Source organism: Ranitomeya variabilis, chromosome 2 (genome assembly GCF_051348905.1).
Source record: "Ranitomeya variabilis isolate aRanVar5 chromosome 2, aRanVar5.hap1, whole genome shotgun sequence".
Lineage (NCBI taxonomy): Eukaryota > Metazoa > Chordata > Amphibia > Anura > Dendrobatidae > Ranitomeya > Ranitomeya variabilis.
Window position 1 is genome coordinate 626361584 of NC_135233.1, and position 144179 is coordinate 626505762.

The following is a 144179-nucleotide window of genomic DNA, read 5'->3' on the forward strand; positions in this document are numbered from 1 at the left end:
CAGCTCTCTGTTGCCCACTTTACCCTCAGGTTATTCAGGGAACTGCACCTAGTATAAATAGTTGCCGGAGAGTCTGCCCTGTCACGTACTGGTTATCGGGGCACTCTGCATTGAGGGCGGTATATACACCACCAGTCCCAGGCCGGGAATATTATATATATATATAATTTATATTGCTCAAAAAAATAAAAGGGACACTACAATCCCACATCCTAGATATCACTGAATGAAATATTTCAGTTGTAAATCTTTATTCATTACATAGTGGAATGTGTTGATAACAATAAAACAAAAATGATCAACGTAAATCACAACTAATATCCCATGGGGGTCTGGAGTAGGAATGATGCTCAAAATCAAAGTGGAAAATGAAGTTACAGGCTGATCCAACTTCAGTGGAAATGCCTCAAGACAAGGAAATGATGCTCAGTAGTGTGTGTGGCCTCCACGTGCCTGTATGACCTCCCTACAACACCTGGGCATGCTCCTGATGAGGCACCGAATGGTCTCCTGAGGGATCTCGTCCCAGACCTGGACTAAACCATCCACCAACTCCTGGACAGTCTGTCATGCAGCGTGACGTTGGTGGATGGTGCGAGACATGATGTTCCAGATGTGTTCAATCAGAGTCAGGTATGAGGAACGGGCTGGCCAGTCCCTAGCGTCAATGCCTTCATCTTGCAGGAACTGCTGACACACTCGAGCCATAGGTCTGGCATTGTCCTGCATTAGGAAGAACCCAGGGCCAACCGCACCAGCATATGGTCTCACAAGGGGTCTGAGGATCTCATCTCGGTACCTAATGGCAGTAAGGCTACCTCTGGCAAGCACATGCAGGGCTGTGCGGCCCTCCAAAGAAATGCCACCCCACACCATTACTGACCCACTGCCAAACCGGTCATGCTGAAGGATGTTGCAGGCAGCAGATAGCTCTCCACGACATCTCCAGACTCTGTCACGTCTGTCACATGTGCTCAGTGTGAAACTGCTTTCATCTGTGAAGAGCACAGGGCGCCAGTGGCGAATCTGCCAATTTTGGTGTTCTGTGGCAAATGCCAAGCGTCCTGCATGGTGTTGGGCTGTGAGCACAACCCCCATCTGTGGACGTCGAGTACTCAGACCATCCTCATGGAGTCGGTTTCTAACCGTTTGTGCAGACACATGCACATTTGTGCATATACATATATTAGTCCTTAACATCAACCTAAATACCTATAGGTCACACTCCGTACATATCATTGAAACACAGAACCAATTAAGGAACAAGGAGCGTAAATGTATTAATCATTAAAGTTTATTCAAACATATAAAATCTAAAATTCAAAACAAGTGTATTCTGGATGCCTCAAGCCAAACTAGAAGATCAGCTAGGATGACACACTACTCAAATCCTACAGTATTCAGCAGCCTTCACATGGAGAAGAAAACAGACAGCCAAATATATAATGGATTTACTCCTATTGTTTTATAAATGCTGGTCCTATGTTCATAACTCCACCCATACTCGAAGTGCACCTAATCAGACTCTTTAATAAAGTGCATAGTGCTTATTACTAAAGTCTATAAATGCATACCTGGATAGCGTGTCAGCCCAGCTGTATCTCACCCCGACGCCGCGTTTCGCCTATCCTTCTTCCGGGGGCGTGTTTTTTAGAAGAGAGGCTGGGATCATTATATCTGCCTACTGCCCAATCAGATTTCAAAAAACTGACCGTCACATCCAAACATAGACTAAGTGTGAACAGGTGCTGAACCTAGAGTCACCAACTCATATACAGTCAAGTAAATAAGGCAGCACACTGCAGCGCTGAAACATGCAAACATGAAAACTGAACTGCATTACTGCACTAGAAATATGAAAAATGAGAGCGTTTAGCGCATAAAAATGGCCAGTTTTTTTTAAATGTATTCTTTAGCCTTCTGACCGAGCACTCCGCCTCTTAGCCACAGGTGTTTTAATCGCAACAGGTCCATTACCCCTCCACAGAAAGAGAATGTTAGTCTAAGAAGAGGTTTCACAGGTACCCATTCAGATGGAGACGTTTGTTCTCAGCGAGGAAAGGAAAGCGTAGGACCTGGTATATGAGAGATGCCCTAAAGTGGCTACCAGGTACACATAAAATTTTTATGCGCTAAACGCTCTCATTTTTCATATTTCTAGTGCAGTAATGCAGTTCAGTTTTCATGTTTGCATGTGTCAGCGCTGCAGTGTGCTGCCTTATTTACTTTATTGCCCAATCAGAGACCAGATGTAAATTAGAGGCCGAGTGTCCCTCTATTACACTTATGCCCCTATGTATAGTACTTCCGCCCAAAGTATGACGCTACTTCCGGCCAGATTCATATGAATATTGTGCCCGTGTAATATACCTACTTAAATATAATAAAATCGCTGAAAATACAGCGATACATCTAGCCCCGAAGTGATGCCTATAATGCCTGCATGATTTGCAAAAAAGGAAGAACCGAGGATGTAACGGCGCATCCACCACTGGCGGCGCCCCTACATGGACATCCCCCTTCCGGCCGATGGAACGCAAGCATTCCCCCAGCATCAGCTGGTTGGAAGTCACGCGCCACCGTCACGTGCCAGGGGGAGAATGCCCGGAGCAGCAATCCCGGCGCTTCGATGTATGAAAAATATTATATAAACCAAATGTATCAGTGAAAATAAATACTGATAAATTCTAAATTTTGGTGAATAAGTTTGATATTATGTGTAATATATATAACCCTAAACTAATATTAACTCACTTTTAAATATTTAGTGATTGTACTATTACAGAAAATGTGAATGCCATTAATCAGTGATGCCACTATCTTCTATATGTTAATTGCACATAAAACTAAAATACAGAAAACATAGGTAAACATACCAAATGACAATAAGTAATATTGCCACATCTTATATATAAATTACTACTACAATAACAATACTAATAAAATAGTAAATGAATAAACTTAATGAACCCCTCAATATAGTGCAAAAACAATATCCATACAATATGAAACCAAAACAGCGTCACACTCTGTCCTTAGCGATATTCAAGTTCCCATATTATAACCTAAGAGTCCGCAATTTCGCCATAACTTGCTTTATCATCTCTTCCTTATTGTTTCGGATCATACCGCAAAAGATCTTCTTTGTCTCCAAATAACGGATCCAGGAATAGATACAAAGGGAATTAGCAAAGGACATCATATCAAAGCATCTGACTCTAAAAGAGCAGAAAACACTTATTAATATACAGTATATGAAATTTAAAATAAAAAAGCAAACGACACCCTCCCCACGAAAACCCCCCTAAAAACTTCCACCAGATATTGACAAAATATAGTTACAAAAACGCCCCAAAACCAAAACTATCTTTTAGACCCTGTGGTGCCAATGTACCTAACCGATATATCCACCGACTCTCGAACTGTGCCAAGGTTTTGCCCAAATCACCCCCTCTAATCCCCAATGATACTGAATCAATACCTCTTATTCATAAATGATGAGGATTGCACTGATGGTACTTCTTGAAGTGTTTGGGTAAGGTTTTCAATGTTGTCTCATCTTCCACAGATTTAGCATTAGCAATGTCCCTACAATGATCACGTGTCCGAACCTTCAACTCCCTTGTGGTTAATCCTATGTAGATTTTATTACAAGGACATGTGGCATGGTAGATCACACCACGAGAAGTACATGTCAGATGTTTCCGGATCATGTAAATTTTGGAATGATCAAAATTTGAAAAGGTCTTACTCTTAGTGTGATTCAGACAAGCTTTACACAATCCACATGGAAAAAATCCCAGATTTGTGGCCTCCACAGATTTAAAGTCCTTATTTGGATTATATAAACTGTGGACCAAAATGTCACGCAAATTTTTTGATCTTTTTGCTACAATCAAAGGTCTTTCAGGTAGTATTTTCCTCAAGATGGGGTCTGTATATAACATTTTCCAATGTTTTTGAAAAATATCTTTAAATTGATGCCATTCCATTTGCCATGAAAAGTTGTAATCATTCATACCTCTTGTTTCTTATCCCAAGGCTTCTGTATTTCTCGTTCCTTATATAAGACATCATTTCTTGAAGTTTTTAGGGCCCGCTGATATCCCCTTTTTATATTTCGTTTGCTATACCCCCTTTCCGAGAATCTGAGGGTAAGATCCACCGATTGTTTCTCAAAATCATTCAAGTTTGTACAAATCCTTTTGGCCCACAAAAACTGCCCAGTTGGGACTCCTCTGATTGTTGCTGGAGGATGTGAGGACCTGGCGTGAAGGAAACTATTTGTTGAAGTTGGTTTCCTATAGAGATCTGTAAACATTAATTTGAAGATTCAAAAAAAAAAATCAATGCTCCTACCACTTTTGTAGGTTAACTTAATGTTCAACTCATTAACATTAAGTTCCTCCATAAATAAGGCCAAATCACTTTTAGACCCCTCCCAAATGAACCAAATGTCATCAATATACCTCATCCAGGCTGGATAGAGGTATAGGGTTACAAACAAAGCACACAGCATGCCCCCATCGCTGTACCCTGACATTGCCGATACACCACGCCTTTAAATATGATGATGTTATGCGTGAGAGCGTATTCTAACAATTGTAGCAACAACGAGGCCAGATCTCCATCCATATTACTTGCCCTTAAATACCAGGAGACTGTTGTGAGGCCATCTTTATGCCGTATTGAGGTATATAAAGCCTCAACATCGGCTGTTACCATCACATCATCCTCATTCAAAAAAACATTATCCAATCACCGTAATGCTGCATTAGTATCTTTAATGTATGACGGTAGGTCACTTACTAATGGTTTTAAATAATAGTCAATAACTGCAGTGATCACTTCGCATAAACCTCCATTCCCCGATACTATCGGTCTACCGGGTGGATCCAACGCATTTTTGTGGATCTTTGGGATAAGATACAATGTAGGGAGGCGGGGATGCATCTCCCTAACTGTATCCACCATTTTTTTCGGGATTATTCCATTATCAAAAGCTTCTTCCAAAATTTTCATCAGTTCATCATGAAATTTTTGCAAGGGGTTAGATAACAGTTTTTGATAACAACTCCTGTCATTTAATAGTTTGAATGCCTGGTTTTCATACATTTCATTAGGCCAGATAGCAAGGTTTCCAGCTTTATCTGCCGATTTAAAAACAACCCCCTTTAAATTCTGAAGACTTTCTATGGCCTCACCTTCAACCTGACTACAGTTAGAAACACCAAAACCATTATGAGACAATTGTTCAATGTCTTCTGCTACCAACTTAGTAAAGACCTCCACCGCTGGACAAGTATTTAATGAAGGAAATCTCTTGGATTTATTCATAAGGAAAAGACGAAAACTCTGGTTCACCGATAAAGGATTACTCTCCTCAGCTAGAGCCTCAAGATTCTCCAAAGCCTCTCTCTCAATAGCTGTAGTTGACTGATCCTCACTCCCCGTTTTAAAATGAAGTTTTTGTAATATAATCTTCCTTGCGAAAAGATGCAAATCTTTAATCGCTACAAAAGGAGTCTAAATGATGAGAGGGAGAAAAAGTTAAACCTTTTTCCAAAACAGAAATTTGTATGTCTGACAGCTCATATTTAGATAAATTAATTACCTTTTGTTGATCATTTTTTCTTTTTTTGGAAAAAATATCAGCTTGCCTCCTCTCATTTCCAAACCGTGTCCTGTTTTTATTGGAATACCCAGAGTTCTGTTCATTCATAGATGTATTATTTTCAGAAACAGATGAAACCGAACTAAAAGACCATTCTCTTGGTCTACTCTGTTTGACATAATTTTTCTTAAGTTACCATCTGAAGATTTTATTTTCTTCATAATCAGTTACATCTCGCTGATATTTTTTACTTTTCCGCTGACAGATCTCTCTTTCCCACTTTTCCATATCATTATCTAAGTCCTTTGACCAAATGTCCAAGGATTCCTTTTTAATATCTTTTTTCATTGCTTGTTCCAATTTTTCTAGTTCTTTCTCCATCTCAATCAAAGACTGAGTAATACTCTCAATGATTTTCAAAAACTCAATTGAACACGCAGTAGCAGCATTAGACCATCTTTTTACCAATGCTTCATCTTTTAGCTCAAAAGTGGGATACAGCTGTACTCGCAAGCCCCTAGGTACAATTTCATGACTCACATAATTTTCAAGTGACGTTTTGGTCCACCAAATCCTGTTTTTTTTTAAAAATTGGATTTTTGTGTTGTTTAAAAATTTCCCCATCTGGTATAGAAGTATCACTAGTTGACGATGAAGTACCCAACTTAAACATATCAGAAGCTTTTTGTCGCCATGCTGATTCTCTGGCTTTAAAATCCATTGCAAAAGAACGGACTCTCTGTTTGAAAACAGAACACAAATGCATAAACATATTAGTCCTTAACATCAACCTAAATACCTATAGGTCACACTCCGTACAGATCATTGAAACACAGAACCAATTAAGGAACAAGGAGCGTAAATGTATTAATCATTAAAGTTTATTCAAACATATAAAATCTAAAATTCAAAACAAGTGTATCCTGGATGCCTCAAGCCAAACTAGAAGATCAGCTAGGATGACACACTACTCAAATCCTACAGTATTCAGCAGCCTTCACATGGAGAAGAAAACAGACAGCCAAATATACAGTATAATGGATTTACTCCTATTGTTTTATAAATGCTGGTCCTATGTTCATAACTCCACCCATACTCGAAGTGGACCTAATCAGACTCTTTAATAAAGTGCATAGTGCTTATTACTAATGTCTATAAATGCATACTTGCATAAATACCTGGATACCGTGTCAGCCCAGCTGTATCTCACCCAGACGCCGCGTTTCGCCTATCCTTCTTCCGGGGGCGTGTTTTTTAGGAGAGGCTGGGATCATTATATCTGCCTATTGCCCAATCAGAGACCAGATGTAAATTAGATGCAGAGTGTCCCTCTATTACACTTATGCCCCTATGTATAGTACTTCCGCCCAAAGTATGACGCTACTTCCGACCAGATTCATATGAATATTGTGCCCGTGTAATATACCTACTTAAATGTAATAAAATCGCTGAAAATACAGCGATACATCTAGCCCCGAAGTTATGCCTATAATGCACACACACATTTGTGGCCTGCTGGAGGTCATTTTGCAGGGTTCTGGCAGTGCTCCTGTTTTTCCTCGCACAACGGCTGAGGTAGCGGTCCTGCTGATGGGTTGTTGCCCTCCTACGGCCCCCTCCATGTCCCCTGGTGTACTGGCCCATCTCCTGGTAGCACTTCCAGCCTCTGGACACTACGCTGACAGACACAGCAAACCTTCTTGCCACAGCTTGCATTGATGTGCCATCCTGGATGAGCTGCACTACCTGAGCCACTTGTGTTGGTTGTAGAGACCGTCTCATGGTACCACGAGTGTGAAAGCACGACCTACATTCAAAAGTGACCAAATCAGCAGCCAGAAAGCATTGGTACGGAGATGTGGTCTGTGGTCCCCACCTGCAGAACTCCTTTATTGAGGGTGTCTTGATAAATGCCAATAATTTCCATCTGTTGTCTATTCCATCTGCACAACTGCATGTGAAATTAATTGTCAATCAGTGTTGTTTCCTAAGTGGACAGTTTGACTTCACAGAAGTTTGATTTACTTGGAGTTAGGGTAAGTGCACACGTTGCGGATTTGCCTGCGGATCCGCAGATTGGACGCTGCAGATTCGCAGCAGTTTTCCATCCGGTTTCCGGTACCATGTAAACCTAAGGAAAACAAAATCCGCAGTGCACATGCGGCGGAAATTACCGCGCGGAAACGCTGCAGTTTATTTTCCACAGCATGTCAATTCTTTGTGCGGATTACGCAGCGTTTTACACCTGCTCCTCAATAGGAATCCGCAGGTGTTAAAACGCAGATGAAATTCACACAAAAACCGCAGGTAAAATGCAGTGCGTTTTACCTGTGGATTTTTCAAAATCTTAGCGGAAAAATCCGCACACGAATCTGCAACGTGGACACATAGCCTTATATTGTTTAAGTGTTCCCTTTATTGTTTTGAGCAGTGTGTGTATATACATTGTACAGATATATAAATATATATATACGTATATACACACACACACACACACGGGGGGGGGGGGGGGGGGGTTAAGTATTTAGTCAGCCACCAATTGTGCAAGTTCTCCCACGTAAAAAGATGAGCGAGGCCTGTAATTGACATCATAGGTAGACCACAACTATGAGAGTCAAAATGAGAAAACAAATCCAGAAAATCACCTTGTCTGATTTGGGAAGATTTATTTTGCAAATTATGATGGAAAATAAGTATTTGGTCACCTAAAACATGCAAGATTTCTGGCGCTCTCAGACCTGTAGCTTCTTCTTTAAAGGGAATCTGTCACCTCAAATTGGCGGGCTAGGTAAGTGCCCTGTGTCCGGTCCGATGTTTCGTCTTCTTTCCTCCACCCCATCCTTCCCCGCTGTCTGCAATATTTTCAGGTATTTGAGTAGGTGTCCTCCATAGATCGTGCATGCGCAATGCAATCTTGCCTCGCGCAGTATGCTTTGCCCAACTGCGGGCAAAGCCGAAAAGCATTACTGCGCATGCGCCAGTGCACTATGTCCCGGAAGTATTTCACGGTGTTCCGGGACATAGTGCGCTGGCGCATGCACAGAAATGCTTTTCGGCTTTGCCTGCAGTTGGGCAAAGCATACTGTGCGTTCGCTAGGCAAGAATGCATAGCACACGCGCAAACTGCATCCTGCAGTGCCAGACGTGTCCCCCTGCTTAAGCCTGTACATGTCCGGGCCAGTCTGAAGTTTGCTAGAGAGCATTTGGATTATCCAGAAGAGTATTGGGAGAATGTCATATGGTCTGATAAAACCAAAGTAGAACTGTTTAGTAGAAACAAAACTCGTTGTGTTTGGAGGAGACAGAATTTTGAGTTGCATCCAAAGAACACCATACCTACTGTGAAGCATGGGGGTGGCAACATCATGCTTTGGGGCGGTTTCTCTGCAAAGGGACCAGGACGACTGTTCCATGTATATGAAAGAATGAATAGGGCCATGTATTGTGAGATTCTGAGAGCAAACTTCCTTCCATCAGCAAAGGCATTGAAAATGAAACGTGGATGAGTCTTTCAGCATAATGACCCCACGCACACCACCAGGGCAATGGAGTGGCTTCGTAAAAAGCAGCATATGAAGGTCCTGGAGTGGCCTAACCAGTCTCCAGATTTCAACCCCATAGAAAAACTTTGGAGGGAGTTGAAAGTCTGTGTTGACCAGCCACAGGCCCAAAACATCACTGCTCTAGAGGAGATCTGCATGGAGGAATGGACCAACATATCACCAGCAGTGTGTGCCAACCTTTTGGAGACTTACAGAAAAAGTTTCACCTATGTCATTGCCAACAAAGGATATATAACAAAATATTGAGATGAACTTTTGTTAATGACCAAATACTTCCAAAATAAATCTTCTCAAATCAGACTAGGTGATTTTCTGGATTTGTTTTCTCATAGTTGTGGTCTACCTATGATGTCAAATACAGGCCTCTCATCTTTTTAAGTGCGAGAACTTGCACAATTGGTGGCTGACTAAATACTTTGTCATCCCCCCCCTGTATATATAAACCTCTGATCAGTCACTGCCAGGATCCCCCAATAACACCAGGATGGTATGCTGCCACCAGTTCCTCGTTAGATATAAGCCCGGTCCGTTAATCAGCTTATTTCACGTCAGAAACCAACCCCAGGTAGCGTATGAGTACTAGCCGGACTTACAGACGTGGGAAATCGGGTTTTGAGATAAAAGAGTGGCCCAAAATTAATTGACTTTTTAGGCTACTTTCACATTAGCGTCGTACGATGCACGACACAATGCGTCGTACCGACGCATGCAGTGAAAAAAAAAACACAACGGGGGCAGCGGATGCAGTTTTACAATGCATCCGCTGCCCCATTGTAATGTCCGGGGAGGAGGGGGCGGAGTTGCGGCCGCACATGCGCGGTCGAAAATGACGGACACAACGCACAAAAAGTTACATGTGACTTTTTTTGTGCCGACAGTCCGCCAAAACACGATGCATCCGCCGCACGACGGATGCGACGTGTGGCAATCCGCTAATGCAAGCCTATGGAGAAAAAACGCATCTTGCGGACAACTTTGCAGGATGCGTTTTTTCTCCAAAACGACGCATTGCGACGTGCGTCGTACGATGCTAGTGTGAAAGCACCCTTAATTGCTGAAAGGCGCATTAGAAACTACAAATATATACAGAGTAATACACAGAGATTACAGCCAGAAGTCGATAAAAAGTAAGGTACATGAGGATAGCAGTTAGCTGTATGTGTCACGTTACCGTTTTGTTTTTTTAATAACAAATTTTATTGGTTCCAGAGTAAGAAGATACATTGACAATAGCTAAATAATTGCAATCATTAAACAATAGTACAAGATTTGGTCAGTATTCCAAACTACTTCCTTACAAGGAACCAGAGAATTTTTAACAATAACCCAGACTTACACACGTAACACTAATGGCTCTTTTTGGTAGTGTCAGTTATGAAGTGCTCACCTTGACAATCTGTAATGTTACATAACAAATATCAGGTATTCTATGCTGCCTAATTGGACGGAAAGGATAATGGATCACAAGAGTACTACGAGTAATTAAACCATTTTTCCCAGATAACTTTAAAATTGTTGAACCCTGCCCAGGCGACTGGCTATCATGTGTGCCATAACACAATTATAATGATTTATTCTCTGTCTCCTGCAGTGAAAGAATTGTGACACTTTTCAAATTCTTTGCTACATTGACTCTTGTAGCTGTAAGGATGTGGCTTGTAATTCCTGCGTCCTCGTATTGGAGTCGCTCCAGTATCAGAGATAATAAAGCTGCTGCAGGATCCCACACTACCTCATATCCCAGTACCCCTGAAATCAAACTATAGATCGGTAACCAGTAAGTGCAGATTAGGGGACAAGACCACCAACTGTGCAACATATCACCCACCTCTGATTGACAACTCCAGCATAAAGCTGATGTTTGTGGGAATCTCTTATTGAGACTATATGGGGTGAAATACCACCTGCAAGAGATCTTCCGAGAGGCTTCCCAATGGTTTATGCAATGTGAAGACTTTGTCTGGAATGCCTGTGACCACTCTTCCTGGGTAAAAGTACAGCTCTTTCCCGCCTTGTAACAGAAGGCAAAGATTTAGGCTATGTGCACACGTTCAGGATTTTTCACGTTTTTTCGGCAGTTTTCCGCGGATAAAATGCTAAAAAAAACAGCATACATAAGCATCTCATCATTTTTAATGCATTCTGCAATTTTTGTGCACATGCTGCATTTTTTTTCCGTGAAAAAAACGCATCGTGGTAAAAAATGCAGCATGTTTATTAATTTTGCAGATTTTTCACGTTTTTTGCCACTATTTATTGCATTGGGATGCTCCGGGAAAAACCGCAAAAAAACACATGCGGAATTCCTGCAGAAAAAGCTTTGTTCAGGAAAATTCTGCACACTTTCCTGAACATGTGCACATAGCCTTAAGGGCAGTGTAAGAATTTATGGCTTCATATACTCTAGAAATCCCTTTAGAAGAGTCCATAGTAAAAGAAATTAGTATTCATAAGCAGATCTTAAGCTTTGTGACCTATTATTCATACAGTTCATAAAAAGTCTAATTTGAAGATATTTGAAAAAGTCTCTTATTAATGCTGTATTTTATCCACCAGTGAAGAAAATGGAGACAGAGCATTAGTGTGCATCAAGTTTCCCAGTCGAATTATTCCTCTTTCCTTCCTTATTTCCTCCCTGCGTGCTTCCCTGAGACCCTCAGAACAACGCGATGTGATCGCGTTGCTCCGAGCGTCTCCTCTGTACTCCTCCCTGCAGGCCCAGATCCAAAGTGGCCACGGGGGTCCTTCCGGGAGATGGCTTGTCAGTGCCTGCTCAGAGCAGGCGCCAGGAATCCTCCCTGCAGTACCTGTGTGATCGCTGATCTGACACAGTGCTCTGCAAAGTGTCAGATCAGCGATCTGTCACTATAACGTGATGTCCCACCCTAGCACAAAGTAAAAGAAAAAAAAAAACTCCTAAAGAAAAAGAATATATTGTTCCAATAAATACATTTCTTTATGTAAATAATAAAAGTACACATATTTAGTATCACCGCATCCGTAACGCTGAAAACGTCATCTTGTCCCGCAAAAAACAAGCCGCCATACAGCGTCATCAACGGAAAAATAAAAAAAGTTATAGTCCTTAGAATAAAGCGATGCAAAAAGAATTATTTTTTAAATAAAATAGTTTTTATCGTATAAAAGCGCCAAAACATAAAAAATGATATTAATGAGGTATCGCTGTAATCGTACTGACCTGAAGAATAAAACGGCTTTATCAATTTTACCAAACATGGAAGGGTGTCACAGGGTCCTTCTCCGGTATCACACAATCAACAGAGCAAGAGAATAGTGAACAATTCCAGAACCTTTATTTAGGCAAAACACGAAAGGTCCATATATACGATCCATCACACAAAGGATTAAATATTCCAGAATAAAAGTCCAACAATCCAGCACAGAGGATAACAGTCCATATTCCCTTCTTTTCCTCTGATATGCTCTTCACATCATGGGTCCACATCAGACTGACCTGTGTCTCACCTCCCTGATATTTACAAATCTCCCCCCTCATTCACAGGCCAGGAGGGAGAAGGTCTCAGTGGCTCATTGTTTCAACAAGCTAGGTCAACATGGCATTAGCATATCAGCAAACAACATTATTCACTGACCCTGTGGAGAGATAACAATACAGAACTGTGGGGAGAATATCAGATGGCCAATAACAACTCAACACCATGAAAATAAGTAAAATAGAAATATACACAAAATGATACCCACATAGCATATCCCACCATCACAACCGGTGTAAACACCCCCCACAAAAGAAATTCATGAATAGCTGGTTTTTGTTCATTCTACCCCACAAAAATCGCAATAAATAGTGATCAAAAAATGATACCATTTTTGGGCACGTGACAATAAAAACGTCAATGTTTGGGTTAGGGAGTGTGGTTAGGGTTATGGTTGGGATTAGGGGTGTGTTTGGGTTAAGGTTTCAGTTATAATTGGGGGTTTCCACTGTTTAGGCACACCAGGGCTCTCCAAACGCGACATGGCGTCCGATCTCAATTCCAGCCAATTCTGCGTTGAAAAAGTAAAACGGCGCTCCTTCCCTTCCGAGCTCTGCCATGCGCCCAAACAGTGGTTTACCCCCACATATGGGGTATCAGCGTACTCAGGACAAATTGCACAACATCTTTTGGGGTCCAATTTCTCCTGTTACCCTTGGGAAAAAAAACAAATTGGATCTGAAGTAAATTGTTGAGAAAAAAAGTTCTTTTTTTTTTTTTTTTTAACATTCCAAACATTCCTGTGAAACACCTGCACCTAATAATCTTCTTGAATGTGGTTTTGAGCACCTTGAGGGGTGTAGTTTTTAGAATGGTGTCACACTTGGGTATTTTCTATCATATAGTCCCCTCAAAATGACTTCAAATGAGATGTGGTCCCTAAAAAAAATGGTGTTGTAAAAATGAGAAATTGCTGGTCAACTTTTAACCCTTATAACTCCCTAACAAAACTTATTTCCAAAATTGTGCTGATGTAAAGTAGACATATAAGATATGTTACTTAAGTATTTTGTGTGACATATCTCTGTGATTTAAGGGGCATAAATTAAAAGTTGGAAAATTGCAAAATTTTCACCAAATTTCCATTTTTTTCACAAATAAACTCAAGTAATATCAAAGGAATTTTACCACTATCATGAAGTACAATGTGTCACGAGAAAATAATGTCAGAATCACCAGGATCCGTTGAAGCGTTCCAGAGTTATAACCTCATAAAGGGACAGTGGTCAGAGTTGCAAAAATTGGCCCGGTCATTAACGTGCAAACCACCCTTGGGGGTTAAGGAATGGGATGGCATACTGCAGTGTTTCGAGCAGAACATTATCCAATCTAAAGGGGACCAGTTTATATCCTAGATTTTTATTCCTCCAAACGTTTATTCCAGCTACAATTGTAGGGGAAATATTAGGAGAGAAATTCCGAGAATCTTAGGTGCCATAGGAAGTAGTACATTTTCTCATGTTCTACTATACTGGACTCTAGATCCACCCAAAGCTTAGTAGTGTTATCATTCCACCAGCACCTAAGTTGGTCTAACAAAGAAGCTTGGTAGTACCTTTGTATATTTGGACATCCCAAACCTCCCTTATTTAGTGGCAAATATAGAATGTTTGCTGAAATTCTGGCCTTTTGAGCATTCCAGATAAATCTCAATATCAAACTCTGCAACAACTTTAACGTATGTGCTGGAACCAATATAGGCACGTTCCGGAAATAATATAGTATCTTAGGAAGCAACATCATTTTTACCACCAAAATTCTTCCAATCCAGGATATTGGAAATTTCCTGTATTTCTTGATTTCCATAACTATAGTATGTATTAATGCATGACAGTTTTCTCTTTCCAGATTTTTGATTGGGAAACTGAGCGAAATACCGAGATGTGGGATAGCCCCTTCAGCCCAACTATAGGAAAATATCTGCTTTAACCCCTTAATCCCATATGACGTACTATCCCGTCGAGGCGGGGTGGGCCTTAATTCCCACCGACGGGATAGTACGTCATATGCGATCGGCCGCGCTCACAGGGGGAGCGCGGCCGGGTGTCAGCTGACTATCGCAGCTGACATCCGGCACTATGTGCCAGGAGCGGTCACGGACTGCCCCTGGCACATTAACCCCCGACACACTGCGATCAAACACGATCGCAGTGTTCCGGCAGTATAGGGCTTCCCTAAGACCCTCGGAGCAACGCGATGTGATCGCGTTGCTCCGAGCGTCTCTTACCTCCTCTCCCTGCAGTCCCCGGATCTAAAATGGCCGCGGGGCTGCATCCGGGTCCTGCAGGGAGGTGGCTTACCAAGCGCCTGCTCAGTGCAGGCGCTGGTAAGCCTGCAGCGCTGGATGTCAGATCGGTGATCTGACAGTGCTGTGCAAACTGTCAGATCTGCGATCTGTGATGTCCCCCCCAGGGACAAAGTTAAAAAAAATAAATAAAAAAAATTTCCACATGTGTAAAAAAAATTAAAAAAAATTTGGGGGGCTAAAAATCATTTTTGTGGGAAAAAAAGGATTTTTTATTTTCACGGCTCTGCGTTGTAAACTGTAGTGAAACATTTGGGGGTTCAAAGTTCTCACAACACATCTAGATAAGTTCCTTGGGAGGTCTAGTTTCCAATATGGGGTCACTTGTGGGGGGTTTCTACTGTTTGGATACATCAGGGGCTCTGCAAATGCAACGTGACGCCTGCAGACCAATCCATCCAAGTCTCCCTTCCAAACTCTGCCATGCGCCCAAACGGTGGTTCCCCCCCACATATGGGGTATCAGCGTACTCAGGACAAATTGGACAACAACTTTTGGGGTCCAATTTATCCTGTTACCCATGTAAAAATACAAAACTGGGGGCTAAAAAAATCTATTTTGTGAAGAAAAATTTTTTTTTTTATTTTCACGGCTCTGCATTATAAACTGTAGTGAAACACTTGGGGTCTCAAAGCTCTCAAAACACATCTAGATAAGTTCCTTAGGTTGTCTACTTTCCAAAATGGTGTCACTTGTGGGGGGTTTTAATGTTTAGGCACATCAGGGTCTCTCCAAACACGACATGGTGTCCCATCTCAATTCCAGTCAATTTTGCATTGAAAAGTCAAACGGCGCTTCTTCCCTTCAGAGCTCTGCCATGCACCAAAACAGTGGTTTACCCCCACATATGGGGTATCAGCGTACTCAGGACAAATTGCACAACAACTTTTGGGGTCCATTTTCTCCTGTTACCCTTGGTAAAATAAAACAAATTGGAGCTGAAATTAATTGTGTGAAAAAAGTTAAATGTTCATTTTTATTTAAACATTCCAAAAATTCCTGTGAAACACCTGAAGGGTTAATAAACTTCTTGAATGTGGTTTTGAGCACCTTGAGGGGTGCAGTTTTTAGAATGGTGTCACACTTGGGTATTTTCTATCATATTGACCCCTCAAAATGACTTCAAATGAGATGTGGTCCCTAAAAAAAAATGGTGTTGTAAAAATGAGAAATTGCTGGTCAAATTTTAACCCTTATAACTCCCTAACAAAAAAAAATTTTGTTCCAAAATTGTGCTGATGTAAAGTAGACATGTGGGAAATGTTACTTCTTAAGTATTTTGCTTGACATATCTCTGTGATTTAAGGGCATAAAAATTCAAAGTTGGAAAATTGCGAAATTTTCGCCAAATTTCCGTTTTTTTTCACAAATAAGCTTAAGTTAGATCGAATAAATTTTACCACTATCATGAAGTACAATATGTCACGAGAAAACAGTGTCAGAATCGCCAAGATCCGTTGAAGCGTTCCAGAGTTATAACCTCATAAAGGGACAGTGGTCAGAATTGTAAAAAATCGGCCCGGTCATTAACGTGCAAACCACCCTCGGGGCTTAAGGGGTTAAATGAGTTGAGGCTAGGCTGAACACCCATATCCAAAATCGTCGACTTAGAAGCATTAACTTTATAGTAGCTAGCGTTTCCAAAGTCCTTAATAATTTGAGTTATGCCTCTTAATGACGCCAGTGGGTTTGCTATAGGGCAAACAGCCCTATTCGATGACCTGTTTTCCCTATCCTTATAGCTGTAATATTAGGGGCAGAACGAATGGCCTGGACAAAAGGTTCCATTACTAGGGTGAACACGTTACCGTTTCTTAATCACTTGTGGATGAAGGGAAACTCTCGTATCCACAGGGCACCTTCTTAGTTTTTGGTCCGTCTCCACAAGACGTGATGTGGCTTCCATGGCAGAAAAAAGCCACTGAAAGAGTGTGGCTAGCTTTTAACACTTCATGCGCCCCTCCCATATTTGCCACCGCCCCTCTGGGTTGGGCTTAATTCTCCCTTGACCAGCCAAAATAATTCCCAATATCTAGGATGGGTCATAACTTCCTAGCGGGAGGTCCAAACGGGACATCTGATGTCTCAACGGGTTCGTTGGAGCTGGACCAATACGGAGAGTCCAAACTTGGGTTGGCTAAGTGGTTCTGGAGGGCCAGTCTCGATAGCTTGTAATCTGGGACAGCTAGAGAAATATGAGACACAGGGGTGCTTGCAGGGTGATCCCAGGTTTCTGGTGGTACATTGGACTTATCCCTGAGATGCACGGTACTTTCATAATTCATCTCTAGATGTTGGTGATGCTGGGTCTGGAGATTTTCCTTGATGTAAGCAGACTAGCACAAAAAACAGCAGGGTGTCCTAGCTCTGCTCCTCCTGCCTTCATTAACACAGGGCCTCTAATTCTCAGGCCAAATGGTAAAGAGCTTTTGGGAATTGCGCACTTTTCCCAAGGGTGCGAGCCACAATTCAGGAGTGGAGGAAGATCTCTGGATAATCTATGGGGCCTGAATTCATAAATCCAAAAAGGAGTCTCCCTCATCACTCACACCGGCGCCCCCTTCCCCATAACGCCCCCATACCGGCACACACAGCTGCCCCTATACCACTGTACAGTGTGGCCTCCCCCCATACTGGAACAGCGTCGCCCCCTCCATCCATACCGGCGTTCAGAGTCGCCCCTCCATCCATCCCAGCACCCAGAGTCGCCCCTCCATCCATACCATCGCCCAGAGCAGCCCCTCCATCCATACCAGCGTCACCCCTCCCCCCATACCGGCGCCCAGAGTTGCCCCTCCACCAAACTGGCACCCAGTCACCCCTTCCCCCATACCGACACAGAGTCGCCCCCCTTCCCATACCGGCATAGAGTGGACCCACATGCCAGCACACAGAATCGCCCCCCACCCCAATACCGGCGCACAGAGTCACCACCATACCAGTGCACAGAGACACCCCACCCATACCGGCTTCTCTTGCGATCTCTTGTTCCTCCAGTACAAGGGCTGCAATATGGTGCCACTTTACGAGGCCAGAGCAATTTAATCCGCACAATGACACATCCCAGACAGACAACCATTTATATAATTTATTACAATCAACAGCACAAAACATGGAAGTGTAGATTCCAGACTGGGAGAGAAAATGCCAGATAAACAGAGCCCGGGCCATGAGAGAACGCCAGCTCGTACAGAGCACAGGCCAGGGGAGAACGCCAGCTCGTACAGAGCACAGGCCAAGGGAGAACGCCAGCTTGTACAGAGCACAGGCCAAGGGAGAACACCAGCTCATACAGGGCCTGGCACACAGCACCAATATACACATGTATACAGAATATACTCCCTTCACCCCAGAACACAAAGCTAGACACCAATACATATATTAAATGTGCATAAAATACCATGCCGCCAGTGCCACGTCAGCGGGCACAGGGCTGGGCACGTGGGAGCTGCTCCTGACCACTTGTGGTCACGTTCACAGGACTTGTTTTCCAGGTTCTGATGTCCAAGAGCGCTTGGTTCAGGGCATCCATCCATAAGCGTCCATCTTCCTTGGTATCTGCAGACAGCCAGCTCCTGGGAAGAGAGAAAAGGGATCGGCACACTGAAGGGTTAACAGACACAAGGGTTATTACACAGCAGCACACAACCACCAGCAGAGGACGCCATATAGACCAGAAGCTCAGAAGGCTCCTTTAGGATCTTCTGGCTGATCGATACATCAACTTAAATCGCTCCTCTGTACTCCTGCGGGGATGCTGTAATCCTCCATACTGTGTCCAGGATCCATACACGACCTTATATCGCTCCTTAGTACTCCTGCGGGGATGCTGTAATCCTCCATACTGTGTGCAGGATCCATACACGACCTTATATCGCTCCTTAGTACTCCTGCGGGGATGCTGTAATCCTCCATACTGTGCCCAGGATCCATACACCACCTTATATCGCTCCTCTGTACTCCTGCGGGGATGCTATAATCCTCCATACTGTGTCCAGGATCCATACACCACCTTATATCGCTCCTCTGTACTCCTGCGGGGATGCTATAATCCTCCATACTGTGCCCAGGATCCATACACCACCTTATATCGCTCTTCTGTACTTCTGTGAGAGGCGGTAATCCTCAATACTGTGCCAGGATCCATACACGACCTTATATCGCTCCTCAATACTCCTGCGGGGATGTTGTAATCCTCTATACTGTGCCCAGGATCCATACACCTTATATCGCTCCTTAATACTCCTGCCGGGATGCTGTAATCCTCCATACCGTACCCTGGATACATACAAAATCTTATATCGCTCCTCTGTACTGCTGTGGGGATGCTATAATCCTCCATACTGCGCCCAGGATCCATACACCTTATATCGCTCCTCAGTACTCCTGCAGGGATGTTGTAATCCTCTATACTGTGTCCAGGATCCATACACCACCTTATATCGCTCCTCTATACTTCTGTGAGAGGCGGTAATCCTCCATACTGTGCCCGGGTTTCCGCACACCATCTTATATCACTCCTAAGTACTCCTGCGAGGATACTGTACCAGTCATGTACTCACTTGGTGAAGCAGAGCATGTTGCGGCACTGTATTACAAGGGTGTCCACATCATCTTCTCGCTGTGGTCTCATTGTGACGAGCTCCAGGGTGTGGGGCCGGGCGCAGCTCTCCCTTTTGGCGGGCTCTACCTTGGTGCTGGTACAGTTGATGAGATTTATCCTCTCCAGAGGCTCCTGGACGACAAAGCTGAGTGGTCAGTGCACACCACTTGACAACCTACTATCACGTGGAAGCGGCAGCCTCACCTTACAGCTCTCCTGGTCAGGATTTGCCCAAAATGAGAGGCTGTTCCCAGACAGCATGCACCAACGCCTGTGCCAGGCCGCTAAGCCACCGACGTCCTCAAACATGGTCTGTAACGAGAGGAAAAAAAAGTGGCGGGGATCAGTAAACAAAGGTGGAAATACAAGGAGGAGCGTGTGACTACGTACCAAGAACCCACTGCACTGTACATGGGAGTGACTCTGACACTGTAGCTTCAGATACAGACTTCCCTCCAGAGGGGACAGCAACGGGACCTAAGATTACAAAAAAAATAGTAGTGGATAGTGTCAAGACAGCAACATGGCCGGTGGTGTGGATAAGGGGGGAGAATACAGAGTCAGGACAGCAACAAGTTAGAAGAGGGTGAGGGTAACAGGATAGCAGCATCAGGCCAGCAACAAGGAAGAGGAGGACGTAGGGCAGCGTCAGGCCAGCGTCAGGACAAAAGACAGGGCGAGGGCAGCATCAGGACAAAAGACAGGGCGAGGGCAGCGTCAGGACAAAAGACAGGGCGAGGGCAGCGTCAGGACAAAAGACAGGGCGAGGGCAGCGTCAGGACAAAAGACAGGGCGAGGGCAGCGTCAGGACAAAAGACAGGGCGAGGGCAGCGTCAGGACAAAAGACAGGGCGAGGGCAGCGTCAGGACAAAAGACAGGGCGAGGGCAGCGTCAGGACAGCAACAAGACGAAAGATGGGCGAGGGCAGCGTCAGGACAGCAACAAGACGAAAGATGGGCGAGGGCAGCGTCAGGACAGCAACAAGACGAAAGATGGGCGAGGGTAGCAACATCAGGTCAGTTATAACACGAAAGGAGGGCGAGAGCAACGTCAGGACAGCAACAAGGGAGAAGAGGGGGTAGGGCAACATCAGGCCTGCAACAAGGAAGAAGAGGGGGTAGGGCAACGTCAGGCCTGCAACAAGGAAGAAGAGGAGGTAGGGCAACGTCAGGCCAGCAACAAGGAAGAAGAGGACGTAGGGCAACGTCAGGCCAGCAACAAGGAAGAAGAGGACGTAGGGCAACGTCAGGCCAGCAACAAGGAAGAAGAGGACGTAGGGCAACGTCAGGCCAGCAACAAGGAAGAAGAGGACGTAGGGCAACGTCAGGCCAGCAACAAGGAAGAAGAGGACGTAGGGCAACGTCAGGCCAGCAACAAGGAAGAAGAGGACGTAGGGCAACGTCAGGCCAGCAACAAGGAAGAAGAGGACGTAGGGCAACGTCAGGCCAGCAACAAGGAAGAAGAGGACGTAGGGCAACGTCAGGCCAGCAACAAGGAAGAAGAGGACGTAGGGCAACGTCAGGCCAGCAACAAGGAAGAAGAGGACGTAGGGCAACGTCAGGCCAGCAACAAGGAAGAAGAGGACGTAGGGCAACGTCAGGCCAGCAACAAGGAAGAAGAGGACGTAGGGCAACGTCAGGCCAGCAACAAGGAAGAAGAGGGGGTAGGGCAACGTCAGGCCAGCAACAAGGAAGAGGGGGTAGGGCAACGTCAGGCCAGCAACAAGGAAGAAGAGGGGGTAGGGCAACATCAGGCCAGCAACAGGGAAGAAGAGGGGGTAGGGCAACATCAGGCCAGCAACAAGGAAGAAGAGGGGGTAGGGCAACATCAGGCCTGCAACAAGGAAGAATAGGGGGTAGGGCAACGTCAGGCCAGCAACAAGGAAGAAGAGGACGTAGGGCAACGTCAGGCCAGCAACAAGGAAGAAGAGGGGGTAGGGCAACGTCAGGCCAGCAACAAGGAAGAAGAGGGGGTAGGGTAAAGTCAGGCCAGCAACAAGGAAGAAGAGGGGGTAGGGCAACGTCAGGCCAGCAACAAGGAAGAAGAGGGGGTAGGGCAACGTCAGGCCAGCAACAAGGAAGAAGGGGGGGTAGGGCAACGTCAGGCCAGCAACAAGGAAGAAGAGGGGGTAGGGCAACGTCAGGCCAGCAACAAGGAAGAAGAGGGGGTAGGGCAACATCAGGCACGCAACAGGGAAGAAGAGGGGGTAGGGCAACATCGGGCCAGCAACAAGGAAGAAGAGGGGGTAGGGCAACGTCAGGCCAGCAACAAGGAAGAAGAGGGGGTAGGGCAACATCAGGCACGCAACAGGGAAGAAGAGGGGGTAGGGCAACATCGGGCCAGCAACAAGGAAGAAGAGGGGGTAGGGCAACATCAGGCCTGCAACAAGGAAGAATAGGGGGTAGGGCAACGTCAGGCAAGCAATAAGGAAGAGGGGGTAGGGCAACATCAGGCCTGCAACAAGGAAGAAGAGGGGGTAGGGCAACGTCAGGCCAGCAACAAGGAAGAAGAGGGGGTAGGGCAACGTCAGGACAGCAACAAGGTAGAAGATAGAGGTCAGCAACAAGACTAAAGATGGGTGAGTGCAATGACTAAAGGAGAAGGGGGGCAGTGTCAGGACAGCAACAAGATGAAAGAGGGGTAAGGGCAATACCAGGATAGCAACAAGGGAACAGAGGGCAGAGTCAGGACAGCAACAAGGAAGAGTTGTAGCGAGGGAAGCAACAAAACGAAAGATGGGTGAGGGCAACATCAGGATAAAAACAGGAGAACAGGGGTGAGGGCAGCGTCAGGACAGCAACAAGGAAGAGGGGGTAAGGCAAGGTCAGGCCAGCAACAAGGAATAAGGAGAGGGCAACGTCAGGCCAGCAACAAGGGAGAAGATAGAGGTCAGCAACAAGACGAAAGCTGGGTAAGTGCAATGACTAAAGGAGAAGGGGGGCAGTGTCAGGACAGCAACAAGATGAAAGAGGGGTAAGGGCAATACCAGGATAGCAACAAGGGAACAGAGGGCATAGTCAGGACAGCAACAAGGAAGAATTGTAGTGAGGGAAGCAACAAAACGCAAGATGGGTGAGGGCAACATCAGGATAACAACAGGAGAAGAGGGGTGAGGGCAGCGTCAGGACAGCAACAAGGTGGAGAGGGCAGCGTTCGGACAGCAAGAAGGGGGAGGAGTGGGGGGCAGCATCAGGTTAGCAACATGGCGGAAGAGGGGGTAGCCATGTCAAGACCATGGAGGAGAGCGATGACACTGTGGCAGTCACAGCAGGACAGTGACAGGTATTATTGTGAGGTTGGAACAATACGCTGAAATTAAAAAATGAACACAGTTGAACTTAACTAATTTTGTGGGGCTGAAAATGAATCTTATGCTTAAAATTGCCGATTGGGTCTAATTTTCTATATCCAGGCGGTTGTAATGACTTCTGACATCTTTCGTGTGGCTTATAGAAACATTGCATCTTTACGATTTCCTCCTCATTATTGCATTGTTAGTAGCTCTTCTGTTACATCATCTAGTTAGTAGAAAAAAGGAGGACCAGGAGCTAGTAGTAAATATGCATATAAAAGTCTTTATTATTACAAAGCTTATAAAATCAGAACATGAGTAATCATAATAAGTGTTCCACAACACCACACGGATGGGGGAAGAAAAACAGCCCTGAACCCCAAACCCCCAGTGCTGGAGGCGGTGCTAGTATGAACAGTTACGGGTAGTATCAACCATGTAACAGATATTACAGGGAACAGTCCCAAAGATATGTATGCACCATAACCACCATATAGTAACAACTAGTAATAGCATGGGGAGCCAAAAAAACATAGTGACTGCTGTGTGTATGCACACCGAAAAGTCTGAAGCAAGTGTATTCAACTAATCATGGCCGGCAAACCCAGATACAGCAGTACAACATATGACAAAAATGCTTACCCATGTGTGGGGGAAGAGAGGAAAAGGGGTCCCGCCGGTGGGTGAGCCCCGACGCGCGTTTCGCAGCGTTTGCACGCTGCTTCCTCAAGGGGATGTGGTATCAGGTAGAGCAGGACCTGCCTATAACCCCCCTGACCTGAGTCACATGTCCGGCAGCCACCAATCCCAGTGGCGCTGTCGGCGCATGCGCACTGCGGCAAGGAGGCCCTGCACAAGGACCTGGCGTCAGGCCGAGCACACAGGCCGGGAAAGGAGTTCCGGACCTGCGCGCAGGGCACAAGAGACGCCCGTCTGTGCGCGACGGCCGCCCGCACACAGGGCGATGCGCACGGCCACAGGGGGGCGCGTGTTACAATGGAACCACGGTAAGTATAGATCCAGATCGACACATGGACTCACATAAAGAAAAAGTCCACTGAAGACTATGGCCATTAAATAATGCATGCATCCACCTGTAATATCTGTTACATGGTTGATACTACCCGTAACTGTTCATACTAGCACCGCCTCCAGCACTGGGGGTTTGGGGTTCAGGGCTGTTTTTCTTCCCCCATCCGTGTGGTGTTGTGGAACACTTATTATGATTACTCATGTTCTGATTTTATAAGCTTTGTAATAATAAAGACTTTTATATGCATATTTACTACTAGCTCCTGGTCCTCCTTTTTTCTAGTATTTAGCATTTGGAGCTATGGTTTAATAAATCCCGGTTATTGCTATATGTACACTGGTACTTTTCCCTGGGTTTTCTATTATGTACTCGGATTCCTGGTTATTATCATCTAGTTAGTCTAGTGAGCCTTCAGTATTCTGTCATCTTAGGACGATCTAACGCCAACTCCGCTCCGACGACGTCATCCTAAATACAGAAGCATCACCTACTTTTATACATGCTCTCTGTGTAAGGTATAATGTTTTAAGACTTCTTAGTTTAGTTTCTTAACATATTGACAGGTTTCTATAGTTTTCAGGTATGCTTTATTCTTCCATTAAAGAAGTTAGTTTTTACTACATACTTTTGCGTCACAAAGGCTAAACTTGGCTACCATGATAAGGAAAGCCTACAACCTGTATATTGGCTGCAGAATAGGATGAGAGTAGGACAAGAGTTGGGCTCCACACACATACGCCGCAATAGAGGAGCATCACATCTTACCCACTGGTTGCAGGGGAAGAGGCAATCTATGCATTTTGTGGGCTAAAGGATCTGGAGAGCCAACCTATCAAACAACCAATTGCTATTTCTGGTGGTATGCTCCATTTGAAAAGACATTTCAAGGAAGAAGAAGTGGACTTCACTGTATCCAAACTTTCCATCTGCAATATGTCCATTATCACACACAGAAGAACTGCAGATTCCAAAACCACCAGAAACATTTTCAGTCGGGCCAAGTGAGGAAGATGAAGCTTTGTCTATGAAGCACTTTCCTCTCCGACCCAGACTTTCTCTCAGCAATCCCAACTGAACCGCACCTTATAAACACAGTTTACTGAACCATCTCGTTAGAGATTTGGATCTACCCAAGAGTAAAGGTACCGTCACACTCAGCAACGAGAACGACAACAGTCCGTGACGTTGCAGCGTCCTGGATAGCGATCTCGTTGTGTTTGACACGCAGGAGCGATGTGGATCCCGCTGTGCCATAGCTGGTCGGAGCTAGAAGTCCAGAACTTTATTTCGTCGCCAGGTTGGCGTGTATCGTCATGTTTGACATCAAAAGCAACGACGCCAGCAATGTTTGACATGGAGCTAACGACCAGCGAGAACGAGAAGTGAGTCGCCGTTACGTCACTGGATCACTCCTGCATCGTTCTGGAGTTGCTGTGTTTGACGTCTCTACTGTGACCTAAACAGCGACGCTCCAGCGATCTAGTTTAGGTCGGCTCGTTGTCTATATCGCCGCAGCGTTGCTGAGTGCGACGGTACCTTAAGGCTGAGCTCCTAGGGTCCGGCTACAGCAGAGGAATCTAAAGGGCAATGCTCAGATTTGTTTGTTCCGCAAGCGTGATAAAGATCTTGTCCAACACTTCATGGAGAGCGATCTTGTGGCATGCAACAATGTCAACAGTTTAATGGAAGCTCTGAAGATAAGTCATAATCCTGATGAATGGAGGCTCTTCATCCATTCATCCAAAACAAGCCTAAGGGTACCGTCTCACATAACGATTTACCAACGATCACGACCAGCGATACGACCTGGCCGTGATCGTTGGTAAGTGGTTGTGTGGTCGCTGGGGAGCTGTCACACAGTCAGCTCTCCAGCGACCAACGATGCCGAAGGCCCCGGGTAACCAGGGTAAACATCGGGTTACTAAGCGCAGGGCCGCGCTTAGTAACCCGATGTTTACCGTGGTTACCAGCGTAAAAGTAAAAAAAAAAAAACAGTACATACTTACATTCCGGTGTCTGTCCCCCGGCGTTCTGCTTCTCTCCACTGTGTCTGTGCCAGCCGGAAAGCACAGCGGTGACATCACCGCTGTGCTCGCTTTCCGGCCAGCCGGCGCTCACAGTGCAGAGAAGCAGAACGCCGGGGGACAGACACCGGAATGTGAGTATGTACTGTTTGTTTTTTTTTACTTTTACGCTGGTAACCAGGGTAAACATCGGGTTACTAAGCGCGGCCCTGCGCTTAGTAACCCGATGTTTACCCTGGTTACAAGCGAACGCATCGCTGGATCGCTGTCACACACAAAGATCCAGCGATGATAGCGGGAGATCCAGCGACGAAAGAAAGTTCCAAACGATCTGCTACGACGTACGATTCTCAGCAGGGTCCCTGATCGCTGCTGCGTGTCAGACACAGCGATATCGCATGGATATCGCTGGAACGTCACGGATCGTACCGTCGTAGCGACCAAAGTGCCACTGTGTGACGGTACCCTAAAGGTACCGTCACACTCAGCGACACTGCAGCGATAGCGACAACGAGCTGATCGCTGCAGCGTCGCTGTTTAGGTCGCTGTAGAGATGTCAAACACAGCAGCTCCAGAACGATGCAGGAGCGATCCCGTGACGTAACGGTGACTCACTTATCGTTCTCACAGGTCGTTAGCCAGTGACGCTGCTACCATGAGGCGACTTGAGCTCTTTGGCTCAGGCGGCAGAAGAGAGGGGGCGGCAGATTCTGTAACTGGATTTGCGCTGCTAGGTTTTTTTTTTTTTTTAAACTCCGGGGTCAAGTGCCCGCCCCCCCTCCTCCCTCCCTCGTGCCTGCCCCCCCTCCTCCCTCCCTCCTTCCCATGCATAATGGCAATGTGACTTCAATTGAATTGAATTATGTAGCTCACATGAAATAAACCTATGATAACATGAAACAGCTGTTCAGGTGCCTGAACTATGCAGCATGTGTGGCTCTTCTGTGGTGACTTAAGAGGTGGTTGCCTTCTCACTTGGTCTCCAGGGTGGGTGCACAAAGTCCTGCTGCATTATGTGTGAGTGAGGTAGTCATGCAAGAGCATATCACTACAATAGAGAAACTAGCCTCCGATATTCGCTTCAGCCAGGAAAGAGTAAAAGTGCTTAACATCCATCCCTTGTTCACACACAAGATTTTGTAACCATCATTGCACATCAAGTTGGGCTTAATGACGAAGAACTAAAGGGAATGGATAAAAATGCTAAAGTATCAAATGTCTCATCGATAAATGCCCAGGGTTGAGTTTAGGCCAAGGAAATCACCATTTTGACCCATCAGGCTAGGAACCTTTGGATGCTCTCTGGCTTCTACTAGGACCATGAAAGAACAAAAATGGAGGTAGACTTTGAATCCTTTTGGTGATTCTATATAATAATGTCCAGAGTGTAGCACTCGCTTTTTGTATCCATTGTGAATTCAGCTTTCAGCTTCATCCGACACCTGAAAAAGGAGTTACCACATCGAAACAAGCCATGGTTTTCTACCTTGCAATCCTGCCAAGCACAAAATTGTGTAGTGTCCTCCTAAAGGCGAGCTCATGAACATTACCATTAGCAAACATGAAAGTGGCCATTAGTTGCTTAGATGTTACCTTGGGTTCGTTGTGGACTATCACATGCAAAGCTCTTGGAGTGATCTGTTGGTTGACAACTCCTGAGGAGCGGGAGATGGGGGTAAGGCTACTTTCACACTAGCGACGTTGCGGCGCACCGACGCTAGCTGTGAATGCGCCGCACAACGGGGGCAGCGGATGCAGTTTTCCAACGCATCCGTTGCCCCATTGTGAGGTGCGGGGAGGCGGGGGCGGAGTTCCGGCTGCGCATGCGCGGTCAGAAATGCTGCAGACAACGCACCAAAAAACGTTACAAGCAAAGTTTTATGGTGGCGACGGTCCGACGCAACCGTCGCACGACGGTTGCGACGTGTGGCAATGCGGCGCACTGCGTCGCTAATAAAAGTCTATGGAGAAAAAACGCATCCTGCAAGCACTTTTGCAGGATGCGTTTTTTCTGCAAAACGACGCATAGCGATGTGCAGTGCACGACGCTAGTGTGAAAGTAGCCTTAATGTTCTTGAATTGTCCCCATTTGTGCATATCTGACTGAGGCGATGCAGTAAAAACTATGGATATTGGCTTCACATCCTTTTCCAGCCTGATGAGCATCAATGCTTCTGAGATCATGAGAAATCTCCATTCTTCATGCCATATTACACATCCATAAAAATGTTATGTAAAAATCAGACTGTTAGATCCCTGTTTAGATTAAACCAGTTGCCCACTCGCACCCATGTGTTATTTCATAGATTAAAAACATCAGAATTTAACCTTTAAATCATCGACTAACCCTAAAGAGCCAAATAATTTCCCACTCACATGTGATATTGGACTATATTTCCCATGTAAAAAAAAATAAAATAAATAGTTTGTAGAAAGATACACCTGGCTGCAATTCTGCACCCGACTGATTCATGCTGTCGTGGTATAAAGGAGCATGAATCAGTTGACAGGTTCCCTTTAACTGAGAGTCCAGGCGAAGAGACAGATTTTAGTCTGCACCGATTCACTGTAGCATATCTGTTGAGCAAGTGTGAGGGGGTCAGGACAGCTTGTCTAAAAGGCAGAAGATGGGACGTTTCCGCAGATATGGAGATTAAACTCACAATAAAATGAGTCATTGTCCTGCGCTAGAAGCCATTCATTCCCCAGAGGAAGCAAGTCTACCCCCCAAATCCATGCAGAGTAACCACCTGATCCTGGAAATGATCCCCAAGAAGACGACCGACCTTCCCTTCTAACTTCATCTAAAAGGAGAGGCTCGAGGGCAGAGACGAGGCGAGACTCGACTCGAGGGCAGAGACGAGGCGAGACTCGACTCGAGGGCAGAGACGAGGCGAGACTCGACTCGAGGGCAGAGACGAGGCGAGACTCGACTCGAGGGCAGAGACGAGGCGAGACTCGACTCGAGGGCAGAGACGAGGCGAGACTCGACTCGAGGGCAGAGACGAGGCGAGACTCGACTCGAGGGCAGAGACGAGGCGAGACTCGACTCGAGGGCAGAGACGAGGCGAGACTCGACTCGAGGGCAGAGACGAGGCGAGACTCGACTCGAGGGCAGAGACGAGGCGAGACTCGACTCGAGGGCAGAGACGAGGCGAGACTCGACTCGAGGGCAGAGACGAGGCGAGACTCGACTCGAGGGCAGAGACGAGGCGAGACTCGACTCGAGGGCAGAGACGAGGCGAGACTCGACTCGAGGGCAGAGACGAGGCGAGACTCGACTCGAGGGCAGAGACGAGGCGAGACTCGACGGCAGAGACGAGGCGAGACTCGACGGCAGAGACGAGGCGAGACTCGACTCGAGGGCAGAGACGAGGCGAGACTCGACTCGAGGGCAGAGACGAGGCGAGACTCGACTCGAGGGCAGAGACGAGGCGAGACTCGACTCGAGGGCAGAGACGAGGCGAGACTCGACTCGAGGGCAGAGACGAGGCGAGACTCGACTCGAGGGCAGAGACGAGGCGAGACTCGACTCGAGGGCAGAGACGAGGCGAGACTCGACTCGAGGGCAGAGACGAGGCGAGACTCGACTCGAGGGCAGAGACGAGGCGAGACTCGACTCGAGGGCAGAGACGAGGCGAGACTCGACTCGAGGGCAGAGACGAGGCGAGACTCGACTCGAGGGCAGAGACGAGGCGAGACTCGACTCGAGGGCAGAGACGAGGCGAGACTCGACTCGAGGGCAGAGACGAGGCGAGACTCGACTCGAGGGCAGAGACGAGGCGAGACTCGACTCGAGGGCAGAGACGAGGCGAGACTCGACTCGAGGGCAGAGACGAGGCGAGACTCGACTCGAGGGCAGAGACGAGGCGAGACTCGACTCGAGGGCAGAGAGGAGACGAGATTCGAGGGCAGAGAGGAGACGAGACTCGAGGGCAAAGAGGAGGAGACGAGACTCGAAGGCAAAGAGGAGGAGACGAGACTCGAAGGCAGAGAGGAGGCGAGACTTGGGGCGTTATAAGACTACATGGCCGTGCTCGTACATTATGTTCCAGTCTCTGAGGCTGTTAGACACATGTGCATATTGCCTGTTTTTTTACACCGTCCCCACGTGTTGAGGATGTCTAGCAGCCACGAATCCTGTAGCTGCAGGGGCTCGAACATAATCGTTGAGCACGGCCAGATACTCAGATAACACCAGAGCATGCTCTGACAAGACGTTATCACGGTCGCTCATCACTAGTCCTAACACATCAAACCAAAGAATTCAGAGATTGTGTACTTCGTTATTCTCATGAGGGTAAAAAGAGTGATGTGATATATAGTATATACAGTACGTCACTTTGTGACAGATAGCCGCTGAGTAGAGGTCCAGTCGGTTAAGTATATAAAGAGCTCAGCACTCAAGGTTATACAGTGAAATAGTGAAAATGTAAAGGGGAATTCCCATGACCAAGGCCCTATCCAAATATGTAGTAGGTGTTATAAGATTAGCAAATACTGCCAATTAGAAATGTAGTATAGTTATTCAGATTTGCTATGTGTCCTTCCTCGTGTGCAGGCATTGCAGGACCTTATATATTTTTGTGAACATAAACTCCTATAAAACTGATTTTTATTATAAATATTTTAAAAAATCACCCACCCAGTGTGACTTAACAGGTTAAATACCATAAATAGATGACCAAAATTTGCCTACAAATTCCCTGCAATAGGCCTAACTGATTACCTACCTTACTGTGGAGGTTGGCATCCTAAAGAGCGATCTGGCGCCCCCACTCACCGTAGTCTATCCCTATCTTCCCTATCACAATCCTTGCCACAAATATTTATAATAAAATTCAGTTTTATAGGAGTTTATGTTCACAAAAATTAATTTAATCCCTTATTACATCAATTTCTTGTTTAGGACCTTATATATCCATCGTTACAACCACTAGCAACTAGATAACTCACTATACCACTGGTAATAACCATGAATACCCAACGTCCTGCAATGCTTGCACATGAGCAAAGAGACATAGCAAATCAGAAGAACTATAAGACATTTCTAATTGGAGGTATTTGCTAATACTATTACACCTACTACATACTTGGATAGAACCTTGGAGTCCTATGTTCCGGACCTTCAGTAGAGTAACAGGTCGCTCTGCATGAAGCAGTTTAGGAAGAGTAGCACAACGGTAAAGACCATAGTTGTGCGTGCAGAGGCCTCATGACCACTTAAACTACTCCACTCTCAGAGCCCTGTTACTCTGATGAAGGCCTGGAACACAGGCCTGAAACGGTAGCATATGCTGTTGGTGGAATGCTACATGAAAGGTCACTATATCGCCCGAGTGCCAAGCTCTTCTCTGAACACAGAGTGAGGACATCATCCAGGGAGGACGCACACATATAAGAGGTCAGTGACGTCACATCTGGGCAGAAGACGGCACATAGGAGAAATGGCCACTTACCTTTTCCAGAGGAAACTTGTACTTGCTGAAAGATTCCTGAGTGACGGTGAGTGATCCGACGAGCAGGAAACTACTGGGTCGGAGCGGCGCATTCACTGCCGGACTGCAAGCTACAGGCAGAAGAGATCATTAGTGGCACTCGCAGCAATAGAAGAGACCGGCCACCATGGGATAAGGAGGAAGTGAGCAGACATCACCCATCAGCCCGTCTAGTGACTACAGAATGAGCACTGAGAACAGACCCCCAACCCAAAAGACCCCAGAGAAGCCGCGCAGCCAACAGGTCAGCTCTTACCTGGAGAGTTCAAGGAGGTTTTCTGCAGAAGAAACAGGAGATAGGACGCTTACCTTGATGAAACCACGGGGGAGAAAAAAAACCACAAGCATCAGACCTGGCAACTTACCCGCGAGGACAGGAGTTTCTTGGGTGTGATCTGAGGAGGAGGACAGGAGTTCAGGATTTAAGAACGGCGCATGGTGAGAACACAGTGATGGCGTGACTAACTAGTTCACAGTACCTTGGGCTTCAGAGATCTCCGCTTATCCAGGACATATCCAGATTGTGCCTGGAAAACAATATAGGCCATCATTCAGCGGGACTGGCCCACGTCCCCTCGCCCAGCCCACGTCCCCTCGCCCAGCACACGTCCCCTCGCCCAGCACACGCCCCCTCGCCCAGCACACGCCCCCTCGCCCAGCACACGCCCCCTCGCCCAGCACAGGTCTCCTAACATATGTCCGTCACACACGTCCATAGGCTGCGAGACCGCAGCAGCCCACATCGCCCCCCGCTGAACACTACTCACCAGGCTGTACACTTCAAACTTCACTCTGAAGTCTGCGGAGGTGTCTTTCCTGTGCAGGAGAGAGGAGACATAATGACTGCTGGGGCCCAGGGTGCAGATCCTGGCAGACCAGAGCGTCGCTGCACTTACAGGGTAATGCTTGTAGGGAATGTGATAGTGTCCCCGGTGTGCGCATCAGAAGTGCTGGCCAGAGGCGTAGCCACCACGTCGTAGGCCCCATAACGGATCAGAAGGAGGAAGTAATGGCCAGCAGGCCCTGAGGAGATAAAGCCAGAGAGATGATGACACCATAAGGTGGGTAAACCCCCTGTCAGTAGGTAAGGGGCAACCAGAATGGACCCAGGGGGAGGAGACAAGGAGCAGCAAGCAGTGTCCCCACTGCACTTGGCACGTCATCATGATGAGGGTATCCCTACCGGAAGGGGAGGTGATGACAGACATAAAGGAACCCTGGAGAAAGAGGAGGCGATGACCAAAACAAAGGGGTAGGGGAATCCCAGAGGAAAAGGAGGCAACGACAGACTAGGGGATCCCGGGAGGAGGCGGTTGTCTTTTCATGAGAGGATGTGGCCTCCAACTTGCTCACACTGGTGACTGGTCTATAAGCGATGCAGAGATTTCCCAGAACTGTACATTTCCTGGCAGGGGAGGTTGTGATGGCTGCCTTAACCAACATTATTCTTTGGTAAGTATACTGTGCTGAAAAATAAACTGAGAAAAGGAAAAACAAGAATATCCAGGAATTCTGACTGCGTTTTGTTTTTCAGTCAGACCGTCTGCCATTACAGGTTGGCGTTATCCTATGGGTCGATACAATTACAGCAATACAAACTGATAGAGCCTTCATTATGGGGCAGAGCGTTCGCTGGTGTGGTTATACCGTATAAATCTCCTAGCAGCATCATCAGGGGATGAAACATATTGGGGGCCGCTGGTGCCAGGTGTTGTCCTATTCTGTCAATACCTATCAGCACCCGGGCACTATACATCATATAAATTAGCATAAAATAACTGCAGACTAGAGACAGATCAGAGACAAAACCTTTTATATCCTTTGTATAGTCTTTATTTTAATAGAAATAAGTTACATTTTCTGGTCTCCTCGTGTGGGTTTATTTGGGGGTTCTCCCTAATTTGGAATAAATATATAAATCTCCCTCCACAGACAGTCATGGTTCCTCTACTAGTTTTGGTTATATAGTGTGTAATACAGCTCGTTATGGCAGTGATTATTATTAACAGTATTTTGCATTTTTCTTAGAATACATTTGATAAGAATTTTTGCAGACTAACGTCTATTTCTGAGTGTCAGGCCTGCGAGTGGCGCCCGGAGGGGCTTTATTACAATGTCAGGCACTGCTATAGATTGCAGCATTTAAAGGGTAACACTGGATTAAAGTCATCTCTGATCCACCGCTGCACCAAGGTGTTACCACCGGAAGTCTACAGAGACAGTCCAGATCAGCCCGTGTGGGTATATCATGCTCCAGCCCGGGATGGATCATGTCACCTGCCCATTGGACGGGTATATCCTGCTCCAGCCCGGGATGGATCATGTCACCTGCCCATTGGACGGGTATATCCTGCTCCAGCCCGGGATGGTGTTGTGAATTCTGCTTTTGGGCTCCCTCCGGTGGTTGTAGGTGGTAATGTAGTTGCCCCTGAGTTGCAGTCCTGGTCAGGTGTATCTGCTGATTGCAGTTCTGACTGGGGTATTTAGGCGTGCAGGATTCATTAGTCCTTGCCAGTTGTCAATTGTTGTTGGGAGGTGTTGGACCTCTGCTTGGTTCCTCCTGCCTTTCTGCCAAATCAGCAAAGATAAGTGTGTTTTTTTTTCCTGTGGCACACATGCTATGTGCTTCACAATTCAGTGCTATTCTTTGTGTTTTCTTGTCCAGCTTAGATTGTGTCAGTATTTTCTCAGTCTTGTTGGATTCTCTGGAGTGGCAGATATACATTCCATGTCTTTAGTTAGATTGTGGAACTTTTTGTATTATCTGCTGTGGATATTTTTGGAAGGGTTTGAATACTGACCACTTAGTAATCTGTCCTATCCTTTCCTATTTAGCTAGAGTGGCCTCTTTTGCTAAATCCTGTTTTCTACCTGCGTGTGTCTATTCTTCTCCTACTCACAGTCATTATTCGTGGGGGGCTGCCTATCCTTTGGGGGGTCTGCTCTGAGGCAAGGTAGCATTCCTATTTCCATCTATAGGGGTATTTAGTCCTCCGGCTGTGTCGGTGTCTAGGGTTTGTTAGGCACACCCCACGGCTACTTCTAGTTGCGGTGTTAGTTCAGGATTTGCGGTCAGTACAGGTTCCACCGACTCCAGAGAAAGTTTCATGCGGCTCCAAGGTCACCAGATCATAACAGTACAACTGGCCATTAATGAGTTAAATGCATCTCAGAAGAAGGGAAGAAAGGTGTTGAGCCATTTTTTTTTCTGTAGTCTGTTTTTTCTTTTCTTCCCTCTTTATTTATGGGTGGCTGAGGAGTCTTGTGCCAGCATGGATGTTCAGGAATTAGCTTCTCGTGTAGACCAGCTTGCTGCTAGGGTACAGGGTATTTCTGATTATATTGTTCAGACTCCTGCTTTAGAGCCGAAGATTCCTACTCCTGATTTGTTTTTTGGTGATAGGTCCAAATTTTGGGGTTTTAAAAACAATTGTAAACTGTTTTTTGCTCTGAGACCACGATCCTCCGGTGATTCCATTCAGCAGGTTAAAATTGTCATCTCCCTGCTGCGTGGCGATCCACAGGATTGGGCATTTTCCCTGGAATCTGGGAATCCGGCCTTGCTTAATGTAAATTCCTTTTTTCAGGCTTTAGGATTATTATGATGAACCGAATTCTGTGGATCAAGCGGAGAAAACCTTGTTGGCCCTGTCTCAGGGTCAAGAGGCGGCAGAACTGTATTGTCAGAAATTTAGAAAATGGTCTGTGTTGACTAAATGGAATGATGATGCTTTGGCGGCAATTTTCAGAAAGGGTCTTTCTGAATCCGTTAAAGATGTTATGGTGGGGTTTCCCACGCCTTCCGGTCTGAGTGATTCTAGGTCTCTGGCCATTCAGATTGATCGGCGCTTGCGGGAGCATCAAACTGTGCGCGCTGTGGCGTCGTCCTTAGAGCAAAGTCATTGTGGCGACGCTTCTCATGTCATTTCAGTCTGCCCTAAGCGGACAAAAAGGATCGCTAGTTCATTTACTATCAGTACTGTACAACCTAAATTTCTGTTATCGGTGTCCTTGATCTGCTCATTGTCATCATTTTCTGTCATGGCGTTTGTGGATTCAGGCGCCGCCTTGAACTTAATGGATTTGGAGTTTGCCAGGCGTTGTGGTTTTCCCTTGCAGCCTTTGCAGAACCCTATTCCTTTAAGGGGGATTGATGCTACACCTTGGCTAAAAATAAGCCCCAGTTTTGGACACAGGTGACCATGCACATGGCGCCAGCCCATCAGGAAGATTGTCGAATTCTGGTGTTGCATAATTTGCATGATGTTATCGTGCTGGGTTTCCCGTGGTTGCAGGTACATAATCCTGTGTTGGATTGGAAATCTATGTGTGACTAGTTGGGGTTGTCAGGGGGTTCATAATGATGTTCCTTTGATGTCAATCTCCTCTTCTTCCTCTTCTGAAATTCCAGAGTTTTTGTCTGATTTTCAGGATGTATTCGATGAGCCCAAGTCCAGTTCCCTTCCACCGCACAGGGACTGTGATTGTGCGATTGACTTGATTCCAGGCAGTAAGTTTCCTTAAGGCCAACTTTTCAACCTGTCTGTGCCTGAACATACCGCCATGCGGAGTTATGTTAAGGAGTCTTTGGAGAAAGGGCATATTCGGCCATCTTCTTCACCGTTGGGAGCAGGTTTTTTTTTGTTGCTAAGAAGGATGGCTCCTTGAGACCTTGTATTGATTATCGTCTCTTGAATAAGATCACGGTCAAGTTTCAATACCCTTTACCTTTGCTTTCCGATTTGTTTGCTAGGATTAAGGGGGCTAGTTGGTTTACGAAGATTGACCTTCGGGGGGCATATAATCTTGTTCGTATTAAGCAGGGTGATGAATGGAAAACTGCGTTTAATACGCCCGAAGGCCATTTTGAATACCTTGTGATGCCATTCGGGCTCACTAACGCTCCATCTGTTTTTCAATCCTTCATGCATGATATCTTCCGGACTTATATTGATAAATTCTTGATTGTATATTTGGACGATATTTTGATTTTTTTCCGATGATTGGAAGTCTCATGTGGAACAGGTCAGGATGGTATTTCAGATCCTTCGTGACAATGCTTTGTTTGTGAAGGGGTCTAAGTGTCTCTTTGGGGTGCAGAAGGTTTCTTTTTTGGGCTTTATTTTTTCTCCCTCATCTATGGAGATGGATCCGGTTAAGGTTCAGGCCATTCATGATTGGATTCAACCCACATCCGTGAAGAGCCTTCAGAAATTTTTGGGTTTTGCAAATTTTTATCGCCGGTTCATTGCTAACTTCTCCAGCGTGGTTAAACCCTTGACTGATTTGACGAAAAAAGGCGCTGATGTGGCGAATTGGTCCTCTGCGGCTGTTTCTGCCTTTCAGGAGCTTAAACGCCGATTTACTTCTGCTCCGGTGTTGCGCCAACCAGATGTTTCTCTTCCGTTTCAGGTTGAGATAGATGCTTCTGAGATTGGGGCAGGGGCCGTTTTGTCTCAGAGGGATTCTGTTGGTTCTTTGATGAAACCGTGTGCCTTCTTCTCCCGCAAGTTTTCGCCTGCTGAATACAATTATGATGTCGGCAATCGGGAGTTGTTGGCTATGAAGTGGGCATTTGAGGAGTGGCGACATTGGCTTGAGGGAGCTAAGCACCGTATTGTGGTCCTGACCGATCATAAGAATTTGATTTACCTCGAGTCTGCCAAACGGCTGAGTCCTAGACAGGCTCGATGGTCCTTGTTTTTTTCCCGTTTTGATTTCGTGGTTTCGTATCTTCCGGGTTCTAAGAATATTAAGGCTGATGCCCTTTCTAGGAGTTTTTTGCCTGATTCTCCTTAGGTCCTTGAACCGGTCGGCATTCTGAAAGAAGGGGTGGTCCTTTCTGCCATTTCCCCTGATTTACGGCGGGTTCTTCAGGAATTTCAGGCTGATAGACCTGACCGCTGTCCTGTGGTGAAATTGTTTTTTCCTGACATATGGACTAGTAGAGTGATTTCTGAGGTTCACTGTTCTGTGTTGGCTGGTCATCCTGGTATTTTTGGTACCAGAGATTTGGCTGGTAGGTCCTTTTGGTGGCCTTCGTTGTCACGTGATGTGCGTTTTGTGCAGTCCTGTGGGACTTGTGCGCAGGCCAAGCCTTGTTGTTCCCGTGCTAGTGGGTTACTTTTGCCATTGCCGGTCCCTGAGAGGCCCTGGACGCATATTTCTATGGATTTTATTTCTGATCTTCCGGTTTCCCAGAGGATGTCGGTTATCTGGGTTGTTTGTGACCGGTTTTCTAAGATGGTTCATTTGGTGCCTTTGCCTAAATTGCCTTCCTCTTCAGAGTTGGTTCCGTTGTTTTTTCAGCATGTGGTTCGTTTGCATGGTATTCCGGAGAATATGGTGTCCGACAGAGGTTCCCAGTTTGTTTCTAGGTTTTGGCGGGCCTTTTGTGCTAGGCTGGGCATTGATTTGTCTTTTTCTTCTGCATTTCATCCTCAGACAAATGGCCAGACCGAGCGAACTAGTCAGACTTTGGAGACTTATTTGAGATGCTTTGTGTCTGCCGATCAGGATCATTGGGTGGCCTTTTTGCTATTGGCCGAGTTTGCCCTTAATAATCGGGCTAGTTCGGCTACTTTGGTTTCGCCTTTTTTTTGTAATTTTGGTTTTCATCCTCGTTTTTCTTCTGGGCAGGTTGAGCCTTCTGACTGTCCTGGTGTGGATTCTGTGGTTGACAGGTTGCAGCAGATTTGGGCTCATGTGGTGGAAAATTTGGTGTTGTCTCAGGAGGAGGCTCAACGTTTTGCTAACCGTCGTCGGTGTGTTGGTTCCCGGCTTCGAGATTTGGTTTGGTTGTCTTCCCGTCATGTTCCTATGAAGGTCTCTTCCCGTAAGTTTAAGCCTCGGTTTATTGGTCCTTATAGGATTTCTGAGATTATTAATCCGGTGTCTTTTCGATTGGCACTTCCGGCCTCTTTTGCTATCCATAAGGTCTTCCATAGATCTTTATTGCGGAAATATGTGGTGCCCGTTGTTCCCTCTGTTGATCCTCCGGCCCCTGTTTTGGTTGATGGGGAGTTGGAGTATGTGGTTGAGAAGATTTTGGATTCTCGTTTTTCGAGGCGGAGGCTTCAGTACCTTGTCAAATGGAAGGGTTATGGCCAGGAGGATAATTCTTGGGTTTTTGCTTCTGATGTCCATGCTGCTGATTTGGTTCATGCTTTTCATCTGGCTCGTCCTGATCGGCCTGGGGGCTCTGGTGAGGGTTCGGTGACCCCTCCTCAGGGGGGGGGGTACTGTTGTGAATTCTGCTTTTGGGCTCCCTCCGGTGGTTGTAGGTGGTAATGTAGTTGCCCCTGAGTTGCAGTCCTGGTCAGGTGTATCTGCTGATTGCAGTTCTGACTGGGGTATTTAGGCGTGCAGGATTCATTAGTCCTTGCCAGTTGTCAATTGTTGTTGGGAGGTGTTGGACCTCTGCTTGGTTCCTCCTGCCTTTCTGCCAAATCAGCAAAGATAAGTGTGTTTTTTTTTCCTGTGGCACACATGCTATGTGCTTCACAATTCAGTGCTATTCTTTGTGTTTTCTTGTCCAGCTTAGATTGTGTCAGTATTTTCTCAGTCTTGTTGGATTCTCTGGAGTGGCAGATATACATTCCATGTCTTTAGTTAGATTGTGGAACTTTTTGTATTATCTGCTGTGGATATTTTTGGAAGGGTTTTAATACTGACCGCTTTGTAATCTGTCCTATCCTTTCCTATTTAGCTAGAGTGGCCTCTTTTGCTAAATCCTGTTTTCTACCTGCGTGTGTCTATTCTTCTCCTACTCACAGTCATTCGTGGGGGGCTGCCTATCCTTTGGGGGGGGTCTACTCTGAGGCAAGGTAGCATTCCTATTTCCATCTATAGGGGTATTTAGTCCTCCGGCTGTGTCGAGGTGTCTAGGGTCCGTTAGGCACACCCCACGGCTACTTCTAGTTGCGGTGTTAGTTCAGGATTTGCGGTCAGTACAGGTTCCACCGACTCCAGAGAAAGTTTCATGCGGCTCCAAGGTCACCAGATCATAACAGGATGGATCATGTCACCTGCCCATTGGACGGGTATATCCTGCTCCAGCTCAGGATGGATCATGTCACCTGCCCGTTGGACGGTTATATCCTGCCCCAGCTCAGGATGGATCATGTCACCTGCCCATTGGACGGATATATCCTGCTCCAGCCCGGGATGGATCATGTCACCTGCCCATTGGACGGGTATATCCTGCTCCAGCCGGGATGGATCATGTCATCTGCCCATTGGTGGGTATATCCTGCTCCAGCCAGGGATGGATCATGTCACCTGCCCATTGGACGGTTATATCCTGCCCCAGCTCAGGATGGATCATGTCACCTGCCCATTGGACACATGTGGTTAGAGTCTAGACTAAGAGCCAGGAGGAGATACCTGTTTCCAGGATGGTGGAGCAGACATAATCCACTTTAAGAGGCAGCCGGATGTCAGATATGGTAACAGAGCCACAGCACGGTGTCAGGTCACATTCAGGACTTGATGGCGGCTCTTCTGATCTCCCATCACGGAGCCGTTCCAGCTCCTTCAGAAGAGCGGCCTTCTTCTCACCTAGCCAGGAGAATGGATTACTGAACAGTGAACAGTAGATTTCTGCGCATGGCCTTACTGAAGCGTGGACTCACTGGACAGCAGCAGCAGGCGCTCGGCTTCAGCCTCCTGCCGCGTGCCCTTCCCGTGCTCTGCATCCACGCAGTAGCTCAGGGCGCAGCAGGACTGCTCCACGATGCGCTGCAGAGATGACACCTCCTTACTCAGGATCTATCACAGAAGAATACACTCCAGTTAGGGTCTAGCCTGTCTCTGGGAAGAGCCCAAACCAGCGACACCCTCTCACCTTGATCTTCTCCTTCACATCCACGGGTGCATGGTCCACACGCTGCCTCTTGGGTGCAGGCTTCTGGATGGCTGGCGCTTCATGAACGTTCCTCCGCAGAGTGCGGTAAGCATCAATGCTGTAATGAGAGCAGGAGAGGCAACACTGGACTCAGACCCCTGCATCACAGGACTCGGGATACATAAATCTTAGCTCTGTCATACCTGTAGGGAAGGTGGTCCTCACAGCCCGACACCTCTGGTGTCTCCTCTAGCAGCTCTGGCAAACTAGAGACAACCGAAATGGCACTCAGGGCTGGACTCACTAGGGGGCTGATAGCAGCCTGAAGATCCAATGACTTTGTAAGAGGAGACAGTATTGATATTGGAGGGAGCTCCCCGTCTGGTGCCTCCAAGTCTTCGGCAGCTGCACTTCCATTCAGCACCCCCTCAAATATTTGGTCAATGAGCTCTGAGCTGTTCAGTGTCACACGACGCCCATCAGCCATGACTCCTGCAGGAAGGACAAATGGACAATATGACTACAATGATGTGCATCCTATGATCCATTTTGTGTCTGGTGTTCATCTTGTGTTATAACTCGTGTCATAGTGATTAAAACACTGATGAGCTGAGACGCTTCACATTTCTATTCACGTGCCCCTGAAGTTCCTACTGGCTATATATTTCGGAGGGAACTTTTCTTTCATTTGTGACAATACTTAAGTAGCTTGTATGTGCTAATAAAGCAGAAATCCTGAGTACACCATACAAGGCTTAGCTGTATGGATGTCCTGAGCACTCAAAAAAATCTTACTAATTTGGCATTAAAAAGGCATAGAAGAGTGGCCATCGTTCCCAAATAACTGGTACCTTAACTGGGACCAGATACACATTATACCAGCCGTATCCCAAGTGAGGATGAACCCTCCAGAAAGCGTAAATCTGCAGCATACCAACAATCGTATTCTTACATTCTTGCTTTACTTCTCCTACTCCACACAGGGGGGTAATTTTGCACTAAATTGTCTGTTACAAGAACTGGAGACACCTCTGCCTTTGTGAGTGAGGTGATGGGATCAGTATACGAGGGCGAAATCTAGTGGTACTCCTGTGAAGGGTTAAACTAAGACCAAAACTAAAGGGCTTCATTTGGTGTTGGTGACTCCATATTGTTGTTTACGAGATAAATTCTATTACTAGGCTAAAGTTCACAGTTGTTATTAAAGCCAGATTGTTCTAGTCTGAATAAGATATGAGACTGAGGGTGTATTGTTGTGCAAAGACCTTGACGTACAAGCCGTTTTTTTTTCCTATGCCACGTAGACACGGCCATATATGTAGTTTCCGGTTTTCCTGCATTCTTATAGGTTAAGAACTGTGCGTGTTTTTATACTATTGGTTGAAGTATAACTTGCTAAGATCATGAAAAGTGCGACACAATAAACGGGATTAGGGATTTGCTTTTGATCCTCCCAAACAGACACGTATCCGTCTGGTCATTCTCTGTTGCCAGCAACGCCCTGTGGATCAATTTGAAAATCACTAAGTCAAGTGAAGTGAAGGGTCACTTCAGATCCTCCCCAAACAGCTTGGCGCCCAACGTGGGGCCCCCAAACAAGAACGCTTCGGCCCCCCGGAGGACATCAAGACAAAGGACCCTCGGACCAGACACAGGCACTGGGAATTGGGACTGATCATCCCCCACGACAACCACAGTAAGTTGGCAGTTATACTGTTCAGACTGACTGTTTGGTGTGGTTTTCCCGTGTTTGTTGCTGCCAAGAGGATCTGAGGTTGTCCACGATGGTAGGGTGATTCTTGGGTAGAATCATATAGAGGTGTAGTTCCGTTGGGGGCCCAGTGTTCGAACCGTACCTCATAAGGGACGGACATCCCGGATTGACCAGTGATGTAATTCTCTTTTTAATCAAAATATCCTGAAATCCTGATCACTGTTAGAATCAGGCGTGGTGAGGTGATCGAAGATTGGGTAGGATACGTAACTTAGGAATATATATATTATCCAGAGGTGTCCGGAGGTATAGTCTAAGACGCCCTCCTCCTTTCCCTAAGTACCGTGTTGGAATTTTGGGTTGTCCCAGTGGGGGACAGACCCAGTGGAACAGTCTGAACGGCCGTTCGAGTGCTGTGCACAACTGAAGTAAGGATATTTAGCTCTAAAGGAGAATCATGTTTCCGTGGAAGAAAAAGAACAGTTTGGATTTGTGTGATGGATCTGATACTGTTAGTCTTATGGTTCAAAGATGGGGAAAGAAATTTGTCAGGAATGCAGGAAAAATATTCTCAATCATGGGTTTTCCTGAGAGCGGGAGGCTACAGCCTACGTTATGGGACGAAGGTATTAGAAAGAATAAAGGAAGGTTAACTGAATGGTTTGCTTAAAGACGATGAGGAAATCCGTGGTCTGGCACATGAATTGTGTGATGATTATGTGGAAGTAGAAGAGGAAGTGAAGTCTGGTTGTTTCGGTTATTGTTACGTTAAAAAAGGAAAGCTGTCTACTACTATGACAATTACCTGAGTAAGTGACTGGATGTTTTGTGGTGCAGGAAGGAATTGAGAAAGTGACTGAGGATAATGTGCCAGAAAAACGAACAATAAAAAATGATGATCTGGGACAGGGGGTCTCCCTGTTAGATAATATGGTCCCTTTCCAGGAAATCAAGCCTCTCCTCCCGACTGTAAGCTCCGTGCCCCTCAATCCCAAAGCACCAATATATCCTGGGTTGCCAAAACTCAGGGCGCCCTCACCCTATGATCCTGCCGGGTGGATTTGTGACGTATGCGGAGTTACTAATCCTCAGTGGAGAGAGGTCTGTTACAATTGTGGAGCAAAAAGACTCGGAGTTGTAGCCCCCACCTTTCCCTTGCTTAACGCTGACGGCACTTATTAATCAGCCACCGCCAGCACCAGTCCCTGCTATGCCTAGTATTGCTAGCGGTTATGAGTATCCATCCCCTCCTACTTTAGTTACCCAGTCAGAGACGGGATACACAGAGAAGATAGAAGATTTCCAGGAAATGTATTCCAATGTTATTCCTGGACCCCACTGTCTTGATGTGCTATTTAGGATAGGGACGGGGAATCTTCCGAAGCAGCATGTTGGGGCCATAGTAAATGCCGCAAATAATCAACTCCACCATACTGGAGGACTGGCCGTAACTATTTCACAGAAAGGTGGACCCATGATACAGGAAGAATCTAATTCATATATACAAACGTATGGCCAGGTAGAAACAGGACAGGTCGCAGCAACCAGAGCAGGACAGCTGCCGTGTCAATATGTAATACATGCAGTGGGATCACGATATGATCCTACCAACATTCCTAGCTCCCAACAATTGCTTACTGAGGCTGTCCAGAACACAATCCTGTATGCCTCCTCTGTCCCCCTTCATGCCTCAACGTACAATGGCCATACCATTAATCTCTGCCGGTATCTTTCAATATCGCAGGAAGGATGTCGCCATGGTCACAGTATCAGCAATAGAGCGGTGTATACAGGAAAACACCATAAAATTGGAGGTCCGATTTGTCCTCGATAGCCGCCTAAAAAGCCCATCAGGCAATACAATCTCTAACTGTAACATAGCCTCCTGCCCCGCTTCCGCAGCAGATGCCTCTTGTGCCCGTACTACCGCCACTTCCTCCCGCCCCCGAGTCAGTAATATCAGAGTTTGAAGAGGATGATGAGGAAACTACTCCTGACAGGCCAAAGTATACCCCCTTTTCCCCATCCCAAATAGGCACCCTTTGTAACCAGTTACCCAATCCAGAAACCTCCCCCATGGCCTTCTATAGGCAAATGGCAGCAAAACGAGAGATTTATTCCACTTCCCAAAGAGATCTATTACACTTGCTCCGAGTGAAGGCTGGGGAGGGGTATTTTCCAATTATTGAGGGTGGCATAACCTATAATGGACAGGGGAACATGAGAGTGGTGTTGATTTCTGCAATGCTTCAAAAGTTTGGGCACAAGATAGACTAGCGGACCAAGCTACCTCCCTCACAGATGTCACACAGGACAAGGGGGAGACTGCCGATAAGTTTTATGGGAGTCTTATGGTAGTGTTTAAAGATTTGGGATTCTCACTGTATAATAAAGCCCATTCACACCTTTTTGTGGCAGCTTTAATGTCTGGCCTCAAATCTGAATTTAAATAGGCAATAATGTCAGTTAGACCTGACATTGAGCCTTCCACTCCGGATGATGCATTGAAAATAGTAAAAAGTTTTCAGAAGAATTTAGTCCGCTCTGCATCAGCAGGGAAATTAAAGGTTAAACCAGCAGCTGCAGCGATTCCTGCTCCAACCCCAGCCCCCACCCCAGCTACAAGGACACAACTCATTCCTTATCAGTGGCCTGCGCAGCAGCAGACTCCAGTTCCTGCCCTTCCACCGTACACAAATTCAGTTCCCTACTCTAATATCCCTTCCGACCCTATGTCTGGGAATCCCGCTCCCCAGCCCCTCCGCACCAGTTCTTGCTTGCAGTGCTGGCGCTGTGGCCGACCCGGTCACTTTCAGAAAAATTGTCATACCCCTGCTGACAGATGCTACCCTTAAGTTACCCCTTCCAGTCGCAACTTGAAAACTGGGAACTCTGTGGGATACTCTGGTTACAGACAGCCTCAAAATCCTGATAATCGCCCATACTGAAGGGGTGGCCAACCAGGGTCTGCCGTCACAATGTCCTCCACCAAATCTGGGGCATGCTCATCTGTCACACTTCCTGTCGAGGACACCCTTGTTAAGTTCATGGTAGACACTGGGGCGGCCAATTCCATAATCAAGTCAGATGTACCTACAGATATCCCTATTCCATTCTCAGATCAAGGGCTTGTTTTAATTGGAGTAGATGGCAGATCCAATAAACATACTCTTACAAAACCTATCCCTGTGGGACCTTTTCCTGAAGTTACTGCTCAGTACGTAATCTCCCCTACGTGTCTGGTAAATTTACTGGGGGCAGATTTATTATCACAGTTCCGATCCAGAATACAATTCCAAGATGGTCAGATGGTTCATACATTATATAATCCCTATGCAGATGAAGACAATGAGGAAATCTGTATCCTACACGCCCTTCCTACAGTTATGATGGCCCTGATAGGCCCAGATCCACCCCCAATAATGCCTGAGGACCAGCGACTCACCCCATATCTCTCAGAGATACCACCCAAACTCTGGTCAAAAGGGCCAGATGATCTAGGGAAAATGCCTGTAGAACCAGTAAAAGTGTTTCTCAAACCTGGTGCCCCTTTTCCCAAAGTCCATCAGTACCCTTTGAAACATGATCAGGAGCGGGGGTCTCAAGGGGCAAATACAAACGTTACTCTATAATGGTGCCCTGGTACCCTGTGTTTCCCCATGTAACACGCCCTTGTTTCCAGTTAAGAAAAAGACCCCACCCAGCCAACCCCATGTGTACCGGCTGGTACAAGATCTACGGGCAGTTAATGCAGTTACTGTTCTAGAAACTCCGGTGATGCCTTATCCACATCCTCTTTTGTCCCAGATACCTCAGAATGCTGCTTGGTTCACAGTCATTGACCTTGCCAATGCCTTCTTCAGCATTCCATTACACCCAGATTGCCAGTTTCTGTTTGCATTCACTTATCAGGGACGACAATTGACGTGGACAGTTATGCCACAAGGGGCCCAAAACAGTCCCAATCAGTTTACAAAAAATATGGGCGAGTGTCTTTTACCCTTGGCAGTTAGATCACCCCTATGTCACGCTGCTTCAGTATGTGGATGATCTTTTGTTGTGTGCACGAACAGAGCGGGAAGCCATTGCTGCCACTGTTAGCCTCCTCAAGTATCTGGCAGATCTGAACTGTCGGGTTTCGGCCTCGAAACTTTCAGTTCTGCCTTGGTCAAGTGATATTTTTGGGTCACCGTCTCCTTCAAGGTGTCAGACACCTCACAGAAGAAAGAAAGAGCCGTCAGCCCCCTTACTTTTCTGAAAGATGAGACTGAACTCCTGAGTTTTCTTGTACTGTGTACTTATTGTTGTCAGTGGATACCGGACGCATCCCGCATAATGCAACCTCTCTACAATGCCTTAAAAGACAGTATAATGAACTATAAGGAAAGATCACCGGTTTGTATTGAAAGCCTTTATCGTGCCTTCTCTGAATTAAAGCGGCTTATTGCTTCCGCCCCTGCCTTGGGCATCCCGGACTATACTCGACCGTTCCATTTGTATGTGTCTGAGAATGAAGGACACGCAGCAGGGGTACTCACACAGTCGCATGGCAATAGACAATGACCAGTGGGCTATTATTCGGCCCGCCTCGACCCCGTAGCCTGAGCATCACCAAGTTGCATGAGGGCAGTTCGCGCCACTCACTCGTTGCTTGACAAGACTGCACACAATTCTTGGACATGAGACGCACATTTTTGCCCCGCATGATATTGCGGCAATACTAACACTCCAACAGCCAAGACATCTGACTGTACAACGACACTTACGGCTGCAGTGTTCACTCCTTTTGCCTGACTACATCATCAAGTTGCATCGCTGTACTACAATCAACCCCGCTACTTTACTGCCGGTCCCCAAGAAAGATGGCAGTGATGAGGATTACCTCCAACATGACTGTTCCCAACTCCTGACTGAAGAGACAGCTACTCCATCAAACGTCAGCAAAAATCCACTTCCAAATCCCGATCTGCTGTTATACACGGATGGTTCAAGATATGCTGATGAGTTTGGCAGATTCCACACCGGATACACTGTAACTACGGAAGACACTGTAGTGCACGCAGCTGCGCTCCCGCCCTCACAGTCAGCACAAGAAGCAGAACTTCAGGCTGTTTACTGCATGTGTTCTGGCCAAAGACAGGCGGGCTAATATATACACGGACTCACAGTATACATTTGGTATTGATCATGATTTCAGAGACCTATGGGCCAATCGAGGGTTTATTACCACCGCCGGGACTCCAGTGAAGAATGCTGAAGCTGTTAAAACCCTCATGGATTCAAATTACCTACCCAGGTGGCCATTATCAAGGTCAAGGCGCACGGTCCTAGAAACAGTCCACAGACTATTGGCAACGCCTTTGCAGATATGCAAGCAAAAGTTGCTGCTCTCCTACCTGTTGAACTGACCATACCAGCTATGGTGACCACACGCTCTCAGCATAAACAGTTACATGAAACACTGACTCTACAGGAACCTGATGATCTACGCCAGACTGAGGTTTTTTGCCGGACCCCACGAGACCGCTTAATGACGATGCAGAGAATGTCCCCAAAGGAAGAGGTGAAGCAGTGGAAGGCTGATGGAGCACGTATGGACAATGGTCTCTGGAAAAAGGAACAAATTGTGTGTCTCCCTATGCGGATGTACCCTGCTATTGCCACGTGGGCACATGGGCCCATACATCAAAGGAAAAAACCAGGCCCTAGTACAAAAATTCTACTGGGCTCCAGGTATTTCTACAGTCCTGACAGCACTCAACCGTGCATGTAATATCTGCGAGACCTGCAATCCCGGTCAACTTCAACGTGTACCCTCGAAGCACCTTGCTAAGCCCGATTATCCTTTCCAAAGGCTTCGGGTGGACCACATCACGTTGCCCAAGTCTGGAAGGCATGAATATTGTCTGGTGGTTGTAGACATGTTCTCCAGTTGGCCGGAAGCATTCCCAGTTACCAACATGACTGCAAAAACCACAGCGAAGAAACTGGTGATTGAAGACATATGCAGATATGGTGTTCCAGAAGTCGTTGAAAGTGACCAAGGCCTGGCCTTTTCTTCTCATGTTTATCAGGAGGTTCTGACAATGCTTGGATCCACTGTAGCCCTCCATACTCCGTACCATCCACAATCCAGTGGGAAAGTTGAGGCTGAATGGCACAATGAAGGGACAATTGACCAAAATGATGCAGGAGACTACGGCTCCATGGCCAGAGCTCCTACCCATTGTACTGTACCACATTCGTACTACCCCTATTGCAAAACATGGCCTGTCCCCATATGAGATATTGTTTGGTGCTAGGCCCCCAGTTGCAAATTTCCAGCCTCAGCAGTTATCAGAAGAAACTGACCATGCTGTTCAATATGTTATTCAGCTTAGTAAAATTCTTGCCAACACCAATGCTCTAGTTTCTTCTTCCCTTCCAGATTCAGCAGAAACCGACACTTGTCACAACTTGAAGCCTGATGATTTTGTGGTCGTGAAAAGCCATGTCAGAAAACACGGACTAGAACCCTTGTATGACGGTCCCTATCAAGTCCTCCTCATTACTCCTACGTCAGTAAAGCTGGAAGGAAGGCCGATGTGGATCACGCATCGCACTGCAAGCTGGTCAAACAGACTAGTAGCAAATAAGGGGACATAAGGTTTTGGTTTTTCGCGTTTTCCATATTACTATTGGTAACCGCATGGGACAGCCTAAATTCCCCAACGTCCTTTAATAATTTCATTTACCCTATCATTACACAAATGTGGGATAAATTGGTTAGGGCCACAGATTATCTAGATGATCAAATTTTGGATATATTGGATATACTTAATACTACTATTGTTGTCCAAAACCAACTTATCATAGTCACTAATCAACATACTATAGTACTGGATTACTTAACAGCAGCACAGGGTGGTATGTGTCAGGTTATAGGACCCGCTTGCTGTTATTATATAGATCCCAATAGCACTATGAAGTTAAAGTTAGAAAACATTCAAAGACTCAGAGATCAATATACTAAAGACAATGATCGTAATAAGGACAGTTGGTGGGCAGACACCTTCTCCTTTCTTAATCCAGCCAATTGGTTCAAAGGAATTGGGGGCTGGATAGCTGGAATCTTGCAAAGTTTGTTACACATTACTGCCTTTATCCTTGTCATGTATGTAATACTGTAATACTGAAACTTGTTCTTTGGTGTATTTCTGTATGTATTAGGAAATTCTAGGACAACTAATGAGGATACCAGAAGCGTTGCCACCCCTGCTCTTCTCTACACTGATTTCATGAAGTTACCCGATGAAGATGTTGAAGCCAAGAGCATGGCTACCTTCAAAAGATCCCCACCACCGTCATCAAAAATTGTTATCCGTAAATTGCAGCATACAGGGGGGACGGGTACGCCGCAACAGCCATGGCTGGTAACATGGCACTAGCCATGTGAAGACCGTACCCCTCGAGCTTATAGCTTGGGATAGCACCTCTGATGCTGGACATTAACAAAATTTATCTAGGGCGGGGGATTGTGAAGGGTCAAACTAAGATCAAAACTTAAGGGCTTCATTTGGTGCTTGTGACTCCATCTTGTTGTTTACGAGATAAATTCTGTTACTAGGCTAAAGTTCACAGTTGTTATTAAAGCCAGATTGTTCTAGTCTGAATAAGATATGAGACTGAGGGTGTATTGTTGTGCAAACACCTTGACGTACAAGCCATTATGTTTGTTTTTTTTCCTATGCCACGTAGACATGGCCATATATGTAGTTTCCGGTTTCCCCGCATTCTTATAGGTTAAGAACTGTGAGCGTGTTTTTATACTATTGGTTGAAGCATAACTTGCTAAGATTATGAAAAGTGCAACACAATAAACGGGATTTGCTTTTGATCCTCCCAAACAGAGACACGTCTCCGTCTGGTGATTCTCAGTTGCCGGCAACGTCCTGTGGATCAATTTGAAAATCACTAAGTCAACCGTGAAGGGTCACTTCAGATCCTCCCCCAACACTCCTACTTGGAGGATTGCTACTGTTAAGGTGTCTTATTGGGCTGTTGAAAAGGATCAACTCAACAAGAAGGAGTCTAGTAGTCAGTTCACTGGTTTTATGTAGGATTTTAGGTACGCAGGCAGTCACCAAGGTAGGGTGCAGGATTTTAGGCATCTTGGCGACGGAATACTTACAAAAGAAATGTGGCAGCACTGATGCAAACTTTAAGGGTGCTTTACCTTAAGGAGGAGAAGGAAAGCTCCCCATAGTACACAAAGGAAGCAAAGCGTTCAGATAAGGTGACGGGAAGGGAGGCCATAACAGATGGTAAAAGGGACTTTGAAAGGCTGGAATTCCCTCGAGGTGGGAGTTGTATGAACGTTTCCACAAGGGACTGGATGGAGTTCAGCAGACACAGACGCCGACTGTATGTAGTGTACAAAATCTGAGGTGGAGACATCGTTGATTAAGTTGTGGGGCACCCCGACCTAATCCCAGGGTCCAGAATGCTTCAATAATCCATACAGTACCAGGACGAGATCTCACCTCCCCCACATCGGTCACCATGGAGTGGGGAGGGAGTGATGGACACAAGACAGTAGTTGGGGTCCAAGAGAGCACCTCCAACTGACTGAAGAAGGGGCCATAAACTAGTCCTCGTCAGACCTGAGGGACAGCCCCTGCTAAAAGACTGACTGAGCACTAAATGGTCTGTTACCTATGCTCAACCAGCAGCAAGCCCTGATGAGAAGCCATTCGTCCTTCATCACACACCCAATGAGTGCAGGTCGGGTATCACTGTACAGATACAGCACAGTGAGGAACTGGTAAAGGAAAGAAAATCATGACTGCACAAATGAATAGCCACAACTGTCTGATTAGTAGACATGGGACTGAGTGTTTGCAGACGTGGACTCCGGTGAGACCACTGAAGTCCTGCAGCATTGGGGTCTGACGAAGCAGGGGGCTCGATCCATAAACCTTACATGACATGCCTCCGAGAAAGATGGAGGATCTGAATGGAAACGCGTGCTGTGAACGGCTTGTGTATGAAATAAAGGAACTACATAGGGAGAAACTTGTCCTAGATAAGGAAAGACTTAAAAGTCCTTTTGCAATTAGCTAAAGGGGAGAAAAGAACATGGCAGCCCCTCATTACTCACAACACAGCTGGGAATGACTCGTCCTTGCCTTACGACATTTGCTAACCATTTTGTGCCATAGTTTAATTCTACGTGTCCTACCCCAATGCCTAAATTACTAGAGTACTAAAGTACTAGAGCAGCCAAGTCTGTTATGTGTGCAATAAACAGTTTATATGGACAGTGGTACCACAAGGTGCCCAAGAGTCACCGACAAGGTCTACTGCTGCCATAGCCTCAATTGTGCAATAATGGACTCCTCCATATTCGAAGGTTACAGTATGTGGATGCTTTATGGCTTGCTGTCCTGATCAAATCTCAGGAGCCATCTATCATCCTTTTGGCTTTATAAGCAGTAAATGGATATAGGGCCTCAGCAGGGTGTAGTCTTCTCAGGACACCGATGGTCACAGGGCCCCAGAGTCCTAGAATGTTAATGTTGGAAGGGACCGCCATGGCGCTCATGCCCAAACCCTGTGCTCAATGCAGGAGTTACCAAATCATCACAGATGTCTGACCAGCCTCTGAAGACTTCCATTGAAGGAGAACTCACCACCTCTCGTGGCCGCCTGTTCCCCTCATTGATCACCCGCACTGTCAAAAAGTTTCAGAGGGCAAAGGTCACAATACAGCAGCTCAAGTTGAGACCAGTGGCTTATTATTCAGCCAGCCTGACCTGTTGTGAATCCGCTTTTGGGCTCCCCTGGTGGTTGCTGGTGGTACTGGTGACTTGTGTGTCTTTGCTGTCTCAGTTCACCTGCTCCCATCAGTGTTTGGGAGTTTCCTATTTAGCCTTGCTCTCCAGTCATTTCCTTGCCGGTCATCATTGTAACCAGAGCCTTCGGTTGCATGTTCCTGCTACTAGTCTGCTGATCAGCTAAGTGGACTTTGTCCTTTTGTTTTGTATCTTTTGTCCAGTTTGCAGTTTTGTTATTCTCTGTAGCTGCAAGCTCTTGTGGGCTGAAATTGCCACTCCTGTGTCATGAGTTGACACAGGAGTCTTAAAGTAATTTCAGGATGGTTTTTTGATAGGGTTTTCAGTTGACCGTGAAGTCCTCTTTTGTATCCTTCTGCTATCTAGTAAGTGGACCTCTCTTTGCTAAATCTACCTTCATACTGTGTATGTCTTTTCCTCTAAACTCACCGTCATTACATGTGGGGGGCTGCTATCATCTTTTGGGGTATTTCCCTAGAGGTAAGCCAGGTCTGTTCCTTCCTCTACCAGGGGTAGTTAGTCCTCCGGCTGGCGCGTGGCATCTAGGGTTAATCAGGTATGCTCCCTGGCTACTATTAGTTGTGTGGTAGATTTAGCTCACGGTAAGCTCGAGATTCCATCACCCAGAGCTCGTCCGTTATCTTTGTGTTTTGATGTTTCCCTGCCATTGGGAATCATGACACTGACCCCATTGTCTGGGGTGCACCTATGTGGCAGACATTTATGCGGCTCAAGTTTGAAAAGGCCACAGAAGAAGTAGTTTATTACAAAAGGTCACAATGACTGAATGCCATGAAGATCGTACAGGAACAATCTAGAAACATTTCATTGTGTCCTTCTCACTCCACAAATGTAGAAGTCAAGAAATGCACAAGGGCTTAAAGGGCCACTGTCACCCCCTCCAGCCGTTATAAACTAAAAGAGCCACCTTGTGCAGCAGTAATGCTGCAGTCTAACAAGGTGGCTCTTTTAGTTTTTGATTCCGTTATTCCCTCAATAAAGCGTTTTAAAATTTGCCCTAACTACCTGTCTGCAGACCTGGAGGCGGTCCGAAGCCTCCTCTGTGATCTCCCAACGGCTGTCACTCTTCTCTTCTGGGGATGTGGTCGCCGCCCCCTTCGCGCTGTTTCTTCTTAAATCCGGCGCCTGCGCTGTGCGTGCCTGGTTGCGGCTGGTCTGCGGCGTTCGATCTGGTCTGGGTGAGCGCGTTGGTTTCAGTTCTTTCCAGCCGTGGATTCGGAAATCTCCGGTCTCTTTAGGCGATTGCTAGACGCGTGGATGACTATAGTTACCACGTGTTCTGGCGGCGTCTTGACCGGAGATGATGAGTCACTTTACTGCGGCGGGGGAACGGATCGATGCGCTACGTTGCCTAGACGACCTATGAACGCTGCAGCACTCGGCTTGCAGATTGGATAGGAGCGAGTATAAGAGACCGGATTTCCCTCTACCCTGACACGCCCCCTGAAGAAGTGTTTACGAAACGCGCGTCGGGTTTGGAGGGACCGGGACTCTTCACAGAGATATGTAAGTCAAGCGCTTTATATATATTTTGGATAGTTTATGTGTGCCTCTGCCGCTTTGGTAAAAATATTGCTAGCTGATAGATGTTTTATACACTCCGTATAGCTATAAATACTAGGCAGTGATTGGGCTTTACCCATTACCCCAATTAGGCTGCAGGACAGCCTGTGTTGAGTGGTTTTTATATTGGGTGATTTTTTATGTAGCCCTTTCAGGCAACAATAATATTTAGCTTGTACCATATGCTGCATGTGAATAGTGTCTATCTGGGTCCCTCACAATCTGAGATAATTTGGTTTTTATTTAGATCTGTGTTGTGTTTGTATTTGTAATTTTAGATGAGTCTAATAAACATTATATATTATAAACGAAGTTTGGTGTGCTTTTTCGGTGTCATTACCAATTGTGATATTTAGGATGATACTGATAGGGTTAAATTGTGAAGTGAGCACATATTGATTGTGGATCATTCATTTGTTCTTATATTATTGCTTTCTGTTTATGACAGACGATCCTTAGAAATTCAAGATGGATATGAAGGCTAGAGAAACACTCTGGCGTACAAAAGCTACCGATATTTTTAAAACCGGTATCTCAGATGTTTTAAATGATATTGTATTAACTCAAAAGGAACTGATAAGACAATATAAAAATCTATTGATCCGTAAGACCAAAATCTGGTGGACTAAGGCATCATTGGATAAATATGTTGAATTAAAAATAATACCAAGAGGTCTACGTGTCCAACTTTTTCCCACTTTTGATTTGAATAATGAGGATCTTCTAAAAAGGTGGATGGATGCTGCTAATACCTGCTCATTGACATTTATGCAGATTATTATTGAACATAACAGTCTGGGTCTGAGGAAACTTGATGAAGAGATTGAATCTCTTCTGACTACTATTCAAAAGGAAATTCAGGGAGATGCACTTGGTCGCTGTCTCCAAGATGTTGAAAAAGAATTGGAGAAATGTGAACAAAATATTAGTGAAGGGAAAAAGAAGAAATTTGCCAGAGATGTGGGTGATTTTGAATCGAAAAAAATATTTCGATGGCAAATTTTAGACCGGAACTTAAAGCCTCTACCCCCTAAGAGAAGTGGATCTATGAGTTCTCTTGCTTCCTCATCAGGAGCACAAGGATCAGAAAGTGACAGAGAAGTATCATTTAGATCCGGACCAGTTACTAGATATACAAATCGTAAAAAAACTCTTCAGGCTCCAAAAAATCAAAGGAGAGAAAGAGAGGGAGATAGAGAAAGGAGTAAGGTAATTAATTTATCCGCACATATACTTACTCCATCACAAATCGAGGTTTTGGAAAAAGGTCTAACTTTTTCTCCTTCTTGCTCCCTAGACCCTTTTTTAGCAATTAAAGATGTGCATCTTTTTGCCCGTAAAATTATTTTAAAAAAACTCCATCATGCTAAAACACCTGCGGATGATAATAATACGGAAGATGAGCAAGAAGCGTTGGAGGCTTTAATATCTTTGGCGCAAGAAAATGAAAATCATCCCATGACAGGTAATTTTCCTCTTGATTTGTTTAAAAAATCCAAAAAATTCCCGCCACTCAATTCTTGTCCGGCAGTGGATTTTTTTACAAAAGTGGTGTCCAGAGAGATTGAGGATTTGGCTGGTAGTCGATATAAAAAATTCAATCTTACATCTAAGCAGAAAAAAGCCCTGGGGGAGATACAAGGATGGGATGACGTGGTAATTAAAGCGGCGGATAAAGGTGGCAACCTAGTGATTTGGCCAAAAGAACAATATGAAGTACAGGCCTATAAATTATTAAATGATGTTAATTGTTATCGCAGGTTGCCATCTAATCCGATCTCCGCTCATAAAATGGAACTTATTGCTATTCTTGAAGAGGCAGTATATGAGGGTACTATCTCTAAACAAGTTCTGGATACGGTTAGTAGACTGGAACCTAAATTGCCAACATTCTATATTATTCCCAAAATCCATAAGGATCCCATCAATCCCCCAGGAAGACCCATAGTGGCAGGAAATGATGGGCTGTGTGAAATCATCTGTGACACACTTGACTTTTTTCTGAAGCCTTTGGTGGCTAGCTTACCATCATATATTAGGGATACCACGTCTGCCTTACAGAGACTTGATGGTATGTATTTGACAGATGAGATGATCATGGTCACGGCAGACGTGGAGTCCCTATATACATCAATCAGACATAAAGATGGGATAGCAGCAGCCAAATGGTTTCTCAGAATGAGTAACTTGGATGCACGGCTGGTGGACCTGTTGGTTATTCTGTTGGAATTTATACTTACCCATAATAGCTTTATCTTTGATAAAAAAATCTTCCTCCAGAAACAGGGTACTGCTATGGGGGCGTCTTGTGCGCCCTCATATGCAAACCTGTTTCTGGGGGCTTGGGAAAGAGAGGTGTTTTCCAGTAATCCCGTCTTGGGTACCGAGAACATACATCATTGGATGAGATATATTGATGATGTGTGGTTCATTTGGGAGGGCCCAAGACGGGATCTGGATCTACTCATTGGGAGACTTAATAACAACAATTTAAATATCAAATTAACATTCAAAGCAGGACGGGAACTGGAATTCCTAGATATCCAGATTAGAACAGCGCCTAATGGTAATCTGACCACGGAAGTGTATAGGAAACCAACGGCAACAAATACACTGCTCCATGCCACGTCATCTCATCCAGGCTCTACCATAAGGGGTATACCTACAGGCCAATTCTTGAGGCTAAAGAGAATATGTTCTGATGATCACTCTTTTGAAGAACAAGCTAAGACCTTAAGAGAGAGATTTAAAGAGAGGGGGTATAGCAGGAAGGTGATTAGAGAGAGTTATCATCGGGCCAAACATACTCCTAGAAATGATTTGCTTTACAAAAATAATAAAAAGATTAGGGACAAGGATGAGGGTCAAATTCGACTAATTACCACGTACAACAGTCAGTGGGCAAATTTTAGAGGCATTATTGAAAAATATTGGCCTATTCTGCTATCGGATGCTACTCTCAAAAAGTGTCTTCCACCAACTCCATTGATCACAGCTCGTAGATCAAAAAATTTGAAGGATGTGTTGGTGCATAGCTATTACGAATCTCCTATACAAAAGAGTAAAACATGGCTTGAAATGAATGGCTGCTTTCCTTGCGGACATTGTAAGGGATGTGACAACATTGTAAAAAGTAAGGAATTTTCTGATGCGGAAGGAAAACGTCTGTATGAGATAAGACACTTTATCACATGCTCCACAAAGGGAGTGGTATATTGTGCTCAGTGCCCTTGTGACAAATTGTATGTTGGCCTAACGACTCGGGAATTGCGCATTCGCGTTAGGGAACATGTTAGAGATATTGACAAGGCCAAAGATTGTGAAGATCCGTCTCTATTAAAAACTATACCACGGCACTTCTTTCGATATCACAGAAGCGATTCCAGCCTTTTAAAAATAAAGGGGATTGATCTGGTTAAATTGGGCCCAAGAGGGGGAGATCTTGCCAAAATGTTAGCCAGGCTGGAATGTAAATGGATCTACAGGTTGGGCACGATAGCTCCTGGCGGTCTCAATGAGAGCTTTGGATTTAGTGCCTTTCTCTAGTCGCCAGTTATTTGCTATATTGTCTTATCCTTCCTTTTTTCTTTTATTTGTTCATACATTTTATGGGTTGAGGGTTGTTTTTAATTAATTGTATTCAATATTGTGAGCTAATTTTGTCTTTGTCCAGTCTCTTTAGAAATTATTCTTGTGGCTCCATATGAAGATTGCCGGTATCAAGCTGCGATCAACTGGATTCTGTTTAAAATGATGTTATTTGAACTTTTCCTAGCCATTTTTCATAAATAATAATAAAAATATATAATTTTAAAATAAGTTGATGCTATATTAATGCTTATTTATATGCACGGGGGTTATTATAATATATTTACACTTATATTTATAATTCATTTTTTCATGTTGTATATTTAAAATAAGGGTTTTTTGTTTAGAAATATTATTATATTTTTACAAATGTATTGGTCACTTTATACAATGTTATAATTTAATATCACTGTATTTATTCATGGCGCGTCTCTAATTAAGCAATTTTTTGATATGTAAATTTATCACATTATTAAGTTTGGTTTTGTTTAGGGCTATTATATCACTTAGATTATGTATTTATTCATTAATTGATAATGGCTATGTATAACATATATATTTTTATTAATTTGGTTGCGGCTGGTCTGCGGCGTTCGATCTGGTCTGGGTGAGCGCGTTGGTTTCAGTTCTTTCCAGCCGTGGATTCGGAAATCTCCGGTCTCTTTAGGCGATTGCTAGACGCGTGGATGACTATAGTTACCACGTGTTCTGGCGGCGTCTTGACCGGAGATGATGAGTCACTTTACTGCGGCGGGGGAACGGATCGATGCGCTACGTTGCCTAGACGACCTATGAACGCTGCAGCACTCGGCTTGCAGATTGGATAGGAGCGAGTATAAGAGACCGGATTTCCCTCTACCCTGACACGCCCCCTGAAGAAGTGTTTACGAAACGCGCGTCGGGTTTGGAGGGACCGGGACTCTTCACAGAGATATGTAAGTCAAGCGCTTTATATATATTTTGGATAGTTTATGTGTGCCTCTGCCGCTTTGGTAAAAATATTGCTAGCTGATAGATGTTTTATACACTCCGTATAGCTATAAATACTAGGCAGTGATTGGGCTTTACCCATTACCCCAATTAGGCTGCAGGACAGCCTGTGTTGAGTGGTTTTTATATTGGGTGATTTTTTATGTAGCCCTTTCAGGCAACAATAATATTTAGCTTGTACCATATGCTGCATGTGAATAGTGTCTATCTGGGTCCCTCACAATCTGAGATAATTTGGTTTTTATTTAGATCTGTGTTGTGTTTGTATTTGTAATTTTAGATGAGTCTAATAAACATTATATATTATAAACGAAGTTTGGTGTGCTTTTTCGGTGTCATTACCAATTGTGATATTTAGGATGATACTGATAGGGTTAAATTGTGAAGTGAGCACATATTGATTGTGGATCATTCATTTGTTCTTATATTATTGCTTTCTGTTTATGACAGACGATCCTTAGAAATTCAAGATGGATATGAAGGCTAGAGAAACACTCTGGCGTACAAAAGCTACCGATATTTTTAAAACCGGTATCTCAGATGTTTTAAATGATATTGTATTAACTCAAAAGGAACTGATAAGACAATATAAAAATCTATTGATCCGTAAGACCAAAATCTGGTGGACTAAGGCATCATTGGATAAATATGTTGAATTAAAAATAATACCAAGAGGTCTACGTGTCCAACTTTTTCCCACTTTTGATTTGAATAATGAGGATCTTCTAAAAAGGTGGATGGATGCTGCTAATACCTGCTCATTGACATTTATGCAGATTATTATTGAACATAACAGTCTGGGTCTGAGGAAACTTGATGAAGAGATTGAATCTCTTCTGACTACTATTCAAAAGGAAATTCAGGGAGATGCACTTGGTCGCTGTCTCCAAGATGTTGAAAAAGAATTGGAGAAATGTGAACAAAATATTAGTGAAGGGAAAAAGAAGAAATTTGCCAGAGATGTGGGTGATTTTGAATCGAAAAAAATATTTCGATGGCAAATTTTAGACCGGAACTTAAAGCCTCTACCCCCTAAGAGAAGTGGATCTATGAGTTCTCTTGCTTCCTCATCAGGAGCACAAGGATCAGAAAGTGACAGAGAAGTATCATTTAGATCCGGACCAGTTACTAGATATACAAATCGTAAAAAAACTCTTCAGGCTCCAAAAAATCAAAGGAGAGAAAGAGAGGGAGATAGAGAAAGGAGTAAGGTAATTAATTTATCCGCACATATACTTACTCCATCACAAATCGAGGTTTTGGAAAAAGGTCTAACTTTTTCTCCTTCTTGCTCCCTAGACCCTTTTTTAGCAATTAAAGATGTGCATCTTTTTGCCCGTAAAATTATTTTAAAAAAACTCCATCATGCTAAAACACCTGCGGATGATAATAATACGGAAGATGAGCAAGAAGCGTTGGAGGCTTTAATATCTTTGGCGCAAGAAAATGAAAATCATCCCATGACAGGTAATTTTCCTCTTGATTTGTTTAAAAAATCCAAAAAATTCCCGCCACTCAATTCTTGTCCGGCAGTGGATTTTTTTACAAAAGTGGTGTCCAGAGAGATTGAGGATTTGGCTGGTAGTCGATATAAAAAATTCAATCTTACATCTAAGCAGAAAAAAGCCCTGGGGGAGATACAAGGATGGGATGACGTGGTAATTAAAGCGGCGGATAAAGGTGGCAACCTAGTGATTTGGCCAAAAGAACAATATGAAGTACAGGCCTATAAATTATTAAATGATGTTAATTGTTATCGCAGGTTGCCATCTAATCCGATCTCCGCTCATAAAATGGAACTTATTGCTATTCTTGAAGAGGCAGTATATGAGGGTACTATCTCTAAACAAGTTCTGGATACGGTTAGTAGACTGGAACCTAAATTGCCAACATTCTATATTATTCCCAAAATCCATAAGGATCCCATCAATCCCCCAGGAAGACCCATAGTGGCAGGAAATGATGGGCTGTGTGAAATCATCTGTGACACACTTGACTTTTTTCTGAAGCCTTTGGTGGCTAGCTTACCATCATATATTAGGGATACCACGTCTGCCTTACAGAGACTTGATGGTATGTATTTGACAGATGAGATGATCATGGTCACGGCAGACGTGGAGTCCCTATATACATCAATCAGACATAAAGATGGGATAGCAGCAGCCAAATGGTTTCTCAGAATGAGTAACTTGGATGCACGGCTGGTGGACCTGTTGGTTATTCTGTTGGAATTTATACTTACCCATAATAGCTTTATCTTTGATAAAAAAATCTTCCTCCAGAAACAGGGTACTGCTATGGGGGCGTCTTGTGCGCCCTCATATGCAAACCTGTTTCTGGGGGCTTGGGAAAGAGAGGTGTTTTCCAGTAATCCCGTCTTGGGTACCGAGAACATACATCATTGGATGAGATATATTGATGATGTGTGGTTCATTTGGGAGGGCCCAAGACGGGATCTGGATCTACTCATTGGGAGACTTAATAACAACAATTTAAATATCAAATTAACATTCAAAGCAGGACGGGAACTGGAATTCCTAGATATCCAGATTAGAACAGCGCCTAATGGTAATCTGACCACGGAAGTGTATAGGAAACCAACGGCAACAAATACACTGCTCCATGCCACGTCATCTCATCCAGGCTCTACCATAAGGGGTATACCTACAGGCCAATTCTTGAGGCTAAAGAGAATATGTTCTGATGATCACTCTTTTGAAGAACAAGCTAAGACCTTAAGAGAGAGATTTAAAGAGAGGGGGTATAGCAGGAAGGTGATTAGAGAGAGTTATCATCGGGCCAAACATACTCCTAGAAATGATTTGCTTTACAAAAATAATAAAAAGATTAGGGACAAGGATGAGGGTCAAATTCGACTAATTACCACGTACAACAGTCAGTGGGCAAATTTTAGAGGCATTATTGAAAAATATTGGCCTATTCTGCTATCGGATGCTACTCTCAAAAAGTGTCTTCCACCAACTCCATTGATCACAGCTCGTAGATCAAAAAATTTGAAGGATGTGTTGGTGCATAGCTATTACGAATCTCCTATACAAAAGAGTAAAACATGGCTTGAAATGAATGGCTGCTTTCCTTGCGGACATTGTAAGGGATGTGACAACATTGTAAAAAGTAAGGAATTTTCTGATGCGGAAGGAAAACGTCTGTATGAGATAAGACACTTTATCACATGCTCCACAAAGGGAGTGGTATATTGTGCTCAGTGCCCTTGTGACAAATTGTATGTTGGCCTAACGACTCGGGAATTGCGCATTCGCGTTAGGGAACATGTTAGAGATATTGACAAGGCCAAAGATTGTGAAGATCCGTCTCTATTAAAAACTATACCACGGCACTTCTTTCGATATCACAGAAGCGATTCCAGCCTTTTAAAAATAAAGGGGATTGATCTGGTTAAATTGGGCCCAAGAGGGGGAGATCTTGCCAAAATGTTAGCCAGGCTGGAATGTAAATGGATCTACAGGTTGGGCACGATAGCTCCTGGCGGTCTCAATGAGAGCTTTGGATTTAGTGCCTTTCTCTAGTCGCCAGTTATTTGCTATATTGTCTTATCCTTCCTTTTTTCTTTTATTTGTTCATACATTTTATGGGTTGAGGGTTGTTTTTAATTAATTGTATTCAATATTGTGAGCTAATTTTGTCTTTGTCCAGTCTCTTTAGAAATTATTCTTGTGGCTCCATATGAAGATTGCCGGTATCAAGCTGCGATCAACTGGATTCTGTTTAAAATGATGTTATTTGAACTTTTCCTAGCCATTTTTCATAAATAATAATAAAAATATATAATTTTAAAATAAGTTGATGCTATATTAATGCTTATTTATATGCACGGGGGTTATTATAATATATTTACACTTATATTTATAATTCATTTTTTCATGTTGTATATTTAAAATAAGGGTTTTTTGTTTAGAAATATTATTATATTTTTACAAATGTATTGGTCACTTTATACAATGTTATAATTTAATATCACTGTATTTATTCATGGCGCGTCTCTAATTAAGCAATTTTTTGATATGTAAATTTATCACATTATTAAGTTTGGTTTTGTTTAGGGCTATTATATCACTTAGATTATGTATTTATTCATTAATTGATAATGGCTATGTATAACATATATATTTTTATTAATTTGGTTGCGGCTGGTCTGCGGCGTTCGATCTGGTCTGGGTGAGCGCGTTGGTTTCAGTTCTTTCCAGCCGTGGATTCGGAAATCTCCGGTCTCTTTAGGCGATTGCTAGACGCGTGGATGACTATAGTTACCACGTGTTCTGGCGGCGTCTTGACCGGAGATGATGAGTCACTTTACTGCGGCGGGGGAACGGATCGATGCGCTACGTTGCCTAGACGACCTATGAACGCTGCAGCACTCGGCTTGCAGATTGGATAGGAGCGAGTATAAGAGACCGGATTTCCCTCTACCCTGACACGCCCCCTGAAGAAGTGTTTACGAAACGCGCGTCGGGTTTGGAGGGACCGGGACTCTTCACAGAGATATGTAAGTCAAGCGCTTTATATATATTTTGGATAGTTTATGTGTGCCTCTGCCGCTTTGGTAAAAATATTGCTAGCTGATAGATGTTTTATACACTCCGTATAGCTATAAATACTAGGCAGTGATTGGGCTTTACCCATTACCCCAATTAGGCTGCAGGACAGCCTGTGTTGAGTGGTTTTTATATTGGGTGATTTTTTATGTAGCCCTTTCAGGCAACAATAATATTTAGCTTGTACCATATGCTGCATGTGAATAGTGTCTATCTGGGTCCCTCACAATCTGAGATAATTTGGTTTTTATTTAGATCTGTGTTGTGTTTGTATTTGTAATTTTAGATGAGTCTAATAAACATTATATATTATAAACGAAGTTTGGTGTGCTTTTTCGGTGTCATTACCAATTGTGATATTTAGGATGATACTGATAGGGTTAAATAATTAAGTCGCCAGAAAGACTACCTTGCTTTTTACTGGCTAAGGGGCATGCTGCAGCGAGAGTGAGAACAATAATTATCAACGCTGCTGTAGCTCCCAAACGCACAGAACAAATCAGCTGCCACCAGCTTTGATTTCCTACGTAGTAACAGGTCCAGAGCCAACCCAAATTAGTAGCGTAATTCACTTCAGAGGATGTGACAGTTTGTTATAGAGCAAGGAGAGACAAGCTAGTAGTTTTATTTCCATGATGTCCCTCCTGACAGCACCACCAGGAGGTTGTCCTTCATATCCTTGATAGGGACAGGAAACACAGAAGAGCTTAAATAGCCCCTCCCCACCTCCACCCTTCAGTGTTTTTCCTGTCCCCATCAGGGACAGATGCAGGAGAGGAGCACGAATGTGCGAAGATCAATTACCTGACTGGAAGCTCCATTCCTCCATTGGGGGCTCTGGGGCAGTGGGCGATGAAGTAAGCCCACAATACCGCGAGAGGTCCCTCAGAGGTTGGTTGAGCTGGGCGCTCCCGACGTCGGCTGCATACCCTGGAGGCACGCCACGAGCGTGTGGCAGAGAAGATGGTGCTGCTTGTCGGGTCGGCGTCACCCTCCATTCCGGCGAGCCATGACACCGCAAGTTGCACGGGTGATGATTTCCGGGTGCGGCGCAGGGAAATGCAGGCCATTCTGTGCTCCTGGAGGGGCGTGGCTTCTACAAGACAGCAGGTCTGGCCAGCGTGCGTTCCATGGGGCGCATGCGCTGTCTGAAGGGACACCTGCAAGATTGTGATGGGCAGCAGCTGAGATCAGAAGGACGACGAATCAGATGTCTTGAAGCCGGGTAAGACAGACTACTTAAGACAGACAGCTGACAGCACACACTGACTTCGTAAGATGGAGAGTGCTAGCCGTCCTGACGTCCAGTCCTTAGAATCATCCCTGGATCTCGTGAGTGGGCTATAATAAAGTCTTCCTAGCCAGGCTACATACAGATAGCTATAGGACCTTCATATCCGTATAGCCCCTAGGACAAGGAGACGAATAAGCGATCCACGACAGCAGTCAAGAGGAAATCTAATAAATGTCCGTTATGCTCCACAAGACTTCCCGAGGCATACAACAAGAAATTGTGCGACACATGCATCGCCAAACTGCTCAAACAGGAACAAACGTCCTTATTGGCTAATATACAGACCATGATCAGAGAGGAGGTTCAGGCTAGTGTCGCTACTGATGACCTGCCCCAATCTCTCTTACCTAAAAGACCCAGATGGAACTTGGACCCAAGCTCCGAGGAAGGGGGAAGTCTCAGGCTACTCTGACCCAGACTCAGGGGGAAGGAGAGAGACCTCCTCAATATTTCTTCTCTTGCTGGAGATCGGAAAAGATACTTATTTTCTTCCGAGGACATGGACACCCTGCTACAAGCAGTCCACAACACCATGAAAGTTGAGGAATCAATGGAGCCATTGACAGTCCAAGTTGAGATGAGATGTTTGTCGGCCTGAGAGCCCATAGAATTAGGGTATTTCCTATGAATAACCACATAACAGCGATTATACTAGAAGAATGGGAAGATGTGGGAAAGAAGCTCGTAGTCCCAAAGGACTTCAAATTCCGCCTTCCCTTTAATCCAGAGGATTAAGACGTGGGAATCCGTTCTGAAAATTGATGTACTGGTAGCCAGAGTATTAAGAAAATTAGCCATTCCATTCGAAGATTCTTCAGGACTTAAGGACCTGATAGACAAAAGAGCAGAGGACCTTCTTAAAAAAATCGTGGGAAGCATCAGCAGCAATTATGAAAGCTAACATAGCTGCAACTTCAGTAGCCAGATCAATTAGTATCTGGGTAGAGGAGCTGGAAGCTCAGATCAAAAACAGAACCCCCCAGAGAAGAGATTTTAAAATCCTTACCATTATTGAAGATGGCAACTGACTTCATGGCGGATGCCTCGGCGGAGTTAGTCCGTTTTGCAGCCAGAAACAATGCATTATCTAATGCAGCCAGGCGTGCAGTGTGGCTAAGATCGTGGTCAGGAGATACTCAAGCTAAAAATAAACTTTGTTCAATTCCATTTTCTGGCCTCCACGTATTCGGTCCAGTGTTAAACGATTTACTGGACAAAGCATCAGACAAGAAAAAGGGCTTCCCTGAACAAAAACAAAGGAAAATGCCATCCTTTCAGAGGACCAGATTTAATCCAAGACAGGATTATAGTGGCAAAGGTAAAGCTGGAAGGTGGAGCTACCCTAAAGGGGCAGGGGTAGAGGCTCCTTTCGTGACCAAGGGACAGGCAGACAATGAGGCCAAGCCCATTGGGGGAAGACTTCAACACTTCTCGAAAGGATGACGAAACATCACCCAGAACCGTTGGATACTCCGAACAATTGCTTATGGTTACAGAATAGAGTTTACTCAGATACCCCCCAGAAGATACTGCCTGACCCGCAGCCAATCTCCAGCGGTCCATCAGAGACTCCTAGAGGACATACAGGAGCTCATACAAGTAGAAGCCATAATCCCGGTACCTCTTTCGGAACACTTCCACGCCCACTACTCCAGTCTCTTCTATAAAAAGAGCCAGGAGGAGAGTACCGGACCATAAAATTTAAAACCACTGAACCAGTGGGTATTTTACAGGCGTGCCAAGATGGAGACCATCAAATCCGTCATACCGTTAATAAGGAAAGATTCAGTAATGTGTACAATGGATCTCAAAACCGCATATTACCATGTGCCCATCCATCCCTCACATCAGAAGTACCTCAGGTTCGCAATAAAAGACCGAGGGAAGACACTTAATTTCCAATTTCAGTGCCTACCATACGGGCTTTCTTCCGCACCAAGAATCTTCACAAAGCTTATGGCAGAAGAGATGGCCTTCCTACAGACAAAGAACATTCTCATAGTTCTGTATTTGGACGACCTGTTGCTGGTGGCAGACTCACGACAGCAGATGGAACAGTGTCTAAGAGACCCTGTCGCTTCTAGAGAGCCTGGGATGGGTGATAAATAGTGATGAGCGAATATACTAGTAACTCGAGATTTCTCGAGCACGCTCGGGGGTCCTCAGAGTATTTTTTAGTGCTCAGAGTTTTAGCTTTTAGCACCGCAGCTGAATGATTTACATCTGTTAGCAGCATAAGTACATGTGGGGGTTGCCTGGTTGCTATGGAATCCCCACATGTACTAATGCTGGCTAACAGATGTAAATCATTCAGCTGCGGCGCTAAAAACTAAAACTCCAAGCACTAAAAAATACTCGGAGGACCCCCGAGCGTGCTCAAGAAATCTCAAGTAACGAGTATATTCGCACATCACTAGTGATAAACCTAAAAAAGTCAAGTCTTGAGCCAGAGAAGAGAAAAACCTTCTTGGGGGTCCTCTAAGACTCAGGGAAAGCGTATTCATTTCTTACATCCCACAACTGGCAGTCAGACAAGAAGCTGAGATGTTGGGAAAAAGAGAGCACACCACTTTCAGAAAAGCCATGAGAGTGCTAGGCCTGATGACCTCTTGCATTTCAAGCGTTCAGTGGAGCCAATTTCACTCGATGGTGTTACAGTGAGAGATCCTTTCCAAATGGGACGGAAGAGAAGAGTCATTGGACAACAAAATGACTATAACCAGAGAAGTAAAACGTCCCCTGTCTTGGTGGATCAACATCTCCAATCTACAGCAGGGCAAACCCTGGAGAATGTCGCCATGCATAAACATAACTATGGACGCAAGCCTCAGTGGTTGGCGAGCTCACAGACGGTCGTTACCTTCAGGGAACATGGCCCTCATGGGTGCACAACAACTCATTCAAACTTCAGGGAACTCAGAGCAGTTTGGGAAGCGCTGAGCAGAACTCAGCGGCAGCTCAACAACCTTCATGTCAGAATATTCTCCGACAAGTCAACTACAGTACCCTTCCTACTACATCAGGGGGGGTCCGAGGCACTGCTCTACAAGACCTAAAACAATATTCTCCTGGGCAGAACTCAACGTAAGATCTTTAACGGAGGTACATCTGAGAGGCGAAAAGAACCAAGTGGCAGATTTTCTCAGCAGGAAGAAAATACAACCCGCAGAGTGGGCCTTAAATCAAGAGAGCTTTACACATCTTACAGACATCTGGGGTTTCCCAGAGATAGACTTGATCGCTTCAGGAATAAACTCAAAAACAAAACACTTCTTCGATCGTTGAATCCAGGAGACAAACAGATGGCAGTAGATCAGAGGTGTCAAACTGCATTCCTCGAGGGCCGCAAACAGGTCATGTTTTCAGGTTTTCCTTGTATTGCACAGGTGATAATGTAATCACCTGCACAGAATGATTCCAGCACCTTGTGGAATGCTAAGGAAATCCTGAAAACACTCATGGTTTGCGGCCCTCAAGGAATGCAGTTTGACACCTCTGCAGTAGATGCCTTAGCACAGGACTGGGATATGGAGCTGGAATACGCCTTCCCTCTGCCCTTAATTCCGAGAGGTCTGCGGAAGATCCAAGAGAGTCAGACAACAGTTATTCTAATAGTGCAGTACTGGCCCAAGAGAAGCTGGTTCCCGGTATTGAGATAGATGGGGTAAGGCTAGGTTCACATTGCGTTAGGGCAATCCATTAAGTGCATAGCGCTAGCGGATTGCGCTAACGCAATGTTTCTCTAGGGTCCGCGTTCGCCGTCCCCGCTACCGCAGATCCCCGATCTGCGCTAGCGAGGAACGGACCTCGGGCGCACCTCGGACGCTGCTTGCAGCGTCCGAGGTCCGTCACAAAAGAACGGCACATCGCTAGCGCGTGCCGAAAATGGCATGCGCTAGCGATGCGCTACAGGGAAAAATCACATTGCTGTCAATGGGTGCGCTAACGGACCCGTTGCACGGCGTTAATTGCGACAATTTCGCCGTGCAACGCAGTCCGTTAGCGTTAACCCATTAGCGCAATGTGAACCTAGCCTTAGAGGATCCAATTCTCTCACCATTACAACGGAACCTCCTGACACAGGACCCTCTTGTTCATCAGAAACTAGAGTTCCTACAGCTTTCAGCCTGGATCCTGAGAAGGAGATCCTGAAATTGAGAGGCCTGTCAAAGTCAGTTATATCTACCTTACAAAAAAGTAGAAAGTCAGTCACCTCAGCCATATATCAAAGTCTGGAAAAAATTTTGCTCACATTGTGCAGGCCCAATACCTCTTAAACAGGAACTTAATATCCCTCAAGTTCTATATTTTCTTCAAGCTGGCTTCGACAAAGGTCTAAAACCCAATACACTGAAAGTGCAAATCTCAGCTCTGGGCTCCTTTGATTACCCTCTGGCAGAACACCCCTGGGTGGTAAGGTTCATTAGAGCCACTCAACGTATTAAACCTACAATACGCAGTTCCGTCCCCCCTTGGGACCTAAATTTAGTCTTGAATAATTTACGGGAAAATCCTTATGAACCTCTAGACCAAGCAGATCTCATATCAGTAACACTTAAAGCGGTTTTTCTGCTAGCGATAACCTCAGCCCGACGTATAGGAGAGATCCAACCCCTTTCCATAAGAGACCTATATCTGAGGATCCAGGAGGACTGCATCATCTTTAAGCTGGATCCAGCCTTCCTTCCCAAAGTGGTAACTGACTTTCATAGAAGCCAGGAAATAGTATTGCCCACCTTCTGTGAGGACCATAAAAATGAGAAAGAGCGTTCTCTCCATTCTTTGGACGTTAAAAAAAAAAAAACAAACAGTCCTACAATACCTAAAGCTCACGGAAGGCTGGAGACTAGATTCAAATCTCTTCATCCAGATGGCGGGGGAAAAATAGAGGAAAGAAGGCATCAAAAGCCACCTTAGCTAGGTGGATAAAGTTAGCCATTTCGACAGCATATACATTGGCAGGAAAGATTCCACTGAAAGGCCTTAAGGACCACTCGCTGAGAGCAGTCTCGGCTTCATGGGCAGAGAGTGCAGGGGCTTCCATGGATCAAATTTGCAAGGCCGCAACTTGGTCCAAAATAGATACTTTCTGTAAACATTACAAACTGGACGTTCTGTCAAACCAACAGACGGCCTTTGGGAGGAAAGTCCTCCAAGCAGTAATCCCGCCCTAATAGGAGTTATTTGGTACTTCTGGTGGTGCTGTCAGGAGGGACGTCCTGGAAAAGTAGGGATTAGTCCTACCGGTAATGTAGTATCCAGGAGTCCATCCTGACAGCACTCCTTTTATTCCCTCCCGTATATTTCCTATCTGATGTGGTGTAAACACTTGTAATGGAAATTTAATAAAATAGCGTTGCATCCATCCTGGTGTGGTACTTGGAGAAGACACTGAAGGGCGGAGGTGGGGAGGGGCTATTTAACCCCTTCTGTGTTTCCAGTCCCTATCAAGGATATGAAGGACAACCTCCTGGTGGTGCTGTCAGGATGGACTCCTGGAAACTACATTACCGGTAAAACTAATTCTTACTTATTTTACGCCAAAAAAAAAAAAAGGTAGGCAGTGTTTACAAAGTATAAAAAGATATTATAAAGGAAGAGACATCATATGTACAATGCAATTACAAATAATAAAGGGATTCAAGTTGGAAAAGAACACTTACATTTCAGATCATGGCAAACCATGTGCTATGGAGGATGCACACATCTAGATGCATAAGGGCAGCTGACAGAGCTGCTGTTAGCTCTCTTCCTGGGCCAAGACTGACTCACAACTCACCAGAGTTAAGACATGCCCTCTCGTCGGGACCGAGTTATGAAATGCACGCCTCTTTTCTCAGAATTATGAAAACTATTTTCACGCCTAACTCACTGTGTGAATCTCGTATACGAAAGATGCGATGATCAGAATGTGCCCCACATCATAAGGATTCTTTTAAGTGTAAAGACGGAGTGATTACCTGAATGGCTTACTGAGAAATCCGCACTTTGCCCTTGTTGCATTTAGCTGCTAGCACTTTCAGTGAGTGATAGATCTATCGATGGACATCCAGAATATATAATACCCCATGTTCCTGACACCTATTATACTTTACAACACATTAGGCCTTTGGGTACCTTAGGGTCAGCCACCGCAGAGTGGGGTGTCATACCATGGAAACTTAGGGTGCCACCCTCCACTGCACGGTAGGGCATCCACCAGGGATTTATAGGGCCTGATAGCCGCTATTCCTTTTTTTGGATTGCTCCTATTTTTTCTAATCAAGATATTGTTCTTGACATTTTTAATACAAGTATCCTGGCCTATTAGGCGATATTTTAAGACAACTTTCTAATAAAAGTTACTTTTTAAGGGTTCTTTGTTTTTTTTCTGCTGTTCATGGGACCTCCATTTATAGTTATTTGTGATGATATCTTCAATCCACAACAATCATTCCCCCAGACAACTGCAGGGAATAGATTCTCTCTCCAAGGACAGGAAACCAAACTGAGGTGATGGAGAGGAGCCGCCCATTTATTCTGCAGGTCTCCTGGTCTTGATCCGTCTCAGGTAATGTGGTCATGGATGATCATAAATCCACCCTTGTCAGATCATAGGTCTCACATGTGGTCATTACATCCACCTTATGGGAAGAGCAGGACACAACCGAGGACTCGTGGTGGGAGACAGTCTCTTTCCTGAACCAAGCAATTGGTTCAGGGGTGTAAGTGGGGGGGCTCTCAGGAGTCACACAAACCTGTTTGCTAGTAGTATTGTTTTGTCTGTTGGTATATGGCGCTGTACCCAAGGAATGGAGTCCAGGTGTAATGGAAACCTTCTCAGAGAACCCCTGTTTGTATATTATGGACCCCAGCCTAGAAGATATCCAGTGTAGTCAGGAGCTCTGGTGAAGCAGGCAGTAAGCTCCTGAGAACACAAGTAGAGCGCTCCTAAATACCTCCTGAAATGCCAATACTTGGTCACAGAAGGGGGAACTGTGAGGACAGACCACTATAGGTCTGTGGTCGCCATCTTTTCTTCTAACTTCTTTGTCATGGTGACCAAATAATAGTGATTTGGGAGGGGAGTGGGTGTAGTCTCAAACCGCTATCCATGCCCCTACACTGGGGAGGGAACATTCCTTTGTCTGATACTTAAGTAGCTTGTATGTGCTAATGAAGCAGAAGCCCTGCTTCAAAAAGACATACTGATAGGGAATTTAGATTGTGATCCCCAACGGGGACAGTGATCAGTGATGATATTGTGTGCAAACTGTAAAGCGCTGCGGAATATGTTAGCGCTATATAAAAATAAAGATTATATTATTATTATTATTATAAGCCCTGAGTACACCATACAAGGCTGTGCTGTATCGACTTCCCAAGTGCTCGTACAAGTCTTATTAATTTGGAGCTAAAAAAACACAAAACATAGAAGTATGGATTTTGCGCACACCATCATTTCATATACCAGGGGTGAGGAACCTCAGGCCCCCGAGCCACTGACGGCCCTCGATGACCTTTTATCAGGCCCTCGAACAGATTCTCAGGGACCGCATTCTTGGGCAGAGCTGTATTTTGATTGCCACCAGCTCATTAATTTCTTCTTGCCCTGCTAGCACACACGGTGCTCACTACTTAACACTGAAGGGCATGCAATGAAAGATTACGTCCTGACACCAGTGCCAGGGTCAGGATGGACTTTGTGGGCGCAGTTTGTACAGCCCCCGAAGGACGGTATAAATATCCAAACGGCCCTTCAGAGAAAAAAAAAAAAAAAAGATTCCCCCCCCCCCCCCGTCATATACCTTGCATCACGTGATGAGCGGCCTGTATGACTGGACAGGAGCACACACTACCCGTATAGCTGTACAGAAGACCGCCCCACACAGGACACGGCACATACCTGCTGGAGACTTGCAATCTGCAGCTTCACAGATAAAGGATGGAGGATCTTCTGGGGTATGAGAGTCTGGAAAAAAACAGACATCTCATGTAGTGGCGGTACTGAGGGCAACAGCATCACATGTCCATTACCTACCCCCCCATCACCATACATTACCCCCCAGGTAACAGACCTCACCAGAATCACACGGTCTACGGAGGTGCACTTCAAGAGATGAGACATATCTATCATTGGACAGGTCTCTGGATCCATCGTTGTCTTCCAGAGACAGCTCCACGCACTCCGATCCCTACACATGGATGACACGAGAGGCGTGAGCGGAGCAAGTACTGTGGACGTCGTGTATGTTTGTGGCCTCTGCTCGAACACCCTCCATATGACAACATCACTTACACTGGAATCTGAATCCAACATGGGGCCCATTTTCACGCTCCCGCGCCCGACTCTGACCCGCAGTCTTCGTTTCCCTCCGCTGAGGTCCTGGAGACCAGTGAGGGACGATTCAGGTCCATGAAATGGGCAGTATTTAACAAGTAGTGCCCCTTACACCACACAGGAGGCGCAATCTCACCCATGCGACCCCCACCCTATGCATGGCCACCCACTAGCTTACCTGACTGGCCGATTCCAGGGTCCTCTTCTGTGGCCGACTCATGGATGCCACTCTCCAGGGGTTACTGCGGTCAATCACAGTGCACAGCATGGCCAACTCTTCCTGACGCTCCTGGAGACAATAGATTAGTGGTGTGAGCGGAGAACCATGGCCGCAGCAGGCCCCACAGCTCTCACCTGCCGGAGGCGGCTGGCCGTATCTGTACTTGGAGGCTCAACCTCTACGTGGAAAGAACGAAGGGTGCTGTGAGCCACAGGCAGGACACGCTCTTCCAATGCCCAGTCACATGGAGACAGCCCTGGAAAAGGAGAACAAAGTGTGAGGTCCCGGCCCCGTCCAGCAGAGCACACAGCCTTGGCCAGCATTGCCTCCCTCCTAATGTTTACCGGCCAAAGGCTCCGCGGCTTCCTCTGGTGCCCGATTCAACATCCCCGAGACAGTCTGAGGAGAAAGAGCAGGATCATCACACAACAGAACAGTACAATGGGCAAAACGCCAGGGGACCGGTGAAGGACAAGGCATAGGAAAGTGGAGGGGGTACCAGTAGGGCCAGCCGACCGCAGGAAGGGGGGGCACAGAGCAATGGAAGGCGCAGGACCGGGGGCACAGAGCAATGGAAGGCGCAGCCGCGGGCACAGAGCAATGGAAGGCCCAGCCGCGGACACAGAGCAATGGAAGGCCCAGCCGTGGGCACAGAGCAATGGAAGGCCCAGCCGTGGGCACAGAGCAATGGAAGGCCCAGCCGTGGGCACAGAGCAATGGAAGGCCCAGCCGTGGGCACAGAGCAATGGAAGGCCCAGCCGTGGGCACTCACCTTCTCGCCCTCGATACAGGACAAGGATTCTTCTCGGACATCCTGAGCACCGTCTGCATAAAGAAAGGTAGACGCAGGAACAGAAGAAGCCACCAAAAAGCGATGAACAGGTGATCAGAGATGATGGGAGTAGTACATCAGTAATACACAGACAGAAGATCAGAGCTCCAAGGACAGAGATGATGGGAATAGTACATCAGTAATACACAGACAGGAGATCAGAGCTCCGAGGGCAGAGATGATGGGAGTAGTACATCAGTAATACACAGACAGGGGATCTGGGATGATGGGAGTAGTACATCAGTAATACACAGACAGGAGATCAGAGCTCCGAGGACAGAGATGATGGGAGTAGTACATAAGTAATACAGACAGGAGATCAGAGCTCCGAGGACAGAGATGATGGGAGTAGTACATCAGTAATACACAGACAGGTGATCAGGGATGATGGGAGTAGTAATACGCAGGTGATGTGGGGCCTGGTACCTGTCCTGCTCAGCCCCTGCAGCATCTGGATGCGGCTCCGCACTGACGGGATACTGGGGGTGTCCGGCTTCACCTCCGGCTCAGTCAGACGCAGCAGTGACGTCTGGCCCCCATTGGACGAGGCCTCAGGGTCCACGTTTTCGGCTCCAACTTTACCTGTAGGGAGGCGAGTTCTACTTGGTGACTCGCTGCCCGAATCTGGAGGGGTGAAAAGATAAAGAAGTCAGATGCCAGCAGACCCCTCCCCCAGGCCGCCCTGCCAGACCCCTCCATCACCCACAACTCACACATAAGCTTCAGAGGCGCACTCTTCATCTCCATCCTCAGATGTCAGCAACGTCCTGAAAAGATCGGGAGAGATTATCACTCTTAGGGTACCGTCACACAGTACCATTTTAATCGCTACGACGGCACGATCCGTGACGTCGCAGCGATCGTATGAATATCGCTCCAGCGTCGTAGACTGCGGTCACACGTTGCAATCACGGCGCTGGAGCGATGCCGAAGTCCCCGGTAACCAGGGTAAACATCGGGTAACTAAGCGCAGGGCCGCGCTTAGTAACCCGATGTTTACCCTGGTTACCAGCGTAAACGTAAAAAAAAACCAAACAGTACATACTTACATTCCGGTGTCTGTCCCCGGCGTTCTGCTTCTCTCCACTGTGTAAGCGCCATAGCCGGAAAGCACAGCGGTGACGTCAGACGTCACCGCTGTGCTCCCTTTCCGGCTGGCAGACGCTCACACAGTGGAGAGAAGCTGAGACGCCGGAGGACAGACACCGGAATGTGAGTATGTACTGTTTGTTTTTTTTACTTTTACGCTGGTAACCAGGGTAAACATCGGGTTACTAAGCGCGGCCCTGCGCTTAGTTACCCGATGTTTACCCTGGTAACAAGCGACCACATCGCTGGATCGCTGTCACACACAACGATCCAGCGATGTCAGCGGGTGATCAAGCGACGAAAGAAAGTTCCATACGATCTGCTACGACGTACGATTCTCAGCAGGGTCCCTGATCGCTGCTGCGTGTCAGACACTGCGATATCGTAACGATATCGCTAGAACGTCACGAATCGTATCGTCGTAGCGATCAAAATGGTACTGTGTGACGGTACCCTTATGTAAGGAAGGGGGACAGCACAGAGTACACACAGGACAGAGGGAGGACGGCACAGTGCACACACAGGACCGGGGGAGCAGGGCGGCACAGTGCACACACAGGACCGGGGGAGGAGGGCGGCACAGTGCACACACAGGACCGGGGGAGGAGGGCGGCACAGTGCACACACAGGACCGGGGGAGCAGGGCGGCACAGTGCACACACAGGACCGGGGGAGCAGGGCGGCACAGTGCACACACAGGACCGGGGGGAGGAGGGCGGCACAGTGCACACACAGGACCGGGGGAGGAGGGCGGCACAGTGCGCACACAGGACCGGGGGAGGAGGGCGGCACAGTGCGCACACAGGACCGGGGAGGAGGGCGGCACAGTGAACTCACAGGACCGGGGGAGGAGGGCGGCACAGTGAACTCACAGGACCGGGGGAGGAGGGCGGCACAGTGAACTCACAGGACCGGGGGAGGAGGGCGGCACAGTGAACTCACAGGACCGGGGGAGGAGGACGGCACAGTGAACTCACAGGACCGGGGGAGGAGGACGGCACAGTGAACTCACAGGACCGGGGGAGGAGGACGGCACAGTGAACTCACAGGACCGGGGGAGGAGGACGGCACAGTGAACTCACAGGACCGGGGGAGGAGGACGGCACAGTGAACTCACAGGACCGGGGGAGGAGGACGGCACAGTGAACTCACAGGACCGGGGGAGGAGGACGGCACAGTGAACTCACAGGACCGGGGGAGGAGGACGGCACAGTGAACTCACAGGACCGGGGGAGGAGGACGGCACAGTGAACTCACAGGACCGGGGGAGGAGGACGGCACAGTGAACTCACAGGACCGGGGGAGGAGGACGGCACAGTGAACTCACAGGACCGGGGGAGGAGGGCAGCACAGTGAACTCACAGGACCGGGGGAGGAGGGCGGCACAGTGAACTTACAGGACCGGGGGAGGAGGGCGGCACAGTTAACTCACAGGACCGGGGGAGGAGAGCGGCACAGTGAACTCACAGGACCGGGGGAGGAGGGCGGCACAGTGCGCACACACAGGACCGGGGGAGGAGGGCGGCACAGTGCACACACAGGACCGGGGGAGGAGGGCAGCACAGTGCACACACAGGATCGGGGGAGGAGGGCAAGCACAGTGCACACACAGGACCGGGGGAGGAGGGCAAGCACAGTGCACACACACAGGACCGGGGGAGGAGGGCAAGCACCGTGTACACACAGAACCGGGGGAGGAGGGCAAGCACAATGCACACACAGGACCGGGGGAGGAGGGTGGCACGGTGCACACACAGGACAGAGTGAGAACAGCACAGTGTACACACAGGACCGGGGGAGGAGGGCAAGCACAGTGTACATACAGCACGCCCCCGGTCTCTCACCTGAGTTGTTACGTTGTATCGGATTCTCGGCGTTCAATCTTGGCGCCAATTTCCAGCCCTGTGACTTCCGGCACTAGAGGCTGCACGTCTTCCTCAGTTATTACTGATTACAACACTGTCCCACCCAGAATGTCTGCCGCCGCGCATCCTCTAGTGAACAGAGAATACCACGTGACCCTGCCACAGCCAACCATTGTCCGTGAGCCTCAGTGGGCGGAGCTACCCGGGCCGAGTATTGAATTCGCAGGCTGAATGTGTTGTGGGCGTGTCAGGGGAGTGGCAGTCTTTGTGAGCTGCAGCGCTGATTGGTTCATCAGGGCATCGAAGGCGGCGCATTTAGGAGCGCGCTCTGCTCCTGAGACAGGCTTGCAATATGTGAGGAGCACATTCAGGAGCGCGCATCTATGCCTTTCGGCGCGCATTTCGCATGTAAGGAAGCGCACATTCAGGATCGCGGATCCCTATTCTGCCTGTAGTAACCTGTTTCCTTTATTCCCGGCGTATCTGTATTCTGCCTGTAGTCAGGGCCGGCGTTAGGGGCAGGCAGACTAGGCAGCTGCCTAGGGCCCCCGCTGCCCTAGGGGCCCCCAGCCAGTGGTGGACATACTGCTGATGGCACTGCTCCGGGGCCCAGAGGTGGAGGGGGGCCCCTGCAGGCAGGCCCGGTATCATGCAGGTTCAGGCCCCTCTCACTCCCTCCTGTAAATAGTAAGCTGTTGCCTTTATTCCCAGCGGATCCCTATTCTGCCTGTAGTAACCTGTTGCGTTTATTCCCAGCGGATCCGTATTCTGCCTGTAGTGACCTGTTGCGTTTATTCCCAGCGGATCCGTATTCTGCCTGTAGTGACCTGTTGCGTTTATTCCCAGCGGATCCGTATTCTGCCTGTAGTGACCTGTTGCGTTTATTCCCAGCGGATCCGTATTCTGCCTGTAGTGACCTGTTGCGTTTATTCCCAGCGGATCCGTATTCTGCCTGTAGTGAGCTGTTGCCTTTATTCCCAGCGGATCCGTATTCCCCTCATTACCCCATATCCCACCGCTACAGGGGAGTGGGAAGAGAGTGACTAAGTGCCAGAATAGGCGCATCTTCCAGATGTGCCTTTTCTGGGGTGGCTGAGGGCAGATGTTTTTAGCCAGGGGGGAACCAATAACCATGGTCCCTCTCTAGGCTATTAACCCCTTAATCCCATATGACGTACTGTCCCGTCAAGGTGACCTGCGACTTAATTCCCAGTGACGGGATAGTACGTCATACTGTTTAATGCAACATCGCGACTTAAGTCGCGGTGATCGCATTAAATTTCTGGCGCCATCTTACCTGCAGGAAGATGGCATCGGCATCCCAGGGCCTGGCTCCGTCCCCCAGGCCTCACGATCGCTGTGATTGGCTGTTCAATTCTGAACAGCCAATCACAGCGTTTCTCATTGTTTCAGCCAATCGGAGCGGCTGAAACAATGAGGTCCCAGGCTAGGATCGAGTACCGAGCAACGCCAGGCACCGGCAAAAGACCCCCGGATTGGCGCGATCATCGATCGTGCCCTGATGTACCCGGCTGTCCCCTGCTGTAGCGGCCTGGATCGGTGCTGCAATCGCAGGCCAGAAACTAGTGCAGGCCCTGCAGGAGCTGATTGGCGCGATCGATGCTATCGACGATCGCGCCAATCACAGGGCACAGCGACGGTCACGTGACCGCTGTGTGCCCTGCTGGTGACCTGGCTGTGACCTGCCTAGGATCGGAGGGATCCTAGGCAGTTGCCATGGTCACCAGGGATTGGTGGGATCGATGTTATCATTCGATCCCACCAATGACAGCTCACAGCAGCGGTGTGACCGCTCTGTGACCTGTCTGTCACCTGCAGGTGACCTGTCTGACCGCTCTGCAGGGGTCCCCACTCTAGCTGAGGACTCCTGCAGAGCGGTCACACAGCCAGATCTTGTCTTGCTGGGCCTTGTGCTACAGAAGCCTGTAACACCACAATCCCCTGCGTTAGAAATGAGCGAAAGAAAGAAAACCGAAGAAAGAAGAGAGACTACAAACGTAAGTGTTAACAGCCCCTACCCGATCTCTCTTCACCCCCCCGTCCCCCTTTTTTAACCCCCTCCGTCCCTCTTTACGCCGCCTCCGTGGGCATGTTTAGCAGCCGCCGAGCGTTCATTGGTGACGCAGTTCACCGATCAACACTCGTGCTCGCTTTTTTTTCATCAGCCCCCTTTGCCCAATTCCGTACACCCATCTCGCAGCCACCAAACTTTGATAAGTGACACAGTTCACTTATCAGAGCTTGTGCCTGCCGTTTCCTTTTTTTTTTTTTCACAACACCTGTGCGCACACCCAGCAGCCGCCGAACTTTGATAAGTGACATGGTTCACTTATCAAAGCTGTCGTGCCTGCCATTTTTTTTTTTCCATCTCCTTGCGCTCACCCAGCCGCCGCGTCTAACCTGTGCCTTCCTTTTTTTTTTTTTTCTTTTTTTTTTTCCCACATCTCCGTGCGCACACCCAGCAGCCGCTGAACTTTGATAACTGACGCGGTTCACTTATCAGAGTTCTCGTGCCTGCCGTTTTTTTTTCACATCCCCGTTCGCACACCCAGCAGCGGCCGAACTTTGATAAGTGACGCGGTGCACTTATCAGAGCTAGGGCCTGCTGTTTTAGACTTTTCTTTCACAGGTATTTTTTTTCCCTATTTGCTTCTTTTTCCTTTAGCTTTTTCATTTCAGAGTAGTTTGCACCAAGCACTATCCCCCCCACACTTACACAGTTACCAATAAAGTACACCCAAGCACCACACTTAGAAAAAAGTGTCCTGTTCGTCCCAACAGCGCTATTCAGCGGAGTAGGCATATTCTTTCCTTGCCTCCGACACTGATAGTGAGGGAGAGTATCCCACTTTTCTTTATTTTTCAGATTCTTCCTCATCTTCCTCCTCCGGCCCTGCGGAACCGCCACGCAGACGCCGCAGGACAGAAGATGAGGCAAGGCCCATCATTGATGAAGATGATGATGAAGCGCCCACCATTGCTGAAGACGAACCAGCGCACCCCACTGCGGACCCCATATGGACCTCGCCACCCGAAAATTACGAGACACTGATTCCTGATTTTGTGGCAGAATCAAGTTTGACACCACCGGCCTCACAGAACTAGACTTTTTCAAAGTCTTTTTCTCTGAGGCTTTCTTTAACCTCATGGTGGAGCAAACTAACTTGTATGCTTGGCAATTTTTGGACCAAAACTCGGGTTCATCATATTCTAACTGGTCTCCTGTAGACGCAGTTGAAATGATGCAGTTTTGGGGCCTGGTCCTCCACATGGGGATCCTGAAGAAGCCTGAACTTCGGCAATATTGGAGTATGGATATTTTATATAACACTCCAGTGTTCCGAATGCTCATGACCCAGACGCGTTTTGAGGCCATCCATAAGTTCCTGCATTACAACGATAATGCACGGTGTCCCGCATGAGATGACCCCAACTTTGACCGTCTGTTCAAAGTTCGGCCGGTCATCGAACACTTCAACAAAAAGTTTGCTGAAGTGTACGTGCCTCAAAGGGACATCTGCGTGGATGAGTCTATAATTCATTTTAAGGGGCGGCTCAAATTCCGTCAATACCTGCCCAGCAAAAGGGCCAGGTACGGAATCAAACTCTACAAGCTGTGTGAGAGTACCCCAGGGTACACCCACAGCTTTAGAGTTTACGAAGGGAAGGACAGCAGGATTGAACCGCCTGAGTGTCCTATCCTGGAAGTGAGTGGGAAAATTGTGTGGGATTTGGTGCACCCACTGCTGGATAAAGGTTATCACCTCTATACCGCTAACTTTTACACAAGAATCCCACTCTACAAATCTCTCAATGCGCGAGGTACCGCAGCCTGTGGTACTGTCCGCAAAAATCAGAGAGGCCTCCCGAAGACGCTACTTGGGCAGACTCTCAGAAAAGGTGAGAGCAAAGCCCAATGTAGCGACCACCTGCTGGTGGTCAAGTACAAGGACAAAAGGGATGTCCTTCTATTGACCACCATACACGGTGATGGCAGCGCCCTCAGCACTGTAAGGGGTACCTCTACAGAGGTCAGCAAACCGACCTGTGTACTGGGGTACAACAAAACCATAGGGGGCGTTGATCTCTCTGATCAACTCCTCCAACCGTACAGTGCTTTGAGAAAGGCCAAGGTATGGTACAAAAAGCTGTCCATGCACATTGTACAAATGGCAATGCTCAACGCTTTCCTGCTGTCACGATGTGCACACAACACCGATACGTCGTACCTTCATTTCCAGGAGGTTGTGGTTAAGGCCCTGATGTTTGGCACGAGGGAAGGAGCGGGCCCCAGTACTTCTGGAACTGAAGGTTCACGTAGCATACCAGGTCAGCATTTTCCGGGGGTGGTCCCGCCAACTGGAAGAAAAGGTAAGCCGCAAAAAAGGTGCCGAGTGTGCTACAAAAGAGGAATACGCAAGGACACCATCTATCAATGCGACACCTGCCCCGAAAAACCTTGCCTGTGTATGAAGGATTGCTTTAAATTGTACCACACCTCCATGCACTACTAATTTACAGGAAACAGATTCATTCCAAAGGAGGCACATCTACGTAAGTTCTTTGGGGGCCTACTTTCCAAAATGTCACTTGTGGGTTTTTTTCCTGCTTAGGCACATCAGGGGCTCTGCAAACGGAACATGACGCCCGCAGACGATTTCATCAAAGTCTGCATTCCAAAACTTCAGTACTTCCCTTACGAGCCCCAACGTGTGCCCAAACATTTTTTTCCCACATATGGGGTACCAGCGTATTCAGGACAAATCGGACAACTTTTGCGGTCCAATTTCTCCTTTTACCCTTGGGAAATAAAAAAATTGGGGACTAAAAGATCATTTTTGTGGGCAAAAAATAGGATTTTTTGTTTTCACACCTGGGCGTTATAAACTTCTGTAAAGCACTTGCGGGATAAAAGTGCTCATCACACATCTAGACAAGTTCCTTAGGGGGTCTAGTTTCCAAAATGGGGTAACTTGTGGGGGGTTTCCACTGCTTAGGCACATCAGGGGCTTGTCAAACGGAACATGACGGCCGAAGAACATTCCATCAAAGCCTGCATTTCATAACGTCACTAGTTCACTTCCGAGCCCTGACGTGTGCCCAAACAGTAGTTTTCTCCCACATATGGGGTACCAGCGTACTCGGGACAAATTGGACAACAACTTTTGCGGTCCAATTTCTTCTGTTACCCTTGTGAAAATAAAAAATTGGGGACTAAACGATCATGTTTGTGGAAAAAATATGATTTTTTATTTTCACGCCCAGGCGTTATAAACTTCTGTGAAGCCCCTGGGGGTTCAAAGTGCTCATCACACATCTAGATAAGTTCCTTAAGGGGACTAGTTTCCAAAATGGGGTCACTTGTGGGGGGTTTCCACTGTTTAGGCACATCAGGGGCTCGTCAAACGCAACATGGCATCCAATCGCAATTCCAGCCAATTTTAGGTTTAAAAAAATCAAATAGCGCTCCTTCCATTCCGAGCCCTGCCATGCGCCCAAACAGTGGTTCCCCCCCACATATGGGGTATCTGCATACTCAGGACAAATTGGACACAACTTTTGCAGTCCAGTTTCTCCTGTTACCTTTGGGAAAATAAAAAAATTGTTGCTAAAAGATCGTTTTCATGACTAAAAAGTTAAATTTTCATTTTTTCCTTCAACATTGCTTTAGCTCTCATGAAGCACCTGAAGGGTTAATAAACTTCTTGAATGTGGTTTTGATCAGCTTGAGGGGTGCAGTTTTTAGAATGGTGTCACTTTTGGGTATTTTTTGCTATATAGACTCCTAAATGTGACTTCAAATATGAGGTGGTCCCTAACAAAAATGGTTTTGTAAATTTTGTTGTAAAAATGAGAAATTGCTGGTCAACTTTTAACCCTTATAACTCCCTAACAAAAAAAAAATTGTTTCCAAAATTGTTCTGATGTAAAGTAGACTTGTGGGAAATGTTACTTATTAAGTATTTTGGGTGACATATCTCTGTGATTTGAGGGAATAAAAATTCAAACTTGGAAAATGGCGACATTTTGAAACTTTTCGCCAAATTTCCATTTTTTTCACAAATAAAAGCAGGTAATATCAAATGAATTTTACCACTATCATGAAGTACAATGTCACGAGAAAACAATGTCAGAATCGCCAAGATCCGTTGAAGCGTTCCAGAGTTATAACCTCATAAAGGGACAGTGGTCAGAAATGTAAAAATTGCCTTGGTCAATAAGGGGTTAATATTGATAGCCCGTCTTTACCACTGGTTACACCCGCCATCTTGGCTGTTAGCTCTTCCCTGGTGTCAGCCGGAGCTGCTCAGTCACCGCCACCCACAACACAGCGGCGTCACCGGAGCTGTTTCCAAGGTCGGGTACATCACGTCTGTTGGCGGAGCTGTGCAGCGCAGGGACTGACAAGTTCCATCCAACAACTTAAAAGGCGGAGGTGCTGGTGTCGCTCCCCCACAGATCACACACAGATGACATACTCTAATGAGAGACCATCAATGTCACAGTCATGGACAACCCCTTTAAAAAGGGAACAGTTCAAGGGATGAAAGCTCATGCCCACCATGGCAGCGCCTTCAACGCTGCTGCAGCAGATCAGCACCACATCGTCGGCCGTACCGATGACATCTGTATACAAGAGACCCGTGAGGATGAGGACCACGAGCCGCTCGTGTTTATATCGTGGCAGTTGTGAAAATGCAAGAACGGGGATGTTTCAATTCACTGCTTGCAAGCAGCTACAAAGAGCCATTACTTACGCTCGGCCAGCTGGGCCCACCTTTATGACACAGTTCTAAAAAGTGGAAAGGGCTTAGCGGGAGGGGCGGAGTCTGCTAGCGGTTTAATTAATATAAGCCATAAACTTGATGTAAATTATCTAACGCTGAGGACACGGCCCATTACCGAGAAACCAGCAACTCAGTATCGCAAAAACATAGAAAATATAACATTTTATTATACAAAAATAACTAAATACAGGTATAAAGGGGAAAACCATGGAGCACATAGCGGCGCTCGCTTCTCCAACGGAGCAGATGCGACGTGGAGTCTCCCAACTTCTGAAAGTAGTAGTTCAGTTTGTCACTGAGCTTCTCCCGCAGCTGTAAAGGAAATGGAGGAAGACATTAATGGTGCACACATGGTCTGAGCCCGGCTGCCATGGCTCTAATCCCTCACAGTTTCTGAGTGTGGCATTACGTCACCATGAATGACATCACCATTAGTCACGACGGTCATGTGATGTGAATTCTCACCATAAACGGTCAGGGAGTCCAGGCGCATGCGGAGGACAAGCTTTGGCTTTGCCGGTTCTCATCCTTAGGCTTCATACCCATTTGCGATAAAAAAAAAAAAAAAGGTCCGATTTCCGGACAGAAAAAAAGAAAAACATGCGAGGTCAATGCGATTTTTTTTTATCGCAACATCCGTATGCAATGAGATTTGAACATGAGCTTTTACATACAGCGTTCTCTGTCATTTACACATCATTTTAATACTAAATATTTATCAAAACACATATGTATATATATACAGTCATGGCCAAAAGTATTCACACCCCTGCAATTCTGTCATATAATACTCAGTTTCTTTCCGAAAATGATTGCGAACACAAATTCTTTGGTATTATTATCTTCATTTAATTTGTCTTCAATGAAAAAAACACAAAAGAGAATGAAGCGAAAAGCAAAACATAATGCAAAGTTTAAACAGATGCAGCATGTTATGGACCTGGTGGTTAGGAGCACCCGGAATGACCTGATGAGTAAACTAGTAATCGGAACAAGCTCTGGGAAAGTGGGAACTCTGCTGACCGCAAACCCTACTCCTATCACACACACTAGAAATAGCCGTGGAGCGTACCTAATTCTCCCTAGACGCCTCTTCACAGCCTAAGAGCTAACTACCCCTAAAGATAGAAATAGAAGCCTAACCTTGCCTCAGAGAAATTCCCCAAAGGCAGCCCCCCACATATATTGACTGTGAGTTAAGAGGAAAGTCACAAACACAGGAATGAAACAGGTTTTAGCAAAGGAGGCCAGACTTCACTAAATAGTCAGAGGAAAGAAAAGGAAACTATGCGGTCAGCACAAAAAACTACAAAAAACCACGCAGAGTATGCAAAAGGACCCCCACACCGACTCACGGTGTGGAGGTGCAACACTGCACCCTCAGAGCTTCCAGCTAGCAAGGAAATATGATAGCAAGCTGGACTAGAATTTAGCAGTACTAAGAAATATATTCAGGCTGCAGTAACAACAAATGAGCTAGCAGGAACTTAGCTTCTGCTGGAGTAGACAGGTCCTCAGAGAAGTCCAAGAGAGATCTGAACCAATACTGAAACATTGACAGCTGGCATGAAGTAACGATCTGAGTAGAGTTAAATAGGGAAACAAGCAAAACAATAAACGAGGGCAGCTGAGAAAGCAAACCTTAGAGACCAGCAGTTCCGCTCAAAGCCACCAGAGGGAGTCCAAGAGCAGAACTAACCAAAGTACCATTCATGACCACAGGAGGGAGTCCGAGAAATGGAATTCACAACAGCAGCACTCACCCGAATGTTGCAGAAATCAGTGTCTTTTATTCGCTTTATGCGGCATTAGACATTTGCGGACAGGCAGCAGGAGACAGAGAGGGGTGCGAGGAGAAGAAAGTGGACGACGGCCGTTGCACGCGGATGCGCTTCTACGGGTCCAGGTACCATCAGAGTTTCTTACAATGCTCTGCTGGAATTTTAGACAATTCTTTGGCAAACTGCTTCAGGTCCCTGGTATTTGAAGGGTGCCTTCTCCAACATGCCATTTTTAGATCTCTCCACAGGTGTTCTATGGGATTCAGGTCTGGAATCATTGCTGGCCACCTTAGAAGTCTCCAGTGCTTTCTCCCAAACCATTTTCTAGTGTTTTTTGAAGTGTGTTTTGGGTCATTGTCCTGCTGGAAGACCCATGACCTCTGAGGGAGAAACAACTTTCTCACACTGGGCCCTACATTATGCTGCAAAATTTGTTGGTAGTCTTCAGACTTCATAATGCCATGCACACGGTCAAGCAGTCCAGTGCCAGAGGCAGCAAAGCAACCGCAAAACATCAGGGAACCTCCGCCATGTTTGACTGTAGGGACCGTGTTCTTTTCTTTGAATGCCTCTTTTTTTTCTCCTGTAAACTCTATGTTGATGCCTTTGCCCAAAAAGCTCTACTTTTGTCTCATCTGACCAGAGGACATTCTTCCAAAACGTTTTAGGCTGTTTCAGGTAAGTTTTGGCAAACTCCAGCCTGGCTTTTTTATGTCTCGGGGTAAGAAGTGGGGTGGACAAAAGTATTGGCACTGTTCGAAAAATCATGTGATGCTTCTCTAATTTGTGTAATTGACAGCACCTGTAACTTACCTGTGTCACCTAACATGTGTTGGCAATAACTAAATCACACTTGCAGCCAGTTGACATGGATTAAAGTTAACTCAACCTCTGTCCTGTGTCCTTGTGTGTACCACATTGAGCATGGAGAAAAGAAAGAAGACCAAAGAACTGTCTGAGGACTTGAGAAACCAAATTGTGAGGAAGCATGAGCAATCTCAAGACTACAAGTAAATCTCCAAAGACCTGAATGTTCCTGTGTCTACCATGCGCAGTGTCATCAAGAAGTTTAAAACCCATGGCACTGTGGCTAACCTCCCTAGATGTGGACGGAAAAGAAAAATTGACAAGAGATTTCAATGCAAGATTGTGCGGATGTTGGATAAAGAACCTCGACTAACATCCAAACAAGTTCAAGCTGCCCTGCAGTTTGAGGGTGCAACAGTGTCAACCCGTACTATCCGTTGACGTCTGAATGAAAAGGGACTGTATGGTAGGAGACCCAGGAAGACCCCACTTCTTACCCCGAGACATAAAAAAGCCAGGCTGGAGTTTGCCAAAACTTACCTGAAACACACTTCAAAAAACACTAGAAAATGGTTTGAGAGAAAGCACTGGAGACTTCTAAGGTGGCCAGCAATGAGTCCAGACCTGAATCCCATAGAACACCTGTGGAGAGATCTAAAAATGGCATGTTGGAGAAGGCACCCTTCAAATACCAGGCACCTGGAGCAGTTTGCCAAAGAAGAATTGTCTAAAATTCCAGCAGAGCATTGTAAGAAACTCTGATGGTACCTGGACCCGTAGAAGCGCATCCGCGTGCAACGGCCGTCGTCCACTTTCTTTTTCCCGCACCCCTCTCTGTCTCCTGCTGCCTGTCCGCAAATGTCTAATGCCGCATAAAGCGAATAAAAAACACTGATTTCTGCAACATTCGGGTGAGTGCTGCATCTGTTTAAACTTTGCATTATGTTTTGCTTTTTGCTTCATTCTCTTTTGTGTTTTTTTCATTGAAGACAAATTAAATGAAGATAATAATACCAAAGAATTTGTGTTCGCAATCATTTTCAGAAAGAAACTGAGTATTATATGACAGAATTGCAGGGGTGTGAATACTTTTGGCCATGACTGTATATCTACATATATAATTGTCTAAGGGTTTAATTGTCTGTCTGTCCTGGAAATCCCGCATCTCTGGTCAAGGCCTGGCGGCCTCGACCAATCAGCGACGAGCACAGTCTGCCGCGAATTCTGGAATCATCATTGTCCTCCACTGCTGTCAAGTGCCGCCATTGTATAGGGTGTGTGCTTGCGTCTCCCTGTATGGGCGGCATCTCCCTGTGTTTCTATCTTAGAATGGGTCGTAAACAAAAATACGCCAATGAGGATGACAGAAAAGCAGCAGCAAGAAAACGACAACATCGGGAACAGGAGACACCACAACAAACTGCCGCCAGACAAGCCCAGGATGTGGAATCTCACAGACAACGTCGCCAACAGGAGACACCACAACAAACAGCTGCTAGACAAGCCCAGGATGCGGAATCTCACAGACACCGTCGCCAACCGGAGACACCACAACAAACTGTTGTACGACAGGAACAACATGATCGCCAAATTCATAAAAAACGAATGCTCTACCAACTAAGGCACGACCAGGACAATATTCAACAACTTGCACATTACGTAACAGACAATGAAAGTACAATTCATGAACACTACTGTGGGAATATGAATGCAGTTTGCTCTAAATGCGACTCACTGAATTTCATTGATGAAAAACCATCTGACAATCAGTTTACTCAATGCTGCCAAAAAGGAAAAGTTATGCTACCGAGACCTCACTACTCAGATCTGTTTGAGCAGTTAATGAAAGGAATGCGTCATCACAAGTCCTGCGCGGAAAGGACCTGCCGTGACGTCACGGTCATGTGACCGCAACACGGTCATGTGACCGCGACGTCATCACAGGTCCTGCGCGACAAGGACCTGCCGTGACGTCATGGTCACGTGACCGCGACATCACGTGACCGCGACGTCATCACACCCTGGGACCGGATGCTGCCGCCTGCACCCCACACAGGCGACAGCTACAACGCGCCTGCGGAAGGTGAGTATATGTTTATTTTTTTAACCTGTGTCATACATGGTTGGACAATATACTACGTAGCTGGGCAATATACTACGTGGCTCTGTGCTGTATACTACGTCACTGGGCAATATACTACGTCACTGGGCAATATACTACGTCACTGGGCAATATACTATGTCACTGGGCAATATACTACGTAACTGGCCAATATACTACCTCAGTGGGCAATATACTACGTGGCTGTGCAATATACTACGTGGGCTGTGCAATATACTACGTGGCTCTGTGCTGTATACTACGTCACTGGGCAATATACTATGTAACTGGGCAATATACTTTGTGGCACTGTGCTGTATAGTACGTCACTGGGCAATATACTACGTGGGCTGGGCAATATACTACGTGGACATACATATTCTAGAATACCCGATGCGTTAGAATCGGGCCACCATCTAGTATATATATATATATATATATATATATATATATATATATATATATATATATTTATATTTATATATATATTGCCTTGCGAAAGTATTCGGCCCCCTGGAACTTTTCAACCTTTTCCCACATATCATGCTTCAAACATAAAGATACCGAATGTAAGTTTTTTGTGAAGAATAAACAAGTGGAACACAATTGTGAAGTTGAACGAAATTTATTGGTTATTTAAAATTTTTGTGGAAATTCAAAAACTGAAAAGTGGGGCGTGCCATATTATTCGGCCCCTTTACTTTCAGTGCAGCAAACTCACTCCAGAAGTTCATTGTGGATCTCCGAATGATCCAATGTTGCCCTAAATGCCTAATGATGATAAATATAATCCACCTGTGTGTAATCAAGTCTCCATATAAATGCACCTGCTCTGTGATAGTCTCAGGGTTCTGTTTGAAGCACAGAGAGCAATATGAAGACCAAGGAACACAACAGGCAGATTCATGATACTGTTGTGTGTATTAATCCTTTAATTTAACACCTACAGCTCCAAAATTTTTCACACACACACACACACACACACACTACTAACACTATTAGTGAGGGACATATAAAAATCTAACGGATATGCAATGGTTCACTGTATGTAAACCATGTCTCATATCCTGTCAGCTTCTGTAATGATTATGCACAAGCCGGTAATTGAATTACCAGCTTTTCTGCTATCTATGAAATACTAAGAGATATTATATACTGTATATATATACCTATTCTATGTTTATAGATATCTATTCTATTCTAACCTGTCAGTGTGATTTTACTGTACACTGCACATGAATTACCGGCTTTTCTAAGGACACCGATGCGTAAAAAAAAAAAAATTGGAGAGCACTCGCATGGTGCGATTTTTTTTTATCAGTCCTATTTAGGATGAGAATAATCTCGCAAATGAGATGTCCCCTATTGAATAACATTGGTCCCTGCACCCCACACCACGAGCTGTCAGCATTGTACCCCACTCCACGAGCTGTCAGCCCTGCACCCCACTCCATGAGCTGTCAGCATTGTACCCCACTCCACGAGCTGTCAGCCCTGCACCCCACTCCATGAGCTGTCAGCATTGTACCCCACTCCACGAGCTGTCAGCCCTGCACCCCACTCCATGAGCTGTCAGCATTGTACCCCACTCCACGAGCTGTCAGCCCTGTACCCCACACCACGAGCTGTCAGCATTGTACCCCACTCCACGAGCTGTCAGCCCTGTACCCCACTCCATGAGCTGTCAGCCCTGCACCCCACACTACGAGCTGTCAGCCCTGTACCCCACACCACTAGCTGTCAGCCCTGCACCCCACAGCACGAGCTGTCGGCCCTGCACCCCACACCACGAGCTGTCGGCCCTGCACCCCACACCATGAGCTGTCGGCACTGTACCCCACACCACGAGCTGTCAGCCCTGTACCCCACTCCATGAGCTGTCAGCCCTGCACCCCACACTGCGCCCTGTCAGCCCTGCACCCCACACCACGAGCTGTTGGCACTGTACCCCACACCACTAGCTGTCGGCCCTGCACCCCACACTGCGCCCTGTCAGCCCTGCACCCCACACCACGAGCTGTTGGCACTGTACCCCACACCACTAGCTGTCGGCCCTGCACCCCACACTGCGCCCTGTCAGCCCTGCACCCCACACCACGAGCTGTTGGCACTGTACCCCACACCACTAGCTGTCGGCCCTGCACCCCACACTGCGCCCTGTCAGCCCTGCACCCCACACCACGAGCTGTTGGCACTGTACCCCACACCACTAGCTGTCGGCCCTGCACCCCACACTGCGCCCTGTCAGCCCTGCACCCCACACCACGAGCTGTCGGCCCTGCACCCCACACTGCGCCCTGTCAGCCCTGCACCCCACACCACGAGCTGTCGGCCCTGCACCCCACACCACGAGTAATCGGACCTCCATCTCACCTGCTGTGATCGGGAATATGCGCGACAGCGTTGTACGACTGGCGGTTGTGTCCGAAATCCAGGTGATGCTTGAAGATACGAGTCCTCAAAGTTGCCTACAATCAGGAGACATCTGGTCACTCACCCAAAAATATCATAGATACATAGAGAAGGAGACGAGAGCTTGTACATGGCATTACCTGACTTTTCAGGTCATCCAGAGTCTCCAAAATAGCCAATGTTGCTAATTGAATCAGCAGCTCTGGCAAATCCACACGTTCCAGGAGATGCAGCACCTGGGAATACAGGCAACAATTTATTACAGGCAGAATACGGAAACAATGGATAAGATGTAAATTAGGTACGGTCAGTGTATAAGGATAGATGTAAAGGGAACAACTGAATCATTAGATATTCGTTAAAGTGTATGCCGGTCCTGGCATTTCAAGCTTTATTTTTCTAAATTGGCTACCTATATAAATAATGTGTTAGCACCATCTAGTGGATATGTAAAAAATTACACAGACCGTACTTTATTTTTTCTGTGTATATAAGTATTGTGATGCAGTGACCCCTGTAACAGGTAGGGGGCGCTGCATGGTCTCCCCGGTATGTGCACGGAGTCGTATTGAGGCCGTGAGGATCGACCTGCAGTGATGTCAGGATCACGTGACCAGCCCATGTGATCCATTACTGTGGGTGTGGTTACAGGTACATAACGTGACCAGGGTGTAGGTCACATGGTCTTCTGTGTGGTTCCTGTGTGGTTCCAGTGTTTGGATCTGAATGGTCCAAGTGCAAGGTCCTGGAAGCCTGTGTAGGAAGACCTGGGAGGAGACTTCCTGGAAAGCACATGGTTTGGACCTGGTGGCCTGTGGTGTGGGACTAGGTCCTGAATAGCACCCAGACAGGCCACATGCCTCTGTGGTGGACGGTCCCAGGTGGGATGGACGTTCTGAAGAACACAGTGTGATCATGGTCCTGGACAGTCTGTGTTAGAAGCTCCTGTGAGTGGAGTCTTCTTGGAGCACCTGAGAGACTGTGGATCTGGATGATCGGTGTTGGGGAAGCTACCGGCCTTCGGTGGCTCTGGACTGACTGATGGTGCTTGTTATGTTCTATGAACTGTGTGGTAGCTCACCACAACTGGTCAGGAGAGGACCAGCATGTTTAGTTGCTGCAGACTAAGGATATGAAACTTGATGTGATGTCCTGGTACAGTGTGTAAATGGACTGTTCATGATGTGGTTTATGATACCTTAATAAACCAAATAGACTGTTTTGTTTTAAAAACCCATGCCCGTGTGCTGAATATCGCGGCCAAGCGAGTGTCCCCCAATACACTCAGTAGGAATAGTCTTACATTTGGTGCTCGATGCGGGCAACGATCCAGCACGCACACGTGGAGTTGATTACTGTGGCTCGGCGGGGCCATGAAGATTGCGTCTGGCTGTAACTCGGCGGGGTTACGAAGCTGACAAGCATCTGGCTGTAACTCGGCGGGGTTACGAAGCTGACAAGCGTCTGGCTGTAACTCGGCGGGGTTACGAAGGGGACAAGCGGCGTCCTGTGGATTGGCGGGTCCACGAAGCCGGCGGTAGAGCATTGTGGAGCGTAGCTGCAGTGGCAGCAAGAGGTTCCACAGCAGGTGGAGCTGCAGTGGCTTGTGGTTGGCAGCCGGAGGTGCCGGTTGTATGTGTCTGCAGCGGGTGCTGTGGCAGTACCAGCAGGAGCTGGTGAAGTGACATATAAAAGAAAAAAAAAAAAATTTTAGATTTTTTTTTCTCTCCCTTTTTCTGCGAAGTTGTGCTGACTCTTAAAGGGCCAGTACAAGCCCAGAGACAAAGGGGTGTACTGTGCGAACTGGGGCCTGAGTGCCGTGGGGAAGTCCACGGGGTGTATCCCAGGCTGGGGAGTATCCCTAATAGTGAGCGGTGACAACAAATGGAGATAGTTGCCCAAAAGGGGGCGGAGTCCCAGAAAGGGGCGGTAACCCAAATAGGGGTAATGGCCCAAAAAGGGGAGGAATCCCGAAGGGGGGCTGAATCCCGAACCGGGGTGGTGTCAAAAAGCGGAGCACTTGCCCCAAAAGGGGGCGGAGCCAAAAAAGGGGCGGCAATCAGTGAGGAGTCACGACTGTGTTCTTTTTGGCTGGATGGAAAGTGTGTGCGGGCGTTGATAGACCCGGGGAGAGAAGCGTCTTTGCTGAGAACCCTTCCAGGAAATTCTGTGTCACCTGGGGACACTAAATATCTTCATGTAGCCACTATCTACATTGTCGCAGCGGAGGTTTCCACATACCATGAGGTGGCTGTAGTCCCGATCTTGCCGTATCCTATGGTAATAGGACAAGATTTGGAGGCACTGTGGGAAAAGGGTGAAGTGTTTGTGGATATAATGTGGATGTCAGTTAGTAATGTTGAGAAGGCGCCCCCTTAGAGTTGACAGTCCTAAGGTAGGCCTGACCAGAGGGAAAGGTTCGACTGTCCAACTAACTGACCTGACGTCACCTGAAGTGTGCCACAATACGACTGGTAGTGGTCTGCTGGATAAAACAAGTGGAGCTGACACCCAGACAGAGAGTGACTTGCGGGGTCATCATACTGTGGGGTGTGACACAGATTCTGGGGGTGACTGTGACAAGTCGTGGCCAGTAACAAGCGCATGTGCCATGGTGACAGGTGGAGGACGGGGTCCAGGACCTGTGGTGACGGGTGGAGGACGGGGTCCAGGACCTGTGGTGACAGGTGGAGGACGGGGTCCAGGACCTGTGGTGACAGGTGGAGGACGGGGTCCAGGACCTGTGGTGACAGGTGGAGGACGGGGTCCAGGACCTGTGGTGACGGGTGGTGGTGACTCCCATTCAGACGGTGATGCCAGTGGGAACGAGTGCAATAAGGTTGACTCAGGCAAGTCTTCCTCCCGTCGCCGGAGACGTAAAAGAGGCGAAGGGGCTGTACCAGTTGTTCCGTGTGAGGAATTGACGGAAGATGCTGAGGACCTGGGGTGTATGAAGTACTCTGAAGTCCCAGGGAAAAGGGACGAACCTAATGATGTCACCGCTGAGACCCAAGAGAGGGCCGACCCTGACAGTGCAGAGGCTGAGGGTGCAGAAGTGGAGGAGGCCACCAAAGAAGTGGTGCCGGAAGTAAATACCTCCTCAAGTGATGGATGTCCCACCAATCCAGAGGATGGGAGAAGCGAGATAGAATTGATTAAAGAGACAGTGAAGGACCATGTTGAGCGAGAAAGGGTCCTGAGACAGGCGGCTGAGCACAGGGTGGATGAGCTGGAGAAGGAAGTCTCTGAGCTCAGAGGTCACCTGTTCACGTGGCAAAGTGTGTATCAGACCCTAAAGGAAGATATTGAAGTGCTCAGAGAAGCACTAAAAGGCCCTCTACAGGAGAAAGAGGTGGAGGTCGCAGACTTCTCGTGCCAGTACCAGAGTGGTAATGAGGTGAAGCTGCTAATGCCCATCTTGACCCGGGGTCTTGAAGAGGGTAAAGCTGAAGAGGAGTTGGCGCTAAAAGCAGAACAAGATAGTCACCCGGTTGTGACAGGTGTCTTGATGGAAAGGTCCATGGCAAAGCAGGAGCCGTCCGTTCCTGAAGAAAGTGAGACTCCGCTCTTCAAGTGCGTGATAGATGTACCCGAAGAGGCGCAAGATGCATGTACCCGTGAGGGTGTGCATGAAGCGTGTAGTGTGCACTGGGCACTGGAGACGAAACAGTTGGTGATACTGTCTACTAGGGAAGTCACAGTGAAGAGGGTGGCTGTCCTGAGGGACATGCACCTACAGTGCCTCCGCACGAAACAGATGATCCTGTTGAGGAATAATGAAGCCACTCGATGTTTGGAGCAAGCCAGGAAAGCTCAAAGTCGTCTGGGCTTGGTAGAGGACACAGTCCAAGTGCCCAGAGCTCTGGTAGCGAAGCTCATTGGCAGATTTGGGAAAGTGATGCAGGAGATGGTGGATATGTCCGGTGTGAAGAGACTGAGGATTCCGGCTGAAGACGAGGCCCAGGTGGGTGAAGATGGAATGGTGTCATTCCTGGTTGTCGGGTCCAAGGAGAGTCTAGGGAATATCCGGATGCTCCTGAGGTATCGCATGGCATACCTGAGAGAAGTAGAGCAGCTAAGACTGTACAGACGGCAGGTCAATAAACAGCTGCAGAACATAAGGTGGCGGCCGCCTCCTTCCCAAGGAAAAGGAAACAAAAGGGACATGTACAGTAGTAGACGTAGTGATGGAGGGTCAGACTCTGATCAGTTGCTAGTCTCGACTGTATGTGGGACTAATGACCGCACCAACAGTGGGTGGCGACCCTGGAGAGAAAGGTCGAGTAAAGAGACAAACTTGACTAAAGGTTTGGTGACACAGACAGACTGTGACTTAAAGGCCAAAGCTCAAGGCCTACATGTTGACCGCTGGGGGCGGGGTAAACTCAACAACTGGATGGTTGTGTGTGATGCTCAAAACTGACTGAGACGGTTCTCTCGACAGGTAGGGCAAGGTAACGTGTGTGACATATCCCGTGATCCCACGTGTATGACAGGTGTTCAACCCCACAAGTTTGAACAGAGGGGGGGGATATGTGATGCAGTGACCCCTGTAACAGGTAGGGGGCGCTGCATGGTCTCCCCGGTATGTGCACGGAGTCGTATTGAAGCCGTGAGGATCGACCTGCAGTGATGTCAGGATCACGTGACCAGCCCATGTGATCCATTACTGTGGGTGTGGTTACAGGTACATAACGTGACCAGGGTGTAGGTCACATGGTCTTCTGTGTGGTTCCTGTGTGGTTCCAGTGTTTGGATCTGAATGGTCCAAGTGCAAGGTCCTGGAAGCCTGTGTAGGAAGACCTGGGAGGAGGCTTCCTGGAAAGCACATGGTTTGGACCTAGTGGCCTGTGGTGTGGGACTAGGTCCTGAATAGCACCCAAACAGGCCACATGCCTCTGTGGTGGACGGTCCCAGGTGGGATGGACGTTCTGAAGAACACAGTGTGATCATGGTCCTGGACAGTCTGTGTTAGAAGCTCCTGTGAGTGGAGTCTTCTTGGAGCACCTGAGAGACTGTGGACCTGGATGATCGGTGTTGGGGAAGCTACCGGCCTTCGGTGGCTGTGGACTGACTGATGTGTGCCGGCCAGGCAAGTTGGTGAACCCCGTAAGGCAGTTTCCCCAGGCGAGAGGACTGACAAGGAGTCAGCAGATGGAGCAGGAGCTCCCATAAGGTATCATTGACTGATGGTGCTTGTTATGTTCTATGAACTGTGTGGTAGCCCACCGCAACTGGTCAGGAGAGGACCAGCATGTTTAGTTGCTGCAGACTAAGGATATGAAACTTGATGTGATGTCCTGGTACGGTGTGTAAATGGACTGTTCATGATGTGGTTTATGATACCTTAATAAACCAAATAGACTGTTTTGTTTTAAAAACCCGTGTGCTGAATATCGCGGCCAAGCAAGTGTCCCCCAATACACTCAGTAGGAATAGTCTTACAGTATTAATAAACATTTTTATTATTATATAGCCTTAATATTAGATTTATAGGATGTTATTGAAACAAAAATACAGATCTGGTTAAAGCAATCTCCATTTTTTCCAGTATCATTGTTCCTGTAAAGAAGTTTTTATTGAATTTGAAAGAATTAATAAAGTATTTTTTATAATTATTTATCTGGTCACTTCAACTTGTTTTTTGTGTTGAAAAACAAAAGAGAGGCGATTTTTTTCAGGGACACACAAAGAAACTATGTGGTATATCAGTATTCTGTAATGCTGTAGATAAGGCAAAAAAACAAGAGGATAATGCGCACTCTCGGGTCCAGTGCTAAATGTCCTTTATTGAAACATGGAGACAAGGATGTGCGGGGAAGAACGTGCAAAGAAGAGGACAACAGCTGTTTCGCGCGGCTGCGCTTCTACAGGTCCCAATGACGGGCGGATATGGGGAGGTGGGATATGTAGTAAATCCAAACCTTGGTAACCTCCTCCTACCCTCCGTCATAGGTGCTGTTACACACCCATTGAACAGAAAACGTGATTACATTAAAATTACATATAAAACAAACATTTAAAAAAAATGCGATGTGCCTTTTAGTAACTATAAGCTTGAAGAACACTAAGGAATAATATATTGACAAAATTTCTTTCCCTTTTTTTTCCCCCGTTATTTATACTATGTTGCTGGAGGTGCATTTTATAAAAAAACAGACATGTCAAGTCTTTCATTCAGGCCCATTGGCCCTGTTGCGCATGTGCGCAATATCCACCTGGCTTCGCATCTAAGGAGGAACTGGTTTAGATTCCCCCCTTGCTGCGGTGGATGCATACGTGCGATTCCTGCAAAACGGAGGGTTTGTACATTACCTGCATGGTGTTGTCTCACATGATTAATCAACCGGGGAACACCCTTCCCCGTACGTACTGAATTTAAATGTTCTCTTACTCGTACATAGAGGGGGCGGATTGTTTTTCCGATATAATAAAAACCGCAGGTGCAAAAAATAACATAAACGACATGTGTCGTTTTGCAGGAAATAAAATCCTTGATAGTATGAGAGATTGGCCCTATTTTTATGCTGTTACCTGTTATGTGTTGAGGGCAAAGATTGCACTGCCCGCACCTAAAATTTCCTTTAGGAATATTTTTATCTAACCAGTTTGTGCGATCAATAGAAATCCGGTTACGCACCAGCATGTCTCTTATATTTCTGCCCCGTCGACTAGCGAACAGAGGTCCCTTTTCAAATCTTTCCGTTAGGGCTTCATCTTTTCCCAGAATATGCCAGTTCTTTCTAATAATAGATCTAATATATGTATCCATGGGGCCGAATTTAAAACTGAAAACGAACCGTTTCCCATTATTGTTTTTTTTGTCCCTATTTTGTTTGGAGAAATCCTCTTTTTCTGCTCTTATTAGGGCCGCATTGAGTAAGGGACGTGGGTATCCTCGTTTTTCGAAGCGTTTATATAACTCCTGTGATTGCCTTTTGAAACCCCGTTCGCTGCTATTAATACGTTTTACCCTTAAAAATTGGCTATAAGGTAAAGCCTGTTTGGTGTATAAGGGGTGGGCACTATTATAATGCAGAAGCGCATTGGACGAAGTCGGTTTACGATAAACTTCTGTGTTTAATTTCCCTTCCCTTATTGCTAATTTTACATCTAAGAATTCTAGTTGTTGGTCACCATATTGTGAAGTGAATTTCATATTCATATTATTGGTTTTACTTAAGAAATCTACAAAATTTTCGAACTCATTTTTGGTACCGTCCCATATTACTAGGATATCGTCCACGTATCTTATAAAAAGTTTTATGTGCCTCAAAAAGGGGTTAATTTCGGAGTGAACGTATTTTTCCTCAAAAAACGCTAAGTAGAGGTTTGCCAGGGTACATGCGACCGACGTACCCATGGCAGTCCCCTCGCATTGTGTATACCAATGCTCATCAAATTTAAAAGCGTTATGTTTGAGTACGAATGTGAGACTGTCACATACAAAATTGATGGTATTTATGTCTGTTGGTGTTTTCTGTAAAATTTCTTTTATTACCGCTACCCCTAGATTTTGCTGAATCCGAGTATACAGGCTTTCTACGTCTATTGACGCTAGACTGAAAGTTTCTTGCCAAACGAAATTCCTTGTAACTCGTAGCAAATGGTTAGTGTCCTTAATGTAAGATGGCACATCTGATAAAAGTGGACGTAATAGCCAATCCAAATATCTGGATAATGGCTCCGTTATGGAGCCTATCCCAGATACAATTGGACGTCCTGGTATTATTCCGGTATTAATTTCTCTGCCTGTTTTTTTGATATAATACCCTTCTTTTTATCAAAAAAACAGGCAGAGAAATTAATACCGGAATGCCCACAAAAACCACATTGGTACCATGTACCGAAAGTACACAAATCGATAGATAATCCCCCAGGACGTCCAATTGTATCTGGGATAGGCTCCATAACGGAGCCATTATCCAGATATATCCGTGACAGTTAGATTCCCAATTTCTTTAGGGCGAGGGGAATATTTTTATGAGCCGGTACCTCGGACGATGCGTCCATAATTCACGATTCCATGTTGGAGACGGTTCGACTGGACGGCCATAATAAATGTGTATCCTGTGGCCACTTGACATGCGTGCTATAATTAAGCCCCCAAACACCTCTAGGTCCCCTGCTGGTGTGGCTTCCTCACTCAGGCTTTGAAATGCTATCTGTCTGCCACATTGTGCTCAGCATTTACATACCATACTAATAGGAACTTTATTCATTAGAAAAGGTGGGGGCCAGGAGTACTCCTCTCTGCAGACCTGTGACCAGGAGACAAAATGGAGTTACGCCAATCTCTGTTAGTATGCCCGTCCAAGATGGCGGCTGTTCCCTGATCACAACCGCTTATTACCCCATATCCCACCGCTACTCGGGAGTGGGAAGAGAGAGGCTAAGTGCCAGAATAGGCGCATCTTACAGATGTGTGTTGTGTATCCGCTTTTTGGGCTCCCCTGGTGGTTGCTGGTGGTACTGGTGACTTGTTTGCACTTTGCTGCTTCTGTTCACCTGCTTCCATCAGTGTTTGGGAGTTTCCTATTTAGCCTTGCTCTCCAGTCTTTTCCTTGCCGGTCATCATTGTAACCAGAGCCTTCGGTTGCATGTTCCTGCTACTAGTCTGCTGATCAGCTAAGTGGACTTTGTCCTTTTGTTTTGTACCTTTTGTCCAGTTTGCAGTTTTGTTATTCTCTGTAGCTGGAAGCTCTTGCGGGCTGAAATTGCCACTCCTGTGTCATGAGTTGACACAGGAGTCTTAAAGTAATTTCAGGATGGTTTTTTAAAGGGTTTTCAGTTGACCGTGAAGTCCTCTTTTGTATCCTTCTGCTATCTAGTAAGTGGACCTCTCTTTGCTAAATCTACTTTCATACTGTGTATGTCTTTTCCTCTTAATTCACCGTTATTACATGTGGGGGGCTGCTATCATCTTTTGGGGTATTTCCCTAGAGGTAAGCCAGGTCTGTTTCTTCCTCTACCAGGCGTAGTTAGTCCTCCGGCTGGCGCGTGGCATATAGGAAGCCGTAGGTATGCTCCCTGGCTACTGTTAGTTGTGTGGTAGATTTAGCTCACGGTCAACTCGAGTTTCCATCACCCGAGAGCTCGTTCGTTACTTATATGTTTCTTACGTTCCCTTGCCATTGGGAACCATGACAGTATGACCGGCCAGTGTTAAACTTATTGGCAGAAGAAAGGAGAGAAAAAAGAAGTCTGTAGATTTTTTTTTTTTTTTTTCCTGTTTGCTCCATAGTTGGATCAGTTGTATTTCAGCTCTAATTACAGCCTTTGCCTTTCTCTCCTTCTAATCCTTGAATGGCTCTGAGCTCACCTGTTTAAAGATGGATCCTCAGAGTTTGGCTGCAGGTTTAAATAATCTTGCTACGAAGGTTCAAAATTTACAAGATTTTGTTATGCATACTCCTATTTCTGAACCTAAAATTCCTACACCAGAGGTGTTTTCCGGAGATAGATCTCGGTTTTTGAATTTCAAATATAATTGTAAATTATTCCTTTCTCTCAGACCTCACTCCTCAGGAGATCCTGTCCAGCAGGTTAAGATTGTAATCTCTTTGCTGCGAGGTGACCCTCAAAATTGGGCATTTTCATTGGCACCAGGGGATCCTGCGTTGCTCAATGTGGATGCGTTTTTCCTGGCTTTAGGGTTGCTTTATGAGGAACCTAATTTGGAGATTCAAGCTGAAAAAGCTTTGATAGCCCTATCTCAAGGGCAAGATGAAGCGGAGATATACTGCCAAAAATTTCGTAGGTGGTCTGTGCTTACTCAGTGGAATGAGTGCGCCTTAGTGGCAAATTTCAGAGAGGGCCTTTCTGATGCCATTAAAGATGTTATGGTCGGGTTCCCTGCGCCTACAGGTCTGAATGAGTCCATGACAATGGCAATTCAGATTGATCGGCGTTTGCGGGAGCGCAAACCCATGCACCATTTGGCGGTATCTTCTGAAGAGACACCAGAGAAAATGCAATGTGACAGAGTTATGTCCAGAAGCGAGCGGCAGAATTATAGGCGTAAAAATGGGTTATGCTTCTATTGTGGTGATTCTGTTCATGTTATATCAGCATGCTCTAAGCGTACTAGGAAGGTTGACAAGTCCATTTCAATTGGCACTTTACAGTCCAAATTTATTTTGTCTGTAACCTTGATTTGTTCATTATCAGTTATTACCGTGGATGCCTATGTGGACTCTGGCGCCGCTCTGAGTCTTATGGACTGGTCCTTTGCCAGGCGCTGTGGGTTTGATTTAGAGCCTCTGGAAGTCCCTATACCTCTGAAGGGTATTGATTCTACACCTTTGGCTTGTAATAAACCACAGTTCTGGACGCAAGTGACTATGCGTATGACTCCAGACCATCAGGAGGTGATTCGCTTCCTTGTGTTGTACAATTTACATGATGTTTTGGTGCTTGGATTACCATGGTTACAGTCTCATAACCCAGTCCTTGACTGGAAGACTATGTCTGTGTTAAGCTGGGGATGTCGGGGGGCTCATGGGGACACTCCTATGGTGTCCATTTCGTCATCTATTCCATCTGAGATTCCGGCATTTTTGTCTGATTATCGTGATATTTTTGAAGAGCCTAAGATTGGTTCACTCCCTCCTCACAGGGATTGTGATTGCGCCATAGATCTGATTCCTGGCAGTAAATTTCCAAAGGGTCGTTTGTTTAACCTATCTGTACCTGAACATGCTGCTATGCGCGAGTATATTAAGGAGTCCCTGGAAAAGGGACACATTCGTCCTTCTTCATCTCCTTTAGGAGCTGGTTTTTTCTTTGTCTCTAAAAAGGATGGCTCTCTGATGCCTTGTATTGATTATCGTCTCCTGAATAAAATTACAGTCAAATATCAGTATCCGTTGCCTTTGCTGACTGATTTGTTTGCTCGCATAAGGGGGGCTAAGTGGTTCTCTAAGATTGATCTTCGTGGGGCGTATAATTTGGTGCGAATTAAGAAGGGGGATGTGGAAGACCGCATTTAATACGCCTGAGGGCCATTTTGAGTATTTGGTAATGCCTTTCGGCCTTTCTAATGCACCTTCTGTTTTTCAGTCCTTAATGCATGATATTTTCCGTGAATATTTGGATAAATTTATGATTGTGTACTTGGATGATATTTTGATTTTTTCTGATGACTGGGAGTCTCATGTTCAGCAGGTCAGGAGGGTTTTTCAGGTTTTGCGGGAGAATTCTTTGTGTGTAAAGGGTTCAAAGTGTGTTTTTGGGGTTCAAAAAAATTCATTTTTGGGGTATATTTTTTCCCCTTCTTCTATTGAGATGGACCCTGTCAAGGTTCGGGCTATTTACGACTGGACGCAGCCTACTTCTCTGAAGAGTCTCCAGAAATTCTTGGGCTTTGCTAATTTTTATCGTCGATTTATAGCTGGTTTTTCTGGCGTTGCTAAACCTCTGACGGATTTGACTAAAAAGGGTGCTGATGTTGCCAATTGGTCCCCTGCTGCCGTGGAGGCCTTTCGGGAGTTTAAGCGCCGCTTTTTGTCTGCCCCTGTGTTGCGCCAGCCTGATGTTTCTCTTCCCTTTCAGGTTGAGGTCGATGCTTCCGAGATCGGAGCGGGGGCGGTTTTGTCGCAGAAAAGTTCCGACTGCTCAGTGATGAGACCTTGTGCGTTCTTTTCGCGAAAATTTTCGGCCGCCGAGCGAAACTATGATGTTGGTAATCGGGAGCTTTTGGCCATGAAGTGGGCATTTGAGGAGTGGCGTCATTGGCTTGAGGGTGCCAGACATCAGGTGGTAGTTTTGACTGATCACAAGAATTTAATTTATTTGGAGTCTGCCAGGCGCCTGAATCCTAGACAGGCACGTTGGTCGTTGTTCTTTTCCCGGTTTAATTTTGTGGTCTCGTACTTACCGGGTTCTAGGAATGTGAAAGCAGATGCTCTTTCTAGGAGTTTTGAGCCTGACTCTCCTGGGAATTCTGAACCTGCTGGTGTCCTTAAGGATGGAGTGGTTTTGTCTGCTGTCTCTCCAGATTTGCGACGTGCTTTGCAAGAATTTCAGGCGGATAGACCTGATCGTTGTCCGTCTGGTAGACTGTTTGTTCCTGACGAGTGGACCACTAGAGTCATCTCGGAAGTTCATTCTTCTACTCTGGCAGGTCATCCGGGAATTTTTGGCACCAGAGATTTGGTGGCTAGATCCTTCTGGTGGCCTTCCCTGTCTCGAGATGTGCGTGTTTTTGTGCAGTCTTGCGATGTGTGTGCTCGGGCCAAGCCTTGTTGTTCTAGGGCTAGTGGGTTGTTGTTGCCCTTGCCTATTCCGAAGAGGCCTTGGACGCACATCTCTATGGACTTTATCTCGGATCTCCCTGTTTCTCAGAAGATGTCTGTCATCTGGGTGGTGTGTGACCGTTTTTCTAAAATGGTTCATTTGGTGCCATTGCCTAAGTTGCCTTCCTCATCTGAGTTGGTCCCTCTGTTTTTTCAAAATGTGGTTCGCTTGCATGGTATTCCGGAAAACATCGTTTCTGACAGGGGTACCCAATTCGTGTCTAGATTTTGGCGGGCAGTCTGTGCCAGGTTGGGCATTGATTTGTCCTTTTCGTCTGCATTCCATCCTCAGACCAATGGCCAGACGGAGCGAACTAATCAAACTTTGGAGACTTATTTGAGGTGTTTTGTGTCTGCGGATCAGGATGATTGGGTTGCCTTTCTGCCGTTGGCGGAGTTTGCTCTTAATAATCGGGCTAGTTCTGCCACTTTGGTTTCTCCTTTCTTTTGCAATTTAAGGATTCATCCGCGTTTTTCATCTGGTCAGGTTGAATCTTCGGATTGTCCTGGAGTGGATGCGGTGGTGGATCGGTTGCATCGGATTTGGGGACAAGTGGTGGATAATTTGGACTTGTCCCAGGAGAGGACTCAGCAGTTTGCTAACCGTCGTCGTCGTGTTGGTCCCCACCTTCGCGTTGGGGACTTGGTGTGGTTGTCTTCCCGTTTTGTCCCTATGAGGGTTTCTTCTCCCAAATTTAAGCCTCGGTTCATCGGTCCTTATAGGATTTTGGAGATTCTTAACCCTGTTTCCTTTCGTTTGGACCTCCCGGCATCTTTCGCTATCCATAATGTGTTCCATCGGTCGTTGTTGCGGAGATATGAGGTACCGGTGGTTCCTTCTACTGAACCTCCTGCTCCTGTGCTGGTGGAGGGTGAATTGGAGTACGTCGTAGAGAAGATCTTGGACTCCCATATTTCCAGACGGAGACTTCAATATCTGGTTAAATGGAAAGGCTATGGTCAGGAAGATAATTCTTGGGTAACTGCCTCTGATGTTCATGCCTCGGATTTGGTTCGTGCCTTTCATAGGGCTCATCCAGATCGCCCTGGCGGTTCTTGTGAGGGTTCGGTGCCCCCTCCTTAAGGGGAGGGTACTGTTGTGTATCCGCTTTTTGGGCTCCCCTGGTGGTTGCTGGTGGTACTGGTGACTTGTTTGCACTTTGCTGCTTCTGTTCACCTGCTTCCATCAGTGTTTGGGAGTTTCCTATTTAGCCTTGCTCTCCAGTCTTTTCCTTGCCGGTCATCATTGTAACCAGAGCCTTCGGTTGCATGTTCCTGCTACTAGTCTGCTGATCAGCTAAGTGGACTTTGTCCTTTTGTTTTGTACCTTTTGTCCAGTTTGCAGTTTTGTTATTCTCTGTAGCTGGAAGCTCTTGCGGGCTGAAATTGCCACTCCTGTGTCATGAGTTGACACAGGAGTCTTAAAGTAATTTCAGGATGGTTTTTGAAAGGGTTTTCAGTTGACCGTGAAGTCCTCTTTTGTATCCTTCTGCTATCTAGTAAGTGGACCTCTCTTTGCTAAATCTACTTTCATACTGTGTATGTCTTTTCCTCTTAATTCACCGTTATTACATGTGGGGGGCTGCTATCATCTTTTGGGGTATTTCCCTAGAGGTAAGCCAGGTCTGTTTCTTCCTCTACCAGGCGTAGTTAGTCCTCCGGCTGGCGCGTGGCATATAGGAAGCCGTAGGTATGCTCCCTGGCTACTGTTAGTTGTGTGGTAGATTTAGCTCACGGTCAACTCGAGTTTCCATCACCCGAGAGCTCGTTCGTTACTTATATGTTTCTTACGTTCCCTTGCCATTGGGAACCATGACAGATGTGCCTTTTCTGGGGTGGCTGGGGCTGGTATTTGTAGCCAGGGGGGCCAATATCCATCGTCCCTCTGTAGGCTATGAATATCAGCCCGCAGCTGTATGCGTAGCCTTTCTGGCTATAAATTATAGGGGGACCCTATTTTAATAGCCAGTAAAAGCTACACAGACAGCTGCAGGCTGATATTCATAGCAGGCTACAAATATTGGCCCCCGGCTGTCGGCTTTCCCCCTCTGGCGCAGAATATTGCGCGGGAGCCCACTCCGTTTTTTTCCATTTTTTTAAATTCAACGCTCATTAAGGCCTCTTTCATACTTGCGTCGGTACGGGTCCGTCGCTATGAGTCGGGCCGACGTACTGACGCACGTTGTGAAATTTGTGCATGACGTGGGCAGCGGATGCAGTTTTTCAACGCATCTGCTGCCCATTCTGAAGTCCGGGGAGGAGGGGGCGGAGTTTCATCAGCGCATGCACGGTAGAAAATGGCGGACGTGACGGACAAAAAAACGTTCACTTGAACGTTTTTTCGTGCCTACGGTCTGCCAAAACACGACGGATCCATTGCACGACGGACGCGACGTGTGGCCATCCGTCGCTAGTACAAGTCTGTTGGTAAAAAACACATCCTGCGAGCACATTTGCAGGATTTGTTTTTTTCCGAAAAAAAAGCGTGGGCTCCCGCGCAATTTTCTGCGCCAGAATGTCCGGGGGCCAATATTTGTAGCCTGCTATTAATATCAGCCCGCAGCTGTCTGCGTAGCCTTTACTGGCTATTAAAATAGGGGGACCCCCCAAAAAAATGACGTGGGGTACCCCTATATATTTATAGCCAGAAAGGCTACGCAGACAGCTGCAGGCTGATATTCATAGCCTAGAAAGGGGCCATGGATATTGCCCCCGCCGGCTACAAATACCAGTCCGCAGCCGCCCCAGAAATAGCGCATCTTACAGAATTCCGGCACTTAGCCCCTCTCTTCCCACTCCCGTGTAGCGGTGGGATATGGGGTAATAAGGGGTTAATGTTACCTTGCTATCGTAAGGTGACTTTAAGCCGGGTTAATAACGGAGAGGCGTCAATATGACGCCTATCCATTATTAATCCAATACTAGTAAAGGGTTAATAAAACACAAACACATTAGGAAAAAGTATTTTAATATTCTTTATTTCACCATACTTCAGCGCCTGCAAAAAACGTAAAATTATAAACCGTATACTACCTGTCCGCCATAGTCCAATTAATAACGAGTGTCCCACGACGATCTCCCCTATAGAACAGTGACATCGGGTGCTGTCACTGCTCTATAGAACCTTCAGTGACACACTGACAGGAGACAATGGCTCCTGCAGTGCATCACTGAACTATAGTAACCTCTGAGTGTCACTTTATGGCATTTGCTGCGTGGGAAAATTTTTCTCACACAGCAATGGCATAAAGTGAGACTAGGGACTATTTTTTTTACAGCGGAGGAGGAATACAGTGCAGAAGGATACTTTCCTCCCGTCATTGTGTTCCTGGTGCCCTGGAGAGCAGTCGCATCAGCTGATGCTGCCATTCTCCACGGGAGATCATCGTGGGACACTCGTGGATTTCTACAGACAGGGAGTATATTGGTTGTTTGTTATTTTAATCTTTTTTACAGATGCCACTGGCTTCGGGGAACAAAGTGACAAGTAATGGTGAGTGTGAACTCTATGTTTAATGTACTGTATGTCTATATGTATTGTATGTAATGTATGTAGTATGTGTGTAGCATGTATGTAATGTATGTAGTATGTGTGTAGCATGTATGTAATGTATGTAGTATGTGTGTAGCATGTATGTAGTATGTATGTAATGTATGTAGTATGAATGTATGTTGTATGTATGTATGTATGTAGCATGTACTGTATGTAGCATGTATGTAGTATTTTTTTTTTTTACATTCAACACATTAGCTGGATGATGGGACTACTACTGTCCCATCATTGGCTAATGTGTCAATCACTGTCATTGTAGCAGGCATCGTCCGATGGGACACCACGGTCCCGCACATTCCCCGCCCTCACAGAGACACGCAGTCTCCACTCACGCACTGCCCACACTCCCTTATAGTGCATTATTGCACTATGGGAACTTCCGATTTCGGTATCCGATATCGCAAAAATATCGGAACTTGGTATCGGAATTCCGATACAGCGAATATCGGCGATACCCGATATTTGCAGTATCGGAATGCTCAACACTAGACTTGAGGTTACAGTGTAAGTTAACTCCAGTATGCCAATTCAACACAAATCCTTACCATGGACAGATGAATTTCACCGACAATCCTCCAAGTAGGGCCGCTCTATGGAATACTTCGATGGCTTCCAAGTGAGTGTATCACTTCAGAACCGAACAGTGATGACATGGACTCTTTCAATGCCTAGCGCATGGGTTAAGTTTATTAAAATTTGGTCACACATGATGGTATTCTGTTTATTACCATGTGATAAGCCCCTCATTGTTTCTACAAGACCCTAAGGAGTCTAGGTTTAAGGTACCGTCACACTGAGCAACTTTCCAACGAGAACGACAGCGATCCGTGACGTTGCAGCGTCCTGGATAGCGATCTCGTTGTGTTTGACACGCAGCAGCGATCAGGATCCTGCTGTGACATCGCTGGTCGGAGCTAGAAGTCCAGAACTTTATTTTGTCGCTGGATCACCCGCTGTCATCGCTGGATCGGTGTGTGTGACACCGATCCAGCGATGTGTTCGCTTGTAACCAGGGTAAACATCGGGTTACTAAGCGCAGAGCCGCGCTTAGTAACCCTATGTTTACCCTGGTTACCATTGTAAATGTAAAAAAAAAAACAGTACATACTTACATTCCGGTGCCTGTCACGTCCCTCGCCGTCAGCTTCCCGCACTGACTGTGAGCGCCGGCCGTAAAGCAAAAGCAGAGCACAGCGGTGACACAGTCAGTGCGGGAAGCTGACGGCGAGGGACGTGACAGGCACCGGAATGTTAGTATGTACTGTTTTTTTTTTTTACATTTACAATGGTAACCAGGGTAAACATCGGGTTACTAAGCGCGGCCCTGCGCTTAGTAACCCGATGTTTACCCTGGTTACCCGGGGACTTCGGCATCGTTGGTCGCTGGAGAGCGGTGTGACAGCTCTCCAGCGACCACACAACGACTTACCAACGATCACGGCCAGGTCGTATCGCTGGTCGTGATCGTTGGTAAATCGTTTAGTGTAACGGTACCCTTACAGTTCCTGTTGACTAATGTAATTACCTTTGCCAGGGAAGGTCACAGACTCAGACAAATCAATTATGCTAACCTTTCATTGTATTGCTCAATTCTATGTAAATTAGCTAAAGGCCCCGTCTCACATAGCGAGATCGCTAGCGAGATCGCTGCTGAGTCACAAGTTTTGTGACGCAACAGCGACCTCAGTAGCGATCTCGCTATGTGTGACACGTACCAGCGATCAGGCCCCTGCTGCGAGATCGCTGGTCGTGTCAGAATGGCCTGGACCTTTTTTTGGTCGTTGAGGTCCCGCTGACATCGCTGAATCGGTGTGTGTGACACCGATCCAGCGATGTCTTCACTGGTAACCAGGGTAAACATCGGGTTACTAAGCGCAGGGCCGCGCTTAGTAACCCGATGTTTACCCTGGTTACCAGCGTAAATGTAAAAAAAAACAAACAGTACATACTCACCATCTGTTGCCCGTCAGGTCCCTTGGCGTCTGCTTCCTGCTCTGACTGCCGCTGTACAGTGAGAGCACAGCAGTGACGTCACCGCTGCGCTCTGCTCTCACTGTACGGCGGCTCAGTCAGAGCAGGAAGCGGACGGCAAGGGACCTGACGGGCAACAGATGGTGAGTATGTACTGTTTGGTTTTTTTTACATTTACGCTGGTAACCAGGGTAAACATCGGGTTACTAAGCGCGGCCCTGCGCTTAGTAACCCGATGTTTACCCTGGTTACCCGGGTGCTGCAGGGGGACTTCGGCATCGTTGAAGACAGTTTCAACGATGCCGAAGTCGTTCCCCTGATCGTTGGTCGCTGGAGAGAGCTGTCTGTGTGACAGCTCCCCAGCGACCACACAGCGACGCTGCAGCGATCAGCATCGTTGTCTGTATCGCTGCAGCGTCGCTGTGTGAGACGGGGCCTTAACTCTTCCTCATCTCTGTTATGGTACCGTCACACTCAGCGACGCTGCAGCGATATAGACAACAAGCCGATCGCTGCAGCGTCGCTGTTTAGGTCGCTGGGGAGCTGTCAGACAGCTCTCTCCAGCGACCAACGATCAGGGGAACGACCTCGGCATCGTTGAAACTGTCTTCAACGATGCCGAAGTCCCCCTGCAGCACCCGGGTAACCAGGGTAAATATCGGGTTACTAAGCGCAGGGCCGCGCTTAGTGACCCGATATTTACCCTGGTTATCATTGTAAAAGTAAAAAAAAAAAACACTACATACTCACCTTCTGATGTCTGTCACGTCCTCCGGTGTCCACAGGGTTACGCGCTGCTGCTCAGAGCTTCCTGCACTGAATGTGTCAGCGCCGGCAGTAAAGTAGAGCACAGCGGTGACGTCACCGCTGTGCTCTGCTTTCCTGCCGGCGCTGACACATTCAGTGCAGGAAGTTCTCGGTCACACACGCCGATACAGCGATGACCGCAGGTGATCAAGCGACGAAATAAAGTTCTGGACTTCTAGCTCCGACCAGCGATATCACAGCGGGATCCAGATCGCTGCTGCGTGTCAAACACAACGAGATCGCTATCCAGGACGCTGCAACGTCACGGATCGTCGTCGTTCTCGCTGCAAAGTCGCTTAGTGTGAAGGTACCTTTAGACACTATTACTACTAGGGATATTATGTATGCGGCTTGGAATCTAGCCAATCTAGCACATGCTTATTCCACCAATCATGAAGCTCCAGGGGTCGGAATTGAGAGCTCAGGGGTATAGAAGGAGGACTGTCCAGTGACCAAGTCTCTCTTGCTGCATAGTACCAATTTTGGATCTGCGGATCCGATTGGCAGGCCATAACCGAACATGGATTATAAGACTACATGGACTTCAGCATCGAATGCAAGGATTCGGCTGAGATATCAAAGACTACATAAGGATGGTATCCAGCTTGGGACAATCCAGTCACCTGACTACAGAATTTGTGGTACTCAGTCAGCTTCCTAAATCTGGCATTATTCCTTTCTCGGTGGGTGCCCGCCGAAAGCGGGGTGCTGCTGGCTTGGAGTAAGTAGCCCTGGAAGCTCTGAGGAACGGATATTATAATCCCTGGTGAGCCAGTGGAAGGGTGAGAAACTGTTGCCTGTTACATTATGTGTTTTGCTGGTTGTGTGATATATGCCATTAATTGTTTGGGGATCCATGAAAGTCCTAATATTGTGATTCCCTCATCCTGTATTGTCTGAGTAGTGTTCCGCCCACTGTTAAGGAGGTCGGGCGTTCGGTTGGGATGAGCCATGGTCCATGCTGTCTTTGTAAAGGCGGCCGGGCCACCGGACGAGAGCACCCACTGACCCCCATGTCTACACAAGAACCACTATGTAAAGTTAAAAAAAGGTTAATAATGACGTTACAATTACATATAAATAATTTGATGACATAAAACTTTATTAAGTGTAATTTCACACACAAACTTAGCATCTGTTCAACAACCCTTGAATTAAACATAGATTAGTGGGTTAAAACCTTATGGAAACTTTATGTAAGTTGTGATAGCAAACAGTGAGGTATCAATAAAATGTTTCACATATGGAGTTAGCATATTTTGTATAATTCTTCAACTATACATAGAGTTGTGAATCTGTTAGATTGAGTACGTTTGATTATGCGCGACATAAGCGATTTACGTGAATAACTTCTGAACTGCACATAGAGTTGATTTTTTTTTGGCAAATATTATTCAGGACATTGATATGTTCATTTTGAGTACTAGTGGTCAAGGGTACCTGTTTTCAAATTGAACTTACGTACGATTGAGTACGTTTGATTATGTGCGACATAAGCGATTTTACGTGAATAACTTCTGAACTACACATAGAGTTGATTTTTTGTTTAGCAAATATTATTCAGGACATTGAGCTGGTCATTTTGAGTGCTAGTGGTCCAGGGTACCTGTTTTCAAATTGAACTTACACACGATTGAGTACGTTTGATTATGCGCGACATAAGCGATTTACGTGAATAACTTCTGAACTACACATAGAGTTGATATTTTTTTGGCAAATGTTATTCAGGACATTGAGCTGGTCATTTTGAGTGCTAGTGGTCAAGGGTACCTCTTTTCAAATTGAACTTATGTACGATTGAGTAGGTTTGATTATACGCGACATAAATAAGCGATTTTCGTGAATAACCCAGGACTACAAGTAGTCAAAATAAACATCTCAAACTCCTGAACAAAATTTTACCAAAACAATATCCACTCTATGTATAAGTCATCATACATGAAAATCTAATAGCTAACTAATAACTAATAGCTAACTGCAGACTAACTTGAGTCCGGTGTGTGGTGGGGGCTGTACAGGGAAGGGGGCGATGCTGGGGGTCTGTGGTGGGGGCTGTACAGGGAAGGGGGCGATGCTGGGGGTCTGTGGTGAGGGCTGTGCAGGGAAGGGGGCAATGCTGGGGGTCTGTGTGGTGAAAGCTGTACGGGGAAGGGGGCGATGCTGGGGGTCTGTGTGTTGGGGGCTGTACAGGGAAGGGGGCGATGCTGGGGGTCTGGTCGGGGCTGTAGGGGAAGGGGGCGATGCTGGGAGGCGGTACGGGGAAGGGGGCGATGCTGGGGGTCTGTGTGTTGGGGGCTGTACAGGGAAGGGGGCGATGCTGGGGGTCTGGTGGGGGCTGTAGGGGAAGGGGGCGATGCTGGGAGGCTGTACGGGGAAGGGGGCGATGCTGGGGGTCTGTGTGGTGAGGGCTGTACAGGGAAGGGGGCGATGCTGGGGGTCTGTGTGGTGAAGGCTGTACAGGGAAGGGGGCGATGCTGGGGGTCTGTGTGTTGGGGGCTGTACAGGGAAGGGGGCGATGCTGGGGGTCTGGTGGGGGCTGTAGGGGAAGGGGGCGATGCTGGGAGGCTGTACGGGGAAGGGGGCGATGCTGGGAGGCTCTACGGGGAAGGGGGCGATGCTGGGGGTCTGTGTGTGGTGGGGGCTGTACAGGGAAGGGGGCGATGCTGGGGGTCTGTGTGTGGTGGGGGCTGTATGGGGAAGGGGGCGATGCTGGGGGTCTGTGTGGTGGGGGCTGTACAGGGAAGGGGGCGATGCTGGGGGTCTGTGTGTGGTGGGGGTCTGTGTGTGGTGGGGGCTGTACGGGGAAGGGGGTGATGCTGGGGGTCTGTGTGGTGGGGGCTGTACGGGGAAGGGGCGATGATGCTGGTCTGTGTCTGTGTTGGGGGCTGTACGGGGAAGGGTGTTGTGGATTCTGTTTGTGGGCTCCCTCTGGTGGTTACTGCTGGTACTGGGTGACTTTGGTGGGTTGCGGCCTTTGGTTTCCACCTGTCCATCAGAGGCTGGGTGTTTCCTATTTTACCTGGCCTTTCTGTCATTCCCTTGCCGGCTATCAATGTATTCAGATGTGCTCTGTTTGGTTCCTGCCTACCTGCTCCCAGATCTTTCAGGATAAGCTAAGTGCTGATTTTCAGTTGTTTGGTTTTTTGTCCAGCTTGCTTATTATGTCTCTATGCTAGCTGGTAGCTCTAGTGGACTGAGGTTCTCCCCATGTGCCATGAGTTGGCACATGGGTTCTTGTAATCTCAGGATGGTTTTTTTGATTAGGGTTTTTTGCTGACCGCTCAGTCCCCTTTTGTATCTTTCTGCTTTCTAGTTTACAGCGGGCCTCAATTTGCTAAAGCTATATATATCATCTCTATGTGTGTGCCTTCCTCTCATTTCACCGTCAATACATGTGAGGGGGCAACTATATCTTTTGGGGTTCATTCCTCTGGAGGCAAGTGAGGTCTTATTTTCTCTGCAGTACTAGTTAGCTCTTAGGCTGGTGCGTGGCGTCTAGAACCAACGTAGGCACGCTCCCTGGCTATCTCTAGTTGCGTTTGTCAGGCGTAGGGCAGCGGTCAGCCCAGGTTCCATCACCCTAGAGCTCGTCCGTTATTACTTTGTACTTTGCTTGTCCTGTGCTATCCCTAGCCATTGGGGATTCATGACAGTATAGCCGGCACACAAAGTGTTAATTGTTTGGGCTGAAGCAGGAGAAAAAGAAGTGTTTAAGGGAAATTTTTTTTTTTTTTCCTTCAGAGTTTTGCTGCCTAGCCCTTAATTGCTGTCTAGCTGCTTCTTACCTCCTCTTAACCCTTGAATGGCTCTGATCTTAGCTGTTTAACATGGATGTCCAGAGTTTGGCTTCCAGCCTGAGTAATCTCGCGGCAAAAGTTCAAAACATACAGGATTTTGTTGTTCACGCTCCCATGTCTGAACCTAGAATTCCTATTCCAGAGTTCTTTTCTGGAGATAGATCTACCTTCCTGAATTTCAGGAACAATTGCAAATTGTTTCTTTCTTTAAAATCTCGCTCCTCTGGAGACCCTGCTCAACAGGTCAAGATTGTAATATCTTTCCTGCGGGGCGACCCTCAGAATTGGGCATTTGCATTGGCACCAGGGGATCCTGCATTGCTCAGTGTGGATGCGTTTTTTCTGGCATTGGGATTGCTCTATGAGGAACCTAACCTGGAGATTCAGGCTGAAAAGGCTTTATTAGCCCTCTCTCAGGGGCATGATGAAGCGGAAATATATTGTCAAACATTTCGGAAATGGTCGGTGCTTACTCAGTGGAATGAGTGCGCCCTGGCTGCAAACTTCAGAAATGGTCTTTCTGAGGCCATTAAGGATATTATGGTGGGGTTCCCTACGCCTACAGGTCTGAATGAGTCTATGGCTATGGCCATTCAGATTGATTGGCGTTTACGGGAGCGCAAACCCGTGCACCAGTTGGCGGTGTCTTCTGAACAGGCACCTGAGACTATGCAATGTGATAGAATTCAGTCCAGAAGTGAACGGCAAAATTATAGGCGGAAAAATGGATTGTGTTTTTATTGTGGTGATTCAGCTCATGTTATATCAGCATGCTCTAAACGCACAAAAAGGGTTGATAAATCTTTTGCCATTGGTACTCTGCAGCCTAAGTTCATTTTGTCTGTGACTCTGATTTTTTCACTGTCTTCCATTTCCGTCGATGCCTATGTGGATTCGGGCGCTGCCCTGAGTCTTATGGATTGGTCATTTGCTAAACGCTGCGGTTTTCGTCTGGAGCCTCTGGAAGTTCCTATTCCTCTGAAGGGAATTGACTCTACACCATTGGCTATGAATAAACCGCAGTACTGGACACAAGTGACCATGCGCATGACTCCCGTTCATCAGGAGGTGATTCGCTTCCTTGTACTGTATAATTTACATGATGTACTAGTGCTTGGTCTGCCATGGTTACAAACTCATAATCCTGTCCTGGACTGGAAAACAATGTCTGTGTTAAGCTGGGGATGTCAGGGGGTTCATGGTGATGCACCTCCGATTTCAATCGCTTCATCTACTCCTTCTGAGATCCCTGCGTTTTTGTCTGACTATAGGGATGTTTTTGAGGAGCCTAAGCTCAATTCGCTCCCTCCTCATAGAGAGTGTGACTGTGCTATAGAATTGATTCCTGGCAGTAAGTTCCCTAAGGGTCGTTTATTTAATCTGTCACTACCAGAGCATACTGCTATGCGGAATTATATTAAGGAGTCCTTGGAAAAGGGACATATTCGTCCATCTTCGTCCCCTCTGGGAGCAGGTTTTTTTTTTGTGGCAAAAAAAGATGGTTCCCTGAGGCCTTGTATAGATTATCGCCTTCTGAATAAGATTACAGTCAAATATCAGTATCCATTGCCATTATTAACTGATTTGTTTGCTCGCATTAAGGGGGCCAGGTGGTTCACTAAGATAGATCTTCGCGGTGCGTATAATCTGGTGCGGATAAAACAGGGTGATGAGTGGAAAACCGCATTTAATACGCCTGAGGGCCATTTTGAGAATTTGGTAATGCCTTTTGGACTCTCCAATGCTCCGTCAGTCTTTCAATCCTTTATGCACAATATTTTCCGTGAATATCTGGATAAGTTTATGATTGTGTATTTGGATGATATTTTGGTGTTTTCTGATGACTGGGAGTCTCATGTTCTACAGGTCAGGAAGGTGTTTCAGGTTCTGCGGGCCAATTCTCTGTTTGTGAAGGGCTCAAAGTGTCTCTTCGGAGTCCAGAAGATTTCTTTTTTGGGGTACATTTTTTCTCCTTCTACTATTGAGATGGATTCCGTCAAGGTTCAGGCTATTTGTGACTGGACACAACCTACATCTGTTAAGAGCCTTCAGAAGTTCTTGGGGTTTGCTAATTTTTATCGTCGGTTCATTGCTAATTTTTCCAGTATTGTTAAACCTTTGACTGATTTGACTAAAAAGGGTGCTGATGTTGCTGATTGGTCTCCTGCGGCTGTGGAGGCCTTTCGGGAACTTAAGCGCCGGTTTTCTTCTGCTCCTGTGTTGTGTCAACCAGATGTTTCACTTCCTTTTCAGGTTGAGGTTGATGCTTCCGAGATTGGAGCGGGGGCGGTTTTGTCACAGAGAAGTTCTAATGGCTCGGTGATGAAGCCATGTGCATTCTTCTCTAGAAAATTCTCGCCCGCCGAGCGCAATTATGATGTGGGTAATCGGGAGCTTTTGGCCATGAAGTGGGCATTTGAGGAGTGGCGTCATTGGCTTGAGGGTGCTAAACATCGTGTGGTGGTCTTGACTGATCACAAGAATCTCATTTACCTTGAGTCTGCCAGGCGTTTGAATCCTAGACAGGCTCGTTGGTCGTTGTTTTTTTCTCGTTTCAATTTCGTGGTTTCATACCTGCCAGGTTCAAAGAATGTGAAGGCAGATGCTCTTTCCAGGAGTTTTGTGCCTGACTCTCCAGGAGACTCTGGGCCTACTGGTATCCTTAGGGATGGGGTAATATTGTCCGCCGTATCCCCAGACTTGCGACGTGCATTGCAGGAGTTTCAGGTGGATAAACCGGATCGTTGTCCCCCAGAAAGACTGTTTGTCCCGGATGATTGGACCAGTAGAGTCATCTCCGAGGTCCATTCTTCTGTGTTGGCTGGTCATCCTGGAATATTTGGTACTAGAGACTTGGTGGCCAGGTCTTTTTGGTGGCCTTCCTTGTCTAGGGATGTGCGTACCTTTGTGCAGTCTTGTGAAGTGTGTGCTCGAGCTAAGCCTTGCTGTTCTCGGGCCAGTGGGTTGTTGTTATCCTTGCCCATCCCGAAGAGGCCTTGGACGCACATTTCCATGGATTTTATTTCTGATCTCCCGGTTTCACAGAAAATGTCCGTTATCTGGGTTGTGTGTGACCGCTTTTCTAAGATGGTTCATTTGGTGCCCTTGCCTAAGTTGCCCTCCTCCTCTGAGTTGGTCCCTTTATTTTTTCAGAACGTGGTTCGTTTGCATGGGATTCCGGAGAATATCGTTTCTGACAGGGGATCCCAGTTTGTGTCTAGATTTTGGCGGACGTTTTGTGCCAAGATGGGCATTGATTTGTCTTTCTCGTCTGCATTCCATCCTCAGACGAATGGCCAGACGGAGCGAACTAATCAGACCTTGGAGACTTATTTGAGGTGTTTTGTTTCTGCTGATCAGGATGACTGGGTTGCCTTTTTGCCACTGGCCGAATTTGCTCTTAATAATCGGGCTAGTTCTGCCACGTTGGTCTCTCCTTTTTTTTGTAATTCCGGGTTTCATCCTCGTTTTTCCTCTGGTCAGGTGGAGTCTTCGGATTGTCCTGGAGTGGACGTGGTGGTGGACAGGCTACATCAGATTTGAAATCAGGTGGTGGACAATTTGAAGTTATCTCAGGAGAAGACTCAGCAGTTTGCTAATCGCCGTCGCCGCGTGGGTCCCCGACTTCTTGTTGGGGATTTGGTGTGGTTGTCTTCTCGTTTTGTCCCTATGAAGGTCTCTTCTCCTAAGTTCAAGCCTCGGTTCATCGGTCCTTATAGGATCTCGGAGATTCTTAACCCTGTATCTTTTCGTTTGGATCTCCCAGCATCGTTTGCTATTCATAATGTGTTCCATCGGTCGTTGTTGCGGAGGTATGAGGTGCCCGTTGTTCCTTCGGTTGAGCCTCCTGCTCCGGTGCTGGTGGAGGGAGAATTGGAGTATGTTGTTGAGAAGATCTTGGATTCTCGTGTGTCCAGACGCAAACTCCAGTATTTGGTTAAGTGGAAGGGTTATGGTCAGGAGGATAATTCCTGGGTGGTCGCCTCCGATGTTCATGCGACTGATTTGGTCCGCGCCTTCCATAGAGCTCACCCTGATCGCCCTGGGGGTTCTCGTGAGGGTTCGGTGACCCCTCCTCAAGGGGGGGGTACTGTTGTGGATTCTGTTTGTGGGCTCCCTCTGGTGGTTACTGCTGGTACTGGGTGACTTTGGTGGGTTGCGGCCTTTGGTTTCCACCTGTCCATCAGAGGCTGGGTGTTTCCTATTTTACCTGGCCTTTCTGTCATTCCCTTGCCGGCTATCAATGTATTCAGATGTGCTCTGTTTGGTTCCTGCCTACCTGCTCCCAGATCTTTCAGGATAAGCTAAGTGCTGATTTTCAGTTGTTTGGTTTTTTGTCCAGCTTGCTTATTATGTCTCTATGCTAGCTGGTAGCTCTAGTGGACTGAGGTTCTCCCCATGTGCCATGAGTTGGCACATGGGTTCTTGTAATCTCAGGATGGTTTTTTTGATTAGGGTTTTTTGCTGACCGCTCAGTCCCCTTTTGTATCTTTCTGCTTTCTAGTTTACAGCGGGCCTCAATTTGCTAAAGCTATATATATCATCTCTATGTGTGTGCCTTCCTCTCATTTCACCGTCAATACATGTGAGGGGGCAACTATATCTTTTGGGGTTCATTCCTCTGGAGGCAAGTGAGGTCTTATTTTCTCTGCAGTACTAGTTAGCTCTTAGGCTGGTGCGTGGCGTCTAGAACCAACGTAGGCACGCTCCCTGGCTATCTCTAGTTGCATTTGTCAGGCGTAGGGCAGCGGTCAGCCCAGGTTCCATCACCCTAGAGCTCGTCCGTTATTACTTTGTACTTTGCTTGTCCTGTGCTATCCCTAGCCATTGGGGATTCATGACAGAAGGGGCGATGATGCTGGTCTGTGTCGGGGGCTGTACAGGACAGGGGGCGATGCTAGGGGTCTGTGTGGTGGGGGGCTGTACGGGGAAGGGGGCAATGCTGGGGGTCTGTGTGTGGTGGCTGTATGGGGAAGGGGGCGATGCTGGGGGTCTGTGTGGTGGGGGCTGTACGGGGAAGGGGGCGATGCTGGGGGTCTGTGTGTGGTTGGGGCTGTACGGGGAAGGGGACGATGCTGGGGGTCTGTGTGTGGTTGGGGCTGTATGGGGAAGGGGACGATGCTGTGGGTCTGTGTGGTGGGGGCTGTACTGGGAAGTGGGCGATTCTGGGGGAGGTCTGTGTGTGGTGGGGGCTGTACGGGGAAGTGGGCAATGCTGGGGGTCTGTGTGGTGGGGGCTGTACGGGGAAGGGGGCGATGCTGTGGGTCTGTGTGTGGTGGGGGCTGTACTGGGAAGAGGGAGATGCTGGGGGTCTGTGTGGTGGGGGCTGTACGGGGAAGGGGGTGATGCTGTGGGTCTGTGTGTGGTGGGGGCTGTACGGGGAAGGGGGCGATGCTGTACGGGGAAGGGGGCGATGCTGTGGGTCTGTGTGTGGTGGGGGCTGTACGGGGAAGGGGGCGATGCTGTGAGTCTGTGTGTGGTGGGGGCGGTACGGGGAAGGGGGCGATGCTGGGGGTCTGTGGTGAGGGCTGTACAGGGAAGGGGGCAATGCTGGGGGTCTGTGTGGTGGGGGGCTGTACGGGGAAGGGGGCGATGCTGGGGGTCTGTGTGGTGGGGGCTGTACGGGAAAGGGGGCGATGCTGGGGGTCTGTGTGTGGTGGGGGCTGTACGGGGAAGGGGGCGATGCTGGGAGGCTGTACGGGGAAGGGGGCGGTGCTGGGGGTCTGTGTGTGGTGGGGGCTGTACTGGGAAGAGGGAGATGCTGGGGGTCTGTGTGGTGGGGGCTGTACGGGGAAGGGGGTGATGCTGTGGGTCTGTGTGTGGTGGGGGCTGTACGGGGAAGGGGGCGAAACTGTACAGGGAAGGGGACGATGCTGTGGGTCTGTGTGTGGTGGGGGCTGTACGGGGAAGGGGGCGATGCTGTGGGTCTGTGTGTGGTGGGGGCGGTACGGGGAAGGGGGCGTTGCTGGGGGTCTGTGGTGAGGGCTGTACAGGGAAGGGGGCGATGCTGGGGGTCTGTGTGATGGGGGCTGTACGGGGAAGGGGGCGATGCTGGGGGTCTGTGTGGTGGGGGCTGTACGGGAAAGGGGGCGATGCTGGGGGTCTGTGTGTGGTGGGGGCTGCACGGGGAAGGGGGCGATGCTGGGGGTCTGTGTGTGGTGGGGGTTGTACGGGGAAGGGGGCGATGCTGGGGATCTGTGTGGTGGTGGCTGTACAGGGAAGGGGGTGATGCTGGGGGTCTGTGTGGTGGGGGCTGTACGGGGAAGGGGCGATGCTGGGGGTCTGTGTGTGGTGGGGGCTGTACAGGGAAGGGACGATGCTGGGGGTCTGTGTGTGGTGGGGGCTGTACAGGGAAGGGGCGATGCTGGGGGTCTGTGTGGTCGGGGCTGTACAGGGAAGGGGCAATGCTGGGGGTCTGTGTGGTGGTGGCTGTACAGGGAAGCGGCGATGCTTGGGGTCTGTGTGTGGTGGGGGCTGTACAGGGAAAGGGGCGGTGCTCGGGGTCTGTGTGGTGGGGGCTGTACAGGGAAGGGGGCGGTGCTGGGGGTCTGTGTGGTGGGGGTTGTACAGGGAAGGGGCGATGCTGGGGGTCTATGTGTGGTGGGGGCTGTATAGGGAAGGGGGCCATGCTTGGGGACTGTACAGGGAAGGGGTGATGCTGGGGGTCTGTGTGTGGTGGGGGCTGTACAGGGAAGGGTCGATGATGGGGGTCTGTGTGGTGGGGGCTGTATAGGGAAGGGGGCGGTGCTGGGGGTCTGTGGTGGGGGCTGTATAGGGAAGGGGGCGGTGCTGGGGGTCTGTGGTGGGGCTGTACAGGGAAGGGGGCGGTGGTGGGGGCTGTACAGGGAAGGGGGCGGTGCTGGGGGCTGTACAGGGAAGCATGGTGCTGGGGGGCTGTACAGGGAAGGTGCGATGCTGGGGGTTTGTGTGATGGTGGCTGTACAAGGAAGGGGGCGATGCTGGGAGTTGGTGTGTGGTGGGGGCGATGCTGGGAGTCTGTGTGTGGTGGGGGCTGTACAGGGAAAAGGGCTGTGGTGGGGGCTGTACAAGGAAGGGCGGTGGTGGGGTGCTGTACAGGGAAGGGGGGTGATGCTCTGGGGCTGTGTGTGGGCTGTACAGGGGAGGAGGCGATGCTGGGGGTTTGTGTCAGGAAATAGGAAGAAGTTCTGACTATTTCAATTACACATACAAGGCTCTCAGCTGTAGTTTCCTGTGCCTGCCAGCAGAAGGCTGGAATCCTAAACCTCTCATTTCCCCCCTCCTTCAAGAATTTTCATGGCTTTGAGCTGCGAAAGCAGGTCTCCTTAAACCCCTCACCCCCTCCCTACCGCCCATCTGATAATGGCTAAATCTGATACAGAAAGCATGGGATTCTATTGTTCTTTTTAAGGTTATGTATACTGGCACCTATCAGGGCTAGGATTATATATTCTGGATGTCCATCGAGAGATCTATAACTCCCTGAAATTGCTGGAAGCTAAACCCAACAAGTTCAAGGAGCGAGTTTCTCCATAAGCGGGTCGTGTAACTACACCGTGTTTACACTTAAAAGATTCCCCCCCCAGTGTGGTACACCTCCTGTGTTGTCCATTGTGTCGTTCGTTTACGAGATTCATATGGCTACGAGGTATAAAAATGATTTGTCACAGCTCTAAGAAAGGGTGGATTCAGCCCCTGAGTGAGGTCACCACAGGGGGAGTGCCTTGGTTTTAGGCTGGGAAATAAGTGATTGAAGTAGAAGGCTTCCAGTGTCTTTTGTTCTGGGTCTAGCTGCTATACAGATGTGTGTTATATCTTGATGTGACCCCTTGAGTTCATGATCTGAACGAAATGTAAGTGTTTTTTCAATTTTAAACCCATTTTATTTGTAATTGTGCTGTACATACGATACTTGTCGTCTTTATAATATCTTTTTATACTTCTGTAAACACTGCCTACCATTTTTGGAGTATAATATAAAATTACTAGCTTTCTCTCCTTGCTCTATAACGTACGGTCACGTCCTCTGAAGTGAATTACGCTACTAAACTGGGTTGCCTCCAGACCCGTTAATAATTAAAGGGACACTGTCACCTGAATTTGGAGGGAACAATCTTTAGCCATAAGGGCGGGGTTTTCGATTCATCCTTTCCTCACCCGCTGGCTGCATGCTGGCTGCAATATGGGATTGAAGTTCATTCTCTGTCCTCCGTAGTACACGCCTGCGCAAGGCAAGATTGCCTTGTGCAGGCATGTACTACGGAGGACAGAGAATGAACTTCAATCCCATATTGCAGCCAGCATGCAGCCAGCCAGCCAGCGGGTAAGGAAAAGGTGAATCAAACACCCAAAAACCCCGCCCCTATGGCTAAAGATTGTTCCCTCCAAATTCAGGTGACAGTGTCCCTTTAAGAAATCTGAGCTGGTGGCAGCAGAATTTGTCCTGAGCGTTTGGGAGGCTTTGTAGCGACTGGCGGCGTTGATAATTATTGTTCCCGCCTGAGTGGGAGTAGTTATATCACCCTCGCTGCAGTGTGCCCATTAGCCAGTACACAGCAGGCAGCCTTTCTGGCGACTAATTATCCTAGGTGCAGTACTCGGTCTGACCTGAGGGTAAGGGGGGTGCCAGAGAGCTGCAAGTTCCAAACTGGATGTGGGATATTAATAAATCCCTTTCAGAAAGAACAAGGGGCAACCAAACAAACCGGTTAATAACAAATTGGTCTGAGTGGTGGGGATTATAAAGGCATCCTCCCCGTGAACCGTGACATATTGGTGGCAGAGTGGTGGTGTCACGATTCACGGGGAGGATTAAAGTTGAAAAAACACATTTCATTATGTCATCTTATCTCATGGCTGACCTGTGCTGTGGAGGAGGGGACACATCTAGATGCATACCATACATCGGTATAGCAGCTAGACCCCGGACAAAGACACGTGAAGGCTGCTGCTTCACTCATTTCCAAGCCTAAAACCAAGGTACTCCCCCCTGTGGTGACCTCACTTACAGGCTGAATCCTCCCCTTTTCTTAGAGTTATGGCAACCATTTTTATGCCTAGCTCGCTGTATGAACCTCGTATATGAAAGACACAATGATCAGGAGGTGCACCACGTCAGGGCGATTCTTTTAAGTGTAAACACGACGTAGTTACATGACCCACTTACGGAGAAACCCACTCCTTGCACTCGGATGTAGCTTCTAGCGGTTTCAGTGAGTTAGAGATCTCTCGATGGACATCCGGAGTATATAATCCTTATACATCTAGCCCTGATCAGTGCCAATATATATAACCTTAAAAGAACAATAGAAGCTCTTGCTTTCTATACTAGTTTTAGCCAGATGGGAGGGGGGAATGAGTGTAGGGAGACTTGCCTGCCTGTTGTGAAATTGGATTTTGGGCTCCCCCTGTGGCCACTGGTGGAATTGAACTGGTGTGCATCATCCTCTCTGTTCACCTGTTCCCATCAGGATGTGGGAGTCGCTATTTAGCCTTGCTCCTCTGTCACTTCCATGCCGGTCAACATTGTAATCAGAAGCCTTTCTGTGCATGTTCCTGCTGCTAGACAACTCCCAGCTAAGTTGGACTTTAGTCCTTGTTTGTTTTTGCATTTTGTTCCAGTTCACAGCTGTAGTTTCGTTTCTGTGTCTGGAAAGCTCTTGTGATCTGAAATTGCCACTCTGATGTTATGAGTTAATACTAGAGTCTTAAAGTAATTTCAGGATGGTGTTTTGATAGGGTTTTCAGCTGACCATGAAAGTGCCCTTTCTGTCTTCCTGCTATCTAGTAAGCGGACCTCAATTTTGCTAAACCTATTTTCATACTACGTTTGTCATTTCATCTAAAATCACCGCCAATATTTGTGGGGGCCTCTGTCTGCCTTTCGGGGAAATTTCTCTAGAGGTGAGCCAGGACTATATTTTCCTCTGCCAGGATTAGTTAGTCCTCCGGCCGGCGCTGGGCGTCTAGGGATAAAACGCAGGCTACGCTACCCGGCTACTGTTAGTTGTGCGGCAGGTTTAGTTCATGGTCAGTTTAGTTTCCATCCTTCCAAGAGCTAGTTCTTATGTTTGCTGGGCTATGTTCTCTTGCCATTGAGAACCATAACAGTTTGACCGGCCAAAAAAGGGTTAAATTAATTGACAGAGAAAGGAGAGAAAAGAGAAGTCTGCTGAAGATTTTTTTTTTTTTTTTCAGTTCTGAGTGTGCTTGTAATTGAATCTCTCGCAAGTCTGCCTATATTGCAGCCTTTCTCTCTCTCTCTCCTTCTAATCCTGGAATGGCTCTGTGTTCACCTGTTTATAATGGATATTCAGAGTTTAGCTGCAGGTTTGAATAATCTCACCACGAAAGTTCAAAATTTACAAGATTTTGTTGTTCATGTTCCTATATCTGAACCTAGAATTCCTTTGCCTGAATTTTTCTCGGGGAATAGATCTTGCTTTCAAAATTTCAAAAATAATTGCAAGTTGTTTTTGTCCCTGAAATCTCGCTCTGCTGGAGATCCTGCTCAGCAGGTCAGGATTGTGATTTCCTTGCTCCGGGGCGACCCTCAGGATTGGGCTTTTGCATTGGCTCCAGGGGATCCTGCGTTGCTCAATGTGGATGCGTTTTTTCTGGCCTTGGGGTTGCTTTATGAGGAACCTCAGTTAGAACTTCAGGCGGAAAAGGCCTTGATGTCCCTATCTCAGGGGCAAGACGAAGCTGAAATATACTGCCAGAAATTCCGTAAATGGGCTGTGCTTACTCAGTGGAATGAGTGCGCCCTGGCGGCGAATTTCAGAGAGGGTCTCTCTGATGCCATTAAGGATGTTATGGTGGGGTTCCCTGTGCCTGCGGGTCTGAATGAGTCCATGACAATGGCTATCCAGATCGATAGGCGTCTGCGGGAGCGCAAACCTGTGCACCATTTGGCGGTGTCTACTGAGAAGACGCCAGAGAATATGCAATGTGATAGAATTCTGTCCAGAAGTGAACGGCAGAATTTTAGACGAAAAAATGGGTTGTGCTTCTATTGCGGTGATTCAACTCATGTTATATCAGCATGCTCTAAGCGTACTAAGAAGCTTGATAAGTCTGTTTCAATTGGCACTTTACAGTCTAAGTTTATTCTTTCTGTGACCCTGATTTGTTCTTTATCATCTATTACCGCGGATGCCTATGTCGACTCTGGCGCCGCTTTGAGTCTTATGGATTGGTCCTTTGCCAAACGCTGTGGGTATGATTTGGAGCCTCTTGAAACTCCTATACCCCTGAAGGGGATTGACTCCACCCCATTGGCTAGCAATAAACCACAATACTGGACACAAGTAACTATGCGGATTAATCCGGATCACCAGGAGATTATTCGCTTTCTTGTGCTGTATAACCTACATGATGTGTTGGTGCTTGGATTGCCATGGCTGCAATCTCATAACCCAGTCCTTGACTGGAAAGCTATGTCTGTGTTAAGCTGGGGATGTAAGGGGACGCATGGGGACGTACCTGTGGTTTCCATTTCATCATCTATTCCCTCTGAGATTCCTGAATTCTTGACTGAATATCGTGACGTTTTTGAAGAACCTAAGCTTGGTTCATTACCTCCGCACCGGGAGTGCGATTGTGCCATAGATTTGATTCCGGGTAGTAAATACCCTAAGGGTCGTTTATTTAATCTGTCTGTGCCTGAGCATGCTGCTATGCGAGAATATATAAAGGAGTCCTTGGAAAAGGGACATATTCGTCCTTCGTCATCTCCCTTAGGAGCCGGTTTTTTCTTTGTGGCTAAGAAAGATGGCTCTTTGAGGCCGTGCATTGATTATCGGCTTTTGAATAAAATCACGGTTAAATATCAATATCCGTTGCCACTGCTGACTGATTTGTTTGCTCGCATAAAGGGGGCCAAGTGGTTCTCTAAGATAGATCTCCGTGGGGCGTATAATTTGGTGCGAATTAAGCAGGGGGATGAGTGGAAAACCGCATTTAATACGCCCGAGGGCCACTTTGAGTATTTGGTGATGCCTTTTGGTCTTTCAAATGCCCCTTCAGTCTTTCAGTCCTTTATGCATGACATTTTCCGTAATTATTTGGATAAATTTATGATTGTGTATCTGGATGATATTTTGATTTTTTCGGATGACTGGGACTCTCATGTCCAGCAGGTCAGGAGGGTTTTTCAGGTTTTGCGGTCTAATTCCTTGTGTGTGAAGGGTTCTAAGTGCGTTTTTGGGGTTCAAAAGATTTCCTTTTTGGGATATATTTTTTCCCCCTCTTCCATCGAGATGGATCCTGTCAAGGTTCAGGCTATTTGTGATTGGACGCAACCCTCTTCTCTTAAGAGTCTTCAGAAATTTTTGGGCTTTGCTAACTTTTATCGTCGATTTATTGCTGGTTTTTCTGATGTTGTTAAGCCATTGACTGATTTGACTAAGAAGGGTGCTGATGTTGCTGATTGGTCCCCTGCTGCTGTGGAGGCCTTTCGGGAGCTTAAGCGCCGCTTTTCTTCCGCCCCTGTGTTGCGTCAGCCTGATGTTGCTCTTCCTTTTCAGGTTGAGGTCGACGCTTCTGAAATCGGAGCTGGGGCGGTTTTGTCGCAGAGAAGTTCCGATTGCTCCGTGATGAGACCTTGTGCTTTTTTCTCGCGTAAATTTTCGCCCGCCGAGCGGAATTATGATGTTGGGAATCGGGAGCTTTTGGCCATGAAGTGGGCTTTTGAGGAGTGGCGTCATTGGCTTGAGGGGGCTAGACATCAGGTGGTGGTATTGACTGACCACAAAAATCTAATCTATCTTGAGTCCGCCAGACGCCTGAATCCTAGACAGGCGCGCTGGTCGTTGTTTTTCTCTCGGTTTAATTTTGTGGTGTCCTACCTGCCGGGTTCTAAGAATGTTAAGGCGGATGCCCTTTCTAGGAGTTTTGAGCCTGACTCCCCTGGTAATTCTGAACCTACAGGTATCCTTAAGGATGGAGTGATATTGTCTGCCGTTTCTCCAGACCTGCGGCGGGCCTTGCAGGAGTTTCAGGCGGATAGACCTGATCGTTGCCCACCTGGTAGACTGTTTGTTCCTGATGATTGGACCAGTAAAGTCATTTCTGAGGTTCATTCTTCTGCGTTGGCAGGTCATCCTGGAATCTTTGGTACCAGGGATTTGGTGGCAAGGTCCTTCTGGTGGCCTTCCCTGTCTCGAGATGTGCGAGGCTTCGTGCAGTCTTGTGACGTTTGCGCTCGGGCCAAGCCTTGTTGTTCTCGGGCTAGTGGATTGTTGTTGCCCTTGCCTATCCCGAAGAGGCCCTGGACGCACATCTCGATGGATTTTATTTCGGATCTTCCTGTTTCTCAGAAGATGTCTGTCATCTGGGTGGTGTGTGATCGTTTCTCTAAGATGGTCCATTTGGTTCCCCTGCCTAAGTTGCCTTCTTCTTCCGAGTTGGTTCCTCTGTTTTTTCAAAATGTGGTCCGTTTGCATGGTATTCCGGAGAATATCGTTTCTGACAGAGGTACCCAATTCGTGTCTAGATTTTGGCGAGCATTCTGTGCTAGGATGGGCATAGATTTGTCTTTCTCGTCTGCTTTCCATCCTCAGACTAATGGCCAGACCGAGCGGACGAATCAGACCTTGGAGACATATTTGAGGTGTTTTGTGTCTGCAGATCAGGATGATTGGGTTGCTTTTTTGCCTTTAGCGGAGTTTGCCCTCAATAATCGGGCCAGCTCTGCCACCTTGGTGTCTCCCTTTTTCTGTAATTCGGGGTTTCATCCTCGATTTTCTTCTGGTCAGGTGGAATCTTCGGATTGTCCTGGAGTGGATGCTGTGGTGGAGAGGTTGCATCAGATTTGGGGGCAGGTAGTGGACAATTTGAAGTTGTCCCAGGAGAAGACTCAGCTTTTTGCCAACCGCCGGCGTCGGGTTGGTCCTCGGCTTTGTGTTGGGGACTTGGTGTGGTTGTCTTCTCGTTTTGTCCCTATGAGGGTTTCTTCTCCCAAGTTTAAGCCTCGGTTCATCGGCCCGTACAAGATATTGGAGATTCTTAACCCTGTGTCCTTCCGTTTGGACCTCCCTGCATCTTTTTCTATTCATAATGTTTTTCATCGGTCATTATTGCGCAGGTATGAGGTACCGGTTGTGCCTTCCGTTGAGCCTCCTGCTCCGGTGTTGGTTGAGGGCGAGTTGGAGTACGTTGTGGAAAAAATCTTGGACTCCCGTGTTTCCAGACGGAAACTCCAGTATCTGGTCAAATGGAAGGGATACGGTCAGGAGGATAATTCTTGGGTGACTGCCTCTGATGTTCATGCCTCCGATTTGGTCCGTGCCTTTCATAGGGCTCATCCTGATCGCCCTGGTGGTTCTGGTGAGGGTTCGGTGCCCCCTCCTTGAGGGGGGGGTACTGTTGTGAAATTGGATTTTGGGCTCCCCCTGTGGCCACTGGTGGAATTGAACTGGTGTGCATCATCCTCTCTGTTCACCTGTTCCCATCAGGATGTGGGAGTCGCTATTTAGCCTTGCTCCTCTGTCACTTCCATGCCGGTCAACATTGTAATCAGAAGCCTTTCTGTGCATGTTCCTGCTGCTAGACAACTCCCAGCTAAGTTGGACTTTAGTCCTTGTTTGTTTTTGCATTTTGTTCCAGTTCACAGCTGTAGTTTCGTTTCTGTGTCTGGAAAGCTCTTGTGATCTGAAATTGCCACTCTGATGTTATGAGTTAATACTAGAGTCTTAAAGTAATTTCAGGATGGTGTTTTGATAGGGTTTTCAGCTGACCATGAAAGTGCCCTTTCTGTCTTCCTGCTATCTAGTAAGCGGACCTCAATTTTGCTAAACCTATTTTCATACTACGTTTGTCATTTCATCTAAAATCACCGCCAATATTTGTGGGGGCCTCTGTCTGCCTTTCGGGGAAATTTCTCTAGAGGTGAGCCAGGACTATATTTTCCTCTGCCAGGATTAGTTAGTCCTCCGGCCGGCGCTGGGCGTCTAGGGATAAAACGCAGGCTACGCTACCCGGCTACTGTTAGTTGTGCGGCAGGTTTAGTTCATGGTCAGTTTAGTTTCCATCCTTCCAAGAGCTAGTTCTTATGTTTGCTGGGCTATGTTCTCTTGCCATTGAGAACCATAACACCTGCCGCAGCACGGAGCCATATAAATTCTTGATGGAGGGGGAAATGAGGGGTTTAGGATTATACGCACAGGCAGAGGGAGAAAGAGTGGCTCAGAATTCAAGCCTTGTTGGCAGGCAGAGGAAACTGCAGCTGAGAGCTCTATATGTGTAAGTGAAGTAATCAGAACTTTCCTATTTCTTGAAAGGTGGGATAATAGAGCATTAGTGATCGGGTTTGAGCAATCATTCCTCTCACTAAAAACGTGCACAGATCTTGCGAGAAATTGGCACAAATAAGTTTCAGAGAACAAGCTCAGTGTTTACTAGTCCTGAGACAACAGTGTGTACTTGCAATTACCCTCTCCCTTCTTTGTTTTTCTGTCCTATCTTTTATTTGGCTACCATGGCTATGCTGGGAGAAACCTTTTATAAGAAGCAGACCAAGGATGCTCTTACGGTCTTTTGCATATCGAAGCAGATTGACTCTGCGAGCAAAAACAAAGACTAACTGGGCGTGGAACTGGTGCAATGGGAAGCCGCTCAAGACCGCTCTCAGAGCCTAGTGGATGCAGAAGTCGGCCCAAGCAAAAATGGTGTTTCAGCAGAGGGCCAACCACTGAATGCTGGCCCTACTTGCCACCAGGGTGGATTGGACCCCCACCTGCAGGCGGTCTTGGAACAACTCCCCACCAATGACCGTGATGGACGTCTGTAGCTGATCCAGCAATACCACGAGAGAGCCGAGCGGGAGGCGGAGAGAGCGGAGCAGGAGTACCAGCTGGAGTTAGCCTGATTCCAGGTGCCGAGGTTGTCCCAGTCCAGTGGTGAGCCCAACAGTGCTCAGACCCCTAAATCCCGGTCAGAGCACTTTCCTGTGATGGAAAAGGATGGGGACTTGGACACTTTTCTGCGGGCCTTTGAGAAAGCCTGCAGGCAGTACCGGCTGCCAAGTAACAAATGGGCCGAATACCTGACCCCAGGGATAAAAAGCAAAGCTCTGGAGGCGTTTGCTTCTCTCCCGCCTTACCAAGATAAAGATTGAGGCCATCAAGCAGGCCCTGATAACAAAGTACCAGCCTACACCTGAGGTTTACCGTAGAAAGTTCCGAAACCTCCAACGTGGCCCACACTAAAGCTATGGCGATGTGACGCATGGGCTCAGGACCCACTTTAACCAGTGAATCCAAGGACTGTCAGTGACCACCTTTGAGCGGCTGGGAGACCTGATGATCAAAGAGCAATTTCTACATCTGTGTCCAGCTGAGGTGCGACAGTTCGTGATGGACAGAGATCCCAAAGACGCTGATAAAGCAGCGCAGATTGCCGATGTCTACGAGGCCTACCATAAATCGGAAGTGCAGTTGCCAGTCATTGCCCCTGCCAGCCCATTCACCAGAGGCCCTGTCCTTGTTGCCAATAGCACCAGACCTACCACCGACTTTCGCCAGTGTTTTTCCTGCAAGCGGACTGGTCATATCAGCACCAACTGTCCAGAGAAGCAGAAGAACCCTCCAGCCAAGGCCCCATTGCCTAATGAAGCAGTTCTTTTCGTGGTTGGGAGGGTGTATGACAACATGCAGCACGTCACTGTGGGGGCCATGTCGCTACAGTCCTCAAGGACACTGGGGCTGAACGAACCCTCATCTTACCCGAACTGGCGGCCCCTGAAGAGATTATTCCAGGGAAAACCCTGACTGTCACTGGGATTGGGGGCATCCGCTGTCCCCTGCAAATGGCCCAGGTGTATATAGATTGGGGTGCCGGGAGCGGAGTGAAGGAAGTGGGGCTGTCTGATAACTTGCCCACTGATTTTTTTATTGGGGACTGATTTGGGGAGGATGGTTGCATATTATGTCCCTGACTCCCCTCCCCAATCGAATGCTGATGAGAGCGATGGGAAATTGCTTGTGTTACCTGACAATGCTTTACAAATGAATGATGTACCTGATAATTTTCTGAAAATGCCGAGGGTAATACTGATGATGCTGATGATGAAAATGTGCATGTGTTATCTGCTAACCATTTATTTCCTAAGAATGATGTGTTCACAGGGCACACGTCGCTCTGTGGGGTGGGATGGCTGAGGAACCCCTAACGGGAGCAAACGATGGTATTAAGGGAAATGGGGAGATACATGGGAACCGTGAGGAAGGTGATGCCGTGCAATTGACCAGTGCCACAGAGGAAGGTAACTGCCCCATAGGCAGCACTGCTCCTGAGGTGATGGGGGGTGGATGGGGAGGTAGTATGCAGCGCCCCAGAGTCCTGGTCGTTGCAGTACTGATGCCCCGCCGCTAAGGGGGGTGTTGGTACGTCTTATGGCACTGAAGGAGTTCACCTGTCCAGGTATCACAGACACCAATACACTTCACAGTCTGGCCTCCAGGGGGAGCTAAGGGTGCTATGTATTAGGCCACTCCTCACAATCTGGTAAAACTGGGGGTTAGATAGGAAGTGAGACAGAAGCTGACTGGGTTGGAACCAGGCAACATCCTGTGGCAGAGGCCTAGCGAACAGAAAGAACGTTACGGGACCGCGCCTGCACTTCATTGCGGCGGTACCCCAAGAAAGGACAAGAAGCGAGGTATATTGTGAAGAGTGAGAAACGAGATCAACGCAACAAGGAGAAACACCAGTAGGAGTTGTGCTGTAAGACGAGGCAACATCTTACTGAGGCGCGTAGCCGGTGGCCGGAAACGCCGAGGAAGTATTGAGCTCCAGGCCTTACTTCAAACCTACGGCAGGACAGTCAGTTATAGGCGGGCTGTCTCACCCAAATCACCTAAGCAGACATAGGGGGCAACAATTGGAGAGGGGCGACTCTAGGGTCCCGGAAGACCTCCAGGCCTACCCGTCATACGGGTGCGTCCTAGCCATATCATCTGGGGGGACGATGAAGAACATCAAAAGCAGTTGTGAGGGAACTTCAGAAACAGACACAACAGTTGTGAGGACTATCCCGTGGTGCTAAGCAGGGAAGGACTACAACACACAAGCGCTAGAAGGTAGGCACAGATTTCCACCTGCAAAGGGAACTCTGGAGGTGCCATCGGACCGGCCGGTATCAGCCAGCCCAGTTAACCGTACTCCAGATTGAGGATCCTGAAGCCTTCAGTAAAGAGGTAAAGAGACTGCAACCTGGTGTCCTCGTTATTCATCGCGACCTACACCCCACCACAACATCACCACATTCTCAACTTTCACTGGACGCCCCTCAGCAGGGTCACGGGCCGGGTCTAGCCACCGTGACAACCCCAGAACTGAGACAGAGAGGCCCGGTACCGGGTACCCCTCAGCTCTGCGGCAGTGGGGGCGCTCCAAGTACCCATAGCATCTCCGGCTGATGGGCCTGTGGAAATCCCCTGGGGACAGCCTACGTAGCTGCTGTCACCCGCAGTCAGAGTGCCAGGAACGCAGATAACGTTCTGCTATCTGGACTCTCCTCAGTCACAGGGGTGACTGAACCAGAGATGGACCCAGAGCAGGTCCCAGAGGGTTCCCGTGGGGAAGTGACCCTGACGTCGCTTCTGGTAGCCCCTAGCCAGGAGTTCCAGGCCGCTCTGCGCTCAGATGCGAGCCTGGAGAATTTGAGACACCTCACCGAGACCACCTCCGTGATGGATAAGGAGAGAGTGTTCTGGGAACGAGGGAGATTGTACCGGGAGACAGTACCTGGAAAATCCCAAAAAGAGTAGTTGAGGGAAAGACAGCTGGTCATCCCGCACCAATTCAGGGGTGAGTTGTTGTGGATTGCCCATGAGATCCCGCTCACTGGACACTTGGGGATCATCAAAACTAAGGCCCGGCTGTCTCAACACTTCTATTGGTTTAAGATGGGGACAGATGTGACAAACTACTGCCGCTCCTGTTGTCATGTCGGACGCTGTTCAGACCAGGTCGTTCGACAGACAGCGGTAATTCAGCTTTTGACCACTATGTGCTCATTGGCGTCGGCTAGATTTTATCTAGCTGGTCCGGGGTTAATTTACCTGTTGCTCGGATTGGAAGCTGGGCCATGCCCATTGCCTTTAAATAGTTCTCCTGAACATTGGGCGTCGCTGATTATAACTTCTGTCTTGTGCGTTGTTATCTCGGTCTGGAGTGGTGAGCTAGTAGTTGGAGTATCGTTGCTGGTGGCGTATTTCCCTTTGTCTTATTTACTCCTTCCTATATTTGTATTTATTTTGCCCTGCGCATTTGTAGCGCCCCCGCTGCCGCAGGGCCGAGGGGTACCCGGTACCAGGCCTCTGAGTCTCTGCTCTGGGGTTGTCACGGTGGCTAGGCCCGGTCCGTGACCCTGCTGAGGGGCGTACAGTGATAGATATGATGGATGATGGTGGTGGTGAGGCTGTAGTGGTGCAGTGCAGTAAATAACGAGGACACCGGGTTGCAGTCTCTTTACCTCTTTACTGAAGATATCTGGGTCCTCAGTCTGGAGTCCGGATAACCAGGCTGCGCAAGTCCGGCCGGTCCAATGGCACCTCCAGAGTTCTCTTAACAGGTGGAAATCTGCGCCTACCTCCTAGCACTGTGTGTTGCGGTCCTTCCCTGCTGTGCTTACAGAAAGTCCCCACAACTGTTGTGTCCGTTTCTTAAGTTCCCTCACAACTCGATTAGATGATGTTCTGCTAATCCTCCGTCCCTCCCTGATGTTACGGTTGGAACGGCACCCGTATGACGGGTAGGCTCGGAGCTCTTCCGGGACCCTAGAGTCGCCCCTCTCCACAAGTTGCCCCCCAAGACTGCATAGGTGATTTTGATGAGACAGCCCGCCTTTGACTGACTGTCCTGCCGTTGGTTTAGAGTATTGCTTGAAGCTAGATATTGTAATACTCCCTCGGCGTTCCGGCCGCCGGTTGTGCGCCTCAGTAGGATGTTGCCTCGGTCTTACAGCATAACCCCTACTGGTATTCTCCTTGTTGCTTTGATCTCGTTTCTCACTCAGCACAATCTATCTCGCTTCCAGTCCCTTCTCGGGTACCGCCGCTATACTGAGCAGGCACGGACCCGTTACGTTCGCTCAAGTTGCCAAGCCTCTGTCAGGATCCCACCCCTGACAGAGACCCTACCGAATCTTCCCCTGCAACACCCTCTGCCACAGGATGTTGCCTGCTTCCAATCCAGTCAGCTTCTGCCTAACTTCCTGCCTGACCCCCAGTTTACCCACTATGGTGGGGAGTGGCCTAGTGAATAGAACCCTTAGCTCCCCCTGGTGGCCCAGCTGTGAAATGTATTGGTGTCTGTGATACCTGATCAGATGAACTCCTTCAGTGCCATCAGACGTACCATAGCTCCCCCTAGTGGCGGAGCCACAGTACTGCAACGACCAGGACTCTGGGGCGCTGCACTCCCCCCCGGCTAAATCCAGTACTCCGGGACTGGGAAGAAAACAACAATACAGGTTAGCAAAAAGACATACAATTTTGTTGAGTGCAATAACAATAAGTATACTTGAACAGAGCTTCCCTTTATGGGAGGTGGGGACACTTGAACGTTGCAAACATGGTTAATTATCATAGCAACATGCTATAAATAACTTTTCGTACCCAACCGGGTATTCTACTTAGTATAACTTCTCGAACAATAATTTAACATTGCCTTTAAGGACGTAAACTCTGAATCCGCTAAAGACCTTCTTATAATCACATTATAAGGCAATTTAACTTTTACATTCTCCTTCTTTAAATCTGCAGGACCGCCTGTCCTAACGGCGCCAGACCTACTGCCTCTCCTTTCTTACAGGACCGCTCCTTTCAGCCCGAGCCTTCTGTCTTTTCAACTACTATACACAGTATAGAACATAACATTTCTTTCAGTTTAGGATCAATGAGCCCTTTCTTCAAGGCTCCTAAGAGGACTTACTAACTAACCCCGTACGGGTTCACTCTCTCTGTCCTCATCTTTCTATCAACATTATCAAACATTTTTCACAATTAACTTGTTAAATACACATAACTTTTTCATGTAAACATTATCATCACTTTCTTTCGTCAAGACATTATTGCTACCTGTCTTAAAGCAATATCACCATTTAAGTGCAACAGATGGACATCCCCTTTAAGAGGTGACCAAGTCTCTATGAGGTAGCATATCTTCTCAAGCTACCAGTCCATACTCAGCAAAGGCTCCGGTGTGGTATCTTCACAAAGAGTCTCTTGTTAAGTAAAACACTGGAGGATCACCCCATCTGGGCCCACGTCTATGGGTTCTCCCATCCTAGTCGGCAGCGGTGGTACCAGCTTCCCCATGGCATCGGGGGGTAACACCACTAGCTCTGCCGAGAGGAGACGGCTTTTACTGGGGTGAGAGCCGGTTGCGGGAGCGGGATCGAGCGGGGGAGCAGGGGCGTCTTCCATACCTGCGCCTGATGTGATTCCACCGATGTCGATCCGGTCCATTAACGAGGACGCTGGAGTCGGCCGCAGCCCGGACCGCGGCTCCTCCAATGTGGTTCCCGGAGGTGGCTCCGCCCACCATGGTTCCTCCTCCGCTGGCTCCGAGGACGGGATGGGTAGGCTCAGCTCCGCGGCCGGTTCCGAGGAATTCAGATCCTTCCGCTGCGGTGGACATAGGTCCGCCCCTGGTGGATGAGGGCAAACCGGGGTCGCTCCTTCCTTGTTCAGGCACTTGCTGTTCATCATCGCTGCCTGATAGTCGGCAGCAGTGCATGCACCTGGCTCCGCCATTCCTCCGAGGTCGAGCTTCTCCATCACCTGCTTCCCGCCGTTGCGAATCAAGGGGTCGTCCTCTGCTTTGAGGCAGGTCTCCGCTTTGCAGCCAGAGGTGCAAGGGGCGGTCACCGCTTCTGGCGCCACTTTGGTAGTCTCCTCCCATGGCACGCCCCCCTTCTTCTTTGGTGTAGCAATGGCGGCGGTTTTTGGCGGGAACCTTTGGCGGCAAACGGCACAGCACAGTCTTTGCAATAAAGTACAGTTCAAGCACAACAAATCACAGTTCCAAGGCACACATGACCTGATTCTTCAGGCTTAAGTAGATCCTGTTCGTGACGCCAAGTTGTAGCGCCCCCGCTGCCGCAGGGCCGAGGGGTACCCGGTACCAGGCCTCTGAGTCTCTGCTCTGGGGTTGTCACGGTGGCTAGGCCCGGTCCGTGACCCTGCTGAGGGGCGTACAGTGATAGATATGATGGATGATGGTGGTGGTGGTGAGGCTGTAGTGGTGCGGTGCAGTAAATAACGAGGACACCGGGTTGCAGTCTCTTTACCTCTTTACTGAAGATCTCTGGGTCCTCAGTCTGGAGTCCGGATAACCAGGCTGCGCAAGTCCGGCCGGTCCAATGGCACCTCCAGAGTTCTCTTAACAGGTGGAAATCTGCGCCTACCTCCTAGCGCTGTGTGTTGCGGTCCTTCCCTGCTGTGCTTACGGAAAGTCCCCACAACTGTTGTCCGTTTCTTAAGTTCCCTCACAACTCGATTAGATGATGTTCTGCTAATCCTCCGTCCCTCCCTGATGTTACAGTTGGAACGGCACCCGTATGACGGGTAGGCTCGGAGCTCTTCCGGGACCCTAGAGTCGCCCCTCTCCACAAGTTGCCCCCCAAGACTGCATAGGTGATTTTGATGAGACAGCCCGCCTTTGACTGACTGTCCTGCCGTTGGTTTAGAGTATTGCTTGAAGCTAGATATTGTAATACTCCCTCGGCGTTCCGGCCGCCGGTTGTGCGCCTCAGTAGGATGTTGCCTCGGTCTTACAGCATAACCCCTACTGGTATTCTCCTTGTTGCTTTGATCTCGTTTCTCACTCAGCACAATCTATCTCGCTTCCAGTCCCTTCTCGGGTACTGCCGCTATACTGAGCAGGCACGGACCCGTTACGTTCGCTCAAGTTGCCAAGCCTCTGTCAGGATCCCACCCCTGACAGAGACCCTACCGAATCTTCCCCTGCAACACCCTCTGCCACAGGATGTTGCCTGCTTCCAATCCAGTCAGCTTCTGCCTAACTTCCTGCCTGACCCCAGTTTACCCACTATGGTGGGGAGTGGCCTAGTGAATAGAACCCTTAGCTCCCCCTGGTGGCCCAGCTGTGAAATGTATTGGTGTCTGTGATACCTGATCAGATGAACTCCTTCAGTGCCATCAGACGTACCATAGCTCCCCTTACTGGCGGAGCCACAGTACTGCAACGACCAGGACTCTGGGGCGCTGCACATTTATAGTGTATTCCTGAGTGACTGCGGCGTGGTGTATATTTTCCGTTATCCTTGTCTGTTCTAAACTGTGGGTATTGGTGTATGATCTTTTCACTGGGTGGTGGGCTGTGGTTTCAGCCTAGGGTTGAAACAGGAGACAGGGCGAGGGTCGAGGCCTAGACATGCACACCATCAGTGTAAACTCTAGGTAGAGGGTCAGTCAGGATTTCCCTAGTCTGAGGGAAATTGCAGGGGCCCGGGTTATTAGCTCTTGCCCACCTAGTCTCCCCGTGACATTATAATCGGCCTTTAAAAAAAAAAAGGGGTTTCCTTTTTTTTTTTTGTCATGGATCCCATGACTTCCATAACCCGCCAGTTGGAGGCGCTGTCCCTACAGGTCACTGAGTTGAGGGGGGCAGTGCAGCAACAGGGACTAGCAGTATCTAATGTGCAAGCTGGAGCGACAGGTAGAGTTACTGAGCCTAAGTTTCCTTTGCCTGAAAAATTTGCCGGGGAACGCAGTAAATTTGTTTCTTTTCGTGAAGCTTGCAATCTATATTTCCGTATGCGCCCGATCTCTTCGGGTAATGAGGCTCAGCGTGTGGGCCTGGTGTTGTCATTGTTAAGCGGGGATCCCCAAGCATGGGCGTTTTCTTTGCCATCTGATTCTGCTGCATTTGACTCTGTGGAGAGTTTTTTTTCCTTTCTTGGAAATATTTACGATGAGCCAGACAGAATGGCTCTAGCAGAATCTAAGATACGCACTATTCGCCAGGGGGAGCGAGTTGCAGAGGATTACTGTTCTGAATTTCATCGCTGGGCGATCGATACACAGTGGAATGATCCAGCGCTGCGGAGTCAGCTTATTCATGGGGTTTCTGGAAGGGTTAAAAAGCCCTTCTGATGTACGAGACTCCTACTTCTCTAGATTCCGCTATGAGTCTGGTTGTCCGCATTGATCGCCGTTTGCGTCAGGGGGAGCATGAGACACCGCCTATGGGAGAGGGTTTAGGTTCACGTGTGGTTGCTGCAGGTGAGCCCATGGAGCCTATGCAAATTGCAGGGGTGTCACATGTGAAGCGTCGAGCCCCTGAGCTCAGGAAGCAGGGAGCCTGTTTTTACTGCGGTAAGACTTGTCATTTTATTAACATCTGTCTAAGAAAAACGCAACGGCGGAAAACTTCTAAGCTCAGAGGGTGTGGAGGAGACCAATCTGAGCTTATGTATATCCTCCATGGTGGTTTCTCAATGCATGCTCCCTGCTAAGGTTATAATCGCTGGCAGTGAGCTGCCAATTACTGTGTTTGTGGATAGTGGTTCTGCCACAAATCTCATTGATGAGGAGTTTGCGCCCACAGCAGGTTTTAGGATTGAAAAACTGCCTCATCCTATCCGCGTGGTCACCATCAATGCTGCTCCTCTCTCACAGGGGGAGATTACTGAATTTGTGGCTGAGGTGAAACTCCACATTGGGGTTCTACATTCCGAGCGGGCTACATGTAAGGTGCTCAGGAACCTTCCTGCTCAGGTGGTTTTGGGTTTTCCATGGTTGCCTATGCACAACCCGGTAATTGACTGGAAAACTCAGGACATAATTCAGTGGAGCGAATTCTGCCAAGAGAATTGCCTGGCCACATGTGTGTCTGCTGTGACTTCAAGCGTTCCGGAGTCACTTCTGGATTTTGTGGATGTGTTCTCTGAGAAGGGTTGTTCAGAGTTGCCGCCACATCGCCCCTATGACTGTACTATCAGATTTAAACCAGGGGCCAAATTGCCTAAAGCAAGGATGTTTAATATCTCCGGTCCGGAGAGACAAGCATTAAAGGATTACATTGCTGAAAGCTTGAGCAAAGGGCAGGCCGTCATCCTCGCCGGTGGCAGCAGGGTTCTTCTTCGTGAAGAAGAAACATGGCGGATTACGCCCGTGTTTGGATTTCAGGGAATTGAACCAGATTACTTTTCGTGATCCATACCCTATGCCACTGATACCAGATTTGTTCAACCAGGTGGCAGGTGCTAAGTGGTTTACCAAGCCTGACCTCAGGGGGGCGTACAACCTCATAAGGATTACATTGCTGAAAGTTTGAGCAAAGGGCACATCAGGCCTTCATCCTCGCCTGTGGCAGCAGGGTTCTTCTTCGTGAAGAAGAAAGATGGCGGATTACGCCCGTGTTTGGATTTCAGGGAATTGAACCAGTTTACTTTTCGTGATCCATACCCTATGCCACTAATACCAGATTTGTTCAACCAGGTGGCAGGTGCTAAGTGGTTTACCAAGCTTGACCTCAGGGGGGCGTACAACCTCATAAGAGTCCGTCAAGGTGACGAGTGGAAGACGGCTTTTAATATCCCTGAGGGTCATTTTGAAAATTTGGTGATGCCATTTGGGTTGACAAACGTACCTGCAGTGTTCCAACATTTCATAAATAGTGTTGAGCATTCCGATACCACAAGTATCGGGTAAAGGCCGATACTTGCGGTATCGGAATTCCGATACCGAGATCCGATACTTGCCGCATATCGGATACCGGAATCGGAAGTTCCCAGGATTCAAACTGCACGAATTCAGCCAATGAGGAATGATTCTGAGTGTGGGCACATCCTGTTCAGCATGGTGGGCATGTAACTACTGGCAAGGCTGTGATTGGCTGCTGAAATGATGTCATGCTGCAGTTTAAAAGTCGCTGGCGCCATTTTGCGCTCACTCTGCTGTGAATTCAGTTAGTGACAGGACGCTGTGTGCTGACTAAGGGCCAGTTGAGATAGCGATTTGCTTCATTGTTCTTTTCCAAGGCTAATTTAGCAACCGCTGTGTTCACCTACTAATCACCTTGCTTTTGCCTTGCAGCGCTGTTTTCACAGCGATCTGCAAGGTCTGTGTGTGTGTGTGTGTGTGTGTGTGTGTGTGTGTGTGTGTGTGCAGCCCACTCTCTAGTCTGTGTGCAGCCATAGGCCATAGCTGGTTGTATTCAGTTCAGGGAGGGTGGTTCACTGCCTCATACTGTTCTATTTTCTTTTTTTTTTTTTTTCAAGTAGTGCAGGCTGCTGCACATTTTTTCTAAGAATTCCTATTAGTGACTTTCCACCCGTATCCAGCTAAATTGTGGAAAAACAGTAGATAGGGTAACGTAGAGGAGTGGTTTTGGGCCTTGCAGCACCATTTATGGCTGTCTGCACGGTCTCCATGTGACTGCAGCTCGCCCTGTAGTCTGTGTGCAGCCATAGCCGGTTGTATCCAGCTCAGGGTGCGTCAGTGCGTCATACCGTAAAATCCATTTTCCTTTTTTTGAAGTAGTGCAGGCTGCTGCACATTTTTTCAAAAAATTCCTATTCGTGTCTTTCCACCCGTATCCAGCTAAATTGTGGAAAAACACTAGATAGGATAACGTAGAGGAGTGTTTTTGGGCCTTGCAGCACCGTTTACGGCTGTCTGCACGGTCTCCGTTTGACTGCAGCTCTCTCTGTTGTCAGTTCAGCCCCCAAAAAATAAATAAATAATAAAGTTCACCAAACACACCACTTTACATTTGTGTAGGCCACATTAGCACTTATTAAAGTCTAGTCCACACTTTAGAAAATTAGTGTTTCTTATACCTGTTAGGAGCTGTTCAGGAATAAGCACACAAAGCCGTTAGTACTTTTCTGCTTATCTTTATCAGTCAACCAAGATGAAGAAGGCAGGGAGTAAGGCACGTGGGCGTGGGCGCGGAGCAGGGAGAGGACGTGGGGATTCTGTGCCTGCTGCGGGCACCGGTGACTCCGCAGCACCCACTTTCAGCAGGGAACAGTCGTTCATGCGCAGCTTTGTCGGAGAGTGCCGTACACCGCTGCTGCGTGAAGACCAAATTGAAGCCATTGTCGGATGGATGGCAGCTAATGCATCGACTTCAATTAGTGCCACATCCTCTCAGACACAGAGCACTGGAGAGCACCCATCTGTCTCTTCACCACCTGCCAAATTGCCCAGGCAGACAGAGAGCCCAGGACAGGAGCCGTCTCTACTTCTGTTCTCTGAATCTCTTGGCTTGGAAACAGGGGGCCAGCTGTTGTGAATTTGCTTTTTGGCTCCCTCTAGTGGTTACTAGTGATTTGACTCTGGATATGTCAGTCATCCCTTGTATGCTCACCTGGGCCGTTAGTTCAGGGGTGTTGCTATATAAGCTCCCTGGACCTTCAGTTCCATGCCTGGCAACGTTGTAATCAGAGCTAATCTGTTGTGCTCTTGTCTACTGATCCTGGTTCCTGCTAGATTAAGCTAAGTCTGCTTTCTTGCTTTTTGTTATTTGTTTTTGTTTGCATTTTTGTCCAGCTTGTACTTAATCTGTATCCTGTCCTTGCTGGAAGCTCTAGGGAGCTGGTGTTCTCCCCCCAGGCCGTTAGACGGTTCGGGGGTTCTTGAATTTCCAGCGTGGATGTTTGATAGGGTTTTTGTTGACCATATAAGTTATCTTACTACATTCTGCTATTAGTAAGCGGGCCTCTCTTTGCTAAACCTAGTTCATTTCTATGTTTGTGATTTCCTCTTACCTCACCGTTATTATTTGTGGGGGGCTTGTATCCTACTTTTGGGGTCCTTTCTCTGGAGGCAAGAGAGGTCTTTGTTTTCCTCTTCTAGGGGTAGTTAGTTCTCCGGCTGGCGCGAGACATCTAGCGACCAACATAGGCATGTTCCCCGGCTACTTCTAGTGTTGGCGTTAGGAGTAGATATATGGTCAACCCAGTTACCACTGCCCTATGAGCTGGATTTTTGTACTTCGCAGACTTACCTATTTCTCTGAGACCCTCGCCATTGGGGTCATAACAGTTTGCCAGGCCAGTATTAAATGTTAAATGCATTGCAGAAGCGGGATTATAAGAAAGAAAATTCTGAGTTTTTTTTTTTTTTTTTTTTCTCTCTCTCTCATTTTTTTTTCCTTTTCCCCTTTACCTCTGAGTGGCTCAAGCTTGCTGCAGACATAAATGTCCAGACCTTGATTACAAGTGTGGACCAGCTTGCTGCTCGTGTGCAGGGCATACAAGATTATGTTACCAGAAATCCTATGTCAGAACCTAAGATACCGATTCCTGAATTGTTTTTCGGAGACCGATTTAAGTTTAGAAATTTCAGGAATAATTGTAAATTATTTTTGTCCCTGAGACCCTGTTCATCTGGAGACTCTGTTCAGCAAGTGAAAATTGTTATGTCTTTTTTACGGGGCGACCCTCAGGATTGGGCCTTCTCGCTGGCGCCAGGAGATCCGGCATTGGCGGATATTGATGCGTTTTTTCTGGCGCTCGGTTTACTTTATGAGGAACCCAATCTTGAGATTCAGGCAGAAAAAGCCTTGCTGGCTATGTCTCAGGGCCAGGACGAGGCTGAAGTGTATTGCCAAAAATTTCGGAAATGGTCCGTGCTGACTCAGTGGAACGAGTGTGCACTGGCCGCAAATTTTAGAAATGGCCTTTTTGAAGCCATTAAGAATGTGATGGTGGGTTTCCCTATTCCCACAGGTCTAAATGATTCCATGGCCCTGGCTATTCAAATTGACCGGCGGTTGCGGGAGCGCAAAACCGCAAAGTCCCTCATGGTGTTGTCTGAACAGACACCTGATTTAATGCAATGTGATAGAATCCTGACTAGAAATGAGCGGAAAATTCATAGACGCCAGAATGGCTTGTGTTACTACTGTGGTGATTCTACACATGTTATCTCAGCATGCTCTAAACGTCTAACTAAGGTTGTTAGTCCTGTCACCGTTGGTAATTTGCAACCTAAATTTATTCTATCTGTAACTTTGATTTGTTCACTGTCATCTTATCCTGCCATGGCGTTTGTAGATTCAGGTGCTGCCCTGAGTCTTATGGATCTGTCATTTGCCAAGCGCTGTGGTTTGGTTCTTGAGCCATTAGAAAATCCAATCCCTCTTAGGGGTATTGATGCTACGCCGTTGGCAGAAAATAAACCGCAGTTTTGGACACAGGTTACCATGTGTATGACTCCTGAACATCGGGAGGTTATACGTTTTCTTGTTTTGCATAAAATGCATGATTTGGTTGTTTTGGGGTTGCCATGGTTGCAGACCCATAATCCAGTCTTGGATTGGAAGGCCATGTCAGTGTCAAGTTGGGGATGCCGTGGAAATCATGGGGATTCCCTGCCCGTGTCTATTGCTTCTTCTACGCCTTCGGAAGTTCCGGAGTATTTGTCTGATTATCAGGATGTTTTCAGCGAGTCCAGGTCCAGTGCACTGCCTCCTCATAGGGAGTGTGACTGCGCAATAGAGTTGGTTCCAGGCAGTAAGTTTCCTAAGGGAAGATTATTTAACCTGTCGGTACCTGAACATACCGCTATGCGTTCATATATTAGAGAGTCTCTGGAGAAGGGGCATATCCGTCCTTCTTCTTCCCCTCTTGGTGCGGGATTCTTTTTTGTGGCCAAAAAGGACGGATCTTTGAGGCCTTGTATTGACTATCGGCTCTTAAATAAGATCACTGTCAAATTTCAGTATCCTTTGCCGCTGTTGTCAGACTTGTTTGCCCGGATTAAAGGTGCCAAGTGGTTCACCAAGATAGATCTTCGTGGTGCGTACAACCTTGTGCGCATTAAGCAAGGAGATGAATGGAAAACCGCATTCAATACGCCCGAAGGTCATTTTGAGTACTTGGTGATGCCTTTTGGGCTCTCTAATGCGCCTTCAGTTTTTCAGTCCTTTATGCATGACATTTTCCGGAAGTATCTGGATACATTTTTGATCGTTTATCTGGACGATATTCTGTTTTTTTCTGATGATTGGGACTCGCATGTAGAACAGGTCAGGATGGTTTTCAAGATTTTGCGTGAAAATTCTTTGTTTGTTAAAGGCTCAAAGTGTCTCTTTGGTGTACAGAAGGTTCCCTTTTTAGGGTTCATTTTTTCCCCTTCTGCTGTGGAGATGGACCCAGTCAAGGTCCGAGCTATTCATGATTGGACTCAGCCCTCGTCAGTTAAGAGTCTTCAGAAGTTCTTGGGTTTTGCTAACTTTTACCGTCGTTTTATCGCTAATTTTTCTAGCGTTGTTAAACCTTTGACGGATATGACCAAGAAAGGCTCTGATGTAGCTAACTGGGCTCCTGCTGCCGTGGAGGCTTTCCAGGAGTTGAAACGCCGGTTTACTTCGGCGCCTGTTTTGTGCCAGCCTGATGTCTCACTGCCCTTTCAGGTTGAGGTGGATGCTTCGGAGATTGGGGCAGGGGCCGTTTTGTCTCAGAGAGGTCCTGGTTGCTCTACTATGAGACCTTGTGCCTTTTTCTCTAGGAAGTTTTCGCCTGCAGAGCGAAATTATGATGTGGGCAATCGGGAGTTGTTGGCCATGAAGTGGGCATTTGAGGAGTGGCGTCATTGGCTCGAGGGTGCTAAGCATCGTGTGGTGGTTTTGACTGATCACAAAAATCTGATGTATCTCGAGTCTGCTAAACGCCTGAATCCTAGACAGGCCCGCTGGTCATTGTTTTTCTCCCGTTTTGACTTTGTGGTCTCGTATTTACCAGGTTCGAAGAATGTGAAGGCCGATGCTCTGTCTAGGAGCTTTGTGCCTGATGCTCCTGGAGTCGCTGAACCTGTGGGTATTCTTAAGGAAGGAGTTATCTTGTCAGCTATTTCTCCGGATCTGCGACGTGTGTTGCAGAGATTTCAGGCTGGTAGGCCTGACTCTTGTCCACCTGACAGATTGTTTGTGCCTGCTAGGTGGACCAGTAGAGTCATTTCCGAGGTTCATTCCTCGGTGTTGGCAGGGCACCCGGGAATTTTTGGCACCAGGGATCTGGTGGCCAGGTCCTTTTGGTGGCCGTCCTTGTCTAGGGATGTGCGGTCTTTTGTGCAGTCCTGTGGGACTTGTGCTCGAGCTAAGCCTTGCTGTTCTCGTGCCAGCGGGTTGCTCTTGCCCTTGCCTGTCCCGAAGAGACCTTGGACACACATCTCTATGGATTTCATTTCTGATCTTCCGGTGTCTCGGGGCATGTCTGTCATCTGGGTGATATGTGATCGTTTCTCCAAGATGGTCCATTTGGTTCCTTTGCCTAAGCTGCCTTCCTCTTCCGATCTGGTTCCTGTGTTCTTCCAGAACGTGGTCCGTTTACACGGCATTCCTGAGAATATTGTGTCGGACAGAGGATCCCAGTTTGTTTCCAGGTTCTGGCGATCCTTTTGTGGTAGGATGGGCATTGATTTGTCGTTTTCGTCCGCCTTTCATCCACAGACTAATGGACAAACGGAGCGAACTAATCAGACTCTGGAGGCTTATTTGAGGTGTTTTGTCTCTTCTGATCAGGATGATTGGGTGACCTTCTTGCCGTTGGCTGAATTTGCCCTTAATAATCGGGCTAGTTCCGCCACCTTGGTTTCGCCATTTTTCTGCAACTCTGGTTTCCACCCTCGTTTTTCCTCGGGACATCTGGAGCCTTCTGACTGTCCTGGGGTGGATTCTGTGGTAGAT

General features: G+C 47.3%; 1 protein-coding gene and 1 long non-coding RNA gene across 3 annotated transcripts; both read right to left on the bottom strand.

The window, feature by feature from the left end:
- Positions 1-18071: 18071 nt before the first annotated feature.
- LOC143807461 (anillin-like) lies at positions 18072-76315 on the bottom strand. Of its 2 annotated transcripts, XM_077289027.1 has the most exons (24): positions 76175-76315; positions 73955-74008; positions 73668-73865; positions 73182-73234; positions 72754-72808; positions 72544-72665; positions 72368-72478; positions 72148-72234; positions 71932-72043; positions 71755-71820; positions 40496-40784; positions 40293-40410; positions 40081-40216; positions 39833-40006; positions 32344-32470; positions 32215-32263; positions 31927-31974; positions 31813-31842; positions 31704-31725; positions 31409-31518; positions 19991-20077; positions 19805-19912; positions 19560-19732; positions 18072-18572 (listed from the first exon to the last, which is right to left on the bottom strand). In XM_077289027.1, exons 2-24 carry the CDS (start codon positions 73986-73988, stop codon positions 18416-18418), a joined length of 2466 nt encoding a protein of 821 aa, XP_077145142.1. In that variant the 5' UTR covers positions 73989-74008; positions 76175-76315; the 3' UTR covers positions 18072-18415. The 2 variants fall into 2 exon arrangements, with proteins under 2 accessions (XP_077145142.1, XP_077145143.1); XM_077289028.1 differs by lacking the exon at positions 72148-72234 and having other exon boundaries at positions 76175-76312.
- Positions 76316-83191: 6876 nt separating this feature from the next.
- Positions 83192-90312, bottom strand: LOC143807462 (uncharacterized). The gene is made up of 3 exons (XR_013221735.1): positions 90246-90312; positions 90067-90161; positions 83192-83316 (listed from the first exon to the last, which is right to left on the bottom strand). It is a non-coding gene; the product is annotated as an uncharacterized LOC143807462 (long non-coding RNA).
- Positions 90313-144179: the final 53867 nt, after the last annotated feature.

Excerpts from the sequence above, each read along its gene's own strand:
- LOC143807461 (XM_077289027.1), bottom strand. The coding sequence starts at position 73,988 with ATGGAGATGAAGAGTGCGCCTCTGAAGCTTATGT. Across the intron at positions 19,913-19,990 it reads TACAGTGCAGTGGGTTCTTG|ACCATGTTTGAGGACGTCGG; the intron begins GTACGTAGTCAC and ends CTCTCGTTACAG. Across the intron at positions 19,733-19,804 it reads CTGACCAGGAGAGCTGTAAG|GAGCCTCTGGAGAGGATAAA; the intron begins GTGAGGCTGCCG and ends TTTGTCGTCCAG.